A 131,092-nucleotide genomic window follows, 5' to 3' on the forward strand; every position below is an offset into this window, starting at 1 on the left:
TACACAAGAAGTCCAATTAAGCAATAAGAAAGCATGCATAAAAATATGGTGCACCTAGCTTTAGGTATGGTGTGGGAACGAAATAGAATGACATAAACTCTTTACTTTCAATTTTGCAAAGGTAGAACAGATATCAATAATAATAGTAATAATAATTAATTTTTTGGGGACTTTTTATTATGTATCGAGTTAATAATTAAATTAGTCTTTTAAAAAATAGGTCATTTTCTAAATTCGTTCTTAAAAAATTTTATCGATTAAATTAGTCTTTTAAAAATTACAAATTAATTATTTTTGTCGTAACATCACTCAACTAATAGTTTTTATTTACGATTGATGATATAAAATATTAACTGATAGCATATATGACACTTGATATGTTTAATTGAATAATGTATAATTATATTTATGAAAATATATCAATTTATTCTATTTTTTCAATTATATAAACCTTAATCTATCTTAATATAATCTAATGACTCTAAATTGATAAATTTTCATAAATATATTTGTTCAACGTCTAATTAGATATACTAGATGTTATATATGATATGAGTTATCGTTTCATATCATTAATCATTTACGAAAATTATTAATTGAGTGATTGAAGGACGAAAATAATTAATCTATAATATTTAAAAGATTAATTTAATTAATAAAAATTTTTAAAAATAAATTTAAAAAATAATAATTTTTCAAAAATTAATTTAACTATTAACCTATTATATGCATCTTTAATTTAATTTGAACTAGATCTTTAATGCGAAAAGTAAAAGAAATTAAAAGGGTCATAATTAATCTCCGACAACCTAGAAGTGATAAAGCTAGACGACAAAAACAGCATCAACCACAAGTGGTTGTAGTGAAGATATGTTGCAATCGTAATTCTAATACCATTAATTTTGAGGAAGAATATGTGTAATACTGCCGCCAGCACTTAATTGCACTTTCGACCCTCTAAAAAAATTATTACTCCAATTGACAAATTGAAACCCCCTTTGCTGTTAGGGTAGTTAGTAATGTGACACAGTGCCCAAATGACAGTGAAAGAATGAAGAAAGAGAGAAAGTTTGTTAGAGTTTCCATAGCTTCCACACATTTATCATATTTGATGCACCTATCTTCATATAGTTGAATAGGTTTCACTTAAAAGGGTTAACACTTAATAATAAATTAAATAAAACCATACTAAAACTTAAGCAAATTAAATTATCATATATAATTATTGTGTTACCTTTTTTCCATTTCATTATATATAATGCAAGTCACCGATACCTTTTTTCCATTCCATTTCATTATCATATATAATTATTGGGTTATATTTTTACATTTTTTCACATAAGAGTCTTTTTTAAATTTATATAAATTTTATATAGGTTTTTTTTGGTTATTTTTGCTATTTTTTTTGGATCAACATAGATCAAAATCAAATTCTTTAATTATAAAACTTTTGATTCTATGTTATGAAATTATTTTTTAAAAAATTTAAGTTGATAAGAAAAAATATACGAATAGGGATATCTTTAATAAATAATAATATTTATTAGATAATTAAAAATGAAACCGTCTAATTATACCTAGTGAAAAAAGTAGAGGAGAAACATTTTTTTCCCTTCTAGCTAGAAAAATATTTACTCTATGGTAATATTTTTTATATATATATATTTTGTTGAGTGAAAATATTCCATAGATAAACTCCATATATAAAATTGTATACGTTAGCTGTATTCATAAATAAATTCATCAGATATTTATCTCCACCAATCAAATATATACTGGAAAATTCAAAATCAGTAACAATGATAAAGACAAATCAATTCATCGCATTTTTATCTCTATCAATCTAAAGTTTGATTCTTCTTGATTCTCAAACGAGTTTTTTTTAGTAAAATAAAATAAAAAAAATTATACAAATTTTATGCAAGTCAAAAAGAAGTTTTTATGTGAGAGGATATATTAAAAATATAACTATTCGTATATTTTCTTATATCAATTTAAATTTTTGAGATAAGTAATTTTATGACATAGTTGAAAACTTTTATAACAAAAATATTAAGAGTTCAATCTTTGTTAATAGAAAAAAAATTGTGTAAAGAAAAAAAGATCCCATAAAAAATTTTACAAATTCAAAAAAAAATTCTTGTATAAGAATATATATCAGAGATATAACTATTTATTTATTTATATTTATTTAAAATTTCATTTCTTCATGTATCTACTTAAAATTTTAGGACAAATAGTTTTATATTTAGACAAACGTACATGACAAAATTAGAATCCTAAAAGTGCTATATTATATTATAGAATTAATTAAATGCTATGTATATAAATTAAGGTTTCCCATATATGATGAATAATGTATCCGCCAAAACAGGAAAAAGAGAATTAAAGAATATAAAACTCAGAGAAGGTAGTGGTGGTGTATAGTGATTTTGTCAAGGTATTTTGCATGGGAAGCAACATTTCAATTTTATGTTTCTTTTATGGTTGGGAAGGTCGTACTCAAGGTGAGATGTCAACATATAGCACAGAGCTGAGGGAGGTTCGTTTTAATTATCATTATAATCCAACAATATTAGCCTTAATGTATACTTACTATACATGGTTTTCTTAATTAGATACCCAATTAGAAAGGTAGTATATCCCATATTTTACTATATGTATATTTTTTTTTGGTGTCATAGTACTTACTATATGTATATATACACACACTATAGTGTTTATCAAGAAGGTTCAATAATAATAATAACAACGAGGATGCTCCCATAAACACGCATAAAACGTCTTTTTGTAAAGACACTTATGTGTTGCATTATTATTGGACGTATTAATGAATTTATTATTTTTAAATTTTTTAACAAATTAAAATAAAACCGATTTTTCTATAACAATAACAATAAATTCAATTGTTATCAGATCCAGTCAAACCGACTAATTTACATAACCTATTGGATTATGTTTTTTTTTTTTTAATAAAAATCAGGAATATATTTGTGTTTTTATCAAAAAATTTAAACATAATTCGATTTAGATTATGTAAATTGGTCAGATCAAATTGGATTTAATAATTATAATGCGGACAATTGGATTTATTATCGTTGCTATAATAAATCGATTTTATTCTAATTTATTAAAAAATAAATTATTAACTGATTTAATAAAAATGTCCAATAATATCATGACACATATAAATATTAAAAAAAAGATATTTTTAATATTTTTATCGAAGTGCTTTTCTAATAATAATAATAATAATAATAATAATAATAATAATAATAATAATAATAATAGGAACCACATTCATTAATAATCATTATGATCCCTAATAATAGGAACGGAATGAAATTCCTCAAGATTCCTTATCAATTATGTAATAATGCGACATATTGGATGTATTGAAGATAATATAATTTTCATTTAATTTGTTTTTCTATAAAACACATCTGAGTATGACTTAACCATTTGATTATTGGAGAGAGGAATTGGTGCATTTTTTTTCAATCCAACGTGTGAAAAATTAAGTATTATTTTTTTATTTTGTAAAATTTAAATTAATGTTATTTTCATTCAAATACACTCCTCCGGCAGCTAGTTAGATAAACTTTTCCGATAATAGATCTATTTTTAATTAAAAAATAAATAGTTTGATTTCAATATAACAGTAGTGACATGAAAGAGTCATTGGCTCGTACAAATTAGTAACTTAACCCTGTTCGTAGTAGTTTAAAAAGTATACCAAAATTTTAATTTAAAATATACAAATCATTCAATTTCCCATCAATTGAAATTCATAATGTTATCTCGTATTCTTATTCTCATGAAAAATACTTTAATTGATAATATATTAATATTATCATGATACAATTTTTCACAAAAATTTAAACAGATAAAAAGAGACAATATAAATAGTTATATTTTTATATTTTTTGTATATTTTTTTTGTTTGTTTTATATTATTTTTTTATTTTTAAAATTGATCAAAAATTAAATTTTAGACCTTTCATATACTCATCTGTTACTTTTGTTATTTTTTTTTTCTTTCTTTGATCAAATCACGATGTTCATCATTGATGGCTCTTCTTTAACAAAATTAGCACTTGTTCCACCTACAGAAATTCTTGATGAGAAGAACTTCAACACATGGCGACATCTTACATGGCACATCATCTTGTGATTTAAAGATTCCATCTTGTTTTGTTACCAAATCTCCATTAAATTCTTCAACTGCCTCTGAAATTTTATCTTTGGCACCATCATCTAAAATTGGCAAACATAAGTGGTCTACTCCTTATAATTCAAAGAGCGTTGATGCAGCTACAATTGATACGATTGAAAAATTTGCCGTCGATAAAAAATGCCGCTAGAATCATCTTGCTTTAACCACATGGCTCTTTGCCTTAATGAGTATGTAAACCAGATAAATGATAAATATTTAATTAATAATTAATATATAAATTAAATGAGAGTAAAAGAAATTATGAATTTAATCTTTATAATTCAAAAAAATTTTTGGTGAGAATTTAATTTAGAAAATAAACTTGAGTGTAAAAATATAATTAATTTTAAAAAAAATGTATATCAGCATTAAAATTTATTGTATCGAATTAAGTCTGTCTGGTATCGCAAGTGAAGAAAATTGAATATATAAAAATAATAAAAAAATATTTAGAACAAAAGTTCGAGCACTTATTTTAAAGGTTTTGGCCAAAGTTGAGCCAAAGGGCTAAGAACTTGAGTTGAGTCATACTTGGGCCAAGGCCATGATATATAAACCTTTCCATTAACCAATTTAATTCATTCACTCTCATTTTAGCCTTGAGAGAGAGAGAGAGAGAGAGCACGTTGAGAGAGAAGAGAGAAAAGGGAGAAGAAAAATCCTAACTTGTATATCCCTCTTAAAAATTGATTTACAAAGAAATAAGTTTATTTTGCATACTTCTAAGTTGTATTATACTTTCTAGCCGACCTTGTCTTCGCAGGTCGAGACTAGTATATATATATATATATATATATATATATATATATATATATATTCTTTGAACTCTTATATATGTATTTTTTATATTGACACTTTATATCTTCAACGTTTCGAGTGTGATGCGATTATTTGTTTTGTCATCTTTTTTCATAGACTCCTAGCTATATTATTACCTTTCAAATATATGTATGTACTTTTTCGTATATAAAAGTAGGCCAGGTTAGCTAAATAGAGTTAGAAGGTAGTTAGAAGATTGTTAGATTGTTAATGTATTTAGAAGATTGTTAGCCTTCAATTAGTTTTAGTTATGAATATCCAAGTTGTCACAAGTAGCTCTACAAATAGTAGGATGTGTAACTCATTCAAGCGAGGTAACCATTTCACAATTTCAACAATAGAATTACTTCACTTCTCTCTCTCTCTCTCTCTCTCTCTCTCTCTCTCTCTCTCTCTCTCTCTCTCTCTCTCTCTCTCTCTCTCTCTCTCTCTCTCCAAGCCTTCTAGACTTTTCTATCTCTTCTATTCTTCTATTTCTCTGCTTAGAGCCTGGTACCTTTCATGGTATCAGAGCCATCGACAACCATGGTTGAAAAACAAGCTGCACAATCAAATTTCTCTTTTTCTCTGATTTCGATGAAGCTCAACAAAAATAATTTTCTGTAATGAAAAGATCATACTGAATCCACCATTGAAGGACATAATTTGCTGCATCACATCACAAGAAAAAGAATACTGATAAGATTCAACGAAAACGGAGAAGTGAATCCAGAGTTTTCAGTGTGGAAAAGACAAGATGCCCTGCTGAAATCATGGCTTCTCGCATCAATGATAAAACCTTTTACAACTAGAATGGTAGGGTGTATATATGCGTATGAGGCATGGAAGCGTTTAATGATCATTTCACCTCTCAAATCAAGGCAAAAATCATACAATTGAGGAACAAACACAGTTGCATCAAAATTTGGAACTCAGTGAATGAGTATTTACTTTCTCTAAAGGGAACTATAAATGCACTAGCATCAGATGGAGAACCAATGAGAGAAAGCAATCATGTGAATGCGATCTTGAACAAATTAACAGAAGAATATGGACCTCTAATATCTACAGTAGTTGCAAGGCGAAGGAGCATCACAATTGGTGAACTTGAGGCACCGCTCTTAACACATGAGAGCATGTTGGAAAATTTTAGAAAACCAGAGGCGTTTATTCAAGCTAACATGGCACAACATGCACAGGGATTCAGAGGAGGTCATAGAGGAGGTGATTTTCGAAATCGAGATGGCAGATCAGGCAGAGGAGGAAGATTTTTATACAATGAAGGCAACATATTTGATTCGGGATAGTTTCACAATAAAGAAGATTTTCAGAGTGAAAGATTTATGAGTGATCAATTTCAAAATAGTGAAAGGTTTGATGGAATATTCTACAACAATCAATACAGCAGAGGCCATCAAAATGGATATCCTCAACAAAATTTAAGATTTGGTTACTACAACAATGCAGCAAGAAATGGTGACAATTCAAGATACAATGATAATCAAAGTTTTGTGCAAAGAAGCTATGGTGACAATTCAAGCTTCATGCAAAATGGTGAATCTAGTAATAAAAGAATGATAAACAATGAAAGATCTATTTGTCAAGTGTGTGACAAGGTTGGACATATAGCCAAGAATTGCTGGTACAGGTATGAGAGAAGCAATAACTTTGGACCGAGAGCTAGTTCACAATTGGATGTGCAAAAATCACAAAATCACAAAGTTCACAAATGTCTTAACCATCTCAAGCACCTCAAGCTCTACTTGCAACTCCATCCACCATTCATGACTCAAATTGGTACTTGGACTCAGGAGCAATGCACCATATGACCTCAGATCAGCAGAATCTAATGGAAGGAGAGGCTTATGAAGGACCAAACCAAGTGATAATTGGAAACGGCTCAGGTTTGCATATCAATCTTGTTGGAAAATCTAATTTTAAATCTGATTTGAGCAATGGAGAGTTTATCATACAAAAGTTACTTCATGTGCTTGATATCACAAAAAATCTGCTAAGTGTCTATCAATTCTGCTGTGATAATACAATCTTTTTTAAAATTTACGCTGATAAATATTGTGTAAAATCCCAGAAAACCAGTGAAGTCGTAATACATGGAGAAGTTGAAAAAGAGATGTACAAATTTTTCAATTTTACAACCTCAATAAAGTAAGCTGCATATGTCACAACATTATGTAGCAAAGACAAGTTCTTGCTTTGGAATAATAGGCTAGGGCACCCATTAAATAATATAGTGTCTACAGTACTACAGTCCTGTAATGTTCAATTTGATTCAAAAAAGTCAGTGTGTGAAGTATGCTGTATAGAAAAATCTCATCAGTTACCCTTTCCTGCATCAAATTTTGTTTACACTGAACCACTATAGTTAGTGTATTCTGATATTTGGGATCCTGTCCTCATCCCTGATAATAATGGAAACTATTATTTTGTTCTGTTCATTGATGCCTATTCAAAATTTACTTGGTTGTACTTAATTAAAGCAAGGTCTCAGCTCAAATCATTTTTTAACTCTTTTCAACAAATGGTTGAATTGCAATTGAATATTGAATTGAAAACACTCTAAATTGAAAATGCTGCTAAATATACAAGCTTATCTAAAGATTTTCAGATTCAGAAAATCATACACAGGTTTTCATGCCCTCACTTTCATCAACAAAATGGAAACGTTGAAAGGAAGAACAGACATGTTGTCAAGAAAGGATTAGTAATGTTGGCAGGTGCTGGTATGTCTACAAACTATTAGGTAGTGTTTGGTGAGAGACAGAGACGAAAAGACTGAGACTGAGAGACAGAGACTAAGAGACAGAGATTGAAATAAATCTCAGTATTCTGTTTGGTGTAAAATGGGAGACAAAAATTGAAACAAGAATGAAACTCTAATTTAATTTGTACAAAAGGTAAAATTGGATTTCATTAATTGAAATGAGGGTATTTTAGGTATAAAATATTATTAAAGTTTTAGTCTCCATCTCTAAAAATTTTAGTCCCCAGTGTCCCTACTTTTTGAAGGTACTGAAATACTGAAATTTTGGAGACAGAAACAGAAATTTTAGTATCAGTCCCTGAATCAACAAACATAATACTGAGTCTTAGTCACCAGTCTCTATCTCAGTACCTCAAAACAAACACTACCTTAGGGAGAAGCTTTTTTTTTTGTAGTATTAAATCTGATCAATCAACTACCTACACCTACTCTTGACAACAAATCCCCTTTAGAGAAGCTTTTTGGAAGAAAACCGAATTACAATAGCCTCAAAATGTTTAGTTGCCTCTGTTACCCTCATTTAAGATCCTACAACAAGCACAAGTTAGATTTTTTCTCAGCTCCTTTTTTGTTCATTGGCTACAGCTCGTTGCATAAAGAATACAAGTGTCTCACAAGTAGTGGCAAGGTGATTACAACCGGAAACGTCATATTTGATGAAGAAGGATTTCCATTCAAAGAGGGCAAGTTCCTAACTAGCTCAACCAAAGAAGACTCTTCAAATAGTGCCTATTCTATTACACCCACTATACCTCTCCTACCAAGGCTTCTGATCCAACCTCAACAGTATCCTACACAACCAGTACAACCAACCACTCAGCAACCTTTCTGCCCAAATAAGTCTAGCATGCCTCTCTCAAATTCACCTCAACAGCAAGCATCTCAACGGAATCAGTCAAGGATGTCTTTTTCAAATTCACAAGCAGACCTTAGTAGCAGCAAACCTCTCAACTACTATCATAAACTCTCATAGGCACTTCTACATCTTGGACATTATAGATAGCTATGAACTTCTCTCAACCAAATCAGTCAAGGATGTTTATTTCAAATTCACAAGCAAGACCTCGGCAGCAACAAATCTTTTAACTACTATCACAAACTCTCATAGGCACTCATACATCTCAGACATTAAAACCAGCTATGAACTCCATATCACAACAACATTCACTATTACATCCATCGCTGTCTGCTATATCAGTAAATGCACCTCATATACCTATAGCCTTCTCCAGTTTTCCAATTCTAATCCCCATCTCAGATCTAAGGATTGTTCCGTCAGTAGTACCAAATGAAGTTTCAAGACACACAAGCACTACCAATACTCATCCAATGATGATCAGAAGCAAGCATGGGATTTTAAATCCAAGAGCTATGCAAGTAGCAGTTGAGCCAAGAAATGTCAGGGAAGCTTTGGTTCATCCCGAATGGAGGCAAGCCATGAATTCTAAGTACGAAGCACTAATGAGAAACCAAACGTGGAGATTGGTGCCACTGCCACCAGAAAAGGAAGTTATTGAAAGCAAATGGGTCTTCAGAGTGAAATACAATGCTGATGGTTCTCTACAAAAACATAAAGCACAATTAGTGGCTCAGGGATTCTCTTAAAAATCAGGGTCTAATTACACTGAAACCTGCAATCCAGTAGTAAAACCAACCTCAATGACAATTAGAGTGATTCTAACAGTAGCAATCGCAATGGAATAGAGTATTAGGCAGTTGGATGTCAACAATGCATTTTTGCATAGTGATTTGAGTAAAGATGTGTACATGAGACAACCATAAGGGTTTGAGATTGGTAATCATAACTTGGTGTGCAAGCTCACAGAGGGTCTATATGGGTTAAAGCAAACACCTAAGGCTTGGTATAAAAAACTCTCCACTGCTCTACATCATTTAGGATTCACTGCCACAAAATCTGATGTTTTAGTATTCTCAAATGGATCAAGAACCTTTATCCTGGTGTATGTGGATGATATCATCTTTACGGGAAGTTCTAAAATTGAAATTGATCAAGTAATTCAGCGGCTCAACATTAGATTTGCTCTCAAAGATATGGGGTATTTGCACTATTTTTTGGGAATTCAAGTCTAAAAACTCAGTGATGGTGGATTCCTCCTCACACAAGAAAAATATGTAAGACACTTACTTGTCAAAGCAGGAATGGTTGGGTGTAAACCACACCAAACTCCTTTTCCTTCTTCCACAAATTTCTCTGCCTTTGGAGGTCCAAGCTTCGATAATTCCAAACTATATAGGTCAGTGGTGGATAACTTGTAGTATTTAACTATCACCAGACCTGAATTAGCATATGCAGTAAGCGTAAAATCCTCTGATTGAGCACTATAAGCTAGTAAAAAGGATTTTGAGATATGTGTGATGGGTGAGCATCTTTTCCTTATTTTTTTATTATTTTAGATATGAATTTATTGAGTTTTATTTAGATTTTAGTATTTGAAGCCAATTTGGATGCTACTTTGAGTCACATTGTGGTTATATTGATTTTAGGAAAGATTCGGGCGAGTTTGACAGAGTTCGTGTAGAAGAAAAAAGAAGAAAGTGAATGATGTCAGTCTTGACATCCTCACACTCCAATGAGCATAACTTGAGTTACAGAGGTCCAATTGAAAACAAAAAAAAAAAAGAGAGAAGAAAACAAGTATTATAATGCATGAGACTTGAGTTATATATTCTGCATTATTGTCTTATCTATTTTGATGTGGTGGTATTATCTGTGATTCTGAATGTATGAATTGAATAGTGCATAATTGATATTGAAGTTAAGAGTGTTGATTCTTGAGGTACAAAAATTTAGAGAAGTATTATGGATTCTCTAAAATAAACAAAAAGTTAATCCTTAAAGCAAAACAAATAGCAAAAAGAAAAAAAAGCAAGGTCCAAGGCTCTGAGCAACAATGGCTAGGAAGGTCAAATATGATTAAAAGCTCAAAGCATTGTTTTCCTACCCATATGCTTGTGGTGTGAATGTGTCAAGGAATTCTTGAGACAGAACACTAAGAGTTGAAACTAAGTGCAATTATAGAGCATGCCAAAGGCTCTGAGCACCACTGACTGGGAGGAATTAAAAAAATTAGAACTCAAGGAGTTCTCCAATCAAGTGCTTGTAGTGTTTTTGTGTAAAGTTAAGTTTGAGACAAAATATTTAGAGTCGCGACTAGGCTTAAGGTGTAAAGCACCAAAGAAAAGATAAGAAAAAGTTATGTTCAAAGATTAATCAAAGGTTAAAAAGGAAGATAATTCATAATATTATCCGAGTTCTAGTTCTGAAGAACGTTGACATTTCTGAGCTTCAAAGAATAGTGAGATGCCGAAACTACTCAGGATCACCGTCTCATCAACCCCACTCAGTGAATGGACAGGAGCTTAAATGAACACTCAAGTTTTAGGAAATTTCTCTTCCCATTCTTATATTGTTTTTAGTTGCTGGAGGACAAGCAACAGTTCAAGTTTGGTGTTGTGATGCGTGAGCATCTTTTTCTTATTTTCCTATTATTTTAGATATAAATTTATTGAGTTTTATTTAGATTTTAGTGTTTGAAACCTATTTGGTTGCTACTTTGAGTCGCATTGTGGTTATATTTATTTCAAGAAAGATTTGGGTGAGTTTGACAAAATTCATGCAGAAGAAAAAGGAAGAAAGTGGATGCTGTCAGCCCTGACCTCCTCGCACTCCAACGAGCATAACTTGAGCTACAGAAGTCCAATTGATGCGATTCCAGTGACATTAGAAAGAACTTTTAGATCTTTCCAAGGATGTATAATAGTCTATACTTTTCTTCTGGCATCACAGCGCTAAACGCCACAACTTGGCGTTTAATGCCAGGAACCTCATAACCAGCACCCAAGCCACTGCCTCGTGGGAGATCTCTTCTCTCATCATCTTCTCACTTCTGCACTTCCATATTGTCTATCTGAACCCTAGTTTTCTCTTTGAATCATGAGCCACTAAACCTCATCGGTTAAGGTTAGGAGCTATGTTTATTTCTATGGATTAAGACTATTATTGTTCGATTTTAATTAATGTATTGATTCAGTTTCAAGGATTACTTTTGTTCTTTATCTTATGAATCTGGGTAGATCGGAAGAATAACCCTTATTCTATATGCGTTCTTGTAATTTTTGGAAGAGTTATCTCAGTTGAACACTAGCTTGAAAGTAAATTACTCCTAAATTTCTAATTACTTGGACTTAATGGGATAGTGACATATAATCCTCTTATATCAAGGTAATTAGGATTTTTGTGGCCTATAAACTAGAATTACACCTAATCCTCTAATCGAAATTAAGTGACCAAGACATTGGCGGTTAACTAGGTTAGAGGAGACTAAATCACTAAGACATTAGGGTTTAGCCACTAACAGTTTGCCCTGAAATAAATCTTGCATGATTAATTTAGTTGGTAAGAAAACTTAATCCAGAAAAATAAATATCTCAGATACCTTAATTGTTTTCTCATATATATATTTCACACCAATTGCACTGTTTGCTTCCTTGAACTCTGAATTTCTATTTAATGCTATTTACAACCCTGAAAACACCACTTTCTGCTTGCCTGACTAAGTGAGTCATTCGACCATTATTGCTCAATTCATCAATCCTTGTGGAATCGATCCTCACTCACCTGAGATTTTACTTGTTACGACTCGGTGCACTTGCCGGTTAGTTTGTGGACTTTGAATTCCGCACCAATGTTAGCGGCACAAGCAACTATGGCTTACACTTGCATAGAAGCAGTTCTATGGAGATCACTACCTATAGAGACTTGGACTGGGGTGGTGATCCTGATGATAGGAAGTCCACAGAAGGATTCTGTGTTTTGTTAGGGAAGAATTTCATATCTTAGAGCGCTAAGAAGCAATTATTGATGGCAAGATCCAGCATTAAAGCTGAGTATAGAACAACAACAGATTTGGTGGCTGAGCTGATTTGGATTAAAAATCTGATGATTGAGCTGAAATTCGACACCCCAACTCTTTTCTTGATATACAGTGAAAATCTGAGCGCTGTTTTATTGACAACAAATCCAATTCTACATTCCAAGTCAAAGCACTTTGAAACTGACTTACACTTTGTTAGAGACTATGTCACAAAAAAGACGGTGACAATTGGTCATATTCCAGTATCAGTACAAATAGTTGATGTGTTAACCAAAATCCTTTCGGCTGCAGCATTTCTGAGTTTTTATGTGATGTTGAATGTAAACATAGATCACAGCAAGAATATTAAAGATACCAAGTTCAACAGTAAAAAAGCAAAAGAAGAAATAAAAGAATCAGAGAATAAGATGCATAAAGTAGAATTGGAGTGTAAAAAAAAAAATTTAAAAATAGCAAAACCAATAAGACAATGAAATTAAAGTAGGGAGCATAATAGAGTATGAGTAACTCTAATAAAGATAGGTCAGATTAGCTTAACAGAGCTAGAAGGTATTTAAAAGATTATTAGATTATTAATAGTTAAAAAATTATTAGACTTTAGTTAACTTTCAATTATGAATATGCTAGCTGTCACAAATAATTCTACAAATAGTAAAATGTGTAATTCATATAAGGGAGGTAACTATTTCACAATTTCAATAACAGAATTACTTCACTTCTCTTTTTCCTCTCTTTCTCACTTTCTCTTCTCAAAATTTTTAGACTCTTTTATTCTTCCATTTCTCTGCTTAGAGTCTGATACTTTATATATATATATATATATATATATATATATATATATATATATATAAAAGAAAGTAAAAAAAAAAAAGGAAGAAAGAAACATTGCTTTTGTTTCACTTTATACAAACAGGAGATAATCATCTCGTTTTGTTTATATAAATCCATACATAATTCATCTATCTGGAAGAAAAATATTATCAAAATTTGAGCCATTGAGATGTCTATCTCATACTTTTTTGCATGTTCCTATGTAAGCTCGGTCACATGCAAATTAAATAAAATTGATTTTCAGTTCATTATATATATATATATATATATATATATATATATATACTTGTTAGTTGTTACTGTTGTTAGTTGTGAGTTTACACCGCCCAAAATAAATGGAAGTTGATTTTATTACACACACACACATATATATATATATATACACCATGATAGATTCTTTAATTTTAAGATTATGCTAAACTATGATATCATTTTCTTTTGAAATAAAACAACATAAGATAATAAATAATTTTTTATTATCTATGTATGTATCTATATCCATCAATATTATTGATAGAAATTTAATTCGTTCATAAAACAGATCCAACATTCCAATTTTCAAGTACATTCCAAATGTATGTAGCTCATTCTGCTTATGTAAATTGCAAAACTTTGTTTTATATATCCAGTGGTAGGAACTGATGAGTAGCACGCAAACTACTTATGATTATGACAATTTAAGTGTTATATTTTAGTTCTGCATGCATGCAGAATCCTTGGATGCATCTAATTAAAGATTGGTACTTCTATAATTAATTTTTTAAAGTTGACACTGTCTTCTTGCTACCTCTATATATAATAAACTGAGTCATTTGCAAGAAATTGATTAAAAAATACAAGGAAAAAAAAAAAGCAAAATGAAACACCTATAAGTTGGAATAATTGGTCGCTGATATAGTAAAGAAATCAAGGGTTGAGATATGGAAATAAAGCGACAAACTTTTGTTAATAAAATTTAATTGAAAATAAAATTAAATATGCATGGTACCGTTAATTAATAGTATAACAAATAAACTTTATTTTCTTTGTTAATCATTATGGATCCTTTCATCAAAACATTCACTTTGTCACGGCAATTATCATCACGAGTCATCACTATATTCTTAAAAAAAAGGTTTGTCACTTAAGAAATTTTATTTCTAAGATGGATAAAGTTATGAGAACATTTAATTTTAAAATAAAAAACTTTAATTAAGAGACTTTTTAACTGGAGATTTTACTATCATCACCCCAAAAACAGCACATAGTGGCGATTTTTTAAACCACCGCCAAATGAATAATGGCGGCGATTGATACGACGGAAAAGAGAGGTGCTACAAAATTTAAAGATTTCACGGTGATAAATAAATATCCATAAAGACGAATATCCTTCTTCTTCTGCCTTTATTTTCATTTAAGAAAATATCTCACGTCTCCACCTCATTTTTGTCATAGGTCGAGTCTCCTCCGTTGAATTATCTCGCAAATATTCATGAATATTTTTAAAAAATAAAAAAATTAATACAAAATCATAATATAATTCAATATAATTTAATAAAATTTAACACAATTATAACATAATTTAACATAATCCAACATATACATTAAACTAAAATATAAATAATTTTTAATATATAAAATAATATAATTTATTTTAGTAAATGAGAACATTTTAGTAAATTTATCTTTGTAGGAATTTAGCAGATTTCTATAAAACGGGTATATTTATCCAATCTTGAATCTTCGACCCTATTTATTTATAGGGGCAGGTTTTCATACCCATGTAGATTTTACAAATCTCTATTTACTCCTTGTTGTAGATAATCTCTGCAGGTACTGCTTATTTGATTTTTTTTTTTTCTATCCCTAATGATGAGTTTGGTATTGCTGTTGGTTTTTTTCATTTTCAAATTTATAGTAATTATGTTTTGTAAAATAAAACAAAGATTCTTCCAATAATATGCATATGCATAAGGGAAAAAAGGTATTTAGTAGGTTATTCTTAAAATTTTAAAGGAGAACATTAGACACGAGTATAAAACTAAACCAGGTTATTTATTGTTAAGATCTAAAGTTTATATAAAAAATTTTAAATTAAAAAATACAAGATGGTTTTAAAAGACATCTTCGTATATATTTCTAAAAGTACCATTTTATAATTTATGCTTTTGAAAAGCTTAAATAATACACCTTCAATTTATTGTTATTTAAGCCACAAAAGAATTTATCATAATGTATATGTTTCAAAAAATAGAGAGGAATCAAAGCTAATGAATATCATCATAGCATACTAAGGGACGTGATGAGTATAATTTTTTCTATGCTTTTACATTAATGTTGGACAATTGCATTTACCTACTCTTGCTTTTTTTCTTTTTTAACCCAGTATTAAGGGTGTTATCGATTTGGTTTGGTTTAATTTTGGACCAAAAACCAACTGAACTGATATGTTCGATTCCTACAGACACACAATCATTTGATTTGCTGTGTTTGATTTGGTTTGGTTCGGTTGGTTTTTTTTATTTTTAATTTCTAATGAGAAAAATATGAATCACAATAATTAGAGGTTCAAAATAGTCAATAAATTAAAATAATAAGAGTAAAACATTGAAATGGTTAGGAGTTGAAAATTTTTATTGTTAAGTTAAAGATTAAAATGGTTAAAACATTAAAATAGATGCATATGTTCGGTTCGGTTTGGTTCGGTTCGATTTCTATCAAGCTAACTGAAAACCGAACTGAACCAAACCAATCGATTTTGTTAGAAAAAAAACAAAAAAAACCAATTTTTTCGGTTTTCAAATCTGTTGTAATTTTTGGTTCAGTTTGCGATAATTTTTGGTCCGGTTCGGTAACTTACACCTCTACCCTATATGGCTATACCTGCTGTAATATTTTCAATTTATAAAGGTATATATATATATATATATATATATATATATATATATATATCAAGTGAAAAAAATGATTCAATCATGCATTAAAAAATGAGGCTGCTGTCCAAAAAAAAAAAGAAGTTCCTAAAAGGCTGGACATAGAAAAAAATAGAACCTATAAGATATGGTTTTGAATACACAGCAATGCACCTTTAAAAAAAATCGCCATCGTGATGGTGCTTCTCACTGAACCTTTTTTTTTTTTTCTTAATTGTTGTCTGTTCGCTATGTCACCATCATTGTGGAGTGAAAATTAAATGCAAAAATCAGAATAAAAAAAAGAATAAAAGAAGAAAGCAACTATTTGTGGTCGATGATTATTAAGTAAAGTATAAAAATGTCTCAAAAGATATATGTGCTAAGAAATTATTTTTGAAAATTAAAACAGTAAAAGTATACTTAAAAATTCAAAATTTAGATCAAATAAATAAAAAATACAACTTTTTGAGAGCCAATCGATTTGTATATTTGATTCGAATTTTTGTGAATATATTTAGACCAGAAATGACAAGAAACCTCATAAAGCAAGGGAAAAAAATTGAAATTCACCAAATTCTTCGGGGAATAGGAACCCATTTTTGTAAATAGAGATAGATGCAGGAAAAAAGTTCGTCAGAGACTTGCTAAATCTTCCTAAAATGAAATTATAATATAATTCTCGATTCTATTTATGCAAAAATTTAAAGTTAGAACTTTAGTTAATTATTGGCTTTGTTTATATGAAATCTATACAATATTTTTATAGAAGTTGATAGAGACAATACATGAATAATCTTATATAATAGTATGTAATAAATTAATAATTGAATCTATCTTAAAAACCATTAAAATTGTTGTAGCTTCATTTTATAAAATATTTAGTAATATTCATTAAAATAAATTATACCTTTGAATTAGTATGTGATTTGAACTCCAGGATTCAATTCTCCCGAACATTAAACTAGTATATATCCAAACCTAATATTCCAGCAGCAGCAACAACAACAACAAAACTTTGTCCCACTAAGTGAAATCGGCTACATGAATCAAACGACGTCATTGCTCTGTCATATATCATGTCTACAGATAGACCGTTTAAAAAAATTAATTAAATAATGAAAATGTCATACAAGCACACCTTTTGGGTATTGAAGTAACAAGAAAAGAAGGGTAACCTTTTCTTCCTCCTTTGGAAGTGAAACACTTCCGTTTAACATAAATGAAACACACAACAATTTGCTAAAAACAATGTTGTGAATCCATGTTATGTACAGAGTCAGTTGACAGCAAACTACTACCTTAGATCCCTAAAATTCCCTGTAGCAGTTTTCCTTTAATATTTGGTACTGACACAAAAATGAGTACTCCGCCTCCAACCAGCTTGGTCCCCGTTCACTTTCATACATTGTTGGCGGACTAAAGTCTGCAGTCTTCCGCACAGCACATCAATCTGCTGTACAAAATTGCATGAACCAACGCGTGTCTGACGTAACAATGTAGGCCTTATCCGCACTGGATGCTGGCCTGTCCTCCAAGGCTGTGCATAACTTTGTCTTGGGCTCATACAGCTCCGGCCGATCCAGTCTGCAAGCTTTCCACGGTGAGAGATCACAGAATTAGGAAGTCAGATAGCCCCATAAATCCCCCCCAAGATGGACAATAATGTGCAGATAAGCCATGGTTACACATCTCTCTTTCCCCCATTTCCAGCAGAGTTCTGCTTCTTCTGTGCACCATACTGCCAGGAATCTCTGGATTTATCGCCCATATGGTCAAAATCATCTAAAGAATTCTCCATTGGATATCTTGATGATCGATGATTCCCATTTCTGAAACTTGCTGGTGCACCCATCTTTTCATCATCTTCACATGGAGCGCCCATCCTGGGCTCCCCATGCGCCTCCATTCCTCTAAACCTTTGTCCACCTGATCTCATGCCCCTCATATTTGAGGAAGCCTTACCAGGCAGTGGCGTGTAAGTAGGTCCCTTCGATACCATAAAATCCTTCGGAAGGGAGTCCATCTCCATATAGCAATTTCGGGATTTTGCATCAGTAATCAACGCAGCCCAATCATCAGATTGTACCAGAGCATTTGCATTTCCCATGACCTGTCAATGATAACAAATACTTTTAATACCAACCAAAAAGTGTGCCAGTCATTAGGTAAACAAACATGAATTCATCATGAAAGATTAACCATCCACTAGAAAGAGATACATACCCAAAGGGCCCTCCTTGCACGTGTAAGTGCAACATTCATCCGTCTAATATCTGCAACAAAGCCGACACCATGACTAGAAGCACGCACACACGACATTATAATGACATCTCGTTCTTGACCTTGGAAAGCATCTACAGTATTAATATATAGGTCCTTCCCTTCTTCTGAATTTAAGACTTCCTCAAATTCACGCTGGAGGCATTTCAGCTGCAGCTTGTAAGGAGTAATTATGCCAACACTAATCTTTCCCATACCCAAAGATTTCAAAGTTTTCTGAAGATGCTCATACAATCGGAGACAAAATTGTGCTTCATGTATGTTTTGATAAGAGACTGATCCACCCCTGTGAGACTCCCGTCCATGTCTGATATCATAGAATATATAAGGTCTAAGCAAAGGGTCCTTGTGGTATACCTCATCAGGCAATTTAATCACGCTTTCACTGTCAGTAAGGCGCCCCTGATAGAAGTATCTAGAAGGGAAATCTCGAATTTGGGGATGCATTCTATACTGCACAGACAACAACATTGTCGGGCAACCTGCTTGTTGGAATCTCTCAAAAAGACTCCTACTGTACATCAATGTTCCAGCAGCCTTGCTAATAACTGTAGCAGGAAGCTGCTGAGGATCTCCGACCAGAACACATCGAGCTGCACCAAGAGAGAGGGGAGGCAGAACTCCCACCTCACTAGCTTGAGCTGCCTCGTCAATGACCACCATATCAAAACCATGGGAAAGACGAGAGAACAACTTGCGACCACTGCTGGAAACTGTAGTGAAAACTATCTCTGCTTCATTGGCAAAACTGGCCTCCAAACTGGCACGGGCCTCATCCATATTGAAACCACTACCAGGTCGGAACCTACTTTCCAAAAGTGCAAGGCGAGACATCTCAACTAAAACCTTGTCCCTTCCTTCAACTACAGCAGCAAGATTTTGCAGTAGAGCATCCCGACTCTGATCCCTGGCCATGAGAACATCAGGGTCTACACCAACAGATCCTTGGGAACGAACTGCAGCGGCAGTAGCATTAAGTTCTCTATGAAGACAATGTAACTGCTGAGTCAACTGAGCCTCGCGATTCTTTAACTGATGCATCCATCCAAGAACTTCGTCCTCCTTCTTGACCAAAAGCTGGTCAGTTCTACGCTCAACAGAAACTGCTTGGGCAGCACGTGTCTGAGAATCAACCCCAACTCGAGCCACATCGGGTCGATATACTTTCATCTCACCATCAATAAATCCACGATCAAGGACACGAGCAAGAAGCTCATCAGTGGCAGCATTAGATGGAGCACAAACCAACATTCTAGGTTTGGGGACCAACTTAGGCAAAGTACGCAAGAGATTCTGGTTCATGTTTTGAAGAACTTCATCAATAGATCCCATGGGTGCATTATCTGAACTGATCTCATTAGCTTGCTTGTAGCTTTCCGGGGCTACATGCTTAAGCAAGGAGGTGTAGTAATGCTGATACTGCACAAGGTGAATGACATTCAACATTCCCCATACAGTATGCGTCTTTCCTGTTCCTGGAGGTCCCTGAACAAGGGTAAAGGGCCACGGTTCTTGCCTTTTTGTTGTTCCACTACTTGTACCAGCAGCTGTATGCGTGGCAGCCCATTGGATTGCTGCCAACTGGGGTTCATTAAAGGTCCTACGAAGATGATCAACAAAGTTTGGTGTAAAGCATTCAGGCATGGCAGGGGTCTGCTGCTCATATTTAGGGAAGTGTTCAGGACTAGGCTGAAGGATAGCAGTTTGCATCTGCATAGTGAGAGGGAGAAATCATCAGTTACAACTGTAAAACCACAACACAATTAGAAATTGTGTGTTTCATCATATACCTGTGAATTTAAGCGACGAAATGCATGTAGAGCAACATACTCCCTCTGTGTGGTAGCAAGAGATCCAAGTATTGTGAGGTACCAAATGCTTCCAATTTGAAGTTTTCTTATGATATGATCATCATCAACCCTACAAGAATGAACCATCTTTTATAAGTAATATTATGGAAATATTGAAGTACATAAATAAAATAAAATAAATGAAAACTCAAAATTAGAATCTTTAATGGCAAGTTTAGAGTAATCAATTGCCTGATAGGATCATAAGAGTCCCCAACATAATAATGGAGAATTGCACAAGTTGGATCACGGGTATCAATAGGTTTCTGTCGCCTAACTGTTCCAACCACTCGTCCAGTGATTTCCGCTTCCCCATCATCCTGAGCTAAAGATGCACTGCTCTGCTTGGACCTGACTGCTTGACATAATGAAACTGTCAATTGAAGAACATTAAAGAATTATCAGAACAAAACAATCTTATATTAGATATTCCACAACAAACCTGATCCAGGCCTAGGAGATGATAGGACTGCAACATCTCCCTCCTTAAATGGCCATTTGAAGTCATGTAATGGAGGAAGTAGTTTCACATCATACCATCCTAAATGAAAGACAAAAAATAACAAAAGCGAAGTTAAGTAGTTAACCAATAGAGAACCAAACTATAGGATTCAATGCTTTAAGTTTCAGCAACAAAGCAACAATCACACTCATTATAAGGCTAAATATAAAAAATTACAAGCAATCAAGCACAAGAGGATATTAAATTTATCGAACATAAGACCATAGTCACACAGAACGCAACATGTTCCAGTCTAGGAACATGTATAAGGTCCGCCACATATAAAAATCGTTATGCGGGAAGTATACCATGACGTTTTGGTACGGAGATGAATTGGGAATTAGCATGGGCAAACTGGTATGCGGTATGTCACCTAATTGGTGAATTCATTTAACTACGGCTGAGACAACGAAACTCTCAGCACACAGTAGGAAAATTTAAGTTTATATAAAGAAAGAGCTGTCTATACAGCATAACCAAAATGTTCACTAGAAGAAATAAAACATCAACATGAAACAAAACAAGCAAAGAATGGTATGAGTACCTCTTTCTCTTGATTCATTTGCTTTTACTCTCACCATAATATGAGTATCCCTTGATACTGTCTCCATTGATTCCTCCCATGTACTGTATAATTGAGCCCGACATTCCTCAAAGAGTAAAGGTTCAAATACTCTGACATACTCTTCAACCGACTCAAACCGTCCCGGAACACATTGTAGCTCAGTTTCCTCTGGATCACAGGAACTTGAATCAGTTACCAATAAATGAATAATAAGAAAACTTTCTAAAGGAAATAAAGGATATCATACCAACTAATTATTTAGAGAGACAGCAAGACAGAAAGAAGTGTGGGGGGGGGGGGGGGGGGTGGGATTAACCAAAGAAGAAATCACAGAGCAATTTACCAGCAACAAGTCCATTCAAGTTTTACATTTGCCAGTAATAGTATATACTACACCATAAAGCCTTAGCAAAAAATTATTAGGAGCCGGCTACATGAAATCAGGATTTTAACACAAATGGATATGTTTAACCATGCAATCCAATCAACAGCTGCATTATACTCTATTCTATCCATTTCTATCATCATTATTCTATCCATCTTATTTGCTCATGCTCAGATACCCACACCTTCAATATGATGATTCTCAACCTATCTTGCACATCCATTTATAAGACACAAATAACACTCTGGAATCTTCACTAAGCTACTAAATGATTATAATAATAATAAATAATCATAAATGACACAGAATTAACGTAAAATTCCAAGTCGCCCTTCCACCTGTTATCTTCTCTTCTTTATAAAAGAAACAAGCCAACTTGAGAATCATAACGCAAAAGAGGCATATGATGGTGACTGGATTACACAAATAATTCATGTAAACCAGTGGAAGCTATCAAATCAATATCAAATTTCATTCCAAAAACAACTGTCATCACCTTTGCATATGTCTCCAGTGTTATGACTCTCACAGTGTGACAACTGGAGGAAGGGAGCAACAATACAAGAAAATCAGAAACAACGTAAGGGCAAAACACAAAAGAAAAACTCTAATAGAAAGCAAAAAAGCTAATCGATCACTGTAAAGATTTGCAGTAGTAGTGATTATAAAACTATTTGATACCTGGGTGGTGCCAAAATTTTTCACTGGTAACCTCCCGTATAAGGCGTTCAACAGATGTGTCTTGGGGCTGGATGCTGACAGGAGTCTGCTTCTTCATAGGAGCATGTTTTTTGTTTCCCACCTTGACATCATTGGAGCAGCTTTGACCAGTCTGTCCCAACTTCCTACTTGAACCAAGTACATTCTTCTGCTGTCTTGAATCTGTTGGTTGTTTCCATGAACCCTGTCTTGGAATGGGTGGTAAATTAACCTCTGCCAGAGGTTCCGTCTCACTGTTTAGCCTCCTAGACCTACCAAGTGGTCCAGAATTATCACCATTAGAATCAGATTTAGGTTCATGTAAGTCAGCATGGATGCCACCTTCAGCAAAAGATGTCTCAACCTGTTTCTGATCCTTAGCTGCTCCAACACGCTCAACTTGTGCAGGAACATTACGGACCTCCTTTATGGTACGAGTTATAATAGGGGATGAAAAATTCTGCCTTCTTGGTGTTGAAGATTTCATAGGACCTGCCTGCTTGACATCTTCCAAGTTAAGAAACATAGTCTGTCTATTTCGTTTCTTTCCCAACATTTCCTCTTTGCGCTGGTCAATCTTTCTCTTCCCAGGATTATTTGCACACCTAAGAGCATGACTAGCTTCAATACCTTTCACTTCTTTTTGCTTAGGAATCAAACTGGGCTCCTCTTGAGCATCATTAGAAGCTTCACTTTTTATACTGCCATCTGAATTTGGGACAATGTTGCTCTTCTTTTCGGTAGAATTTGACTCTAGACCTACAGAGGCACGGCTACTCTTTTCATCAATTGTACTATCAGGACCTTTAGTATTACCAGACTTGCTTTCAGAAGTAATATTGCTAGACTTCCTTTCAGAAGCCACTCCACCCCCATCCACCATTCCAGATGTTGTTTGCTCTTGTGACACTTGACTTTGTTGGAGCAAATTATGAGATCCATTTACATCGGCAGAGACCTCGTCATCAGACCATTCCCCTTCTTCCCTCTCTGTGGATTGAGCAGCTGCTGAACTTAGTATCCGTGAATCCAAAACTTTCAAATCGTCCTCTTTGCCAGACTTGGAACTAGCATTTGTATCTTGTTCTTCTGCTCCCTTCGATACAGCATCTACATCAGGGATACAAGAGGAGGATTTAGGCCGAACAAAAGGTTGAAATCCAGAGACAGATGACGCGTGTGAAAAAGCATGATTATTTATTATTCCTTGGGCAGCAGATGATGCTGCAAATAAATCAGAAGAGTTAGGATTTGTTGATGGCTGAGTCTTTTGGGGCTGGAGACAAATAATACCATCCCTCTCATCATTATCTTCTGCAGGTGGCTCATTGAGATCAAATAATGGCCTTCCTCGAGAACCCATCTCCTATGCATATGGATACAAACTAAATTCGGATTATATTCAAGTTGAACGGGCACTATACTTCTATTCTTTTTAACAGACAATGTCCATGACATGCCCACAATGAGGATATAAATGGATCTGCAAATCAAGCACAAAAAAAATACTAGTCTATAAATGCCTTAATCAGACCAAACACATGATCATCAATTATAATCATCTCACAGTTAAGTACCATGTAGCAACATATCCAAATGCATAGAACATTTAGAACACTTTAAGCACATATTATTTGGATGAAATACATAGAGGTCTCGCACCCTGCCTAAATGCAACTACACCATTATAACAACAAACACAATAACACCATAATTTACCAACCCAAACTGCTATAAGATACAATCAAATGTCAACCATTATCCAGTTATCCACCACACGCAAATTCCTGATTAAGATTCAAACAAATCAGAATATTAAGACACAAAACAAGCAAGAGGAGAGAAATCCTAAACAGCACATCAAAAAACTATTAAGAAAAACAATTTTCAGGACTTCTAAATCCTAACTGCATCGTAAAGCTAAACTTAACTCAATTTTCCAATCCCACTCTTCAACAAAAAATAACTCCCTTCAACTGCCAGAGAACATGAGACATAGCCCCAATCAAACGTAGCTGAATCAAATACAGATACTCCAAGAGGTCAATAGCAACCCTCAACTCTTATAATCCTGAATCAAAAAATCCTCTAAATTTATCTGGAAGCCATCAAAACACTGAGAGTGGCCTAACTTATACATCTAGGGTTTCAATACCAACCAACTAATCAAAAACCCTTCTATCAGAACCATTCCCTTACAAGTAGGATCTTATCCTCAAACTCACCCTCCATAACAAAGATCAAACCAGTTTGTTCATTCCCCCAATCAAAAACCACATCAGAAATAATGGCACAAATAAAAGTGGTCAACCCTCTCTAATCATTCACTTCTTACCAAGGTTGCGAGAGAAAGGGGCAGAGAGAAAGGGGCGAGGGTGGGTAACTCCGTACTGGGCAGATCTGATTCTCTCTGTTTTTTTTTTTTTTAAATATATACCACTGAACCAGAAAAAATCCGGCCGGTTCCAACGGTTCACCAATTAATCGACGGTTCGGACGGTTTTTAAGTTGATTTTTTGTAGAACGGTTCTCTTTATTAACCGAACTAGACAGGTAACTGGTTTCTAATTAATCCGGTTAAACTAATCGGTCCGATTCGAGTTTTAAATCATTTATTTTTTTTTAGTTTGTCTAAAATTGTATGTACTTTACTTCTGATATCTATATTATGCTAATACAAAAATCCATTTATTCTTGATAAAGATTGAGATTATTGTATCTAAATTATTACAATTTTTCTTCCATCACTCTTAATTTTTTTAGTGAAACCTCATTCCGACCACTAATAATTTAACGAAATTTCTATCCTCCCTTTAACGAAAGCTAATCACATCGTGATCCCTGACGATTAATTCTGTAAGACTTTCTGCCTTCTCCGTTAATATCTCCATTTAGAGTTAACGGATCTTGCCTATGTGAACCGTTAAGTCAATAATTTAATGGATAAATTGCCCCATTTTCTTCTTTTCTTTTCTCCTCTCCTCTCTCCTTTTCCTCAACATCATTTTCGGCTACCATCATTACCAACATCCACTATCATTCTCTGTTCTTGCTGCACCAACCCACTGTTATAACACCCCGTTACCCTAAGCCTTACCTCTAGTTGTAAAGCGAAGGATAACAAAGCGTCGCGATAGTTCTAAAGCTCATACAGTAGTAAATATAGAAGAAAATACTAATACTAGAAGCTTGATGAAGAAATATAGCCCAAAGACATAGAAACAAAGATACAATCGTGAAACGTTCCTCACGATAACAAAACGCGTAAAGGCACAAGATACAACATAGAACATAATACCATAAAGATCAAGATATATATATATATATATATATATATATATATATATATATATATATATATATATATATATATATATATATAAGTATGATAGTCAAAAGAACTCTAGTCGTAGCCCGCGGAGTTTAGGCCGATTAGTTACAAACAGACAATACAGAGTTTTTAAGTTAAAACAGCTTATACAACTTATCTCTCAAGTAAGCCTCTAAGGCAATAAAGTATAGAATAGAAAAGATGAGAGAAAACTACAATAAAGGTAAACCAGAATAGAACAAAAGAGAAACCATTCTCCACTCTGTCACCATGTCCGCAAACTCACCGAGGTGGGTTGCGACCTGCATCTAAAAAACAACAACAATATATGGTATGAGAACCGGAGGTTCTCAATATGGTAACAGTGCCCAATATGTAAGATATAAGGTTCCGGAACGCCAAAGGCAATTCTAGAACTTCATATCGATACAGAATATTCAAGCTTAATGAAATAAATAACTTAAACCATAAACCATAAACATGGTTATCTAAACTTAAGGGGATTCTAACTAATACCAAATCACACCGCTGTCCCACAGCCTTAGCCAACCTACCCTCCACGCGATCCCATCACCACCCCCTACATAACCTCCTTAGCACCAAACAATCACAGATAATGCAAGCAAGTAGAACACAAGTAATATACATGTACAGTAAGTAGAACAACAAGTAAGTAAGCATATTATACATTTAGGCAAGAGATGCAAATAAGCAAAGCAATAAAAATACTTAAAAGATGCACATGATGAATGCCTGTCCTATGGGCTCATGATATCACTTGTCGGTTCAAAATGCCAACTCGACACATCCCCGGGATGCCGCCTTTCTACCACGACCAGGGTTATAGTGCTCTGCTCACTCTTTCTAGTGCCCAGCACTTTATCTTGCGCCCCGTGAGTTATAGTGTCCGGCACACTCTTTCGGGTTATAGTGCCCAAGTTCACTTTGGCGGCAGAAAGGTTATGTGAGCGAGAGATCGCTTCAGTCCTCACATCTCAACGTAGGCGGGAGACTGCCTCGACCCCTACACCAGCATCGCTACCTCGACAAGCAGGAAACTACCACAGACCTTGTCCGAGGCGCATAGCGACTTACCAAATCAATGTATGTCACGTGAGAGGGAGACTGCCACAGCCCTCACATCCGAATGTAGGCGGGAGACTGCTACAGTCCCTACGATAGAGAACAATTCATATCACAATCACGTACTCAATCTCATCATCCAACCTCAATATCACAAATTCATCATTAACCTGGCTCCCCATCAGTTCGCATGACAACTCTATCCAACTGACATACCAGACCTAAGTCATCGTCTACTAAACTCATGCATAATTTACCAATTTAAGTCACCAACCCATCTCTATTAGTCTTAGTGCCTAATTACTAGGTAGTAATCTCAAAGAGCAGTTTAAAGAAGTTTAGAAAGATAGAAAATCCTTGAAAAATGAAGAAAAATAATATTTAAGCAAAATAGGGACTATGCGTACGCACACCCCTACCGTGCGCACGCACGCGTTGAAAAAGTGAGGGTCGCGTACGCAACTCCTCTCTCGCGTACGCGAGACTCCTAACCTGAGAGGAATCCTTGCATCGCGTGTTAAAACTCACGTACACATAGCCAAAATTCACATGCTCACATACGCAACACATTACCCGCGTACGCGGGATCCCCAGGCAGTGGAGAATGCCCCCGTCGCATGCACAGGTTCGCGTACATATGCTGCATCAGACTCAGAAAAATTTTAATGCTGCAGAAATTCAATTTTAAACACCATACTTTAAACGCTCATATCTTCCTCTAAAAAACTCCATTTTCTTCAAACTTTATAAAATTTTAAAGCTATTTAAACCATCTTCAATTTAAAATAAAATTCAACAAATTAAAAAAATCGAGGCTCAAGTTATGATCCGCCAAAGTTCACTAAAAACATATTTTTACCAAAAGAGACAATTCTCTAGTTTTCCAAAACTTCAACACCAAACCAACTCAAAACATACTCAAAACAACCAAAAATCCACAATAGACACTCCCCAATTATTTATCAATTACCTAACTATCAAAATCATTTAATACTCACCTCATCCAACTTCAAGTTCAACCTAAATTCACACTAAAGTTCCTCAATACCACCATTCAATATTTCCAACAATCATCAATGTTACATAGATAAAATCTTTCATCCAATTAGTCCCATTATCATCAATCAATTCATTCAATTCATCAAATCTCCTAAATCATTTGTTTTTAATATGAACCACAATAACCAATAATCAATATCATTATCAACATTCGTCTTCAACATCAACACCTACCACCATAACTCATCAAAGTCATCATACTCATTCAAACCACATCCAAACCATCATCAAGCATAATATGTACATACAAATAATTATACAACCACATCATTCAAACATATCATAAAGGCCATTAGCCTAAGTTTCTAGAAACATTACATATTACATAAAAAAAACTGAAATTGTACCTTGGCTGATTATCCTCCACGCATAAAACCACTTCACCACAAGCTTTCAAGTCTTCACTCAACACCAAACAACACCAAGAACACTCTATATCATGAAAAAAAAAAACAAGAATCAAAGCTAGGATTTATGACATACAACTAAACCAATGAGTTTTAGGGTAAAATCCACCACTCACCCAAGTTAGATTATACCTAAACAATAAGAACACAAAGAAACTCAACAACCCAAAAGCCATTTTCGAAAATAACATAGGGCGGAGAAATGGAGCTTGGAAAAAGAGTTTCTTACCCTTTGATCTGTTAGAAAGGAAGAGCTTGGCAAGAGCTTTGTGTGACCACAAATCGTTCATCAATCCAAGTACTGTAGCTCAAGATATGGCCAAGAGAAGGAGATGATGAATAGTGTCAATGGTGGACACTCTTCTCTCTCAATCTCACGCCCTCTCTCCCTCTTGTTCTGAAAATGAGCTTTCTTGGCTCATTTATGACTTTATATATGTTGAGCTTGGGTCCAATTTGGGCCCGTTTCAACCGCGTAGCGTTTTTGGTCCGTTTGCCCCAACTTTGAACCACAAATTTTAGAATTAGCGCCCGGTTTGCTATTTCAAATATTTTTCCTAAGATTTCTACTATTTTATTCTCTCTCACGCAGTACCGAATAGACTTAAACCGGTATTGCCGGCTAATCTATCGGTACGCATTTTTTACGCAAAATTTTTCTCAAAGGATACATTTTCCCACTTAGAAAAATCTATTGAATCCAAATCTCACCTTTATATTTAAAATATATATATATATATTTATATTTATATGTTTGAACCCATTCTAGACAATTGAGTTATTATTTTATTCTAAAATTCAATTCTTACAACTGTCACCTTCTTCTTCTTCTTCTTCGCTGCACCAACTCATTGACACCTCTTTCAATTGAGTAATTTTTTCTGTTTAAATATTTAAATTTGGTTTGGGATATAGTCTTATAAGTTGTCCTTTTCTGGATTTTGATGATTGAGTATAGATATTTACTTAAAGTATCGATTTTTATTTGAAAGAGTAATTTGGTGATTATGGGGTGCGATGATGTTTTAATTTGTTCAAGGTAAAGTTCTTTACTTGGAATGCAAACTTGGAATTTAGTGTGAAACCAAATAAAGACAAAGTTATCTACTTGGAATGTGGACATGGAATTTAGTGTGAAACCAAATAGAGACAGGGGCAAGCTAGTGAGAGAGGGATTGTGAGAATAAGGAGAAGAAAAAGGAAGAGAGGATAGCTGTGGCAGCACGAGATTGCCGATGGTGAATAAAGAAGTAGGGGAAGATATATGACTTCGTGGTTTTGGTTCAGTCAAAAAGAAGAAGAATGATGGCAGTGGAGTGGTACAGCAAAAACAGAAAATAGTGATGGATGCTGGTGATGATGGTGGCCAAAAATGGTGGAGAGGAGAAAGAGAGAATACAGAGAATGGTGGTAGATGTTGGTGATGATTAGGGACCGGGTTGGAGTTATACACCTCCTATTGACGGAGACATTGATGGAAGGGCCATAATGTCTGACGGAAGTAATGGATAGGAGTCGCGATGGAATTATGCTTTTGTTAAAGGGGAAAGAGATTTTGTGAAATTGTTAGGGTTGAGGTGAGATTTCACTCTAATTTTTTAGAATATAAAAATCCTAAATAGCTAATGGTTTATCACTCAAATGTCTACCCATTTATCTCACTTGTTAGTTCAATGCAACAAAAATGTAAATTAGATCCACGCTTCTCTCTTCATTTATTATTTCTCTGAAATCCAAAATTGTAGAATATTTGTTATGGTGTTAGTTGGTTGTGTGTGGTGAAAGATTTGCGTCTCTCAATTTTTTCTCTCTTCATCGATTTTTTGTTATGGTGTTAGTTGGTTGTTTTCATGGACTTCTATATTTGTCAATATTTGATATTTTTTACAAAGCTAAATAATTTTTGTCCTTTTTCAGAGTAAGAAAAAAGGAAATATGTTTTAATAGCTATGCTGAGTTCAGCTATTTCTTAAACTTCATGTCTTCTTGCAGAAGGAAAAAATAGTCGGCCAAGGCAAAAGAATAATGGATCCTTGGTAGGTATATTGTTTCTTTGCTAAATCATTTTTCGCAAAAGAATGTATTATTTCTTTTATAAATGGTATAAATAGAGTTTGTAAATTGGCTACTAGAAGATTAGAGTTTATAGATGCTGATGAATCCATATTTGACGATATATTTTGGTTTGATTTGAGTGGATTTCATCATATAAATCCACATTTATTCATCCAAATAGCATACTTTTGTGTTCTCTCCCTAAATGAACCTAATTGTGAAAACCAAGGTTCTGAAAATCGGATCGAACTGGCCGGTCGAACTGGTTCAACTGAAAACCGGTAATGAAAATGGTCCGATCTGCTACCAATAACCACTGATCAAGAAACCGTTTGGAAACTGTTGAACCGGTCGGGAACCGGTCGATTGGACCGGACCGGTTCTATGAAAACAATGCCGTTTTGTGTAAAACTTAAAAAAAAAACCCAAATGTGAACCCCCCTTCACCAGCATTCCATTCGTGACCCCCCTTCCCCATCATTCGTGAAACCCCCCTCCTTTGGAGCAAAACCCTAGCCGCTTCTTCCTCAGGTTCCTTACCGCCACTGCCTCAGGTTCTCCGTTCTCGTCGCTTCCGCTTCTTCCTCTTCCTCGGCTTCGGAACCCAGGTAGCTCGGCCCGTCATCCACTGGCTTCTCTCTTCGTGGCTTGGAGGTTGGAGCAGCTCGCCGTTTGCTGTCGCCTCACCTGTCGCCGTCGTCTCATCTCTCGTCGGTTGTCGTCCATGTTTTCGTCGAAGGTGAGTGGTCGTGCTTTACTTCTTCCTTTTAATTTTGCTCTGGTTATTGATGGATCCGGTTACTGAATGCTTGGTTCTTCTTCTTCCTTTTAATTTCTGAAATTTTTGCTCAAATATTGTTGCTAATGTTCTTCTTCTTCTGCCTTGCTAATGCTCTGTTTAATTTAGTGTTGTTTTGAACTTTTGAATTTCTACCTTGTTAATGCTCTGTTTAATTTCTGCCTTGCTAATGCTCTGTTTAATTTCTAAAATTTTATTCAGTATTTAATATTTAATTTAGTGTCATTACTACCTTACTGAATAGTGTTGCTATTCGATAATGTATTGGTGTTGCTGTTTTAGTGTTTTATATGTGACTGTGCATTATATTGATGAGTCTTAGATATTGCATAAAAAAATTTTGAATTTTGGTTTGATTACTAATCATAAGGGTGAAACTATAGGGAGAGCCTTAGAACAGTGCTTGCAAGAGTGGGGTATTAGAAGGATATATTGTGTAACTGTTGACAATACTAATGCTAATGGTGTTGCAATTTCGTATTTACTTAGAGGCATGGGTGATTGGAATGGGTCAACATTGTTAAATGGAGAGTTCATGCATATGAGGTGTTGTGCTCACATATTAAATCTAATTGTCGGTGATGGTATGAAAGAGATTGATAGCTCAATAACTAAAATCAGAATTGCATGCAAGTTTGTTAGGTCATCTCCTGTTAGGATGCAAGCTTTTAAGAGGTGTGTTCGAGAGGCTAATATAACTTCTAAAGCTAGTGTAGTGTTAGATGTTACTACTAGGTGGAACTCTACCTATTTGATGCTAGAGGCTGCTGAGAAGTTTGAATCGGCTTTTAGTCGGCTTAGTTATCAAGACTCATTTTATTTGTTGGCGCTTGAGTCTGAAGGAGGACCTCCTGATGCTAATGATTGGATAAGGGCACGTGTGTTTGTGAAGTTCTTGAAGATATTTTATGATGCAACTCTTACTTTTTCTGGTTCTTTGAATGTTACATGTAATAATTTTTTTCAATAAGTTGTGTGACATTCAAAAGACTTTGAATAAGTGGAGAAAGAGTAATGATGTTGGTTTGCAAAAGATGGCGACACAAATAAAAGTGAAACTAGAAAAATATTGGGAGGGTGATGGGATAAATTACTTTCTCTTTGTGGTTATTTTTCTTGATCCTCGTTACAAGTATGAGTATGTTGAATTTTGTCTTAATCGGGTGTATGAGTTGAATCAAGCCAAAGATATGTTGAAAAAATTGAAGGATATCATTCATAAGTTATTTGAGTATTACTCCACCATATATCCCCTTCCGGATGGTAGTTCTTCTGATAGTTTTAATTCTAGCATTGCCTCTCATGATCATGGGGTTGGTGGTGAAAATGCAATTGAGGAGGAAGATGGCTTCGAAGATGAGTTTAGAATGAGGGTTAAAAAAAAGCAAGGTGAGGTCAAAAGGAATGAATTGGAAAGATACATGGCAGATGATGTGGAGGATAACATTCCCGATTTTGACATTTTGCGTTGGTGGAAATTGAAATTAATGAAGTATTATGCTCTTGCTCACATGGCTAGGGATTTGTTGGCTATTCCCGTCTCTACCATATCTTCTGAGTCGGCATTTAGTACTAGTGGTCGTGTGCTTGACCAATTTAGAAGCTCATTAAGTCCTTCTACTGTTGAGTCTCTAATTTGCACACAAAATTGGTTGAAGACTCAAGAAAAGACGTATGACTTAAAGCAAGAACTTGAGGACCAAGAAAAACTTGAATTAGGTAACTATTTTTAAATTATATTTCTTTAAATTATTATGTAATTGTTGTTATTGTTGAGTATCTAATAATAATTTAATTACTGTTAATGTAGAGCTCTCAGCTTTAACAATATCTAATCAAGCCATTGGAGTTGATGTTGTTTACAACAATTTGAGGTTAACATTTTTATTTACTGTTATTTGTTGAATTTCTTTTAATTAATCAATTTTATATGTTGACATTAGCTAATTATATGCTGATTTTTGAAGGTCACAACTCTTCTCTTGAATATGCTTGGTTGATGGAGTGAAGGATTATGGAGTGAAGACTTTGAAAAACAAATATTTCTATTGTACTTTTGTATTGAGCTTCTAATGTTTAGATTTTATTGTGTTTTGGTTTTAGCTTTTTTCACATATTATTCACTAGACTTTTGTATTTAACTTCTAATATTTCTATTGCACTTTTATATTTTCATTAGACATAGTTATTCACTATTAATATGTTTGAATTTTGATGAGTTTAGTTTTTAATGTATTTGGTATTTAATATGTTTGTATTATTTTTGTTGATGTTACATGTTTATTATATTTGTTGAATTTTTAACATAAAGATTTGCCAATTTGTTTTTTTTAATTCCAAAGTCATCGGGTACCCGCTACCCGAACCGAACCAACCCACTCTCAATCGGTTTGGTTTGGTTCGGGTACAAGCATAAAAAAACGTAAATTCGAACCAAACCGAACCAATTACTTTTTGATCGGTTCGGTTCTAATTTTACCTTGAACCCGAACCAAATCGACAAGTGTTCACCCCTAGCTGTTTTCAATGTTTTGTAATTGCTGAATGGTATTGTTGAGTTTAGATATGGTGTTGTTGATGATTAACTTAGTGTCACCTTTTAAATGTTTGTTCTTTGTTGCTGAATGCTGCTGCTATTTAGATATGGTTTTGTGCCTGTTGATAACTTATACCGTGTTGTTTGTGTTGAGATTTTATGTTGCTGTATACTTATTTTTTTCACAGCTTCATATTTTAGGAATGGTTTTTATTGGCCACATTTTTTAAGTGTTTGTTTTTTTAATAATAATTTATTCCTATTTCATGGTATGAATCTAAATTAATTTTTCACTTAGGTAGTTGTTATGTTTATCATCTAAATTCCATGAATTTGTTGATTTATATTTCATTTATGTTTATTAGCAAACTTCCAATTTGTTTCTGTAGTACCTGCCTCTACTTTTTAATTGTTGTACAAATAAATGTGTGATATATGTTGATTGTCTCTTCTTTTTTACCTCTTGTTGACTGTGGTAGAGTTGCTTGTTTGTTTATAGGATTTGGAGCATTTTCCAATTGAGATTAATTGGTTATGCGTAACTTCACTAAAGGATTTGGAGCATTTTCTAATTGAGATTAATTGGTTATGTATAACTTATTCATAACGTTCACATACTAAATCATGTTGTTGTTTCAACCTAGTTAATGTGTCATATAAGCCGAGTTTATCAGCTATTGTTATTTTAATTGCTATCCACCTGTGTATGAGAATGCTTATGGGATTTTAGTCTTGTCTTGTATATAAATCCTGAAATCCTGAAATGCCAATAAATTTGAAATTTTTGTTGTAGTATTTTAAATTTGTAAGATATTTTAAGATTTATATTATTCCATAATTATATTTTAAAATATTTATTTATAATTTATTTATTATTTTATTCTAAAGCGATTTTTCCGGTTGAACCACAGTTGAACTGGTTGGACCAGTAAACTAGTGAACCAGTAACTAGAACGGTTTGATGACCGGTCCGGTTCTCAGAACCTTGGTGAAAACATGCTAGTTTGTGCTTAATGTAATCACTTTTATTCCGTTCGATGCCTTGATGGTTTTGATGAGTGATTTCAGGTGTAATAGGTTGGAATGGCTTGATGAGAGTGGAAGAGAAGCATGAAATTGGGAGAAAACATGAAGAAATCAAAGGAGAAAAGCATTTCAGCCTGTACCCACGCACACCTTCTGTGCCCACGCACAAGGGTAAAAATCAGCACATGTGCCCACGCACAGGAGGGAAATCAGCATGTATGCGTACGCACAAGTCCCAACGCGTGACTCATTTATTGCAAATCGCTGGGGGTGATTTTTGGGCCTCCAGAGCCCAGTTTTGGACTTTCTGAAACTGATTGAGTGCTATATCAAAGGGGGCCTCCAGGCCTGTGCATGGGCACACTTGTATTCAAGGCCTTTGTCCGTGGCGTTTGCACACACAGTGCGAACGCACAACTCTACAATTTTGCACACCACGCGTACGCGTCCCTCACGCGTACGCGTCACTTTCCATTTTCTCTCTTTCATGCGTACGCATCGATCTCCATTTTCGCAAGCACCACGCGCACGCGTCTCCCATGCGTACGCGTAGGTCCCTCCCCTGTTTCACACTATTTTTTTCTTCTCTTCTCTCTACTTATTCTCTTCTTTTCTCTTCTCCTCTCTTCTTTTCCTCCTCCAACCACCATTTTCCACTATCATTCACCACCCACCACACTTATCTTTAGTTAGTTAGTCAGTTTGTTAGTTAGTTAAGTTATTTGTTTAGTTAGTTAGTTTAAATTTCTGTTTTGGTGCTATGTGTTGGATAATTGAGTTGAATTGTTAATTCTATGAGTTTGAATTATTGCTATTTTTTATTGCTATTTATTGTTGGATATCTTCATTGAGGTCATACTTTGTTACTTGGCATTGAGTTCTTCATGTTTAATTTTGTGCATACCAAGTATTCATAACATTGCCTTTGAGAATGCTTTTGGATTTCTAAATTGCATGTTTTGGCCACCATGTAATTTGATTTCATTATCTATAGTTAGGCAATTCGTTCTTTCTGGATGCATTTTTTTGTTAGGCGATGTTTGTTATGATTGATTTTTATTTAAGTCACCTATTTGATGCATTAACATTAAGAATTGTGAAATTGGATCATAAGCTTACCTAATGACACTTTTTGAGCTTTTTAAGCTTTGTGGATTATGGTTGAGATCTTTTGTTTGTTTTTGCCAAACTCAATAGAAAACATAGTATAGATATAGATAGATAGTATTTAGTATAGTTGCATGCATGTAGGTAGATGCATTAAATAAGTTGCTTGTCCTTTCTACCCTTCTCCTTTGATTGTGATTAGCATGAGGACATGTTATTGTTTAAGTGTGGGGAAATTGATGAATCCATATTTGACGATATATTTTGGTTTGATTTGGGTGGATTTCATCATATTAACCCACATTTATTCATCTAAATAGCATACTTTTGTGTTCTCTCTCTAAATTGAGCCTAATTGTGAAAACATACTATTTTGTGCTTAATGTAATCACTTTTATCCCACTTTTATTCCATTCGATGCCTTGATGGTTTTGATGAGTGATTTCAAGTGTAATAGGTTGGAATGACTTGATGAGAGTGGAAGAGAAGCACAGAATTTGGAGAAAACATGAAGAAATCAAAGGAGAAAAGTATTTCAGTCTGTGCCCACGCACACCTTCTGTGCCCACACACAAGGGTCAAAATCAGCACCTGTGCCCACACACAGGTCTATGTCCACGCACAAGAGAAAAATCTGCATGTGTGTATACGCACACACCTGTGCGTACGTACAAGTCCCAGCGCGAGACTCATTTATTGCAAATCGCTGGGGGCAATTTTTGGGCCTCCAGAGCCCAGTTTTGGACTTCCTAAAGCTGATTGAGTGCTATATCAAAAGGGGCCTCTTTCCATGTGAAGAGGGGGGGAGCAATTAGGGTTAATTTATCATCATGTAGTTTATTTTCTAGAGAGAGAAGCTCTCCCTTCTCTCTAGAATTAGGGTTCCTTAGTTTAATTTCTTTATAATTTCTCTTTTTAATTCTTGTTTTCATCTAGTTTCTTCTACCTTTTTTTGTTCTATTGTCTTAATTTTCTTAGTTTATCTTGTTAATTTCTCATTTTAGTTGCCTTTTATATTTATGCACACTCTTGTTATTTTAATTTACATTTAATGCAATTTATGTTTATGCACACTCTTGGTTGGCTTTTTGCCTAATTTTTCACACTCTTGGTTGAAAAATTGGGTGTTTGGGTGAACTTGAGTTATGGATGTCCATTTTACATTGTGTTAGGATTGTTAATTGATTTGGTTTCTACTAACTCTAAGCCTCCCATTAATAGTATTGGCTAGAACTTATGGATTGAGATCAATTATGCCCTTTTGACTAATCCTCGATGTTAGGATTGACAAATTGGGATTAATTCTACACAATTACCATGTTTGTGGTTCATAACTAAAATAGGAATCCTTAATTGCTCACTTATTACCAAGAGCCCTTTTAGTATTTGAATTTCTTTTTTATTGCTTTTAATTACTTTCATTTCATTACTTGCATGGTTATTTCTTTTTTTGCTATTTACATTCCTTGTCTCATACCATCAAACCCTATTTTCTCATAACCAATAATAAAAATATTTTATTGCAACTTTTAGAAAAGACAACCCGAAATTTAATTACTCTCTATTAATTTGTATTAAAAATATTAAAATTTGATTGAGAGGATCCATTGCCGATTTCGACTATACTTGCAACGGAAATTATTTTATCTAAATCCAAATTGGCACAACTCTCTCATCTATCTCATGCCTTTCAAAGCATTGAAATTGTCTTGTACAACTTATTTAAGGGCTTGGTAAAAAATAAAATGTCTTTTTTTAACATGATGACTCAATAGAATTTATTCACTGATTCTTATCCATCCAAATCGTACAAAAACTTCCATCCAAATCGTACAAAAGCTTCCAAATTTCAAGGGTCTCTTGAAGGTTGAAAATTTTTATATCTTTGATTTGTAAATATATAAGATTCAACTGTATTACTACAATATTCTTTTTCTAGAATTGTATGTATGTCATACCTATTTTAATCTTTTTGTTTTGGAATTCTGTGAGAAAATTGAAGCTTATGTTTTAAAATATTTAGATATGTATTTATTTTTGTGTATTTTAAATCTTGGAACCTTAGGTAGACAAATGGGACTTTAGACAAAGGAAATACTTGGTGAAGGAGAATATTTTGCTTTTTAATATTGTAAGAAGCTCAATAAATGTAAACTCGGAATAATTAGTAACTAATTAATTAATAAATTAATTATTATTTAAAAAATTAAAAAATTATATTTTAGAGTTTAATGAAATAAAAATAATTAAAATATGAGTTTTGACACTAATTTTCATAATTTTAATCTAAAATCGGACTAATAAACTGAACCGACTGGACCAAACTCAAATCAGACCTAAGGTTCAACCTATATAAACTCCCAAATGAAGCTCTCTTCCCCAATTTTCACCTTGGATATGCTGAAGAAGAGGAAATCACGTTAAAAACTCCTACCTCACCTCTAAAAATTCAATCATTCAAAACTTTCAATCCAGAGTTTCGATTGGCAAGCCGTCAGTGGTCACGCATTCGTCTTGGAATTCTCTACAAGATCTACCCAATAATTTGGTAAAAAATTTGAGATTTCATTATCAATTCTTCCCTCTCATTTTTGTGATTTAGGTTTTAAAAATTGAGAGATTTTGTGATTTTGATGGCTCAGGAATACTCTAGCAGTGGATAATTACTGGGTTCTGTCTAATTGATCCGTGAATAAGGTAAGAAACTATTAGACCCTTGTGAATCATTGAATTAGTGAACCCTATATTGATTATAGTGTTATTGTGTGAATTAGATTATGCTTTTGTTGATTTGGAGTTCAATTGGATGGTTTGGAACGAAATCCGGGTGATTAAACTTGAGAAATTGACATTTGGAAGTTTGGAGTTTGCGAAAGGAGAGGTTTTTGAGGTGTTTCGAGCTTAGGGAGAAATCGGACAAGGTATAGTTTTGGTTTCTCGTAGTTAATATTTTTAATGTCACGTGAAAACTTAGGCTAGAAGACCTTAAGATAGGAATGAATTGAATGAATTATTGATGGATTGTGAAATGGTTTAAGATACGTGTATAAAAGATGAATGAAATTTTATGTGTTGGATTATGACTTTGATGGGTATAAAATAATGACGATGGTTTGAGGATTTATGATGAGTATGTGAAATTGAATTGAATGGATTGATTGAGAGATGTGAGTGTCGATTTTGTAAGTGGTTTGCTATTGAAGTTGGTTGTTTTTTTTTTTAAAAAGATTTAATATTGAAATTGGTTTGATTTTGAAATAATTTGATACTATGAATTATTTGAATGATTGAGAGGTGTTTGGTTCGGTGGTTAGGACCCTTAAAGGGTGGCAAAAGTCCAAGTTTTAGAGAAAATGTTGTCGAAATTTTTATGAAAAGAGGAGGCTTCGTTTGAAGTGGTTATTTAGAAAGATTTGGATTTTTAAGGATTTTATAATTTGATTTTGAGTTATTAAGAAAAGGATTAGTTTTGAGTTTGTTTTATTTAAAAAAGAATGAATTGTGTTTTGAGTATGAATTGTTGATGAATGAAATGGGAGGTGTGATAATAAGGAATGAAGGATGATGAGAATTGATTTTTAAGTCTAATTGTTAACTGAATATTTATGAATTATAATGATAATGAGATACGTGTGACTGAGTAACAGACAGTGGCGTTGTCCACTTGCTCCGAAAAAGGGATGAGGAAGAAGAATGATGAGAACTGAGATTGATTATGAAATTAAATGAATAAGAATGAATTGTAATGATAATGAGAATGAATTTCTGAATGTGTCTCCGAGTAAGATGCAATGGTATTATCCACTTATTCCGAGTAAGTCAATAAGCCGGGTAAGATACAGTGGTGTTATCCACTTGCTCCGAGAAAGAGTTCGAGACTCCAGGTAAGATGCAAGGGTTGAGTTCTGTCGCCGCTTATTCCGGATTGAAAATTGTAACACCACCTGGGTAAGAGGCAAAGGTGAAGTTATCCCCTGCTCCGGGTATGGGGGTAAGATGTAAGGGTTATGGCGTTGTCTCACTTATTTTGTGTTTGGTGTTCTGTCCAGAGTTAGCTACCAGTTCATAACATTGTCCACAGGTATCTTATTTCTCTCTTCCATTGAATTCTCTTTACTTTGTTTGTCTCCAATTTCTAAAATTTTTTTTAGGATGTTGTGCTATCTTCACTTGATTACTTCATTTATCATTTTTGGATATAAAATTTTAGACTAGTTTCGCAGTAGAAGATACTTTTTTCATTTTCATTTCTTTAACTTTTGCATGAGTTTAATACTTTTTTACTAGTCTTTTCCTCTTTGAAGTTGTTTTGTTTTCCATTAAGTTGCTGAAAAAAAACATTAAATATTATCAAACACAATTGCATATGCATCTAATAAAAAAAAAAGTTACAAGAGAATAACAAATATGCAAAACAAAATATTCAGCAAATCAGATTTAAAACTGTAAAAATAAAGTATGAAATATGACTTATATATCATAAATGAGAGAACAAGTCACTCAAAAGTCTTCGGAATCATATTTTTCATTTGATCCTGTGTAATATTCTTAAAAAAGATATACTTCTTTTGCGACATTAATTAGAATTTCATTCAAATCATTCCTTACCAAATCTACTTCACCATCATCATTAGGTATAGAAAGAATCGTTAAATTATCAAATGACTCATTTTCATAAGTAATTTCAGTATCAATGTCAACTTGATTACTTATATTAAATAAATTCTTTAAAATAGTCATTATAACATAATATTTATTTTTATCAAATACATTTTACACATAAAAACATTGGTATACTTGACATGCCAATACAAAAGACTCTTCTTCATAGGATTTTTGGTTAAAATGTACGTATCTCGAATCATAAACATCCTACCTAATTTCATACTAATTACATTTGAGCAATGTAACCTAAAGTTTTCATAATAATCCTTAAAATTTTACACAATGACACGTAATGAATGGTTCAAAAATGTGAGTCCTTCGTTCTCAACTCTTTTATTATTCCCAGGTCAATGTCTTTTTACTGGTTCCTTTTTATGTTTACCTTTGTTTTTTGGTTTCTTTTTTTTACTCTTTTTCATTGCGTTTGGATGATTCTTTGTGACTGAACTCTTATTTCTTTTCTGCTTATCTTTTGTGAGCCTTCTTTACGGGATCTAGCTATTTGTTTATTTTATTTTTTTTAATCTCATCGTGTTTTGTTAATCTGTTATTTATCTGGTTATTTATCTTATTTCTTTTCCTTTGCTTTCATCTTAATATTCAAAAATTCTTGCAAATAATGTGCCTCTTTGCATTTTTGTACCAGTAAAAATTTTGAATTTGTTGTTTCTTATTCGTTATTTTGTTAACGTATTATTTTTTAATTTATTATTATAGTAACTCTTCTTATCCATGTTTTTTATTTGGTATGTGGTTGAAAATTTTTTTTAATTCTTTGGCTACCCTTCTTATTTAATTTTTTTATTTATTATTTTCTGATAAATTTTTTAAGTGTTTTATTACTATGTTTACGTAGTTTATTGGTTTTTTATTTCCATTTGTTTTTACAGTTATATTCATGGTTGGTCTGGTTTGCTATATATGTTTAATTTTTTTTTTTTTTTAGTCATTTCCAGTATGCTTTTTCCAAATTCCCCAAGTACATGGATGCATGGGTTCTACAAGTTTGATCTTGGTGAAATAAACGTCGGTCTAACTACACTCTTATTATTACTTTTTGCGTTTTTATTAGTTCGTTCTTTCCTTATTTAGAAATAATTTTTCTTTCAACTTCGGTTTCTATATATATATATATATATATATATACTGATTTTTGAATACCTACCATAGTTGAATATTCATATGGTATTTTCTCAGATTTTGCACATATAATACATGTTTCCTCTATTTCTTCAAGCAAAACTCTTTGCATCGCAATATCTATTGTATCAGTTTGGCCTTTTATAAGTGGAAATAGAATAAAGCGTCGATAATAAAGGCGTTTACTGTCTACTGTAGTGTTCGAGTAGATACTCTAATTTTCTCTCGAACCATAGTAATCAATTCTTTTTTTCAAATTTTTGAATTGTTTATTTCTCTTGTCTTGAAATTTATTCTATGTTTTTTATGTTTATCTTTTGTTTTAGGGATAAGTATGATTTTGGTCCCCAACGTAGAGGCTGAAAATTTATTTGGTCTCTGACCTTTTTTTCGTTATAAAATAGTCCCAAATGTTTCAATTTGTTTTAAAATCATCCTTTTTACCAATTTTATTTTTTTTATTATCAAATTACCCTTCATTAAAAAATTATAAAATAAAATAAATATAAAATAAATTAAAAAAAAAAGAAGAAAGAAAGGGATACGAAGGGGGTGGGGAGAAAAATAAAGGGGGGGCCGCGAGAACAAGGGGGAAAGAGGGGGAAGGAGGGGGACCACCGCACCATCGCCCCGCCGTTCTGCCGCACCACCGTACTGCACCCCCACCGCACCACCGCACCGCGCCACCACCACCTTCTTCTTCTTCTTCTTCTTCTTCCACCGCACCATCGCCCCTGCCGCACCACCGCACCGCACCCCCACCGCACCACCGCATCGCACCACCACCATCTTCTGTGAACTTGATTTGTTTGTGAAATTTTTGGATTTTTTTTTTAAATTTGTTGTGGAATATTGTTGTTGCTGAAATTTGTTGTGGAATATTATTGTGGATTTCTGATGATGATGATGACGACCATGATGATAATGTGGTGGTGGTGGTGGTTCTGTTCTGGTAGTTTAGGTGCTGTTCTGATGATGATGATGATGATGATGATGACCATGATGATAATGTGGTGGTGGTGGTGGTGGGAGAAATCATAGCGCCGCCGAGACGGGGAGTGGGGGAGAAAGAGAAGCGGTAAGGGGATGTTGTTTCGGAAAGAGGGGGAAGGGGAAAGGGGGAAGGAGGAAGGTCGCCGCCGCAGCAGCTCCACATCGCCGCAGCCGCTCCACGCTGCTGCTCCTCCACGCCGCTCCTTTCTTCCTCAGCAAATACACAGCGCCACCGACAAGAGAGGAACGAAGCCCTCCGCAGCGCCGCGACCACCACAGTGTCCTCCTCGTGGTGATTTGTACTCCGCCAACACCGCATCGCTGTTCACCACCGCAGCCCCTCTTCCCCGCCACCACCACAATCCTTTCCCTCTGTTTCAATTTTTTATTCTTTTTTCTTTAATTTTTCAGATTTAAAGGATTCTATTGTTATTGTTGATGATACTTCTGATTGTTTCTGTTTATTCCTTTTATTTCATTGTTGTTGTTGATGCTTTGGTTGCTTCTACTTCTGCTTATTTTTGCTTCTGCCTGCATTTGCGCTTTTGCTTCTGTTTCTGGTTGAGGAAGAAGAGGGGAGGGAGGAAAGGGTATTTTTGTCCGAAGGACCATTTTACAATAAACTGAAACCTTGGGGACCATTTTGTAGCGAACAAAAGGTTTGGAACAAAATAAATTTTCGACATCTACATTAGGGACCAAAATCGTACTTATCCCTTTGTTTTACATTACACACGTCGTTTTTTAGGAAACCTACACCCATTATGTGGCATAGGGGTTACATCCCTTTTATATATATATATATATATATATATATATATATATATATATATATATATATATATATATATATATATACTCTCCAATCTTTGTAGGAAGATATACTGCTTCTAGGAACGGATCCAGAAATATTATTATGGAGAGTCAATTATATTTGTAATATTAAAAAATTATATAAAAAAGTATATAATATAAGATATATTACAAAAATATACCAATAGAGAATATATTTTAAAATGTAAAAAATATGTGTGTACTTTTTACTAATGAAATAGTCGATTATTCGTATCATAAAATTCATCGATAATAAAATGTGTCAAATTTTTCAACAATTTTCTTTTCAATATAATTAAAAGATAAATTAACAATAAATTCATCTTTTATTTTATTTTTAAATCATTTTTTACAATATTCATAGTTGAAAAAGATCTTTCAGTTGTAACAGTTGAAACAGAGAGAATTAATATGAAATAAATTAAGAAAAACGGTCATAAATAGAAAAAGAATCCACTTTATGAGATTTGAAATATTTTGTTTAATTAAAAGATATTAGTAATAATATCTTTTTTAGATTTTTTAATATTATTATTACTTACTTTTTAAATATTAGAAATCATTAATATTTAAATTGGAATAGATTTTTATTTATATTAGACTAAATATTAAATAAATTTTTTAAAAAATTAAATTATATTTAATGACTTATTACTATTAATTTTTTAAAAAAAATTGGGAACTGAGACCTCTACTCATCTCCTGTTTGTCCGTCTCCAACCGCTTCCACCTCATATTGTGAGGAAATTTGAATATCTTTAGAAAATTTTAAAAAAATCTACGTATTAAAGTAGGTTTAAAAATGTATCTAAAAATTAGTCTTTTTAAAATGAATTCTCTCTAAATACTTAATATATATGAGATTTTAATTTACATATGAATTAATTTAAAAGATACTTAAAATTAGAGATTTTTCAATAAGTAATATTGTTTCAATACCCAACTAAAATTCCTTAAAAAGTCGTATTTGATGAAAGTCGTATGTACAATTTGGAAGGAGATCTTTCATATCTTTCGAGATCCAATCTACAATATGAGACCAAAAAACCAAAATAAATCATTTTAGTCCTTAAAAAATATAAAAAAAAATAAATTATTTCTTTCACGTTCATGTCACGACGAGGTACTATACAAAAAAAATCACAAAATCCGATCTAATTTATCGTAATCGATTAGTATTGCATTATCAATTCCGACACCAATGACAAAAAAAAGTGGGATAAGTATAATTTTGGTCCTAACGTAGAGGCCGAAAATTTATTTCGTCCCGCCCTTTTTTTGCTAAAAAATAGTCCCCAAAGTTTCAATTTGTTTTAAAATCGTCTTTTTTACCAATTTTATTTTTTTATTACCAAATTACTTCTTCTTTAAAATAATTTTAAAATAAAATAAATATAAAATAAAAAAAAGAAAGAAAGGGATAAGAGAAGCGGGGTGGGTAGGTGGGGAGAGAAAGAAAGAAATGGGGAGGGGGGCCGAGAAAGGGGGAAGGGTGGACGGGAGAGAGAAGGGGACGCCATGCCGCCACACTGCTGCCCGTCGCCGAATCGCCGCCCGCTGCTTCTTCTTCTTCTTCTTTTTCTTCTTATCGCCGCACCACCGCATCGTCGCACCGCCGCCCTGCCGCCTGTGATCTGCCACTGCTCCTCCTCCTCACCCTACCGGCTGCCGCTTCTTCTCCGCACCGCCATATCGCCGCGCCACTGCTCCTCCTCACCCTCACCGGCCGCTTCTTCTTCCGCCACTGCTCTTCCTTCTCGCCCTACCCGCCCGCCACTTATTCTTCTTCTTCCTCTTCTTCTGTGAACTGAAATTTTTTTGTAGAATTTCTGAATTTTTTGTGAAATATTGTTGTTACTGAATTTGGAATGATGTTGTTACTGAATTTGTTGATTATTGTTCAAAGTGCATGTTGCTTGATTGGTCTGATTTTTTTAGTTCTGATTTTTTGAGGTAGGGGTGGTGGTGGGTTCTGGTGTTGATGATGATGGTAGGGGTGGTGGTGGGTTCTGTTTTGAGTTTTGTTCTTCTGATGATGATGATGATGATGATAATGATGATAACCATGATGATAATGGTGGTGGTGGTGGATTCTTATTCAGCTTGAGCTTCTTGGTTGATTTTGGAAAAAGTTTTGATGATGATGATGACCATGATGATACTGGTGGTAGTGGTGGTGGCTGGTGGTGGTGGTAGTTGATTTTGGTTGATTTTGGGGGTGAAGGGAGAATGATATTTTCGTTCTAAGGACGATTTTAAAACAAACTGAAATTTTGGAGACCATTTTGGAGCGAAAAAAAGATTGGAGACGAAATCGATTTTCAGTCTCTACGTTAGGGACCAAAATCATACTTGTCCCAAAAGAAATAATAGCAGCAACAAGGTAGTCTAGCAAAAAAACTTGCAAGGACTAATGTAAAGAGAATATTTTAGAGTGACAAGTAAAAAAGTTCGTTATTCCAATTATTAATATATTAAGAAATACTCATTAAAAATATTTATTATTGTACAATTTCATTGTTAATGCTCACTTAAAAAGATATACATATTTTTCATCAGGTATTTCTTATAACTAAACTATCCAATTTCCATTCTCCTTAATTAATTTGCTACTTCTTTGTTGAATATCTTTGTTTTACTTTCATATATAATACTGCATCGAAATATATAATAGTCTTGAATTATCAATTTCGACACCAATGGCAAAGAAACAGCAGTGGCAGCAACAAGCAATAGTAGGTAGTCTAGCAAGAAAAGTTGCAGGGACATATGTAAAGAGAATATTTCGGAGTGGTAAGTGAAAAAGTTCATTGTTCTAACTATTAATATATTAAAAAACACTCATAAAAAATATTTATTATTGTACAATTCCATTATTAATTCTTCACTTAAAAATATAGATATTTTTTTATTAATTTATAATATATTTTATGATTTTGCATTGTAAATTTGTTGAGTTATATAATTTAAAAAAGCACTCAATATTTTTTAGATAAATCATTTGCTTCATCAATATTATTTAACTAATTTTTTAACTAAGTTACCAAATTCAGTTTTCATCGTACACTTAATATTTATTTTTTTTTACAAACATTATATAGATTAGTGTTTACGGTATATATATTAACTTAATATATAAGTATATAATGTTAATTTTTTATTATTAGAATATATAATTAATAATTAATAATTAAATATACTAAAATAGATGGGTCAACTACATGGATCAAACGACGTTATTGAATTTTATCATGTTTACAGAGAGACTGTTTACATGCAAATCTCGTTTGACCACCTCATGGATGATATTCTTAGATCGTCTTCTGTCTTTCACCCTTTATCCATCTTTCATCTCATCCACCCTCCTGATTGGGTGTTCTATCAGTCTTCTTCTCACATGTCCAAACCACCTGACACCTGAGACATGATTTTATCGTCTTTTCCACAATAGGTGTTACTTCAACTCTTCCTCTTATATCTTCGTTACTTATTCTATCCAATCGCGTATGACCACTCATCCATCTTAACATCTGATCTCCATCTCTGTCACACTCAAATTATGTCCGTGCTCTCCTTTGACCGCCCAATACTCTGTATCATAAAACATAGCCGGTTTGATAGTAGTGCAATAGAATTTACCTTTAAGTTTTAAAGACACTTTTTTGTCACATATAAAACCAAACGCGCTTCGCCATTTTGACCAATCTGCTTGGATCCTATGATTTACATCCTGTTCAATCTCTCTATTATCCTGTATGATGCACCCAAATACTTAAAATTTTTAATTTTTCGTAGAATGTTTTCTCCAATCTTCACCTCTGTATTGGAGTTTTTCCTTCGGCAGCCGAACTTACATTCCATATATTCCGTCTTACTACGGCTTGTACTCAAACTATACACTTCTAGAACTTCTCTCCATAAATCAAATTTCTTATTTAGGTCTTCCCTTAACTCTCCCATAAGGACGATATCATTGGCAAAAAGTATGCACCATGATATAGGCTCCTGGATATGCTCTGTGAGTACTTCCAACACAAATGTGAAAATATATGGACTTAAGGACGATCCTTGGTGTAATCTTATACTAATAGAAAATTCCTCTGTCACACCATCTTGAGTCTTTACACTAGTTGTAATCCTATCATACATGTTTTTAATGGCACGAATATAGGCAATCCTTACTCTCTTCCTTTCCAAAACCTTCCATAAGACCTCTCTTGACACCCTATCGTACGCTTTTTTCAAATCAATAAACACCATATGTAGATCCCTTTTATTACTACGATACTTCTCCATCATTCTTCTTAATAAGTATATCGCTTTATGGTGAATCTGACTGGCATAAAATCAAATTGATTCTCTATTACGTGTCTCTTGTCTCAACCTATGTTCTATCACCATTTCTCATAACTTCATGATATGGCTCATAAGTTTGATCCCTCTATAGTTTTCGAAACTTTATATATCCCCTTTTATTCTTGTAGATAGGTACCAAGGTGCTCTTTCTCCATTCGTTCGATCTTCGACTTTAAAATCTCATTAAAAAGCTTGGTTAATTGATAAACCCCATTTTTAGGGTTTATCTTGTGCTTAATTTAGTGGATTTTATCCATTATTCTCACACTTATTTGTAGAAATCGCATGTTTTACACTTTTTTTTCCTGATTTTGTGCTATGATTGAAAACATGCTTCTTTGACCTTAAATTTGCTAATTTTAATCCTCTCATATTACCATTCGATACCGTGATATGTTTGTTAAGTGTTTTCAAGGTTTATAGGGTAGGAATGACTTAGAGGATGGAAAAAGCATGCAAAAATGAAAGGAATACAAGAAATTGAAGTTTTGGAGAGATGGCAACAACGCACATGCGTGACATGACATGTATGCGTGACTGGCGCAGGAGACAAGCGATGCGTATGTGTGGGACGATGCGTACGCATGACCAGTAAATTTCGCAGCGACACGTACGCGTGGGCGACGCATACGCGTGACAAAGCATCATGTGCTGCAGATATCAGAAATTGCTGGGGTGATTTCTGGGCTATTTTTGGCCCAGTTTCAAGCCCGAAAATGAGGATTAGAGGTTGCAGAGTGGAGCAGAATTGGAAGGGGGGAATCAATCATTCATTTACTTTTCACATTAGTTAGGTTTTAGATGTAGTTTTTTAGAGAGAGAGGCTCTCTCCTCTCTCTAGGTTTTTAGGGTTTTTAGCTTTATTTCTTCTCCAATTCAGATTTCTGTCTTACTTTAATTTAGTTTCTATTCTACATTCTATTATTCTAGCATCTTAGTTTATTTTCTCTTGTTGATGTCTTTATTTTCTCAATTTAGTTTATGAACTCTTCATGTTAGATTCAATTTCTTATTAATGCAATTTGAGGCATTTCATGTTTATTGTTTCTTTCTTCATTTGTTGTTATTGAGTCCTTGCAATTGGTTGTTTAGATTTTATATTCTCTTATTACTTTTCTATACTTTTATTTTGTGTCTACCAAGTGTTTGATAAAATGCTTGGTGGGATTCTAAATTAGATTTTTGGTATCCTTAGCTTAGATTGAGTAATTTGGAGACTCTTGAATTGTTAAAGTCTCTTGTTGGTTGGCAATTGAAAGTTGTTAGTTGGCTTGAACTTTACTAACTCTAGTCTTTGATTAGGACTTGTGAACTTAAGTTGAATTGCTCACTTGACTTACCTTCAATTGTTAGAGGTTGACTAAGTGAGAGCAATTTGCAATTACCATCATAATTGACAATGACAATGAGGATAGGAATTCCGATTCTCAATCCTTGCTAGGACTTTTCTTAGTTGTTAGTTTATTTCATATTATTTACATTTCTTGCTCATTAAACTCAAAACCCAAAAATACTTTTCCATAACCAATAATACATACACTTCCCTACAATTCCTTGAGAGATGACCCGAGGTTTAAATACTTCTATTAATTTTTATTGGGTTTGCTTAAGTGACAAACAATTTAACATTGATTGAGGTTTAATTGTCAGTTTAAAACTATACTTGCAATGCGATATTTTTGTGAAATTCTTTATCGACGATTTACCCGCATCATTACTCAACTGATATCTTTTTCTCTCTAAAGTCCTTCCAAACTTCAATCAGAATATTATCAGGTCCTACTGCATTGCCATTTTTCATCTACTTTAAAGCCTCTTTTACCTCGAAGTCTTGAACCATTCGATAGTAGTCGAAATTTTGATCTTCTTTCCTCGTGCATAACCGACCAAGACTCGGAAGAGTCTTCTTTCCTTCATTAAATAACTTGTAGAAGTAGCTCTTCCACCTTTCATTGATCTTCTCCTCTTGAGTCAAAACTTCTCCGTCTTTATCCTTTATGCACTTAACCTGATCCAAATATCTCATTCTTCTTTCACGGCTCTTTGCAATTCTATATATATATTTTTCTCCTTCTTTCGTGTCTAAAGACTGGTAAAGACCTTCATATGTTCTTGTTCTTGCTTCATTTACAGCCACTTTTGTCTCTTTCTTAGTTACCTTATATTTTTCCCAATTATCTGCATTGTGACACAAAGACCACTCCTTAAAGCACTCCCTTTTTGCCTTTATCTTTTCTTGTACACTCGCATTCCACCACCAGGACTCCTTATCTCTTGGTCCTATCCCTCTAGATTCACCAAAACTTTCTTTTGTTGTTTTTCTAATAACTTCTGCCATCTCCCTCCACATCTCCTCCGCGCTTCCATCCCCATCTCACTTTGCATCTTCTCTTACCCGTCTTAGGAAGCTTCTTTGTTCCTCACCTTTCATCCGCCACCACTTCGTCATTGGGTTCTTCGTATGATGTCTTTTCCTCAACTTTTACTCAACACGAAAATTCATACCGAGCATCCTATGTTATGTTGTTAAACTCTCTCCCGAAATAATTTTACAATTAATGCAAAATTTCTGGTCGACTTTTCTCAACAAGAAGAAGTCGACTTGAGATCTTGTCATGCCACTCCTATAGATTATAAGATGTTTGTCTCTTTTTTTAAAATATGTATTTGCGATGAGAAGGTCAAATGTTGAGAAAAAATCTAAAATATTTAGAATTTAGGATTTGGTATTTATAGTTTAAGATTTATTGTCTATGATTTATATAGTAAAATATATAACTTTCTTTCAATAATTTTCAAAGCAAATTAGCTGAAATTAAATATTGCTAATATAAAGTTTTTTCTTATTTTTATCTCAAAGTAGGTAGTTATTTTTAAATTCCCATCTATATTTAAATTTAAATTATGTTCCATATATTTTTAATATCAGTGTTCATAAAAAAATTTCATTATCCATATAAATCAATTTTCTATTACGTTAATCGGTTAATTATATTGATTTTTTATGTTAATCCATTTTAAATTTTTATGTCATATATATTTAAAGGCAGAATTAAAATTGTAATCAAATAACAAATTTTTATAACTTAAACAAATAAAATTCAATAGCCAAAATTGAAATAAAATAAAGTAGTTGAATGTTTTCTATGTTGATTCATTTAATAAATATGACAAGTTAAATATGTATAATTTATAAGTCGTGAATTATTTCGTTAAATTTTTTTGTTTTTTCTTTTTCATTATATTATTAGGATTTAAGTTTGTTTTTTTTAATCTTATAAAAAAATATTACTTTAGTATTTAAGTTTTTAAGGTTTATGTTTATGTCTATGGTTTATGTTTTAGGTTTAGGGTTCTTGATTTATATTTTTATAATTTTAGGTTTTATTGTTTAGTGTTTAGGTTTTTGGATTTTACACTTTAGTGTTTTAGGACTTTAGTCATATGATTTTTAATTTAGGGGTTTGGATTTATGTTTATCGTTTATTATGTATGGGTTTATTTTTTTTAATTTTTTTAATTTAGAGTTTAGAATATTATGGTTTAGAATTATGATATTTGCATTTTAGGATTAGGGTTTCGGCTTTAGTTTTTAGATTTTTTTAGTTAGGTTTTAGGGTATGCGACTATGGGTTTAGATTTTATGTTCAGAATTTAGCAATTAAAATTTAGGATTTAGTGTTTAAGGTTTAGAGTTTGAGTTTATGATTAGATTTTACTAGTGAGGGTTTTTGTATTTCGTTTTTCAGTTAATCTGTTTTGTGATTAATGTGTTATATTTTTATTTCTGATACAAACTTTATGGTTCATTAGTTTTATTAAATAGGTTGAATTATTTTTATTGCCGCACAGAGTCATTATCGTTCAATATTTTTAAGTATTAAGAGTATTAATCATTTGATATAAAAAATTATTGGTTTAAATGTAACTTTTTGTAAAGTGAATATGAGTTTTAAAACAAGTTATGTAGGTAAATAGTATGTAATAAATTAATAATTGAATCTATCTTAGAAATCATTAAAATTGTTGTAAATTATTTTATAAAATAAAGTAATATTCAATAAAATCAATTATACCTTTGAATTAGTATGTGATCCGAACTCCGGAATTCAATTCTTCCGTGCGTTGCACGGGACATTAAACTAGTATATATCCAAACATAATATCCCAGCCATTAAAAAAAATTAATTAAATAATGTAAATGTTCATAGAAGCACACCTTTTGGGTATTGAAGTAACAAGAAAGGAAGGGTAACCTTTTCTTCCTCCTGTGGAAGTGAAACACTTCCGTTTAACATAAATGAAACACAAAACAATTTGCTAAACAATGTTGTGAATCCATGTTATGTACAGAGTCAGTTGACAGCAAACTACTACCTTAGATCCCTAAAATTCCCTGTAGCAGTTTTCCTTTAATATTTGGCACTGACACAAAAATGAGTACTCCGCCTCCAACCAGCTTGGTCCCCGTTCACTTTCATACATTGTTGGCGGACTAAAGTCTGCAGTCTTCCGCGCAGCACATAATCTGCTGCACAAAATTGCATGAACCAACGCGTGTCTGACGTAACAATGTAGGCCTTATCCGCACTGGATGCTGGTCTGTCCTCCAAGGCTGTGCATATCTTTGTCTCGGGCTCATACAGCTCCGGCCGTCCAGTCTACGAGCTTTCCATGGTGAGAGATCACAGAATTAGGAAGTCAGATAGCCCCATAAATCCCCCCCAAGATGGACAATAATGTGCAGATAAGCCATGGTTACACATCTCTCTTTCCCCCATTTCCAGCAGAGTTCTGCTTCTTCTGTGCACCATACTGCCAGGAATCTCTGGATTTATCGCCCATATGGTCAAAATCGTCTAAAGAATTCTCCATTGGATATCTTGATGATCGATGATTCCCATTTCTGAAGCTTGCTGGTGCACCCATCTTTTCATCATCTTCACATGGTGCGCCCATCCTGGGATCCCCATGCGCCTCCATTCCTCTAAACCTTTGTCCACCTGATCTCATGCCCCTCATATTTGAGGAAGCCTTACCAGGCAGTGGCGTGTAAGTAGGTCCCTTCGATACCATAAAGTCCTTCGGAAGGGAGTCCATCTCCATATAGCAATTTCGGGATTTTGCATCAATAATCAACGCAGCCCAATCATCAGATTGTACCAGAGCATTTGCATTTCCCATGACCTGTCAATGATAACAAACACTTTTAATACCAACCAAAAAGTGTGCCAGTCATTAGGTAAACAAACATGAATTCATCATGAAAGATTAACCATCCATTAGAAAGAGATACATACCCAAAGGGCCCTCCTTGCACGTGTAAGTGCAACATTCATCCGTCTAATATCTGCAACAAAGCCAACACCATGACTAGAAGCACGCACACACGACATTATAATGACATCTCGTTCTTGACCTTGGAAAGCATCTACAGTATTAATATATAGGTCCTTCCCTTCTTCTGAATTTAAGACTTCCTCAAATTCACGCTGGAGGCATTTCAGCTGCAGCTTGTAAGGAGTAATTATGCCAACACTAATCTTTCCCATACCCAAAGATTTCAAAGTTTTCTGAAGATGCTCATACAATCGGAGACAAAATTGTGCTTCATGTATGTTTTGATAAGAGACTGATCCACCCCTGTGAGACTCCCGTCCATGTCTGATATCATAGAATATATAAGGTCTAAGTAAAGGGTCCTTGTGGTATACCTCATCAGGCAATTTAACCACGCTTTCACTGTCAGTAAGTCGCCCCTGATAGAAGTACCTAGAAGGGAAATCTCGAATTTGGGGATGCATTCTATACTGCACAGACAACAACATTGTCGGGCACCCTGCTTGTTGGAATCTCTCAAAAAGACTCCTACTGTACATCAATGTTCCAGCAGCCTTGCTAATAACTGTAGCAGGAAGCTGCTGAGGATCTCCGACCAGAACACATCGAGCTGCACCAAGAGAGAGGGGAGGCAGAACTCCCACCTCACTGGCTTGAGCTGCCTCGTCAATGACCACCATATCAAAGCCATGGGAAAGACGAGAGAACAACTTGCGACCACTGCTGGAAACTGTAGTGAAAACTATCTCTGCTTCATTGGCAAAACTGGCCTCCAAACTGGCACGGGCCTCTTCCCAATTGAAACCACTACCAGGTCGGAACCTACTTTCCAAAAGCGCAAGGCGTGACATCTCAACCAAAACCTTGTCCCTTCCTTCAACTACAGCAGCAAGATTTTGCAGTAGAGCATCCCGACTCTGATCCCTGGCCATGAGAACATCAGGGTCAACACCAACAGATCCTTGGGAACGAACTGCAGCAGCAGTAGCATTAAGTTCCCTATGAAGACAATGTAACTGCTGAGTCAACTGAGCCTCGCGATTCTTTAACTGATGCATCCATCCAAGAACTTCCTCCTGACTCTTGCCCAAAAGCTGTTCAGTTCTACGCTCAACAGAAACTGCTTGGGCAGCACGTGTCTGAGAATCAACCCCAACTCGAGCCACATCAGGTCGATATACTTTCATCTCACCATCAATAAATCCACGATCAAGGACACGAGCAAGAAGCTCATCAGTGGCAGCATTAGATGGAGCACAAACCAACATTCTAGGTTTGGGGACCAACTTAGGCAAAGTACGCAAGAGATTCTGGTTCATGTTTTGAAGAACTTCATCAATAGATCCCATGGGTGCATTATCTGAACTGATCTCATTAGCTTGCTTGTAGCTTTCCGGGGCTACATGCTTAAGCAAGGAGGTGTAGTAATGCTGATACTGCACAAGGTGAATGACATTCAACATTCCCCATACAGTATGCGTCTTTCCTGTTCCTGGAGGTCCCTGAACAAGGGTAAAGGGCCACGGTTCTTGCCTTTTTGTTGTTCCACTACTTGTACCAGCAGCTGTATGTGTGGCAGCCCATTGGATTGCTGCCAACTGGGGTTCATTAAAGGTCCTACGAAGATGATCAACAAAGTTTGGTGTAAAGCATTCAGGCATGGCAGGGGTCTGCTGCTCATATTTAGGGAAGTGTTCAGGACTAGGCTGAAGGATAGCAGTTTGCATCTGCATAGTGAGAGGGAGAAATCATCAGTTACAACTGTAAAACCACAACACAATTAGAAATTGTGTGTTTCATCATATACCTGTGAATTTAAGCGACGAAATGCATGTAGAGCAACATACTCCCTCTGTGTGGTAGCAAGAGATCCAAGTATTGTGAGGTACCAAATGCTTCCAATTTGAAGTTTTCTTATGATATGATCATCATCAACCCTACAAGAATGAACCATCTTTTATAAGTAATATTATGGAAATATTGAAGTACATAAATAAAATAAAATAAATGAAAACTCAATATTAGAATCTTTAATGGCATGTTTAGAGTAATCAATTGCCTGATAGGATCATAAGAGTCCCCAACATAATAATGGAGAATTGCACCAGTTGGATCACGGGTATCAATAGGTTTGTGTCGCCTAACTGTTCCAACCACTCGTCCAGTGATTTCCGCTTCCCCATCATCCTGAGCTAAAGATGCACTGCTCTGCTTGGACCTGACTGCTTGACATAATGAAACTGTCAATTGAAGAACATTAAAGAATTATCAGAACAAAACAATCTTATATTAGATATTCCACAACAAACCTGATCCAGGCCTAGGAGATGATAGGACTGCAACATCTCCCTCCTTAAATGGCCATTTGAAGTCATGTAATGGAGGAAGTAGTTTCACATCATACCATCCTAAATAGCAGATAAAAAATAACAAAAGCGAAGTTAAGTAGTTAACCAACAGAGAACCAAACTATAGGATTCAATGCTTTAAGTTTCAGCAACAAAGCAACAATCACACTCATTATAAGGCTAAATATAAAAAATTACAAGCAATCAAGCACAAGAGGATATTAAATTTATTGAACATGAGACCATAGTCACACAGAACGCAACATGTTCCAGTCTAGGAACATGTATATGGTCCGCCACATATAAAATACATTATGCGGGAAGTATACCATGACGTTTTGGTACGGAGATGAATTGGGAATTAGCATGGGCAAACTGGTATGCAGTATGTCACCTAATTGGTGAATTCATTTAACTACGGCTGAGACAAGCACACAGTAGGAAAATTTAAGTTTATATAAAGAAAAATCTGTCTATACAGCATAACCAAATTGTTCACTAAAAGAAATAAAACATCAACATGAAACAAAACAAGCAAAGAATGGTATGAGTACCTCTTTCTCTTGATTCATTTGCTTTTACTCTCACCATAATATGAGTATCCCTTGATACTGTCTCCATTGATTCTTCCCATGTACTGTATAATTGAGCCCGACATTCCTCAAAGAGTAAAGGTTCAAATACTCTGACATACTCTTCGACCGACTCAAACCGTCCAGGGACACATTGTAGCTCAGTTTCCTCTGGACCACAGGAACTTGAATCAGTTACCAATAAATGAATAATAAGAAAACTTTCTAAAGGAAATAAAGGATATCATACCAACTAATTATTTAGAGAGACAGAGAGAAGAGGGGAGGGGTGGGGGGGTGGGAGGGATTAAGCAAAGAAGAAATCACAGAGCAATTTACCAGCAACAAGTCCATTCAAGTTTTACATTTGCCAGTAATAGTATATACTACACCATAAAGCCTTAGCAAAAAATTATTAGGAGCCAGCTACATTAAATCAGGATTTTAACACAAATGGATATGTTTAACCATGCAATCCAATCAACAGCTGCATTATACTCTATTCCTTCCATTTCTATCATAATTATTCTATCCATCTTATTTGCTCATGCTCTGATACCCACACCTTGGACACAATGATTCTCAACCTATCTTGCACGTCCATTTATAAGACCCAAATAACACTCTGGAATCTTCACTAAGCTACTAAATGATTATTATAATAATAAATAATCATAAATAACAGACAGAATTAACGTAAAATTCCAGATCACCCTTCCACCTGTTATCTTTTCTTCTTTATAAAAGAAACAAGCCAACTTGAGAATCATAATGCAAAAGAGGCATATGATGGTGACTGGATTACACAAATAATTCATGTAAACCAGTGGAAGCTATCAAACCAATATCAAATTTCATTCCAAAAACAACTGTCATCACCTTTGCATATGTCTCCAGTGTTATGACTCTCAGTGTGACAACTGGAGGAAGGGAGCAACAATACGAGAAAATCAGAAACAACATAAGGGCAAAACACAAAAGAAAAATTCTAATAGAAAGCCAAAAAAGCTTATCAATCTGTAAAGATTTGCAGTAGTAGTGATAATAAAACTATTTGATACCTGGGTGGTGCCAAAATTTTTCACTGGTAACCTCCCGTATAAGGCGTTCAACAGATGTGTCTTGGGGCTGGATGCTGACAGGAGTCTGCTTCTTCATAGGAGCATGTTTTTTGTTTCCCACCTTGACATCATTGGAGTTGGAGCTTTGACCAGTCTGCCCCAACTTCCTACTTGAACCAAGTACATTCTTCTGCTGTCTTGAATCTGTTGGTTGTTTCCATGAACCCTGTCTTGGAATGGGTGGTAAATTAACCTCTGCCGGAGGTTCCGTCTCACTGTTTAGCCTCCTAGACCTACCAAGTGGTCCAGAATTATCACCATTAGAATCAGATTTAGGTTCATGTAAGTCAGCATGGATGCCACCTTCAGCAAAAGATGTCTCAACCTGTTTCTGATCCTTAGCTGCTCCAACACGCTCAACTTGTGCAGCAACATTACGGACCTCCTTTACGGTACGAGTTATAATAGGGGATGAAAAATTCTGCCTTCTTGGTGTTGAAGATTTCATAGGACCTGCCTGCTTGACATCTTCCAAGTTAAGAAACATAGTCTGTCTATTTCGTTTCTTTCCCAACATTTCCTCTTTGCGCTGGTCAATCTTTCTTTTCCCAGGATTATTTGCACACCTAAGAGCATGACTAGCTTCAATACCTTTCACTTCTTTTTGCTTAGGAATTAAACTTGGCTCCTCTTGAGCATCATTAGAAGCTTCACTTTTTATACTGCCATCTGAATTTGGGACAATGTTGCTCTTCTGTTCAGTAGAATTTGACTCTAGACCTACAGAGGCACGGCTACTCTTTTCATCAATTGTACTATCAGGACCTTTAGTATTACCAGACTTGCTTTCAGAAGTAATATTGCCAGACTTACTCTCAGAAGCCACTCCACCCCCATCCACCATCCCAGATGTTGTTTGCTCTTGCGACACTTGACTTTGTTGGAGCAAATTATGAGATCCATTTACATCGGCAGAGACCTCGTCATCAGACCATTCCCCTTCTTCCCTCTCTGTGGATTGAGCCGTTGTTGAACTTAGTATCCGTGAATCCATAACTTTCAAATCGTCCTCTTTGCCAGACTTAGAACTAGCATTTGTATCTTGTTCTTCTGCTCCCTTCGATACAGCATCTACATCAGGGATACAAGAGGAGGATTTAGGCCGAACAAAAGGTTGAAATCCAGAGACAGATGACGCGTGTGAAAAAGCATGATTATTTAGTATTCCTTGGGCAGCAGATGATGCTGCAAATAAATCAGAAGAGTTAGGATTTGTTGATGGCTGAGTCATTTGGGGCTGGAGACAAATAATACCATCGCTCTCATCATTATCTTCTGCAGGTGGCTCATTGAGATCAAATAATGGCCTTCCTCGAGAACCCATCTCCTATGCATATGGATACAAACTAAATTCGGATTATATTCAAGTTGAACGGGCACTATACTTCTATTCTTTTTAACAGACAATGTCCATGACATGCCCACAATGAGGAAATAAATGGATCTGCAAATCAAGCACAAAAAAATACTAGTCTATAAATGCCTTATTCAGACCAAACACATGATCATCAATTATAATCATCTCACAGTTGACTAGTTGAGTACCATGTAGCAACATGTATGAATGCATAGAACATTTAGAACACTTTAAGCACATACTATTTGGATGAAATACATAGCGCTCTCGCACCCTGCCTAAATGCAACTACACCATTATAACAACAAACACACTAACACCATAATTTACCAACCCAAACCGCTATAAGATACAATCAAATGTCAACCATTATCCAGTTATCCACCACACGCAAATTCCTGATTAAGATTCAAACAAATCAGAATATCAAGACACAAAACAAGCAAGAGGAGAGAAATCCCAAACAGCACATCAAAAAACTAGAAAAACAACTTGCAGCACTACTAAATCCTAACTGCATCGTAAAGCTAAACTTAACTCAATTTTCTAATCCCACTCTTCTCCAACAAAAAATAACTCCCTTCAAATGCTAGAGAACAAGAGACATAGCCCCAATCAAACGTAGCTGAATCAAATACAGATACTCCAAGAGCTCAATAGCAATCCTCAACTCTTATAATCACGGATCAAAAAATCTTCTAAATTTATCTGGAAGCCATCAAAACACTGAGAGTGGCCTAACTTATACATCTAGGGTTTCAATACCAACCAACTCATCAAAAACCCTTCTATCAGAACCATTCCCTTACAAGTAGGATCTTATCCTCAAACTCACCCTCCATACCAAAGATCAAACCAGTTTGTTCATTCCCCCAATCAAAAACCACACCAGAAATAATGGCACAAATGAAAGTGGTCAACCCTCTCTATTCATTCACTTCTTACCAAGGTTGTGAGAACTGAACCGGTCAGTGAACCGGTCAAGGGACAGATTCAATGGTTCAATGGTCCAACCAAGATCCAACCATGGTTAAACCAGTTTAATTAAATATAAAATAAAATTATTAAAAATTCAATATATGATTTTAAATATTTAAATTCAATAATTTTTAGACTAATAAAATTCAAACCTCCACAATTTTACATAATAATTTGTCTATAATTTATTATTAAAATTCACAAACAAATTCAAACATCAAAGTTTATAATTAAAAAAAAAAAAACAAAACACACATGAATGATAAGCACATAATATCCACCACAAAAAAAAAATAATAACAAACAAGTTTTCAAGTTTAATTGATATGAAACTAGTCTAATTTGGCTGTATAGTTCATAAAAGATTTCAAGACATTATTTTTTCCAGAACACAAGATTTGAACCAATTCAACCAACCAAAACATTAGCACACCTTTAATTTGTATTGTATCAAAATTCAGATAATTATTTACTACAACTATCCAAAAAAGTCAAAGAAATAAAAAAGAACAAAATCCCAAGTTGAGAATGAGGGAGTCAGAGACAGAAAGATAAGCCACACATAAGAATCATAAGCATAAGCCAAACAAGAACAATTGGCCTAACAATTCGTCTGTACTTGTTATCAAATCCCTCAGCGAAATCCAACACTTTCATATTGTTAAACATCTTAAACCCATATTGTTAACCATTAATCAGGTGCATCAACGCCCAACAGAAACATAGAAAAAAGCTTTCACCAATAGTCTGGCGGTAGAGATTTTGAAATCAATTCCAAAATGTACCTGGCAAGTTTTGAACCAACAATAAACATCACAAATCTGATTATTAATTTTATTTTATCAGCAATCAAATGAACAGTATCATAAAATCAGATTACAAATTTATTTGAGTTTATTTTAACCTATAATTTTAGAAATAAAATAAATGAAATCATAAAAAAAGGGGAAAAAACAGTGGCAAAGAACAGAGTGAAGCAAGCAGAACCTTAGCAGAGAGGCGAGCAGAACGGCGACGTCACTCGAAGAAACAAGCAGAAGTCACTCGCGGTGGAGAACGGCGAGGCGAGCACAGGCGACGACGAAGCAGCCCTGCGCGGCGGCGACACAACAGCTCCGAGCAGGCCTTCGTGCGACGTCGAGGAGAGGATCGAGGAGAAGCGAGCAGACCTTCCACGGCGACGATGGCACCCGCGGTATGTCTCCGCCGGAGGAGAAGAGTTCCGCGATGGGATGGTGGCTAGGTTCGTTAGGGATGGATTTGTCGCAGTGAGAGAGAAAGGGGCGTGGGTGGGTACCCCGTACTGGGTAGATCTGATACTCTTAACATATTTTTATATATACCATTGAACCGGAAAAAACCCGGCCGGATCCGGTGGTTCACCGGTTACTGCCGGTTCGAACAATTCTTAAGTCGGTTTCTTATAAGACGGTTCTCCTATCAATCGAACCGGACAGGTGACCGATTTTCCGTTAACCTTATTAGATTGGTCGATTCGGTTTAATTTTCAGAACATTAATTAATCTTTTTTTAAGAGTAATTATCCAAATAACTCCCCAGAGATTTTAAAAGCTGACATTTTAGTTCCCACAAAAATTAATACACAAAAACATTCTCAAAGTTTTATTCCGACGTCTCCAGTTCATTTTTCGACAGATTAATTACCCAGATCAGTCCCCAAGAATTTTAAAAACAGATATTTTAGTTCTTAAGAAAAATTAATACACAGATCAATCTCAACGTTTTTTTCCGTTAAACATGACGGCCTTCGTCTAAAAAAAAGTAAAATAAGATTATTATTATTATTATTATTATTATTATTATTATTATTATTATTATTATTATTATTATTATTATTATTATTATTATTATTTGTACAATAATATTGTATCATAATTTTTTGTATTTTTCGAACAAAAATAATGATAAATTTATTCCTTAGATTCTTATGTATGTATTTATAATATAAAAAGTATATATATATAGTCACACAATAATAATAATAATAATAATATTCAATAAAATTTTAGAGATTATCTACAACAAATTTAAGGTTGAAATCATTTGATATTTTTTTATTTAATATAATTAAAAAATGGTGGAAACTCACCTGCAGTCGACTGCAGGTGAAGTTGCTTCTGGATTGTTGACACGTGTTACTGTATGGTTTAAAAAAAAGCGATTTATTTTATACAAATGGTTTATTTAAAAAAATCGGTTTAAATAGATCAAATAACTACTTTTAAAATAATTTAAATTCTTTCTACGTGTTATTCCTAAATTCCTAACAGATGAATTTGATATGTTCTTTTTCTTCATTCATATTGACCAATTTTTCTTTAAATTTATCTGAAACTTTTTTTATTTAATTTTTGTCAAATATATGTATACAAATTATTTGAAAAAGTAAAATTTAGTATTCTGAAAAAGAAATAAAATTCACGGTTTTTTTTATAGGAATGGCATAAATGAAATTATCTGTCCTTTTTTTGTGTCTCTATTTCTATTTTCTTGATGAGTTTTATTTTATTTCCCATAACTTATATTTTCAGTTGCTTTTAAATTAAGCTGTAAACATATTTTAAATTAAGCTGTAAAAATATGTTCAATTGCAAATTTATCGTTAAATTAAATTTTATGGTAATCAATCAATTAACTTTTATTTTACTAATAAACTATTTTTATGCAAATTATTGTTGATTTTTCAATATTATTCTATAAATAAATTATTTTTTAAGATAATAAGACTATAATTTACTTTGTCTATAAATTATGATTTTACTGTAATGCACGTTTTTGTGTTTTTACTTATCAACTAGAATTTATTTTTTAATGAAATTAGAATTTATTTTCAATAAAACAAAAGTATCTAATCAAAATATTAATTTGGTCTCCTTAAATAATTGAACATAATATTATTAATTTTGTCTACAACAAAAATTTTTAATAAATTTTTTCAAAATAAAATTGATTCAAAAATAGAGAAAAAAAGAACAACTAATGAAAATATTTATTTTGACATTGCCATAAAAAATAGGATAGCCATAGAAAAAATTCAACCAAATAAAAAGGACCTAACTCATACCATTAAACTACCATCATATCATCACAATAAACTATAACATCACCAACTAAAGAGACATATAACAAATATGAAAGAGATCATGCCAAAATTTCAACAATGCTCATGCTATCAACTAGTCTACGTTATACCATAATTATATTTTTATCTTCCATCACATGAAATTGCCATGAATTATCTTGGTATTTATGATCCTGAACATCAAAATGGTGTGATGACATAAATATGTACGTATTTATTAAATAATTTTCATCATTCACAGAGGAATGAATAAAAACATAAATTAAGAAATACATTTGAAATAATAAATTTGATTAAGAAATATAAATAAAAGGAACATACCTAATTGAAAGTTTGATATTAATTCTGAAAAAGGAATTGAAAGAGAACGAATTTTACGTGCGAAACAAAGAAGAAGGGAATAAAAGTAACTGCTTGGTCCAATTTAAATCGGTTTTTTTAAATAAATCATTTATATAAAATAAACCGATTTTTTTTAAACCATATAGTAACACGTGTCAGCCATCCAGAAGCAACTTCACCTGCAGTCGACTGCAGGTGAGTTTCTGCCTTAAAAAATATCTTATTTTAAAAAATATGTTTGTATTAAAAGAAAATGTTTTAATTTTGATTTTAAAGCATCATTATTCACCTTACTTGTTTCTAACGAAAAGAGTGTATTAATATGTTAGTGTCATCGTCGACATGCACAAAGCTAAATTAATAATAATAAAGATTGACATATAGAAAAAGTAAAATGAACGAAAAACTGTTATGTCTGACAAAAAATGTCAGCTTTTAAAATTCTTAAAGACTGATTTAGATAATTATTCTGTCAAAAAATAAACTGGAGACTGATTTATCTAAATTAATCTATGTATTCATTTTTCTTAAGACTAAAATCGTTGAAAGCTGATTTGAGTAATTACTCTTTCTTTTACTTTGTCTAAAATTGTATGTATTTTACTTCCGATATCTGTAGTTATGCTAATACAGAATGTAATAGAAGGATTGATCAAGATGAGTGGAAACGTTTATGTCTACCCATTTATTTTTTATAAAGATTGAGATTATTGTATCTAAATTATTACAATCTTTCCTCCATCATTCTTAACTTTTTAGAATATACAAAAATCCCAACCGCTAATGGTTCATCACTCAAATGTCTACCTATTTATCTCACTTGTTAGTTCAGTACAACAAAAATGTAAATTAGATTCACGCTTCTCTCTTCATTTTTTAGTCCCAGTTATTATCTCTCTGAAATCCAGAATTGTAGAGTTGTTATTCTGATGTTGGTTGGTTGTCTATGATGAATGATTTGCGTCTCTTGGTTTTTTCTTTGTTCAACCTACTCATCATATCCATTTTTTTCCCTCGCATCTTTCGCGATGCATATCTTCTCTTCTTCGCAACCACCTCTTATTCGCCATTTTACTCCGCGCCTCTTGGTATGTTCCATGATATGTTTGCTAATTTTGTTGTTTGTTGCGAATTTTCTTTGATTAATTTTTTCCTTTTTTTTATTCGGGGATTTTCTTCCTTGCATCATTCTCTGTTATTAGGCTTAGTTTCGTGTTCTTCGTTTTGAGACTTTTCATAGCAAATCTACTTTGTGCATTTTTTTTCAACGGTTTGAATTTTAGCATTTTTTTTTTTGGTAATTTTTTTTAACTTTACCTCGTTTTCCTCTTTCTCTCACCAACAGTAACCTTATTTTTTCCTCAACTGATAACTTTCATTTTTATCCTCAAAGAACAGTTAATTGAAAATGGAATCCTACATCTTGCTAAAATCATGGTATTTTTTTATTTTTTAAGTTTTTACATTTTTTACCCATATTTATGTACATATATTCTTATTAAACTGTGTATTTATGTTCTTATTAAGTTTCATGTTTTATTGTTCATAGCAGAGAACAAATCACAAAGTATCATTGAAAGAAATTGTTTTCATAGACTTCTATATTTGTCCATATTTGATCTTTTTTGCAAAGCTAAATAATTTTTATCCTTTTTCAGCGTAAAGAAAAAGGAAACATGTTTTAATAGCTATCCTGAGTTCAACTGCTTCTTGAACTTCACGTCTTCTTGCGGAAGGGAAAAATAGTCGGCCAAGGTAGAAGAATAATGAAGACCTTCGGTAAGTATATTTTTTAAGTATATTTTTTTTTTAATAAATTATTTTTCGCAAAAGAATTATTATTTTTTTTACAGATGGTATAAATACCAAGGTTTGAAAACCGAATCGATTATTGAACCGTTCTAGTTATTAATTTATTAGTTTATTAGTTTAACCGATTCAATTGTAATTCAACCGAAATAATTGTTTTATAATAAAATAATAAATAAAATATAAATAAATATACTAAAACATAATTATAGTCTAATATAAAATTTAAAATTTCATCCAAATTAAAAATACTACATTAACCACAATATTATATCTTATTCAAATATAAACTCAAAACAAACATAAAATATCAACATCAAAATTTGTCATCAATCATTAAAATCAATCAAAACTTACTATTGATTTGCTTCGCTTTATTTCTGTCAGTTGGACCAGAAGAAATGAAGAATCACGAAGCAAGTGATTCAGCAAAAACTTAGTACTAGTGCCACCATCACCACTTCGATAAAAAAAAAACACCAACCACAAACTATTTGATCACATACAAGGGTACGATTCGGTACGCCGGTCTCTTTTGGGAACCGAAACACCAAAAATTTATTTGGCTTATTGGTGTGCCTTTTTAATAGGAAGTTATTGGATTTTTTATAATTTTTTAGTTCAACAGTGAAGATTATCGTGAATGTAATTTGATGTAATTGGTTACTTAATATCTTTTTGCAGCTTTTTGTGTCAGTGGGTTACTTTAAAAATATTTTTTTATGGTTATTATTGTTATATCAGAAATATATGTGGGTTTATATAAAAGAATTAAGAATATGTAAGATTAAATTAATTAGAGTTAAATATCTCCTATTATGTTAAGTGCCACCTTTAACTTCTTCAACCTTTCAGCAGCAAAACCAAATTATCCTTTCCTCAATGCTTTTCTAACACTCTCCAACATCTCATTCGCTGCAAGAATTATCCTTACAAACCTTTAACAGCTCCCTCTTCTCTCTAATCTTCGCCACAACTTCGTGTACCTCGGCATCAACCATCTAGTCGGAGATGAGCTTGATGACTCTAGCAAGATTGTCGGAGAAAAGCTAGAACTGAAAACGGCGCTATTAGCGAGAGAAAAGAGTAACTCGAAATTATCGCGGTGGGAGAAGATGTAAGATTGGACCTTAGATCAGATCTAAAGAGAATGCAATTAGTCGTTGAATGAGGAGGCGGAGATTTAGTGTGAAAAGCAACATTATTGGATAGGAGAAGTCACGCGTCGTCAAAGATATAGTCCATGGAATGATTGAGAGAGGGAGAGATGAATTGAGAATGACGGCAGCTGCAGGTGGATAAAATTGAGACTTAAGATGGTGATTTTTGTAATTGGATTTTTTTTAACGGAAATATTATAAAAATATTTTATTTCTCTCACAATTAGTGGATATGCATTAAGCCCATAACGAATCTTACATTGATTTTAAATTTGTCTTTTTTTATTAGATTCTGTAAAAAAATTATAAAATATTAGAAAAATTTTAATTGATAAAATAAAAAAGTTATAAGGGACATTTATGAAAAAATTCAAATGTTAGTTTTGACTCTACAAAATATAGTTATCTTATTTTTTTAAAATAATAAAACGCTAATTAGTAAATTTATAAAGTAATTTTATTAATACACTAAACAATTAATAATTTTTCATGACATATTAATATAATTAATAAAAGTAATCTAACATAATTATTAATTTTTCATTAATAAAATTACTCAAAACAATAATTCATTTCTTAAATGATGTTACTATGACTTATAAAATTATTCTAAAAAATTATTAATTTCACATGACATTTTACTATAATTAATAAAGTTATTTTCTATATTATTTAACTATAATAAATAAAATTAATCTAAAAAAAACTAATTTTCCAAAGCATGTTATTATAGTTAATAAAATGAATATAACAAATGGAATCTACCCATTTGCTGCAGGAAAGGTGGGAGGCATTTTGGCTGGTCCCATTGTGATGGCCCACCGCATTTTTTTCCTGTTCGATGATGTTCGTCGAAGAGTTGAATCACGCAACGCATTTCATGGTTATTGCTGGGATTGCTTCGAAATTTTGAACTCTGAGATTAGCAGTGATTTGAAATTGAAACTGTATCTTTATATATTTTTGTCGTTGTGATGCTAGAACAGTAATCTAAATCTGGAATCTTGTTTGATTTGGGGTATTGGAATTTTTAGGAATTTTAAGAAATTGAAGTAATATGGATTGTATTGAGCATTTTTCTGAAACAGGTTCTGATGAGTATAGTGGTCAATTAATAGAAAATTAAGGTTTTTATGGAGAGGGGAGATGCTAGCAAGCTTCCCCTCCAAGGTGTGGTGGTGGATCAAGGAATACTAGTCCTATCGGTTGCGCCAGCTCGAGGAACACTAGCCCTTCGCGGCAGAAGGTTGTTAAAACGAAACCAAGGAGTGTGGCCAGTGGACTTCGGGCGTGCCGGAGAAGATGATACCGAAGCCAGTAGGAGAGGCAGAGAAAAGGTTTGAGTCATTGTTGACGGTGCAGATAATAGAAGGGGCGGCTTGCGATGACAGAGGAAGGAGAGGAAGAGAACCAAGAGGAGGAGGGAGCGGCGGTAATAGTAAACTAATGGTCCAACTAATTTTAACAACAAAACTAAATATATTCATTTAAAAAATTAATAAATAACTCCTCTATTTTCTTAGTAATTGCAAAAAAACTCCACTAAAATGAATCTTTTTATTTTGCGCTGCCTGGCTAACCGGTGCAACAAACAACTTTTTGGCGTTTTGGTGCGCAAAAATGTTAAGCGTATCGAATCCGTGCCCCACATACAAAGTTTAGTTATCAGCAACCAATGAATAATTTATTAAATCAACAACAACAAAACACAATATAACAATCAAAAGGTTGAGAACAACACAACAGTATAACAATCCAAAGGTCAAGAACAACACCAAAACAATAATTTATCAAATTAGCAAGTTAATAAGATCAATTAAAACTGAAAATCAAAATAACAAAAATAATTAAAATTTTAAACTACAGTAAAGTGATGCGTGAGCATCTTTCCTATCTTTTCCTAGTGATTTCTATTTAATTTGCTGAGTTTAATAAAGAATTAAGTATCTTTTAGCCACTATGGATGTTACTTTGATTTGTATGCAATTCTATTTATTTCAGGTAGCATTCGGATGAATTTGATGGAGTTTCCGTAAAAAAATAGAAGAAGGCGAATGATGCTGTCAATCATGACCTCTCTACACTCAAACCTAAATAACTCGAGCTACATAGGTCAAATAAGAACAATATTTGAATTGAACAGAGAGTTTTGCGGGAGGTGTGCTGGAAGAGTGCCTTGCGCACGAGCAAGCCCACGCGTACGCGTATATCACACGTGCGCGTCACTTGCAGTTTTGGCACCCCACGCGTAAGCGTTTAGGACGCGCATGCGTGCATCAGGGAATCGGCGCAAACATATTTTGAACAGAAAGTTGTGATGGCCTGGCGCTGGCATCGTGCGAGAGGCACCAATCGACTCACGCGTACGCGTCCCTCTCATTCTCAGACCACCCACGCATGCGCATGCCTGACGCGCACGCGTCGCATGCAAATTTTGATTCCTGCGCCGCACTGCACAACAACAACACACAAGCATTGTTGCCTCACACCAAGTAAAGCGCAGCCCTTCACGAAGTTAGGCGTGGATCCTACGAAGCAAGTGGTCCCCATCCATCAATTGAAAACTTGCTAATTGCATAATTAATTCTGATTTAAATTTAAATTTTTATTTTAAAAATAGAAAAATATATTATTTTAATTTTAGAAAATAGATTTTTAAATTAATTAAGATTAGATATAAAAAGAAGAAACTTTTCTTCTGAGAATTTTTTCATATTTTCATTCTGTAAATTATTACCTGAATCCTAGTTTTTCTCTCTGAACCATGAGCAACTAAACCTCCACTGTTAAGGTTAGGAGCTTTGTCTATTTGTATGGATTGATTCTATTGTTTTTGTATTTTAATTCATGTCCTGATTTATAATTTAAGAATTGTTTTCGTTCTTTATCTTATGAATTTGGGTGGAACGGAAGTATGACCCTCTTTCTAATTGAGTTCTTGTATAACTTGGAAAAGCTCTTTACTTGAACAACAACTTGAAAACAATTTCTCCTAAATTCTAATTATCTGGACTTAATGGGATACGTGACATATAATTCTCTTATATTTGAATAATTAGGATTTTTGTGGCATAATAACTCGAATTGAACTTCACCCTCTAATTGGAATTAATTGACCAAGGAATTGGCAGTTCATGAATTTTAGAGAAGACTAGAAAGGTCTAAGGAATTAGGGTCTAGTCACATATAATTTGTTATGAATTAAATCTTGCATGATTAAAATAAATTAATAAGAAAGGTCAATCCAGAAAATAGATAACTCTGAAGCCTTAACTGCCTTCTCCATATTGTTTTCCCAACTTAATTATTGCCTGAGGTATTACTTGGTACGACCCGGTGCACTTACCAGTTAGTTTGTGGTTAGAAATTCCGCACCATAAACCAACAACAAAATAAGAACTAGAACAACATACTAATCATGAAAACAACAATCAAATAAAACAATACCTGAATAATTAATACAAGAAAGAACAAGAAGGAAAAAAAGTACCCTAGGCTAGAGCAGTTTTGAAATTCAAACAGTACAGGGAGAGGGAGCTAGAGCTTTAAAATGCGACGAAGATAGTTGAACGGAGGCTGAACAACGACGGAACGGTGGCGAAACGGAAGTTGAATAGAGGCTCAAACATGCGACATAGAGGGCTGAACAGAAGGTTAAGCAGCTCGAACCAGAAGATGAGGGCTGGAGCGCGGCGGAATATTGGCCATTAAAAGCATTGAAATTGCCTTGGGCAACTTATTTAGGGGTTTGATAAAAAAAAATAGTGTCTCTTTTTAACATTATGACTCAATAGAGTTTATTTGCTAATTCTTATCTATCTAAAGAATACAAAAGCTTCCAAATTTCAAGGGTCTCTTGAAGGTTGAAAATTTTTATATTTTTTATTTGTAGATGTATAAGATTCAATTGTTACACAATCAAACACAATTATAATATTCTTTTTCTAGAATTGTATGTATGCTCATACCCATTTTATTCTTTTTGTTTTGGAATTTAGTGAGAAAATTGAAGCTTTTTTTTAAATATTTAGATATGTATTATTTTCTGTGCATTTTGAATCTTGGAACGTCATGTAGACAAATGGGACTTTAGACAAATGGACTACTTGGTGAAGGAGAGTGCTTTGCTTTCCAACACTGTCAGAAGCTCAGTAAAGATGTCTCTGTGGTGCGAATTATTAGTATATAATCTAATAATTTTGTCTTTGAATGAATAATTGTTAGCTTCTTGGTTTGATTTAACGATTTTATTGAAGAGTTTAAGACACAACTAATTCTAATTATGTCTCTCACTTGAGTCTTTCTCTAATTTCTTCTTATAACCTCCTTCTTCTCTTCGAATTCAAATTGCAGACATATCTAATTACAATGCAGATAGAACGATAGACATAGGAGGAGCATACTTTGTTTCTAGGAACCCTAATGCTATATGAGCAAGAATGGCAGTGCATGGAAGGTAATATTTTACTCCCCATCAACACTTATTTTTTAAAATTTTTATTCTTATGGCATTTCATCTGATGCATATTCGGTTTGGATTGTCAATTAATCTAGAAATGTATCCAGGCTTAAAATTTTGAAATTGATATCACTGTTTGTTTTCTTTTAGAGTGAATACCACTCGACCCCTGACAATTACCTTGAAAGGACAACGAGACCTTAAAAAAAAACACCCAATCCGGTCCCTGATTTTTTTGGATTGATTAGTCCATATGCCAAAAAAAATAACATTGACTTTTTTTTGGCACAGGATGCCTCGTTGTTCTTTTGAGGTAATTGTTAGGGGTCGAGTTGGATTTTTTTTGTTAAGGGCCTCGTTGTCTTTTGAGGTAATTGTCAGGGGTTGTTTAGGATTTTTTTTCTTATCTATTGATATTTGATATAGTAAAAAAATTTCGTTTCAGTTACTATTTGTCCTTTGAAATTGAGTGGCTTAGGCATTTACAAGTTTGGCAAATTGAATATAACTATTTATGAAAGTGTACGAGGCTATGTTGTAATATCTATTGTGTTATATACTCTTCCATATCTTTCACTAGGATCAACTCCCACAAATTCAGCGTACTCTGCCTCTGCCTCAGCAGTTGCACCACTATTCATGCTTTGCTTCTTGTTATATATATCTTGTTTTCTTTTATTTTTTTATTGATTTTCCTCCACAAGGTCTTTTATTTTCTATTATGAGAGCAACAATGAAGAAGAACAACAAAGAAAAAGATTTTAAAATGAATTTAACTATACAAATATTGTTATAGTAGGCATGTGATTTAAGAATACGTGAAGAATTGTCAAAGGTAGTGTTAAAAAAGGTGATGAAAAAAGTGATATTATTAGTTCTAATAGTAGTTGATAGTGTCTTATTTGAATTAATTTGATTGCATTTTAGTTTATTAATGCTTAGTTGTGTTGTTAACTTGGTTGAGGGACTCATTCCAGCCTTACAAGAAGTTATGTTTGGTGTTCCTCATAAGTTCTGCACAATGCACATGTGGAGGAATTTGACTAAGCAATGAAAGGATAAAGAACTGAAAGGCACAATGTGTCAATGTGCAAGGGCATTGACGAATCAAGAATTCAATAGTGCAACGGCTAATATGAGGAGGATCAGTCCAGCAGCATAGGAGTGTTTGAATAAGTTTGAGCAACCATCATGGTCAAGGTCCGGACTCTCTGATTGGTGCAAGGTAGTTACCAATAACAAATGTGAGCCTTTCAATGCAACAATAGTTGGTATGAGAGGTGAAGGTATCCTGACTATGTTAGAAGATATGAGATATTATATCATGAGAGTGATGACATTGCACAAGGATGATCTTATGCATACATAGGAAATTTGACACCTATCCAATTGAGTTGGTTAGAGAAACAGAAAAAAGAAGGTAATTATCGGGAGGCACAATGGGATGAAGATGATTATCATAACATTTTTGAGATTAAGAGAGCTAGACATAAGGTTAGTGTAAACACTTACGAGAGAACCTGTAGTTGTAAAAAATGGCAACTAACTGGACTTTCTTGCGTGTTGCCACAGAGTTGCTGCAATCTAGAGGAAGAATGGAAGACAAGAGAATTATATGCATCACTGACTACTTATGGAATCCTATAATTGGGAATACCAATTTCACATCAACTCCATTCCAAGTGAGAAATATTAGAAACAACATGAGGGACATTCAGTGCTACCTCCACCATACAAAAGACCGTTAGGCAGGCAACTAAGAAATGAAAACGTGACAAGTCCGAACATGATAGTGGTAGCCAGTACAATACAAGGAGAAAGTATGGCCAAACCACTTGCAAGTGGTGCAAGAAGGTAATTGTAGTGATGTTTATTTCTTAGCATATGTATGTTGTTTACTAAACCCATGGATGTTATTCTCTATTATAAATGATACTTGTAGGAAGGTTATCATTCAAGTACATGTATGGAGAAAAAGAAAGCCCAAGCTGGACAGCCAAGCAGTGCAGCAGAAGCAAGAGAAACTGATAAATAATCAGAAAGAGAGTAAGAGATATTTTGGGAAGAAAATATGGAGGCTGCAGAGGAAGAGATAAGCAAAAACACAAAATTTGGTATTTTCTACATGTTATATGTTAGTAAACATACTCACTTGAATTTGATGTTATTGACTTTGTCCATCAGCCTCAAAATGTAGAAACAAGTGGAAACAATGATAGAACAACATCACCAAGTTCAGCAGTTCCTACCACCACCACTACCATCATCCGAATTTGATAGGACATTAACTCCTTCAAGATAGAATCTGGCTCCAAATGCTGCTACTGCTACAAAGGTGGATACCTCAAGAAATATAGAGAGAGGGGCAGTTGCTACTAAGGCAAAAAATTCTATAGTAAGGCCTCTAGCAGCTTTCATGAGATCTATTTCAACAAGAGAAAGAGGTGATCATGCACCTATTAGGGCTGGTCCACTGAATATCGCAACTCCAAGTATAATATAGGTGCTATAATTATGCCCAATATAGCATTCAGAGCTCCACAACCTAGGCTCAATGTACCATTTAGAGCTTCACATGTCAAGTCCAATGACAATGACCAAGGAGCTCCTAGAAGTTCACAAATCAGAAGGCCACTTGTAGTTCTTCAAGAAACAATCAGTGCGGTAAGCCAAGCTATAGCTACAAGGTTCATAGACTTCATGCCAATACCTAGATTTGCCCAGAATCTTGCTTCTAGATCACCACCATCATAACTATTGAAAAATCAAAAGAAAACATAACCACCATTATGTTTTTTGTATTGTTTTGAACATATGATGTTTTGATATTTTTAGGAGCTGCTTTTGTATTTATTAGAAATTTAGGATGTTTTGGAAGAAGTCTTTAGGAGATACATTTGTTTTTTTTTATAATTAAAATACATGATAGGTTATTAAGGGGTTAAGAAATCTTAAAGCATCGATTTCTCCCAATTTGGTGTAATATATTTATTCTAATGATACAAAACAACTTATTTTGTTGATGTTAATGATATAACACATGTTATTTTCATGTGTTGTTAATGATATTGAACATATTATTTATTTGTTTATCTTATATTTTATACTAGTGCACTTTCAAGTATAATTATACATTGTGTTCTCATCGAAGCTTTGAAATTGTCATTAATTTCTTCGAGTATATGACATATACCAAAAACCCAAAATTCAACCAAAACTCCAGAAAGTTGCTAACCATACAATATATGTGAATTAGACTCTAAATATATAACTGCACTATCCAAATTCATCAACCCATTCAAACTTGGTATACACCATTTACTTAAACAGAGAAAGCAAGTTAATAATCACCCCAATTTCCACCCCAATGCATGTCATCAACAAAGTATTTCAACCATCCTTCAACTTCTCCTTTAATTCTTTTAGAGAATAGGCAGCATCACAACACTAACTCATCACATTCTAGAGAATCTCCCAACCTCCCCTTGCTTTTGCCTTTGTAATTTTCACCTATAAGTTTTATGGGTTTACTGTTCCGAGAGCATTCTTCTCCATTAACGTATTCCTCTTATAATTCATCAACCCATTGAAAATATTTATAGCGCATATTCTTGTTCTACTATGTAACAATGAATGAAGAATAATGAGGAGAAGAATCATGAAAAAACTCAAAAGTCTTGTTACTAAATTATCCAATAATAAATTTATACTCACCTTTCATATAGAGCACCAAAAGAACTATCTGCCTGGTTTGGTCCTAGTATTTGACTTCAGTGCAACAAGAGGAAGAGAGCAAAGGTGCGTTCCATCATATTGCTTGCCACTATATTCACCGCACCCATCTTCTATCATTGATGGCGTCCTTCAATTCATTTCACCTCTAGCCATGGAAGAACCACCCATCTCTTTGATGAAATTTCAATTTGGAAAGTATGGTTCTTTATTAGAGTTTTCAATTTATTCTTTGGCCATGCTAGAGTTTTACTGTTCACGTAGGAATTTCCATTTGCCACATCACTCTTTTCTATCAACCTTCAACATTATAGTTTATGTTTGTGCATTTTTGTTAAAATTTTAAATTATTTGAGGATAATTTTGTCAATAACAAAATTTAGGTACAGTTTGTCAGCGATAAAATTATTCAATTGTATTTTTTTTGTGGTAATATCCATCTAACAAAATGGAAGGTAGAATAGCAACTTTTGAAACTACAAATGTAACACCCTACCACACAGAGCCTTACGCTTAAGTCGTAAAGCAGAGGTGGCGAGGTATTACGACCTCTAAAAATAAAATACGTAAATAAATTTAGTTGAAAGAAATCATATCTAGGAGCCTTGAAGAATAAGCCAAACAAGCTCCAGACTCGACCTGCGAAGCTAAGGCCGACCAGAGTATATATATATAACCCAAAATATAACTCAAACTACAGAATAAACACATGTTTCTCCAAGTCAACCTCTAGGAGGGACAAACATAAAATTTATACAGAGGAGAATCTATATACATATATACATAGCATAAATACAAAATACATCATCCTAAAAAAAAGACTTCGTTTGCACAGGAAACTCCAGACGTTCAGCGAGGTGCCTCTCGACCTGCATCTGAAAAATAATAGAAAAATGTATGGAATGAGAACTGGAGGTTCCCAGCATGGTAAAGGTGTTCCCATAGTTAATCTAAAAGGTACCAGAAAAGCCAGAGGCATTCCTAGACCTTCGACATTCAGATTAATCTTAAAATTTATTCTAAACCAATAATATTGGTAATCTAACTAAAGGATCCTAGCTCTATTCTAACTCTGTACCTTCTATCAACTCTAAACCTTTGAATCACCGGTGGAACAACCCTCATTTACTCCTGCGCCAAGAGAGGGTCTCTCAGAAGCATACACATACAAATCAAACAAAGAAAACACAGATAGACGTATAATTACAGTAAGTAGAACAAGTAGTAGATAAGTAGAATTAAGCAATTAAGCAAACCAAAACAACGCTCACTCAAGCAAAGCATACAAATGCATATGATGTATGCCTGTTCTATGACTGATGAGTCTCATCTGTCTGTTATATAGCCAACCCGATATGTCTTGGTAGTTAACCATTGGACAATCCCTCTGTACGTGCATCCCCAAATTCAAAAATAATATCCATAGAGTCAAACTCCAAGCTCATATATATATACGGGAGAACCCGGGGAGTTAAAGTGTTCAGTCACATCTTGCGTCTCAATGTCATCATCATTCATAAAAAATTCATACTCAAAACTTAATTCATTCTTTTCTAAATAAATCAAATTTAAAACGTAATCGTTTCTTAATAACTCAAAATCAAATCATAAAATACTTTAACCCAAATCTTTCTAAATAACCACTTCAAACGAAACCTCCAATTTTCATAAAAAATTTGACAGTATCTTCTCTAAAACTCGGACTTTTGCCACCTCTCAAGGGTCCCAACCACCAAACCAAACACCTCTCAGTCATTCAAATCATTTCTAGTATCAAATTATTTCAAAATCAAACCAATTCCAATATTAAATCTTTTTCCAAAATCAACCAACTCCAATAGCAAATTATTTACAAAAATCGAATCGCACATCATATACCATATATACAATCCATCAGTAATTCATTCAGTTCATTCCTATCTTAAAGTCTTCTAGCCTAAGTTTTCACATGATATTAAATATTAATTACCAGAAAGCAAAACTATACTTTGGCCGATTTCTCCAGAAGCTCGAAACACCTCAAAAACCTCTCCTTTCACAAGCTCCAACCTTTCAAACATCAATTCCTCAAGCCTAATTACCTGGATTTATTTCCAAACCACCAAATTAAACTCCAAATTAACCAGAACACAATCTATTTCACACAACATCACTATAATCATCATAGGGTTCACCTACTCAATGATTCACAATGGTTCAAGTTTCTTACCTTACCCACGGATTTAATTGGACAAAATCCAATGATTATCCACTACTAGATTTCACATAAACCATCAAAATTATTTAATTTCTTAATATCTAAACTCAAAATCTCGAAATTCAGGAGGAAAAGAATTGGGTGAAAAATGAAAATTTCTTACCACTTTGTTCAAATAGAATTGAAGAGAATTTCAAGACGAATACGTGACCATTGACGGCTTGTCAATCGAAACTTCGGATTAAAAATTACAGATGATTGAATTTTTGGAAGGGGGTTAGGTTTTCTCAACCTGATTTCTCTCTTCTTCGCGTGCTCAAGAGTGAAATGAGGGAAAAATAAAGTTTGCTGCTTAGTTTATAGGGTGGGCCAATTTAAAATCGATCTAACTGGTTCGGTTCAATTTTAGGTCAAAATCTTTAAAATTAATGTCAAAATTCGTATTTTAAATATTTTTATTTCTCTAAATTATAAAAATTAATTTTTAATTTATTTGAATAATAATTAATTTATTAACTAATATATTTTATTAATTTCGCACAACAAAGGGGAAAGCGAAATTTTGAAAATAGGTATTAATGTTTGAATTTTAAATTATAAGACTCGACACATGTTAAACTAGTAAATAACATGAGTAGAACATTTGCTTTTTAACAAATTTCTTTTTACATATAATAAATATATAACTATTGTTTGATCTCTAACTGAAAATTTTAATATATATTTTTAAAGACATAATAAATTAGTATTTCTGTATTAGGCTGCCTCCAAAACTAGAGGCTGTCTCCAACTATGTTGTAATTTTCTACGTTCCAAATTTGGGTCAAAGTGAAAGTCCATTGGGCCCATAGTCCTATGAACTAACAGAAAAGGTTTTCAAGTTTGTAGAAGAAACAGCCCAAACGAATTGTATCCAATAAAATATAGCCCAAAATAATAAAATTAGTTTATGCCGATAAATATGTTGAGAAAAAACATTTTGATTCGTTAAACCCTGAATTCAAAACCCAACAGCCAGTCCGAAAAGAACCCCAACAGAAACATTCGATAACAAGTGGCTTCAAAATCAACATCAGATGCATGTACACCAAAAAAAAAAAATAATAATCAAGGTCAGATGCAATTGAAGCTTTGATTGAGTAGCAAAATATGATACCTCTTAATATATTGCACTTAGGTTTGAACTTTGACAATAATCAAATAGTTTATAAAATCCTTAAATGTATGTATCAGTTTGTGATGTTTAAGATTAGGAACTGTCTATTTCCCAAAAAAAAAAAAATCAAATTCAGACTTTCTCGACCAAAAAAAAAAAGTCAAGATCAAATTCAGATATTAATATTGAATCTGAAATGTTCCAATTAAAAAATTGTACATCGTGTTTTACTCATGTGGACCATTACTAAGATTAGATCTAAAGACTTATATTAAAATAAACTTATAGATAATGTTAAATACAAAGATATAGTAAATAACTACTTAGACACTTTGTTTTGAATAAATATTAATAAAACGTATATCAAACAATTAATTTAAATAAATTATTTATTTAAATAATAGTTTAATTATATTACAAATATGTATAGCATAATAATTATTTAGTAACAATAATATTTTAAATAAATAATATATAATTTAAAAACATTGATTATTATGGTGTACAATTAATATAAATAAGTTTTCAAACAAATAATTATAATAAATAATAAATAATTTGTAGTATATGAGAATAAAATTTGTAATTAAAACAGGCCGAACCCTAGTGAAGAAGATGGTAAAATTCAAGTCATGAGTCTAATATTCCAAAATCACAACAATAATACACAATTACATTTCAGTTTTTATTTTCACAATTCTCTTCACTCTTCAGCTGTACGATCTCATCCTTGAATCTCTTCAATTTTGAAGTTACTAAAATAGATAGTATTATTCTATAATAATATCATACTATATCCCACCATATCAAGAGGATACTAAAAGCCATAGCAGGTAAACAGTTTGGTCCACAGAAAATCTAAATGTATGGATCAACCGTTAATTAACTGATCTAATAACGGTTATAGATAGATATATGGATATACCCTCATCAACACATCCTTCAACGAAAATCTTTTGGACCGTCTAACATTATTATTTGGCAACTAGCCTCTGCATGTGGATTATTTGGCAACTAGACCCTCACCAAATTTCATCCACAAATCCGCTATCATTGTCTTACCCTAAAGTAGTGAAAAGTATATTGAAAGCCCAATTTCTTATATAATTGTATCGGTATAAAGATATCCCTTTATTATTGTCATTAAATTTTATATGATTCTAATTTAACATGATTCAAATGGTTATAAAAAATTAATTTTGATGGAGACATGATGTGAAATTATTATAACATGATCCATAAAAAATAGTTATTTTTATTGATATGACGTTACGTAATTAAATGTATATAAAAAATTATTTTGTACTAACATTAAGTTTTACATTATTTGGATAAGTGGTAATGATGATACTCTTTATTAATAATTTGGAAATACAATTTTGTTAGACATATAAATTTTTTTGGCAAACAAATTCAAACAAGTTAACTCTAACCCAACAAAATCTATTTACATAACGCGCACGTGAAATTACGCCTTTTTTTTCACGTGTTTTATCCTCTTCGTCGTTCTTTTTATTGCTGTTGTTATTATTGTATTTTTTTCTCCTACTCTTTTTTATTGATTTTGCAACATTATGTCTTTTTTTTTGTTTGATTTTTTCCTCCTAAAGAGAATTATGAGAAAATGAAATAAGAAGATGAAGAGGAGGAAGAGGAAGAGGAAGAGTTTTGAATTATGCAGAACTTATCAGAATAAAAATACACTAAAATTTTTTAACAATAACACATAAATTTTTTAGTTTTTACACCGAAATTTTACTACAAATTAAATGCACAATATTTTTTATTGCATTTTTTCTTATTTCTTTATTTCTTTTAGTTAAATTAATGTAGGTTCATCCTCTTTCAAGTAATTTTGCAACATTATGTGTTTCTTTTTCTTCTTTGTTTAATTTTTTTATTTTTATTCTTGTTAAGAGAGTAAAACAATGTGAGTTCAAAAGGACATGCATAAAATGATACTAATAGGGGTGACAACACTACCCGAACCTGCGAATACCCACTTCGCCCCTACCTACTTGGGACGGGTAATTACTCACTCCGGTGCGGAGCAGGTTTTCTACAGGGTGGGGCAGGGTCGGATTTAGGTAATACCCGCCTCGGTATATATATAATATGTGTAATATATATAAAATAATTAATAATATTATGTCATATTTAAATTTTTACCGTAATTTATGTTATGTCTTTGATGATGGTTATATAAATTTTAAAATTTAATTTTATTTATTAGATTTTAGTAATTATAGGGAAGGGTAGGAAAGGGGCGGGGCGGGTACCTGTAGGGACAGGTTAGGGTTCAACTTTTTACTACCTGCGAGTAGGAATGGGACGGATTCTATGCGGGTTATTATAGGGCGGGACGGGATTGGATAGGGTAAAAATCCGTCCCTACCCGTTCCATTGTCACTCCTAGATACCAGAAGCACTCGACAACATAATTCTATGGTCTGTTACAAGAAATCGATGAACAAAATTTCTGATAAATAGATAAAAACAGTTATAAATCACTCAAATATGTATAAAATAACATCAGAAGAACAGTAATAATATTCTGTTATCTAGTTACAGCATAAAGAAAACAACGGTACCAAGTACACCTCACTTTACATGAAATACACCAAAAGACAAACAAAATACACTGAAATGCAAACCAAAATACATTGCTATTTTGTTTATTTCATCATACAATGTGAATTCAAAAAGATACGCAACTTAATAAAACATGCATAAAATCTTTTCTTTTTTTCTTATTTTTTTAATTGAATGAATGTAAGTTTATCCTCTTTTAAGTAATTTTGTAGCATTATATATGTTTTTTTCTTCTTTGTTTGATTTTTTTAATTCTTATTAAGATAGTAAAACAATAAAAAACTTGAGAAGGTAAAACAAGAAAAAAAAAGATGAATAAGAAAAAAAAGAAGATGATGATGATGATGAAAAAGAAGAAGCAACAAAAGATAAGGAGAAGAAAGATGAAGATTTTAAAATTATGCAGAACTTATCAAAATACAAATACATAAATTTTTTTTAACAATAACATAAATGTCTTAGTTTTTATACTGAAATTTCACTATAAATACACAAAAATTATTTTTTTAATACTATATTTTCTTCTTCTTCTTCTTTAGTTCTTTTCCTTATTTTTTTCTTTCTTTTAATTGAATGAATATAGGTTCATCCTCTTCCTAGTAAAGTAGTAATTTTGCAGCATTATGTATTTTTTCTTCTTTTTTGTTTGATTTTTTTAATTTTTATTAAGAGAGTAAAATAATAAGAAGAAGATGAATAAAAAAAAAGATCATAATGATGAACACATAAACTTTTCAATTTTGATACCTAAATTTTTTAATTGTGATACAAGATTTTAAGAGGGTTATTATTAAGTAATTTCGGTGTATTATTGAGGGTTATTATTAAGTAATTTTGGTGTATTCTAGATTTAATTTCGGTGCATTCTGAATTTAAATAGGGTGCATTTTTGGTCTGAACTTGTTTTCAGAATGAACCGCAATTAACTCTAAAATTAGAATAAAAATACACCAAAATTTCTTTACAATAACACATAAGTTTCTTAGTTTTTACACCGAAATTTTGCTACAAATACAAAAAAGATTCTCTTTAATGCTACATTTTTTCTTCTTCTTTTTTTCTTATTTTTTTCTTTCTTTTAGTTGAATGAATGTAAGTTCATCATCTTCTAAGTAATTTTGCAGCATTATGTGTTTCTTCTACTTTGTTTAATTTTTTTATTTTCATTATTATTAAGAGAGTAAAACAAGAAGAAACTTGAGAAGGTGAAACAAGAAGAAAAAGATGAATAAGAAAAAAAAAGATAATGATGATGATAAAAAAGAAGAAGAAACAGTAAAAGATGAGGACAGGAGAAAGAAGAAGAGTTTTTAATTATGCAAAACTTATTATAATAAAAATACATCGAAATTTCTTAACAATAACACATAATTTTTTTAGTTTTTACACCGAAATTTAGCTACAAAACTCAATTAACTCAGAAATATACCAAAATTATTTAATGATTGTGACACACAAAATTAGTCTAAAAACAACACACAAAAATGATTGAATTATCAACAAAAATACATCTAAATCAATTTTGAATTAGGCAACGTTATCAATATGACAAAAATTTTACGATAACAATAACAATAACGACGATACGTATAAAAAGAAAACAACTATGACTACAATGATGATGAAGATGATGGAGGAGAAGGAGGAAAAGAAAGGAAGAGAATAAATTTCAATGAAATAAGAAGGAGGAAGAAGGGGAGGAGGAGTAGGAGGTAGTGTTGGTGACAACAATAACGAAAAAGGAGGAGGACGAGAATAACGAAAGAGGAGGAGGAGGATTGGAGAAGGAGGAGGTGGTGGTAGTGGTGATGTTAGTGACAACAATAAATAATATGCGTGCGTGAGTGTAAATGATTTGATTGGACTTGTTTGGTAGTAGATTAATTCTTAAAAATAAACTATCATCTTCTAAATTAGTTTAAGTGTGAATTGCAATAAATTAAATTAATTAAGACAAATAATATATTTAAAAATAGGGCCTAATAATAACAACATAAGTATAAGAAACCAAATTTTAACTAGTCAACTTTTTTTATTATAATTTTTTAATTCTCTTTTTTTTTAATTAAGATTTAGAATTTAAAATTTAAATTTTATTATTTAGAATTTATAAAAGATTTAGATTTTAAAATTTAAATTTACAAAAAATTTAAAAATTAACTAATATTAGCTTAAAAATAGCTAATTTTCTAGTTGAACTCTTTAAAATAAACATTTTTCTGAAAAACTGATATTACGGCAATTAAAATCAGTACTACTGAACAAAAATACATTCATAATTATTAATTACTGAATTAGTCATCAGATAACAAGAATTGGGAAGTGGTTATTATTTATCAATTTTATGCATAATAGTAATATATATAAATACTAATTGCAATTATTTCATAGATAGTAATAACCACTTTCTTTGATAACAATTAAATCTTTAAATATGTTGATGATCTAAGTGGAGGGTAGACTTGTGACCACAATAGGACTTCTCACAACATGCTTCAAATCGGTCCAACTTAGATACCCAAAATCAATTTGCTTCTTCATCAATTTTGGACCTTCAATCCTCAACTTGTAACTTTGCTTCTCATTCTTCATCTTGAACACCAACTTTTCCGGGACCACGCTGACGTGGAACCCTTTTATTGGTGTAACACTAGCAACATAGATAGCATGTCCCTCCCCAACATTGGTAACTGTTCTATGAAATTCATGAACTAATGTCTTTGACTCATTATTAGAAGAAGGCTTCTTTCCATTATAGTAAGCAATGAAAGAAGGGTAATTAAGATCCAATTTAGGGTTTTTAGGGCAATTGTATGAAGATCTTCTTGTGATTGCTGTTATCTCTTTTTGTGTCATCTTCATTGCACAAAGAAGGTTCACATAATCTTGCACCTCAAGATTGTAAACTAGGCCAGGGTCAAGTGCTTTATTTGGGTTGATATGGCCAGCTCCTAAGGCTAGAGGAGTTGCTTTCTTACCATTGCCAAGGTCTTTGATGTGTTTCATTGTGTTGTCCAATATATCCGAAGTTGTCATCATTGCCGACCTATATATGTTGCACAAATATATATACAAATATTAAATAAAAAATATTTAATCATAATTTTTTTAATAATTTAGATTGATGATAAATTGTACTACAATAACAGACAACCCAACAAAACATAATAAAATTAGATATATAATTATTTTTATATAGATTTTTTTAATAATTTAAATTTTTAAGATAATTATTATAATATAATATCAAAGTTTTTATAACTAAAAGAGGTAAATATTTATTTTGAACAATACTATATGATCCATAGATATTATTTTTGATCGACATTAATTTGCACTCAAATTTATAAAAATTTTATACATAAAAAATATTCAATTTATATTTATATTTATAAGAATTTACATATATAAATTAATATAATTTGCATTCATATCTTTTAAAATTTACATACCTAAATTAATAAAATTTATTTAGTAAAAATAATTTAGTACCTGTGTTAGTCAAATAATAGCCAAATATATTAAAATGGCTGGCCAAAAGAGTTTTTCATTGATTTTTATTGCTCTTAGAAAGAAAGAAACTCAACCTAAGAGGCAAAAAAGTTCTATATAAAATTTACGTTATTCAATTCATACATCTTTAAGTAACAGTTTAAATTTTTGAGATAAGTAATTTTATGACGTAATTAATTAAAATATAATTATAAATAAAAAAATATGAAATAATTTTAGCTAACCTTATTGCTGAATGGTCCCATTGAGGGTATGCACCCTTAAGAAGGGCAGCTATGCCGGCAACATGAGGACATGCCATTGATGTTCCAGTTAACAGATTAAAATTGCTCAGAAGGTTTTTGGATCCCAATTGCCCAACCGGAGTCGCATACGGCCACGCCGCCAAGATCAACGTTCCGGGAGCCGCTATGTCCGGTTTCAGAACATGTGGACAACTATATGATGGCCCTCTAGAACTATAGCTATCAACACTAGGGTTTGGTTTTGTACCATAAATTGTTTCCTTAAAAGACATGCTAGCTTTTGAACCATTGCCACCAACCTTAATGTAATCCTTAATAATCTTACCATTCATGGGATTAACAAAAAGTGTCGGGAAACTGCTTTGTAAGAAGAACAAGATGTCACTGCTATTTGTTATGAACACAGCACCAAACACTTTTGAATTTTCAACGTTGAAAAATTGATCATCAAGAGAGACTAATCCATTTTCCTCACACACAACAATCTTGTCCTTAACTTTGTGTAGTTCATTAGTATCGTTGCAAAACGCCATGTCGTACACTATTGAAGTGTGGCTAATTACATTAGGACCCGGATAGAGGGACAATCCGGTAATTTCAACAGCGTTGCCTAATGTTAGTGTTCCGTGAAACTCACGGTCCACAGTGCTAGCAGCAACGGTTATAACCCAAGGTGTTCCATTGTGAAGTGTTCCAAGAAAAGGTCCATCGTTCCCTGAAGAAGTGGTAACAAATATGCCTTTCTCCACGGCTGCAAACGTTGCTATTGCAACAGGGTCAGTGTACAAAGGCGTACGATCAAAACCAAATGAGAGTGAAAGAACATCAACACCATCTTCAATTGCACTATCAATGGCTGCAATTATGTCTGAAGAGACAGCACCTTCTTCCCATAAGGCCTTGTACATAGCCAAACGTGCCATTGGTGCTGTTCCTGTGGCTGTTCCAGTTGCATACCCAAAGTATGATGCATTATAAACTCTACTACCGGCAGCAGTTGATGCGGTATGAGTACCTACGTGGCACAAATACGTGTTAGAAATATGGAAAAGTCTTTGCCTCAACATTTTACATCAGTAATGTTATATATAAAGTCATTTTATGAACTAAATTCAGCCAAGTTAAATATTAAAATTTAAAATAATAATAATCATAACTGATTTTTTTATATTAAATTAATTTGATTAGATTTAATTAATTAAAAAATTTAGATGTATAAAATTATTCAAATTAAAATATTCGAAACTCAATTATAAAAAAACATTTAAAATTCAAACACAACAAAAGCTTACTTTTAATGGGTTTTGTCCTGAACTTATTTAGCAGCATACTATAATATTTTGGTATTATTCTAGAGATATAATTATTTATTTTTTTTATCAAATTAAATTTTTAGAAGAAGTGATTCCATGATAGGTATAAAAACTTTTTAACTTAAAAAATTAGAATTAAACTTTATTAATTTTAAAGGAAAAAATTTTAGTATAAGATAAATAAAAATAAAAAAAGTTTCATGAACAAAAACAAATATAAGTATTAAATATCTTGAGTTAAAATATACATGTAAACAAATAATTATACATAAACAAATGTAAAAATGATGAATGTGGCTATATATATATAAAATATATATTTAAATAATATTAAACATTTATAATAATTTTAATATTTTTTAAAGTAGTTTTCTTAATAGTTATTTTGTAAAGAGAGATTATTTTAAATGAAGTTGTATTCAGTAATTAATTATTTAAAATTAGAAAATACAAAGATATTAGATGATAAAAATATAAATTTATTTCAGTTATTATTGTTGGGCGGAAAATTGGATAAAATGTGTCCTAGGATAATAGTATTTCAATATATATAAGTGAAATTAAAGTATTTTTGCATCATATATAGATGAGTACCATGGCCTTCAATGTCACGGGTAGAGTTTATGGATATCTTCTTGATCTTAGGGTTCTTTGCAATCAACCCTTTGTTAAAGAACTTAGCACCAATGAGTTTCTTGTTGCAATTTGATGAGTTGAAATGGATGCTATTCTCACATTGACCTTTCCATCTTGAAGGGACATTGGTGAATCCACCATTATCTTTGAAGCTCTCACTTTCTGGCCAAACCCCAGTGTCCACCAAACCAATAATTACATCTTTGCCATATTGTGAATTAGGCCATGCACCAAAACTTGGATTAAGGCCAAGGAATTTTGGAGTGTGTGTTGTGTGGAGTTTGACTTGGGCATCAAGAATTGAAGAAATGTAACCTGGTGAGGCTTTGATGAGTTCATGCTCTTGAGGTGTCAAACTTGCACTAAAACCATTCATGACATTTTTGTAGGAATAGATTAGCTTATTAGAGGGAAGAGGGGTATTATGGTCATTTTTCATTGCCAATGAAAGGGTAGCTTTGTACCAATTATGGTGGCTAGAGAAGGCTTTAGGCATGGCTAATAAATCCATATGGATGATGTAGTTATCAATAGTAGCCTTTGTTGAAAGGAAATATGTGATCATAGAGAAGAACCACAAAGGGAGAAAAACTTGTGTAGCCATGGTTAATTTTTTTTTTAAATATTAGTGTGTATGCCTATGAATAGAGTAAAGTGAGGACAATTATATAGAGGAGTTTTTGCTAGGGATATTCCAAAAATAACTCCTCCAATAAAAAGATTTTGCAAGTTATCCCAAAGGAATCTTCTTAGTTCTTATTAGGGGACCCCATATGATTAAATGAGGTATGCGTCCATATATATATGACCATGATTTTTCTTTGCATTTTGGGACACCTTTAATTTTTTGGTTTGAAAGTAGGCTTCTTCATCAAGAAATATAAATGTTGACGTTATTGCTTGATTGGTCCATCTCCATCCAGTAATTATATAAAAATTGACCCATGTCCTGTGCCAAAAAAAAAAAAAAAGAAAAATTATGCATTTCTTGATAAATGTATGATTCTTGAATTTAGGCTAAGAATAGAAACCTAAATTATTGATGATATTTGACAAATATATAAGGATTAAGTACTTTTTTCGTCCCTAACGTTTTGGGTCAAAATCAAAATCGTTTTCGACATTTTTTTGTTATTAAAATCATCCTCAACATTTAACAACGCTTTAAAATCATCATTTTTCAAATTTTTGGACTAAAATACCCTTCATCATCATCATCATCCTTCTCCTCACCTTCCTCACTCTCCCACCACCTCCACCATATCCACTGCCACCATAACAAAGGGAGGGGTTGCCGTTGGGTTGTCGCTGCCACTGGGTTGCCATTGCCGCTACAAGATCATCGTTGGATCACCGCTGTCGCCGCTGGTTTATCGGAAAACAGAAAGAGAGAAAAGCGATGCGTGCGAAGAAAGGAGAGATGGGTTGCTGCTGTAGGGTCGTCGTCGCTGCTACCATTGGGTCGCTACTGCTGCTGGTTCATCAGAGAAGAGAGAAAGAGAGAGAGAGAGAGAGAAGCGATGCGAAGGAGGGAGGGGTTGCGGGTTGCCACTGCTGTCGCTGCGTCGTTTTTCGCCGGCGAAGCCTTCTTCTTCCTCTTCTTCTTCTCGCCGGCAATGTTAGTGGCAGTCACTACAACAAAAACACTCAAGTAAACTTGAAAAGTGTAGCCAAAAGTGAAAAAAATGTTGCCTTAGACTACGGCTACACTTTCTGGACTACGGCTACGCTTTTTGGGGTGATTCCTATTTGGCCGTTGCTTATTCTCAAAGGCTACGTTTTTTTGCACCAAGGGCTACGTTTTTGGCGTTTGGGAATAGGGTACGCTTTTCAAGTGATGTTGTCCAAGACCAAAGGCTACGCTTTTCAGCTTCCATTTTTACCAGAATAGGCTACGCTTTTCAATGCTACTGCATCACCTGTAAAGCGTAGCCACATTATATACTATGATTACTCTTTATAAGTGTAGCCTTAGGTCCTTCAATTTTTTTTAAATACTATAGTTACTGTATATAAGTGTAGCCTTAGCTCTCTTATTTTATATATATATATATATATATATATATATATATATATATTCTAATAATTATTAATACAACATAATATTTAGTAATATGATTACATGTATAATAATTATGTATTTTTAATTAAATGAGTTAAATATTATAAAATAAAAATAAATACATAATTATACAAAATAATTCCTTTAAATAATAAACATTATCTCTAACCAAAATATATTTATAATAATGATCCAAAAATACTAGAATGAAGTTAATTGTGAATATTCATACATCTCATGTAACAGCCCAGACCACCCGCTAGCACGATATTGTCCGCTTTGGCACACAAGACCTCACGGTTTTGCCTTTGACGATAGGGATGCTAGCCGAAGCCCCCGATACTCACTCGTCAAAACGCGTCATGCTAGGGAGAGGTATCCACACCCTTATAAGGCATGCTTCGTTCCCCTCCCCAACCGATGTGGGACCTTACAATCCACCCCCTAAGGAAGCCCAGCGCCCTCGCTGGCACATCGATCCGGGTTCCGACTCTGATATCATCTGTAACAGTCCAGACCACCCGCTAGCACGATATTGTCCGCTTTGGCACACAAGGCCTCACGGTTTTGCCTTTGACGATAGGGATGCTAGCCGAAGCCCCCCACACTCACTCGTCAAAACGCGTCATGCTAGGGAGAGGTATCCACACCCTTATAAGGCATGCTTCATTCCCCTTCCCAACCGATGTGGGACCTTACAATCCACCCCCTAAGGGAGCCCAGCGCCCTCGCTGGCACATCGATCCGGGTTCCGGCTCTGATACCATCTGTAACAGCCCAGACCACCCGCTAGCACGATATTGTCCGCTTTGGCATACAAGGCCTCACGGTTTTGTCTTTGATGATAGGGATGCTAGTCGAAGCCCCCCACACTCACTCGTCAAAATGCATCATGCTAGGGAGAGGTATCCACACCCTTATAAAGCATGTTTCGTTCCCCTCCCCAACCGATGTGGGACCTTACAATCCACCCCCTAAGGGAGCCCAGCGCCCTCGCTGGCACATCGATCCGGGTTCCGGCTCTGATACCATCTGTAACAGCCTAGACCACCTGCTAGCACGATATTGTCCGCTTTGGCACACAAGGCCTCACGATTTTGCCTTTGACGATAGGGATGCTAGTCGAAGCCCCCCACACTCACTCGTCAAAACCCGTCATGCTAGGGAGAGGTATCCACACCCTTATAAGGCATGCTTCGTTCCCTTCTCCAACCGATATGGGACCTTACAATCCACCCCCTAAGGGAGCCCAGTGCCCTCATTGGCACATCGATCCGGGTTCCGGCTCTGATACCATCTGTAACAGCCTAGACCACTCGCTAGCACGATATTGTCAGCTTTGGCACACAAGGCCTCACGGTTTTGCCTTTGACGATAGGGATGCTAGCCGAAACCCTCCACACTCACTCGTCAAAACGCGTCATGCTAGGGAGAGGTATCCACACCCTTATAAGGCATGCTTCGTTCCCCTCCCTAACCGATGTGGACCTTACATCTTACACTTAGAATTACTACTAATACTCTACAAAAAAACATATCCTACATAAATATCTTCTATTAAAAGTCATTAGTCAACTAATCACACATGTATCCATTCCCAACACTTCTCTATCTTAGCCAATAAACCACAATAATAATTAGCTTAATCTTCATTATTATCCTGCATAATTATATAGAAAAGTAGTTAGAACTTCGAAGGCAACGCATTCATTAGAGTTTGCAACCACTAACTGACACAGAGCAGGTGTACCTGGAAATTGATTGCTCTTTTGTGAATATCACTAGGCAGCAAAGGGTGTTGAGGATACTTATCGTCTAGATACTGCATAGATACAAAACAACAATATGAATGAGGGAAACAAAGGGGGAAAGGGGTACATAAAGAAAGCATTTAGATATGAAGTTGGAGTGATGACCATAATAATGGCTAAGGAGTCAGCAAGCACAAGATCGCCATCCACCAGAACCGGCACGAAACCAACAGGGTTGAGCTTGAGGAATTCTGAACATGATCAAATAAAATATTGAGTAAACACCAATCATACTGCACATGTAAAATAGTCTTTCCTTACAAATTCATATCTACAGAGAACCAGAATTCAGGGAGGACTACAATTTTGACCCCTGAAACAGACTTTTCTTACAAAATAACCATTTTAACTTTTTAATTTGACAAACTGAATTCAAGAGAGCATATCATTACTTGTTATTTATAGTTTTTGTTAGTAGAAGACTGGGGATTAAGTAGTGAGGATGTTGAGGAAAATAAAAGAAAGGGAACAAACCGGGATGAGATTTCTCTCCCTTCAAGAGATTGACGACTATATAGTCATATTTTAGGCTTGAAATGAATGAAAATCACAATCATATTCAGAGGAAGAAAGAAGCAAGGAAATTATTATAGAAACACAAAACTATTCCAACATCCCCCATGAGACTATAGCAACCAAGATAATCAAGGTTTGGGTTGGTTATACAAGAGAATTAAGAAGAAGAAGTGAAAAATAGAAATTACGAGTTACTAAAATTACTAAACCATATAAAGAGATAAGGGATGTAACTATAGCACCAAATTGAAAGCTTTCAGTTCATACTTAAAACACAGATCTAATTTCTGATACTCACTTTAGTAGGCATATCCCTTCCCTTTTCTTTACGAAACTGATTATACACAATTACTTATACAATTCATAACAACAGTTTCAAAATTTAAATAAAAAAAGAAAAAACTCGCAAAATCCTCAACATGCCAAGAAGGGGAAAAACAGTGGGAAAAAACACAAAAACAGAAAGAGAAAAGCAAAGTAAGAAAGTAACATGGAAGACTTCAAATGCATGTAAGAACTAGAAAAAGAAAAATTAAGGGAGAAAAAATTAAGCTTTGCCACCAACCTTAATCCTCTCTTAAAGGAACTTCTCCTGAACTTAGTGGAGATGATGGGGTGAGGGGGAGGATAATAATGATATAGGATATTTTGGTCCAAGAATTAGAGAAATGATAATTTTAAAACATTTTTAAACGTGGAGGATGATATTAATAACGAAAAACGGTCGGGACCAATTTTGATTTTAACCCATGTTAGGAACGAAAAAAGTACTTAACCCAATATATAATCATTCATATATATTATTTTAATAAATAGTTTCATCATGATATGTAATAGTACAGTTTTATGGTTAAGGATTGAGAATTTGATATTTGTTAATTTAAAAGAAACAAAACATATATATAAAATTATCAATATATAAAATTTACACAAACCAAAACATAAGGCTCTTATGTGAGGATACTATTTATATTCATATATCTTTTAATATCTGATTAAATTTTCGGAATAAATAATATCATTATAATACTTTATATATTCACACTTTTGTGACTTATCATAGTAAAAAGAATTTAATTTTGATACAATATCAGTATAAATAATTTTATACGTGTATTTAATTATATAATGCTACATCAGTAAAAATAATTATTTAAAAATAATTTTATATTGATTGCATGAATAATAATTTAAAAGAACGAATATAATTATACGACTGTATAAAATATTTTATACTATCAAAACACCAAAATTAAATTAAAATAAAAAATTAATTAATTTGCCAGTACGTTTGAGTTAAACGGTTAATGAACAGTAACCGTTCTCAATAATTTCATGGACAATTTACATATTTAAAATTTTTGAAGAAAAAACATTCTCAGATTATAATTTTTTAAAGATTCAGATATAAATACAACTTTTGTAATTATATATAAATCGTGATAGAATATTACGGGTTAGGGTTGAACGTAAACTGTTATATCCACTACAAGAAAATAGAGTTATTTTAACACTTTATTTTTTTACATCATAATTAAATGTCAAAATTAATATATATTTTTGACAAATATCATAAATGTTAAATTTTCTATGTTTTTTTGATGAATAATTTGACCGTAGAAAATTACTCCTCAATTTTGACACTCATTTGTTTTTAATTTACTCCACTATTTTTCTTCTTCTTTGGGTTCTGTTAATTTTGACATCACACTGCTCTCAGTTTAGGATTATACTACTCATTCTTTATCTTCAAAATCTCAATTTATTCTTTAATTTCAAGATCTCATCTCATTCTTTGTTAAAATTTTTTGTTGAGAATATTTTATAGTCAATAAGTGTCAAAATAAATAGTATTTTTGACAATTAATAAGTATCACAGAAAATATGTTCTCAAAATTTTCTAACAAATTATTTTTGACAGCCAATATTTATCAAAATAAGATTTAAATTTTTTTTCACAATCACTTATATATTAAAAATACTATTTTTGACAAAATTTTTATTAATATATTTTCATAGTTAAAATAGTGTCAAATTTTATTTTTTTGACAAATTTTAATTATCTTTTACACATTATAACCCTAAAAAATAATCTATATTGTTGTAGTAATCTTGATGCGATTTACATTGAGTTTGGCATGTCAACGCATATGGGTGTAATGGTTTACGTTGAAAGGGAGGTGTAAAAAAATCGCGACACCCTGTAGCAATTTCTTCGAAGATTGGGTGCCTATAAAATTCGCTTGAGGCTGTAGCAGATTATGCAGTTGTAAAATTTTAAAGAATTGTAGAGAGAGAAAGTAGTGAGAAAGTAGAGAGAAAAAGTTGGAATAGCTTGAGTTTGTTGGAGTAATCTCTTCAAGTAGGACCATGGCAGATGAACGGTGCTTATACCGACTCAACGGCGTTACTTACGTTGTCGGTGACATCAATGAAGAGGTAAGTTTGTTTTCTTTCGTTTGGATACTTACGTATATTTATGTAGTATTCAAGGTATATTATTTAGAAGACAAAACCTAAGTTATGTAGTTTAGAGTTTGAAAATAAGAAATTAAAATATAAAAATAAATGTAGAGAAAATAAGAAAAACAAATGTAAAAATAAATGTCGAACCTCCCAGATACTCTTTTACTGCTGAAGTGTGATGCGAATCATCTAAGTGCAACCTTTACCAAACTCCTTGCATCTTCCATGATACTTAAGATGATCCGATTTTATCACCCTATACTCAACACCACGGTGAATGTTGTAATCCTTTACACTCAAAACAGCTTACTCCTTATTTTGGAAAGATCGGTCAATCTCAAATTCAACTGTAGAATTTTTCTCGTGTAATCCTTGACCTCCAAAGGTAGAAACTATGTCCGGTGGTTGGCCGATGGCTTCTAAGTTTAAGGTAGAGAAGTGTGGAGGATGTTGTTGGGTGTCGGAACTTGACGAGACCTAATGTGTAGCTGGGTTTGTCGGAATAACATCATCACTATTCCCACCAATGTCAGCAGGCTCTTCATCCGAATCATCCTCTCGTATCGCATTTTCAATCTAATCCGGTTCACCCTCACGTATAATGTCCGGAATCAGACGGGCTGATGTAGCTACCTCAAATACACCAGATGGACGATTAGCCAACAAACTACCAGGTGCAATGACAGGCATCGAGGTAGAAGCACCTCCCATCGTAATCGATTGAGGATTCGGCGCCAATGCTCCAAAACTATTGATGCCATGTTCCAACTTCGCAAACAAATCGTGTATCCTCACTTCCGGAAAACTCCGCCGACAATGAAACAATACCTGCATATCTTCGTCGAACCCTATCACGAATATTTCATATTTCACGTCAGATGCCACAACCGCAATAGAAATTTTGTAGAACAACTTCTTCACCCACTTTGTCCCGCACATGCCCAATTTTGTAATATACTGATTTTCAGATCTAACAGCATATTCGATGACCGGATAAAAACACTCAGTGGTTCTCTATCGATAAACTTTATACCGTGACTTTTACTCTTTTTAATTTTTCCAGAACAATGTACTAGGACTACAAAACTCTCCTCACTCTCCAGTCTAAAAGTTTTGAATGAAAATGACACCCTACACAACTTGCTGGGTATATATAGGTATTTTTCAAGCAGCCATATTGTGAAGAAACCGCTACAGGATATTGCGATTTCTTGATCGATGCCATTCCTTCAGAAACCGCTATAGGATATAGCGGATTCTATGTTTATGCAATTCAAGAACCCTGTGGCGGTCTATGCACATGCCGAACTTAATGTAAACCGCGCTAGGGTGTAGCGGTTTACATTCAATTCTAATCTGTGGCACCCTATTGCAGTTTACATATAATTGCAGAAGTTACATTTACGTCTAGATCTTTAAAAAATTGTAATCTAGTAACATTTTTCTTCAAAAATTTTAAATAAACAAATTGCTCTAATTTCACCCGTTGAATTTTTCAGAAAGCTCAACTTACAAGTTACAACAGATGTAAGAAGGTGCTTGAAAATATTTTAAAGTATTGTCGCATCGTTTATTTTTTAGAATAAGTATAGAAAATTAATTTTTAATTAATTAATATTAGTCAATATTTATTATAAAATTATTAATTTAATTCTTATTTTTAGAGATTTAGATTTTAGAATGAAGGTTATGTAAAAAATTTAGAACTTAAAATAAAAAGATAATATTTAAAATTTTTATTGATATTGATTAAAAAAATTAGCTTCTAATATAATTGAATTTTTTATTTTATTTTTACCAAACAGTTAAAAGAAATTTAAATTGCATGGTTTTGTAAAGTTGACCTTTTTTCTTTAATTTTTTGTTTTGAAAAAAAGAAAATAGTTTCTTTGATCCTATTATCTTGTCAGAAGGAAAAAAAAAATATTTTAACTAAAGAAATTGTCGCCTCTTATTAACATGCTTTATTGGAGTTAAATTTTAAAATAATTTTTAAAATTTACGAAATATACTGATTTAATCTCTAATTTATTAATTGTACTGTTTAAATCTTTGAGATTATAAAAAATACACCTAATTAATTTTTTACCTCATTTCTGGTCAGTTCGTTTTATTATCGGCAATGACATGATACTAACATATTAAATAAATGGCATGCTGTGTACCATGAAACTATCGTATGATTTTTTGTGTTAAAACACTCTTGAAATTTTTGGAAAAACGTCGTTTAACAAGTAAGAGTAAAAATTTTGTAAACCTAAACATTTGTGATCACTTATTCTTCTTGTTAAACGACGTCGTTATAGAAATTTTAAGAGTGTTTTAGCGCCAAAAATCATATAACACTACAATAACATGATACTTATTTACCATGTCAGTGTCATGTCATTGTGGCAAAAAGACTAACTGACTTGATAATAAAAAATTAATTAGATATTTTTTTATAATATCAAAAATTTAAATAATACAATTGATAAATTAAAGATCAAATTAGTTCGTTTTATAAATCTCAAGAATCATTTTGGATTTAATTATGCGTTATTGTTATTAATTGACAACATCGAACTCAGATTTTTTGATAAAAAATCGTATGTAGAGAAATAAATTAGTTTTCGACATATGTAAAATATAGTAGATGAGTGTTAGGTAAATAATGACCATTTCTCTATACTTTATAAAATTGTTTGTCAATATGTAATATATATATATAGTTTATATAATATATAAAAAATGCACGCATTTCTCTATGAAATTGACCGTTTGCTATGTTTGCCTCTCTTATCCTGGCTTTTTCTTGGTCCCTTCTTCAATGACCAGTGTCCTCTCTCCCTCTCCTATCCTTATCTACTCATTCAATCCATAATGTTTACATAAAATTGTCCTCTCTCCTCTCCAAGATGTCGTCAATTGATGTTAAATTTTTTAAAAATTGTTATTAAAAATATAATAAAAAAATTAAAAAATTTTAAAATAAAATTAAAATTTATAAATATTTTACAAATTTTTAACAAATTTTATAAAAAATATATTTTATTCTGATTGATTATCTCATGTAAATAGTTTTATATAATTTGGTCATCATATGTTATGTTTAACTAATTAATTCTAAAAGTATAAACAACAATAAAATTTTACCACTAAATAGATTTGATTATCAACGTTGGATAAGTTTCTTTAAAAAAAATTTAAATGATTTTTTAAGAGTTTTTTAAAAATTAAAAATAATTTAATTTTTGAATATTTTATGTAAGAATATTTTTTATTTATTAACTATATTTGAATACAATAATATAAAAATAATTTATTTATTTATTATGTTAAAATATCTTTATCTAAAACTTTTTTAAAAAAGTACAAGCTGAAACTTATAGCTTTTTAAAAAATATATGTTTTTTAATTTTTCATTACCTTTATTTTTGTTTAAAAAATTATCAAATATACTAATATTAAAAATTATTAAAAAATAGTTTTCTTATTATCTAATGGCATTCAGACACACCTTATATACATTAAATAATGTCATTGATTACGAATAATATATAGAGAGTTAATCCATCTATCAACAAGACACATAAATTAATATAAATAAAAATATACATAAACCAAAATTTCACATAGTAAAATTAATTAATTATACGCACACATAAAGGAAAGGCAATAAAACAATGCATGTGCCCACTATCGCAAAGATATATACATTGTTCGAAGATAACATGAAAAAGGTTTTGAAGAGGTCAACACCACGCGTGAGACTTAAAGTATACATTAAGTATATATAGAGCATGAGAATCTTAAAAGAAAAATACATTTCTATAGAAATTCTTTTTTCTTTATGAAACTATATATTATTTTTACATTCACCATTTTTTTCCTTCTACATAAAGTTATGACTTTATTTATATTTAATTTTTTGATCATTCAAAATAGATACGGAGATAAATTTTCCTATGTTAACATCTTCATATTTAGTATATATCTTGAAACAATCCTCAAATAGTAGTAGCGTATTAGAACTATTATTTTTTATTATTAGAGATATAATTATTTATGTTATTTTTTACTATTAGTTTAAATTTTTAAAAAAAGTAGTATAATAATTAGAGTTTTTTGTTCGAAAATTCTAGAGTTGAATCCTTGGTGAATTTCAAAAGAAAAAAAAAATAGTATAAGATAAATAAAAGAAAAAAAAAGTATATACACAAAATTAAGTAAACTCAAAAAAAAAGTTTTTGTTTGAAAATAAATGTTAAAAATATAACTATTTATATTATCTTTTTTCTATTAGTTTAAACTTAAAAAAAAAAAGATAAATATCATGATAAGTTCGTTTTAGTACTCAATTATGTAAAGAGAAGACAAGAAAGTACGCAAGTATATATGAAATAGTTCTAATTCTAATGAGTATTTATTGTGAAAAGGGTGAGCAAAGGAGAGAGAACACACATACACGAACAGAGGGAATTGAGAGAAGAAATGGAATTGACATAAACTTAATCTTCAGAAAAAGAACTTAACTAACTATTATCATTATGGCAACAAGTTTATATAGTGCTAATTCAATTCTAACTAACTACTTTCAGATGACAATAATAATAACAAACTCAGTAATTAATCTACTTAAGTTATATTCTATTGTGTATTACTACATTATATGTATGTGAATCTGTATAAGGTTCTCTATCAAGTAATACCCTCTCTCAAGTTGAGAGTGTAGATGTCCATTAATCCCAATTTGCAGTGAAGTGTTGAGAAAATAGCAGGAGACAACAACTTTGTCAACAAATTAGTCACTTGTTCTTTGGTCAAGATAGACATCAAATGAATAAATTTTTTCATAAACTTGTCACGTAACACATGGCAATCTATCTCAATATATTTGGTTCTCTCGTAAAAAATTAGGTTGAATACAATGTGAATGATTGATTGACTATCACAAAAGATATTAATGAATTTAGTTAGAGACATTCCAAAGTTCTTCATCAAGTATCCTGCTAGATTTAGAAAAAAAAGTAATTTTTTTGATATAATATCAAAATTTTGATTCTATAACCTAAAGATCTAAAGTTCAAAGTTTATTAACCCAAAAGAAACCATTTTAATATAACGTCAATAAAAATAAAAAAAAAATCTATGAAAAAAATTTACACAAAATAAAAAGAAAATTTATGTATAAATTAAAAAATTAGAAATATAAATATTTATATATCTCCTCTTATTAACTTAAGATTTTAAGAGAAATAATATCTAATTTTTAGTTATTAATCATGTGAAATGATCTCATTAATGATCTCTAATGTCGATTTCTAACAAGTGTTTACGTTTGATTGATATTTTTCTGCCTCTTCTTATACATACATATACGAAAGTTTCAGATTTTTGAAGCATATATCCAAAACAAATTTAAAAAGTTAAGCAAGAAAACACGACATCGGATTCGATCGTCTCAAAATGTTTAGACTATTAAATAGTCTCATAACAAAATATGTTTTTTAAAGTTTTTTAATAACTGTTAAATAATTTTTATTTAATTTTAATTACAAATTAGTTTTTTATATATTATTTAATTATAAAATTTATTTTTCATTTTATAAATTATTATTTTATCATTCATCTATCATATTTATTGATAATAAAAAATTAAAACAATAACAAATTAGATCTCTCATTAATCGTAATAAATATTTTGCAATCTTAATCGATCATAATTTTATCATTGATCGAGTTACATACGTATTGGGTTGGAAAAATCATGTTCGTTAGAAATTCAATCGATTGGATGCATAAACTAATCGATTGAAATTCACAAGTTTTCCAAACTTCAATCGATTGGAATTAATACAATCGATTGGTCATATTATCCAATCGATTGAAATCATCCAAATAATATGGATTTAGTTAATTCAATTGATTAGTTCTGTTACCCAATCAACTGACTTACGTTATATCATTCTAGTTATAAGAGTTATAACATAATGAACTTGTAAATCTCTAAACAATTAAGAAAAACTTAAGTTTTGTACTTTCACCAGAAACAGCGCCAACAGCAAAGAATTCAATAATTAAAGAACATAAATATAGGAATTAAAGTATTTAGATGATACCAAAAATTATTACATGCTTCCATCCCTGCTAAAGGCAAATTAATGGCTTTATACTAGAAGCTCATATCTATCGAGGCACAGGTAACCATCCAATTGTACTCCAGCTTCTCAAGAGTTAAATGGCACAATGACACATAATAGTTGATAAAGGGAAGGAAGTAATTGGAAACGGTTGAAAATGACTAGAAAATTGAACCATTCATTAATTTACTATTAGAAGTTAAGAATCCATTAAATCGTGAAACAAAAAGAATAAATCAAAGACTAGCTAATAATATATGATGATTATAGATGATTATGTGCCCAACACTAAAAGATTTGAAAACAGATTATCAAATGAACTCATTTAAGCTAGTTTATCTTTCACCATTGCAATATGGCATTACAAGTGTTGCAGAGGACATTACATCAAGCATATTTACAAGTCAAAGGCTTAAATCACGCAAGATTCGATATAAAAATATGAAGCACAGACAAGTATGAAGGATAAGGATATGATGCGAGTAAAACAATGTATAAAAATCTTAGGACGCAATTCAGCTGCAAGACATTATATTAGGTGAATTATGATTTCAATTTTGGCATAAATTGTGGCGAACATGCTAAAATACACAATCTTGATTGTTGTAGAATTATCATACCAATCGATTAAACTTTCATATATCATTCTAATAGCGTAAGTTAATCGATTGAGTGACAAAACCAATCGATTGAATTAACGAAACCCATATTGCTTTGATGATTTCAATCGATTGTGTATCAATTCCAATCGATTGAAATTTGGAAACCTGAATTTCAATCGATTGAATTTCTAACGAACACGATTTTTCCAACCGAATACGTATGTAACTCGATCAATGATAAAATTATGATCGATTAAGATTGCAAAATATTTATTACGATTAATGGAAGCTTTAATTTGTTATTGTTTTAGTTTTTTATTATCAATAAACATGATAGATAAATGATAAAATAATAATTTATAAAATAAAAAATAAATTTTATAATTAAATAATATATAAAAAATTAATTTATAATTAAAATTAAATAAGGACTATTTAACAGTTTTAGAAAATTTAAAAAATATGTTTTGTTGTGAAACCATTTAATAGTCCAAACGTTCTAGAACCAGTGCCAAAAACACCAATAAAAATTTGTCATTGTTTGTGTAAAATCTTAAGCTAAAATTTAGGTGCTATACGCTCAGTGTAGTTTAAAATATAACTTATATCAACGTGGATTTTAGCAAAAAAAAAAAAATCTAACAATAAAAAAACAACAATACGTAACAAATTAGATTACGATAACAAAAAATGTTAACTAAACTTTTTTCTTTTTTCATAAGATAAATTCTTAATTAGGATGGGATTGACACATTTTTTTTTTTGTAAAACTAACACAATTTTTTATTAGTTGAATATGCTCTCATGGTTGAAAATTCCACCAAAAATAGCATTCAACAGCAAAAATTCATCAGAGTTGGTATTCAGTTTGATGTACAACTTAGATCATTGCTCTACTATAAAAGCAGCAGGCAATGCAAGAACTTTATATCCATAAATATTTATCTTCTATTCTTTTTGAATATCGAAGACACTTTTCTAATATGGTAGTTTCCCTTTTCTCTTGCTATCATGTTATATATTTTTTTCGTTTTTTTTCTTGAATTCATATTTTATTTTGTTGAATGTTAAGATTAAGTACCTCAAAGCTATATGTGTTTACGTAGTTTCTATAAATATGTTAAACATATATAATACAAATTGCATTACAAACATTATTGTTCACTACTAATCATATAAGCATAATCATTTATAGGTTAACATGAAGTTTATTTGCGAAGTGGTGATATTATCATTGTCAATTATAGTAATACAATCGAGCATCACATTCTCACGAGAACTTGGAAGTCCAAATCATATCAAGACAACTACTTTTTATACCAAAACGTTCGTACTGGAACCAGGAAAGGTTAGTAGACAAACTTTTTTTGATGTTGAGTTTCCAAGAGGCCACGTTGGAATCAAGAATTTACAAGCCGAACTAGTTGATGAATATGGAAACTCTATACCACTGTATGAGGCTTACCTGCACCATTATTTTGTTTTAAGATATTTTGAAAATATCACCATGTCACAACATGCTAATAAAAGTCAACCTAATTTCGGTAAGTATTTTAAGAGAAATGATGGTGCATGTCAAACTTTCGTTAATTCAATTTCTTGGGGTCTTGGAGTTGACGCACGAAGAACTAGTACAGAACTACCAGATCCATTTAGAGTAGAAGTAGGTACGCATCCTGAGGATGTTCCAAAGGAGTATGATGAAGAGAAATGGTTAATCAATATTTTGGTCATTGACACACGTGGTGTAGAAGACAAGAAAGGTTGCTCCCAATGCAGATGTGACCTTTTAGACGTCAAAAGTAAAGATTTGACAAACACAACAGGCGTTGATGGAACACCATTGTCTAGTGATTACAAAGGAGGAATTTTTTGTTGCGAGAAGAAGTCTCAATGCAAATTACAAAAGGGATACAATGAAAAACAAAAGAGAAAAGTTGCCATTAAATATACAATATCATGGGTTGAATGGGATCAACAGCAAGTGCCTCTTAAGTTTTATATTCTTGATGTTACTGATCAAGTCACATATAATGGATCCGAACCAATTCATCATTGCGCGGTAAGTGACAATTATTTTGTTTTAACTAAATGCTAAGACTTACACTTCATATATTTCCTATAGCGATATATTATGATATGTATTTGATTAGTCAAGTAATATTTATTTTGAAATAAAATGAGTATTAATAATTGGTTCATTTATCTACTTATATAGTAAATATCTAAAAAAATTAATTTACTGTAGGTAGAGTATTCTATAAATCCAGAAAAGACTGATGAAGGACACTACCATATTAAGAAAACAAATATTCCAATGAAAAAAGGTGGTAGTCTCATCTATATTACTGCTCATGTACATTCAGGAGTTGTTAATGCAACATTATATGGAGAGGTAACGTTCAATATTTACCATAATTCTCATGCATAGTATTTACCATTAATTACTAATCGTAAACAGTTACATTTATTTAGCTATGTACCTAAATTTGTTTCTTAAAAACAATAAGATTATTTTCTAATTCATCATCATCATCGTAGGAAGTTAAATTTTCAAAATACCGTCACCATTAAGATATATATGCCTTTTTATTTTTAATTCAGGATGGAAGAAGATTATGTGAAATTAAGCCAATATATGGAACGGGAAAAGAGGCAGGCAATGAAGAAGGTTATGCTGTTGGAGCGTCTGGTTGCTATCCAAAACCGGGCTCTATGAAGATTAATGATGGTGAAAATTTAACTGTAGAATTTATACATGAAAACAAATATACCACTGGACTTATGGGGCATTTCTATGTCTATTTGGCAGAAGACTTACCAAAATCTTTGTAAAATTATTGAGCACTACTAATGTTAGTTTATCCCTTTTATGTTTTATAATTTAATAAAAAAGCAAAAAAAAAAATCTAAGTAGCTTGTTTGTCATAAAAAATTATCGCAATAAAACACATTGACGTAGTTATTGTACATATGTAATTTTCATTCAATAAGGTATTAAAAAATATGATCATGGAGTATGTTGTTACAAAAAAGTGTTTATTGTTTTTCAATATGAGGCCATAACTACAATCCCGTCATTACCCGTGGTGGTTGGAAGAAGGGATATGCATAAAAAGGTAAAAAAAAAAAAAAGTTAAGAATAAAATGATGATTATTTATTGATCATAATGACTTTAAGACAGAGATAAAATTATAACTCTTCGAAAACATTTGGATAAAAGTTAATTATTTTTCAAACTTTGAAAACACAATCAAAACATTGGAAAAATGTCCAAAAAATGAGTGAGAGTATATGGAATATAATAAAACTGAAACTGATTTGATTTTTAAACAAAATTCTTTCTTTGAAATGTATGCAAAATGAGAATTTATTTTATCCTTTATTTGTCTAGAGGATTTTATTGTAGCTGAAATAATTTGGTGTGTCAAAAATATAGAAGTCATTTTCATCTTTTAGAAATTAATATAAAAGAGAAGGATTTCGAGAAGTGAATAGGTGGTGGAGGTACGGCAGCACAACAACCTCGCAAATCGGTAGCAATATCCAATGATTAGTATTGTTCTAAAATAGTGGAAGATGATGTTGTAAATAAAGTTACAAAATTAATAAAATAATAAATTCAAATGAATGGTAAGTCACGGTAAGTGATGAATGTATTATGAATGGATTATTGTTGAATTAATGAGGAATTGATTATATGAATGGCTTGATAGTTTGATTTGTTGAGGTAAACTTGGGAATTTGGATGGATTATATTGGATTGGTTTGGTTTAAATAAGTGTAGAATGGTTTAAAATTGGATTGAATGGAATTTTGGTAAAAGTTGGCAAATTGATAAAATTGGTAAAAACTAAATTTGACCAACTTCGGTGCACTCTAACTTGGCGTTTGGAGTTTGGATTCGTTCGAAATTTTTCTTAAATCAAAGTTAGTTAAAAGATCTTTAAAATTATTTGAAAATGATGGAAAATCAAATTTTATAGAGAAAGATTTGAACGATTGAAAATCGATATAAAAAAACTGAATTATGAGATTATGCAAAAAACTAGAATTTTTGATATGCATACCCACACACCATATGGTGCGCACACACGAACAAAGGCAAGGGAAGTATTCATGCGTATGTACAACAAAGGAGTTTTACAAGTTGTGCGTACGCATGATACTGTGCGCACGCAAAAGCTGGGAATTACTTCGGGTGTGGGTGTACGTACAAGGGTGACGCATACGCACAAGTCCTGTTTTCACACTTAAATTTTGTTTTCAACTGTTTGGTTTTTTCAACAAGCTTGTAAACTTTTGTACACCTAATTAAGGTATGATACCTAGTTTTTGGGCTCTGAAATGAGTATGAGTGTATGAAATGGATTGAATTGAAATATTCTCAAATAACGATTGGTTAAACCGGATGACATTATTGCGGAGATGGTGGTTCGTCCTACCCACGGTGAGGACGGTGGTGTCATCCCGCTCATGGGTTAATCAGAGTGAGAAATTGATAAAAGACTGGGGTTAATGAACCCATGCTTGAGGGATTAATAACGAATTGAGGTTAAACTATCTTAATAACAAAGTGGAGTTTAGGGTTATGATGAATCATGATACTGGTTGAGACTGTGGTCATGACTGACGTGAGTTTTTTTTTTTTGGTGACTGACTGATGTGAGTTTAGATTGTGATTATGGTTATTCTAATTAGAAATCAATTACTGATTAATGAATACCTGCTTGGGTAAGACGTAAGGATTGAGCTTGTCTCACTTGCTCCGGGTTAAGTGGGGATGGTGGCTTCATCCTGCCCACGGTGAGGACGGTGGTGTTATCCCGCTCACGAGAAAACATAATTGATTTCTTGATAAAAAATTGAGATTAATGAGTCGATTATTTTATAAATTGATAAAGAGATGGGGTTAATGAGTTTAATGAAGTATGAAATTATTAAAAGACACTGATAATGACTAAATATGGCCGAATTGGCTAGATATGGCAAGGTATGGGTGATATCCCGCTTGCGTGACTTGGTATGACACCCGCCTGGGTGGATGAGTAATGCCTACTTCGAGTTGTGGTGGAGAAGCACATGTTTGAGTAGACGAGTAATACCTACTCCAGATTGTGGAGAAGTCCTTCTTGGGTAGATGAATAATTCATATCTGAGTTATAGTTTAAAGATAAATGAGTAATTCCTATCCGAGTTATGGTTTGTGGGTAGATAAGTAATTCCAATCCAGGTTATTGTTTGAGGCACCTGCCTGGATGGATAAGTAATTCCTATCCAGATTGTGGTGAAAACACCAGCATGGGTAGATGAGTAATACCTGCTCTGTGTTGTGGTGTTCCATATCCGGGTTAGCTATCGGATATGTGTCAGATTTGGCATTATACCTGACAAGTGAGCTCATGGCAAATAGGACAGGCATGCATCATTTACCATTTGTGCCCATGAACTTTGCGAACGCTGACAAAAGTACCCATAGAAGAAGAAAAGTGACTTTGTACCCATGAAAGGCTGGATCCGTCTGTCGATAGTACCCGAACGTCATTAAAACGTTAGCTCCGTTAACTTAAAGGCCAACATGGCACGTTAAGTGCTTACTTGGCTCTGAATCAGCAGTCTGATGTGTCCAAGCATGTTGTTACTGTTATAACATCACTCAATTCCCTAATTTATCGTCAACTGTTTCCCCAATTTCAATTTGAAAACCCTAGAATGTCTAGGAGAAGCAGAGGTTTGAATGGAAGCATCAGCGAAGAAGAGACTTCATCTTCCAAGAGGGGTGAAGAGAAGACTTTGTCTGGGAGATGCTTTTGTGGACAGGGTGTGGTGTTGCTACAATCTGGAACCTTAACAAATCCTGGGAGATGGTTCATAAGGTGTCCTCTATGGAAGGTAAGTCTTTTTGTTTTTGTGGTTCTGTTCAGATTAACTTATTTGTGAACGATTCCTTATTCCTCCCTTTCACGCTACAGACGATGGATTGCAAGTATTTTGTATGGGTGAATGAGATTAACAGAGGATGGGAGGGACTGGCAAGAGCCCTTGTTAGAAAAAATCAAGATAGCTCCTGTGGTAACGATGAGGTCAATGTCACTGGGCAAAGAAGAGAGATTCAAGAGAATAGTGTGAAGATCTTGTTAAAGATAGGGAAGCTCCAGGGTGAAATTAGAACTATTAGGTCATGGATTATAACAATTTTTTTGAGTTTATTGATTTGTATAGGCCTGAATCTACTCCAGTTACTCAATATGTAACTGTGCGTATGATGTATGTTGTCCTGGGGTCTTTTTGTGCAGCTATTTGGTTTCAATGTTGATGAACTTCAAAGCTGCTTGGTTTCGATGATGATGAACTTCAAAACTCTGTTAATATTTTCAGTTGTTGTGAAAAAAGTCAAGTTGTGTTATGATATTAATGTCCATGATTGTTAATGTATTTGATATCTGTGATATTGGATTTAACACAATTTTGACAAAAAAGGACATATAAATGTCGTGATTTGACAAATCTAGCCGAAAACCTGGTATTGTATACTAAATAGCGAAATTGTAACCTGGAAATAGAACTAAATATTCATTCCATAAGGTATAATAAATCTTGACATAATTTTAACACAAGAATTTAGCAACAAAAGCCTCAAAACAAGTGTATGAGTCTGATGTAGCAGTAGCAAATCAAATGTACCTAATAGTACCAATACAAACCATGAACATGAAAGCATCAGGTTGTGAAATATAAGCTCTAGGCATAAGTTACAAAAAAAAAACATAGTATCAGAGTTGATAGAGCTCTCATTACAGTAAGTCCTTGATCAAAAAATAAAGTCACACTAGAAACTCCTATTTGTTGGGTGTGGAGTTGCTGCTGCCACTAGAAACCCCGTTGTTGTTGCTACTTGAAGATGCTCCGGGTGATGGATAGAACCAGATGCTGGCCATTTGCCTGCTGTTTGAATTGTGGATGGTGGAATTGGCATGAATCGCATAAATCTTGTAGTCGTCCCTCGACTTGCACCATGCATTATTTGTCTGGTAACTTTTGGAGGAGGTTGGTTAGTTGGTGATGTAGGCCTAACAACAGAAGGTTGTGGTGTGGTAGGCGTTATGGGAGTAGGTTGTGGTGGGGTAGGTCTAAGGGGAGAAGGTTGTGATGGTGGTGGCCTCTTAACGTTTCTCCTCCTAATTGGTCTCTTGGACATGGTTGGATTCATGATAGGTCTAGGTGGCACATATGCAGTTGAGGAGTTAGAAGGTGGAGGTCTTACTGCCATAGGTTCTTCAGAAGGATTCACACAGTTCAGATCATCAACATTCACCTATAAATGGACTCATAGCAATGAACACCAAGTTCATCATCTGAATATTCTCTCCCATCCACCGGAATAAATACTGATGGAGGTTGATTCGAATCTGTATTAGGGATAAATGTTTGTCCAGTTGGAAGGAGTCTCTTAGTAAAACAATTATTCCAATGAATAAAGGTGGTAGTCTCATCTATATTACTACTCATGTACATTCATGAATTGTTAATGCAACATTATATGGAGAGGTAACGTTCAATATTTGCCATAACTCTCATGCATAGTATTTACAATTAATTACTAATCGTAAACAGTTACATTTATTTAATTATGTACCTTAATTTGTTTCTTAAAAACAATAAGATTATTTTCTATTCATCATCATCATCGTAGGAAGTTAAATTTTCAAAATACTGCCAACATTAAGATATATATGCCTTTTTATTTTTAATTCAGGATGGAAGAAAATTATGTGAAATTAAGCTGATATATGGAACGGGAAAAGAGGCAGGAAACGAAGAAGGTTATACTGTTGGAGTGTCTGGTTGCTATCCAAAACCAGGCTCTATGAAGATTAAAGACGGTGAAAATTTAACTGCAGAATTTATACATGAAAACAAATATACTACTGGACTTATGGGGCATTTCTATGTCTATTTGGCAGAAGACTTACCAAAATCTTTGTAAAATTATTGAGCACTACTAATGTTAGTTTATCCCTTCTAAGTTTTATAATTTAGTAAAAAAGCAAAAAAAAATCTCAAACAAAGATATAGGAGAAGTTTATAGAGTGCATGATTGGATCTGATCTAGGTAATTAAGTAGCTTGTTTGTCATAAAAAAGTATCATAATAAAACACATTGATGTAGTTATTGTACATATGTAGTTTTTATTCAATAAGATATTAAAAAGTATGATCAAGGAGTATGTTATTACCACTGCAAAGGGGTTTATTGACGTGTTTATTGTTGTTCAATATGAGGCCACAGTGCAACTCCAATCCCGTCTTTACCGGTGGTGGTTGGAAGAAAGGATATGCATAAAAAGGTATAAAAAAATATAAATAAAATGATTATTTATTAATCATAATAATAACTTCGAAAACATTTAGATCAAAGTTTAATTTTTTTCAAACTTTGAAAACTCAATCAAAACATTGGAAAAATGTCGAAAAATGAGTGAGAATATTTGCAATATAATAAAATTGAAACTAATTTGATTTTTAAACGAAATTCTTTTTTGAAATGTATGCAAAATGAGAATTTATTTTATCCTTTATTTGTCTAGAGGATTTTATTGTAGCTGAAATAATTTGGTGTATCAAAAATACAAAAGTCATTTTTATCTTTTAGAAATTAATATAAAAGAGAAGGATTTCGAGAGGTGAATAGGTGGTGGAGGTGCCGCAACACAACAATCTGGCAAATCGGTAGCAATATCCAACGATTACTATTATTCTAAAATGGTGAAAGATGATGTTATAAATAAAGTATACAAAATTAATAAAATAATCAATTCAAATAAAATTAGTTCTCATTAAAGTTCATTTCAAATATAAATATTGATTTGCAAATGAATTTAATTTCTATTTTATATAAAGGACTTCAAACACAATATTTTTAATTAATTTCTTGTTCAGTTGGTTTCAATTAAACTTAATTTTAAAGCTATTTGATTCTAGATACAAACTTAGTATATATATATTTTTTCTTTCTATTAATATAAGAATCGCATTCACAAACGGGACCCGTTATTTTAGTGGAGCTCTATAAACCATTTATCTCATTTAGTTGAGCAACAATAGAGCATAATTTGAATTTTTCATATAATATAGCTTTTAAACTCTATTCAAATCATACTAAGATTCCCAAAAAAAAAAATCATACTAAGATTCTGACCCCCAAAAAAAAATTCACACTAAGATGTTGATTAGAAACAACTACACTAAGAAGTAAGAACTAAAAAAAAAAGCATAAATATTTTCTCATTTCATTCCTATCCCTCCATGTTTTCCATAAAAAAAAAAAAAAAACAAATTAAAGGCCTAATGGGTTAAAAGGTGCATAATGAAATATTTCATTTTCTGTACCAAAATATAAATAGTCTACATACATGTTTGAACAATTTGTAATAATATATAAAATTTATTTAGGTGAGTTTTTAATATAATATTTTTTTAAGTTATTTTTTTAAGAGATATTTTAAAAAAATAAAAATAATTTTATATTTAGATATATAGATATAATAGTATAAAAGTACATATTTATTTATTTATTATGTAAAAAATATCTTTTTTTAAAAAATATATAAATTGTAGCTTTTGAAAGAAGATTTTTTTTGTATGTTTCTAGTGCCTTTACTTTTACTTTTATAAATTTGTCAAATACACTAAAAATAAAAAAGGGATATATTTACATTGAAAAATATATTTTTTCAACAACTTAATAACACCCGAACAAACTTATAATATAGTTGTGATGCTAAATTTATTATCACTTGTATTTTTATATTTGATTATTGAAACACTACAAGATACACAGAGGGTGGCGGCAAAAAGTTTCCAGTCTTTCACCTTGCCACCGCAAAACAAGTTTGCAGAAGAAGGATTCCTTCGTGTGCCGCAACATCAGCGGCGACTGCATCAAGAAACGCCGCTAGGTGAGGATCTTATCATAATTCAATTTTTCAATTCCTCTTTTTATGTTATAACCATTAATTATCCCCCCCCCCAAAATTGCAGAAACCTGCGAAGTGAGCTTGGTAGCGCACGAAACACTGCTGTCACTACTCTACCACGCGCCATTGCTGCCGATCCATCCTCCTTTCTCCCGCGTCGAGCTTTTGCCTCTCATCCACAATTCCTGAAACCCATACCCCCTCATCCACGGTTTGCGAAATCTCTAACCTCTGCTCCACCCTGCACCTCTATGTGGGTTGCCGAGTCGTGCAGCTGCCATTCATGCTTTTCTCACCGGCGTCAAAGTTTCCTATCTCCTCGATCGTGCATGAAACCGTTACACCGTCCTCCACCGTGCGTCAATCTGAGCTATCGCAGCCTCTCCGCCCCTATCACTGGTTCATTCTTCCATATTGATCTTTCCTTCTTGTTTTCATTCTTGGTTCATAATTTGCTATATCTTCTACTAATTGGGGTTAATTATTGTTGTTTAGAGTTAGGAATTTGAAAGTACCACTTTTTTTATTTAATGGGTGCTTTGTATTGAAATTGATAGTTAGAGTAAATAAATGAAAAAAGGGTCATTATCATTATTAGAGGAATGGTCAATTGGTCATGGATCGTGCTTCCCATTTTTGGAATTGGAATCATTAAACAAGAGGGACTTAGGTACATGTATAGATCAAAACAAAGAAATGCTACGGTATTCATGCTGATCTCCATTATGCTCTTTGTATGCTACTAGCTTCTATGTTCTGCTTCTGAGCTTGAAAATTTGAAGCCACTATATAATTACATTATAGAGAGATTTTTGGGAATTGAATTCGTGTTGTTTTAATGCAGATTGATTTGAAACTGAAAGTGTGTAGAGGCTCTTCAACGAAGAAGGTTCTGGTGTAGGAAGCGACGTCGTTTGGTGTTGAGACTATGATTCTCGAAACTTTGGCGATGCATCATACAATCCGGTCATTGGTGTCGGTTGCTAAGTACTGCGCAAAGAGATTGCTAAAGTGTGTCTCCTGTTTTTGCTGTTGATAAGAATTGCAAAATTACGGGAAATAAAGAAGCTTCTAGACACACTCTGATCAAGGTTAATTTTCTTTAAACTTTGTTATTTGTTATGAGTATGATGATTTTGATTTATTATTATTTTTCTTTTCATCTTTTGCCTATGTGAGATGTAGAATTGATCATTCACTTGGTTAGGAAAAGGAAAATTATAAGAATGAATTGAGACTGATACAAACTATAATATTGTTAAAGTGTTATAAGCAATATTCAGCATTGGCAACTTCTCAATACTACAACTTGGCCCTATTATCAGTATTATTAAAGTGTTATAAGCAATATTCTAGGGGGTTTTGGGTATTGTTGGATAATTAATAATATAGTATATTGGAGATTATCAGGTTGGTGACCTGGATTTTAGATTCGTTTAGCACAAGTTGAGAAAATAATAGATTTCTTGATGGGGACATTAGATGGGAAGAGTGGGAGTTAAGAAGATTGAAATTCTAATAATGCTTCACAAATAAAGGATGAAGGGGATATAGAGAATACATATCTAATCAAACCAATTTTTAATAAAACTAGCACTTTGATATTGACTATTCCAAGTGACAATTGAACGTTGGTATTTTTAAATGTTATATGCTGTGTTGCTGGTGGGTTATTTGTGCTTTACAACTTGATTTTTATTTTAAACAAATTTGCTACAAAAGGAGAACATTTTATTTCAGCACAATGTATATCTGATAACTTTGATCCATCCAAATGGCATTGATGGAATATTGTAATGAATTTGAGCACTAAGCTACTAATGTGTACGCACACTTGGAGACACCAAATCTATTTGGAGTGGATTGAATGGGATTTTATGTTGGTATAATTAGCCTATAAATTTGGTTGAACAAAAAAAATGATCATTATGTATTCACATAGCATGTGTTTTTAATGTTTTATTGATTGAAGTTTAAGTCAGAAAATGAAAATGAAGGATTATGTAACTAGGCTATAGATGTAGATTATAAAAAAAGGGGTTGATAGACATGGTAGAAATTAAATTATATCATGATACTAAAATTAGCAAACATCTTTAAAATCAGTCAACAATTATGTGACCATACAACGTTTTTCTTTTTCTCTTTGTCCTCTCTTACTTTTGCTACTTCAGCTCTTTCGCCTTCCCCCCCCTCTCTCTCTCTCTCTCTCTCTCTCTCTCTCTCTCTCTCTCTCTCTCTCTCTCTCTCTCTCTCTCTCTCTCTCTCTCTCTCTCTCATTGTTTGAAGTCATCATTATCCTTCTATACTAAAACTAGTTTTGTTGCTACTATTTCGTTGTCTACTTGTCTTTGCTTCTTCGCTAGCAGCCCTGCTTTTGTCTTTTGTTCTTTACCATCACATTGCGTCCCCCCTTTTCTATTTAGATTTTAAATATTCATTTGGATATTTTAAGTTTTTTTTATGTATATGATCTTTTAATTTTGGAGATTTGACATGTAATATGATTTTACATTATTAAGCTATTTTAGTAATTAAATTTAACTAAATTAATCTAATAATTTAAAGATTGATAACTAAAATTTAAATGTCAAAGAAAAAATAAAAGAATAAAAGGCTTGAGAAAAAAAGACTTAGTTAAACTTGATTAGAAAAATAAATGAAAAAAGTTAATGTTCACCTTGCCACGGAACATCACATATGTGGAAGAACCCGCCCTCCCTGTGCCGCAATATCAGTGGCTATTGCATCAAGAAACGCCGCTAAACTATTGAAACATAGTAAACTGTTGAACTTGTGTGTGTTAATCTCTACCTTTGTACTACTTTTGTCGTTAGTGTTTTTTTTTTAAATGTTGCATTTTAAACTTTATCTCATGTATGGAAGATGGTAGATATAAGTTTGTTAAAATCTTTGTACATGCAATTTGTTTGCTTAGTTGAATCTCTTTGAAACTATTACTTGTCATTGTACAATTTTTATTTCTTCTTGTTGCTTCGTTCCTGAGATGGCTTCATTATCAAAGTATTTGGTTTATTGTGTCAGGTTCATTGAAAATATTAAAGCTTCTTGATTATACTTTCTGTATATTGTGAACCTAGTTCTATTCCATATTTTGTAGCATAAACCTTTAAAAGAAAAAAAAAAGATACTAAAGATAGTGTTGAAAATTTATCACTCATCTTGACCATATAATTGTGATAAGGTTTCATGTGTCTAATTTGATAAGTATATGTCTTGTCTTGTATCTTGTTTTGGTTAAGTGTATAATTAGAAAAGTCAAACCTGAGACGCAAGTAATCTAGTATATCATTGGTACACAAAAATACAATTTATGTTGCATTGAATCTTTTTAAATCAGTTTTTAACCGCTCTTTATCTCTGATGGACCAATAGGAAAAGTGTAGAAAAAATGCAATGAATCGATCAAAACAACTATATACCTATACTGGCGGTTCAAAAAGCTTCGCATGGTGGAGGGAAGAAGAGGTACTTTACTTTTTTATTCACTATTTGGACTATCTCTATGTCTACATTCTCCTTGATTGTGTGGAATATGGTAATGGCATAAACTTTGTTGTTACAATCAGAACAACAAGGAAGGAGGGTCGGTAGAGGAGAGTTATGGATCACAGTGCACAAAAAAAGGATGGCTCCTATATCAATGATGAAGTAAGAGCAATTGGTGTAATTACTACTAATTATAATTGATCGATAAAATTATGGTCTCAAATAGGTTAATAGTTTACTTCTCTATGTTTTATTTTGTTTTTTTATTTCTTTACTGAATAGTTTACTTCATGAATTGGTTTGGTATTAGGTTGGAAACAGTAATAAAATATTTAAAGATGAGTTTCTATTAAGTCTAATTCATTAGTTTTTCACTACAATTTCATCCCCTATGCCATCTTGGACCCAAAAGAAGTTTCTGCTGGCTTCGGTTTGAATTAGACTAAAGTAATTGATTTTGAAATTCAGTTCAGTAGTGTTAAACTAAAAAATCTTTTGCTATGGGTGGAATAAGGCTACAAAGGCTGGGTTTGAATTCTTATCTATACATAGATAGTGAAAATATCCGATTTGTTTCTGTATCCCTATATTTCCATCTCAAAGACCAAATTTAATGTAGCCACATGAATATATGATGACTGTCAATGCAATTTCCAATGTTGCTTACTTTTAAATATTGTTGCAAATTTACCTTAGATGTTTCTAGACAGTTTCAATTTCACTTAAATTTAGAAACAGTTGGGGTAGAATTGAAATAATTCATATCCCTTATATCTTTTTATCGTGGTTGGCATCTTTTAGAACATGTGCTTTATTTTGGTTGTTTTATGTAAATAAATTTTGAAAAACTCTGTATTTGACATTCTATTTGAGTTTCCAAAATCTGCTCTCAAAGTTTGATAATCATTAATCACCCTAAATCATCTGGCTATATTATAGTTTCTTTTTCATTTGATGCTTCTTAGTTTCCTCTTCCTTGTATGCTGTGCTGCAATTTGAATCGGATCTATATTGTTGAAATGATGCAGTATATTGCTAGTGAAAGACAAAGGAGAAATTTTAGAAGCATACTCAATGACAATGAAGCTGAGTAACATAACAAACTATAATGATAGATAAAACTAATTTTTTTCATTCATATTTGTGTGTTTTTACTGTGATAAAAGGGATGCAGTTAATTATCCTATTTGGCATGTTCTTGACATGAGATAGACCTATCAACAAATGATTGTATTTGTTGATTTGTGTTTGTAGGAAAGACTTGAGGAGATTGAGCAACATGATGAGTCTTCTAGAGTGTTGTCTCAAAATGATTTCATTGTGTAGGTTTTCGGAAAAGAGAAACCAGGTAGAGTGCATGGTGTGGGTTATGGACCAACTCATAGTCAACTCTTCGGTCCGAATTCGCATCTGCCAGGCAATGGAATCCAAGTAGATGAGACCCAAAGAAAGTTGCTTGAACTGCAGGAAGAGCTGGAAGCCGAGAAGTTGAAAAGGAAGGCGATCGAGGATAAAGCAGCAGTAGAGAAGAGAAAGAGACAGGCGATAAATAGTGCTCTGAGATATCTATTTCAACGGTAGGGTGAAGAGCTGCCACCAGACATCGCTGCAAGGATGAGTTCCTTGGAATGATAGAGTGAAAAATAGTATATTAGGATAGGAATTATTTTGGTTTGAAGTAAACAGTTACTCGAATTTGACTATGTAACTCTTTGCAAGAGATTTGTTTTATTGATATTTTTATAAATATATTATCTTGTTTTGCATGTAATTTATTTGTTTTTGCCACAGGTTTAGATTTTAGGCCTGAAAATATTAAGACTTCAAATATTAAAAATCCAAAAAACACAAAAAAATGTATCTATAATATTTAAAAAAAAACACAATTTTTATAGAAATAAGAAATATTTTTTTATACTTTCTTAAAATTTAACGGCTGTTTTAAACCACCGAAAATGGTCTTAAATTAAAAAAATCCAACCTAGATTGCGGTGGTTTGCAACCGCCGATAAACATTCTTCAAACCCACAGTTCCATATTGCGGCAGTTTTAAAACCGTTGCCAAATAGTTGCAAACTTTAAAATACTGTGTTAAATAGCAGCGGTCCATAATCGTTGGTAAACATGCGTGAAATTGTGGCACTCGCATTTAGCGGCAGTTTTTTAACTGGATGCCGCAAAATACTAATTTAGCAGCAGTTATACCAGCGGTTGCTGAAAACCGCCGCAAAACCTAATCCCTGTGCCAATAACTAAGGTATTTTTCTTAGCCGATAGGGTTTGATTTTGCGGCGATTTAAAATCGCCGCTAATCATGAAAAGACACTGCAAAGACGCGCCTGTCTTGTAGTGAAATTTAACTTTTTTTTATATTTATAAAAAAAATTTACAACAAAATGTGTGCAAAATGAACCCAATGCGCTTTCTCCTGAAAGAGCACTTAATCTTTCACTAACTTTTGAAATTTGTAACACCCTAATATTCAAATCCTTATGCTCGAGTCATAAGTCAATGATATTGCGGTGGTACGACTCCCAGATGGATTTTTAATATATAGATATAGGTAATTTCGAAAGGGGTATTAATCGAGAAGCCTAAAAAGAGTAGAAATAAAATCGCGAGGACGTATCACTCACGTTTCGACAACAAAAAGATAAACCGTGAAGCCGAAAGCGATATACGGGCAAGGCATAAAGGAGATTAAGAGATAGATAACAGATAGATATATATAACATAAGTAATAGCCACTAGTCGCGACCCACGAAGTTTAGGTCGGCTAGGGTACAGTATGAAAGTAGTTGACAACAGTATATCCTAGTCTCTCCCAAAGGAAACATGAGAGCCTCTATAGGTAAGTTCAAAAGAGTTCAATACATAATATAATCTTTTCAAAACAAATGTGGAGAGATTCTAAGCAAAACACAAAGTAGAGAAAATAAAGATCTTCGCCGTCTCTCAGACGACCCACAACTCACTGCTGAGCACTGGACCTGTATCTGAAAAACAAGAGATATATACGGAATGAGAACCTCGGGCCCATGGGTTTCCAGTACGGTAAAAGTGCCAAATAAATACAATGCACTGCAATAAAAACTCACTAAGCATCCTAAACTTCTTCACCAATTAACCATCCTAGGTTCTCGCTAATCCATGACTAGGCAATTGTCATAAGGGAGTGCTAAATCTAATTCATGTTTCACATGTTTCCCAACTCGCTGACTCTTCCACGAATCAGACTCAGAATCATAAGCAAAACCATCACCAGTTGATCTACCTCAGCAATTCTTTATCAATACATCATACCCTCACCTGGAGCTAGTGAAACCACATCACTGCGTCTACCCATGGAGCTTAAATGATCTCATTCAATGATCAACATCATCATGCAATCGCATCATCAATTAATCTCATCAAGAGCAGCCCTCAACATCCATTGACACCGACATGAGGGGCCTCTCAGTTGTACAAACACAAGTAATACAGGCAAGTAATTCACAATTAAGGTACAAGTAGAACAAGTAGCACATAATTAGGTAACATAGTATATATGATGTAGAAATCCAAAACAATTAGGCAAACCCAAACAATTCAAACATATGCAAATGATGAATGCCTGCCCTATGGCTGATGATATCATCTGTCGGTTATCAAGCCAACCCGACGTGTCCGGTAGCTAACCCGGGCACAGTCTCTATGTTGCGCATTAATATCATTAGAGGGAATATGCGCCCTGTCGCCATTAGATGGTATATGCGCCCTGTCGCCATTAGAGGGTATCGGTGCCCTGTCACCCTTACAACCAGAGAGAAAATACAAGCATACTTACGTTCAACATTTTCCATCATTATTCATTTGTCATATTCGTTCATTTATCATATATGCATTTATACTCAGCCATAATCAATAATGGCTTTGCCGTAACCCGGCAATAACTCAGCCATCAGGCTCATGGGTCGATCAAGAACCAGCCATTTATCAATAAATATAGTCCTTCGGCTCATGGCATACACGGTACTTCCACCGTCATCCTCCATATCTCATATAATAATCTTTGATCATCATTGATCATAACTTTTCCCCTTGCTTCATTCGCAAGTTACCACATCCCCTAGTTCCTTTCTCATTTCTAGGCATATCATAATGATTTAATACATAAGGGGTGAGATCGGAGGTTTAGAAGTATGAGATTTGGCTTTTAAAAATCAAAAATCAACTTTGGCATGAAAACAGGGCCACGCGTATGGGTACTCCACGCGCACGCGTGGATGGCCACAAAGCTCATCGACGCGTATGCGTCATTCACGCGGACACATGGATTAAAAAATAGCCGAACGACAAGTACGCGTCAGCCACGCGTACGCGTGGGTGCACTTGCGCCCCAGGCACAAAAGTGGCACAAGTCTGGCACAACTCTCAGGAAAATGGCTAGGCATTTGGTGTAGCGCATCGACGCGCCCGCGCACACCACGCGCACGCGTCGATGGTGCCTTCTTGAAGAACGACGCGTACGCGCCAAGTGCGCCAACGCATGGAGGGTCATTCTGCTAAAAATTTTCTAAGTTAAAAGCTGCAGAATTCACAAATTCAACCCCCAATCTTCCGATGGACATAACTTTCTAATTTTAAATCGTTTTTTGCCCGTTCTTCGAACGGCATGGACATCCCAGATCCAATTTCACTTCTAAAGAAGTTTGGCACAAAACGGAAATCCGAAGTCTGAGTTATGTCCCGTCAAAGTATACCCAAAAACCATGTTTTCACACAAAACCACAAAGTGCCATTTTCAACTCTTTTCAAAATCAACCAAAACATGTCAATTTCATCCCTTTTCTTTGAAATCAATCAAAATATACCAAAACCAACATCAAGCCTCCTCAACTCATACATTAACACTTTATCACAATTCACAAAACCACTATATAACCATTTTTACCCATTTCAAACAAATGGCTAAATTACAAACACATTAACATGTCATACATCCTTCCTCATCCGAATTTTCAACAATACTATTTCCAATCAACCATCATTATACATAATCAATATCATACTCACTATCACATGGTTTCACCCACAAATCAAGCTTAATCATTCCTCAAGCATATATCACAACATACATATCTCTCATGCATCATCATACCATCAATGCATCAATAATCATAATCACATATATGACCACATAATATATCTCAACCAAAACCAAACATACCTCATCTACATAATTTCACCCAAAATTACCAAATTCCACACTTCAACTCCTCAAACCTTATTATTCAATAACCAACTCAATCATTCATATATTCATTATCTGAAATTCCTCCAATCACTTGTGTAATCAGACAATGCACACATCAACTTACCTTTCTTACCTCTTTCCGGCCTCCAACTCGAAATTCACGGCCTCCGGCCCAATTTCACAATTTAAATGCATAAACCACAAATCAATATTCATTACCCACTACATCAAATTCTCAATACACCAAGCATACAAGGCCACACAATTCTCAACCCGATCATTAATTCATATTACATACCAACTATGCATATTAGCACCAACCATTTACACAATCCAAACATAATCCTAGGGGCATCTAGCCTAGGAATTCTCATCACACCACACAGTACTTAAATGAAACTTAAACCGTACCTCTTATAGCCAAATCAATTGAGCCTCTTCTTTGGAAGTCTCCACCAACCCTTAGCTCCAAGCCTCACCAAAGCTCCACAAACAGCACCAACCTCCCAATTGTGCATCAAAATCATCAAATACACTAACATAACCAATATCACATACATACATCAACCTAGGGCTTATAAAAATGATAAATCATAAGGGTTTGAGTACTTCTTACCTCAGTCCATATGAAATAGTGATAGAACCCACTTAGAATCTATGTTAGAGTATCCCTAAATACCCAAAATCACAAGATTTCAACACTAACTTCCCAAAAATGTGTAATAGTGAGAAATTTCAAAAACAGGGCAGAGATGAATAGAATACTCACCACAAAACTTAAATAGAATTGTAGAGGATGAGAAGAGCAACGCGTGGCCGTAAACGGCTCGTCAATCGGAGCTCCGTAGCTCAAGTTATGGTGGTTTGAAGATCAAAGAGAGTTAGGTTTTCTCTCATCTCAATTCAGCACCCCAACCCTTTCTTTTAGGGTAAAATGAGCTGAAATGCTCATAACTAATATTTATATATATTGAGTCTTAGGTCCACTTAAGCCCAGTTCACTTATTTTTGTCCGTTGGCCCAATTTTGGGCTAAAACTTTTAAGATTAGCGCTCTAAATCGCACTTTAAATATTTCTACCTCCCCTAATAATAATTCCTCATTTCTTAATCTTATTTACTCATAATCATTATTCTCAGTTGCAGTACCAGATAGATCTCAACCGGTACTGCCGGTCAAAATTCCACTGCGCACTTTTACGCAGAAAACTATGTTTTCCGACTCGGAAAAATTCACTGAATCCGAATATCATATTTAAATTATCAAATTCTAATTGCCAAATCTTCCAACCATATTCGCTCCTATTTAACTTACTATTTAATTAATTTCGGTTAGATCGGATATTACAAAATTTGTCTTTTAATTCCATGAATATTTTATTATTGATCAGATAATCACCAAGTATGACCATACAAATGACTAGATAAATGTAATTATTATTCACCAATATTCGAATTAAATATATATAAGTGAATAATAAATTCTGTAGTAAATTGTTTTAACCTACATTTACATCAAGTGATTATATTGAGTAAGATACGTACAACTATTTTTAAAATCCAATTAAGAAAAGTAGGCAACTACATGCTTTATTCATGTGCTCAAGAAAGGGAATGGTTATGCGGATGGGTTATAGCTAAATTTGAATATATTCAAATTCTTTACTTAGTTGTTTATGATTCACTTCCTAGTATGATTTTTCTTTAATTTTCTGTTGATGTTGTAAGACCCAAAATTTTTGAAAAGTCCTATTTTAAACTAATCTCAAATTATATATTTATTTATAGTTTTAATTTCAAAAATTATTTTTAGTAAAAATAATTAAAGGCAATTAATTGGATTTGAAATAAATTAAGGTTTTTATTCAAACTCTATACTTATGGATTGTTCTTTTATTTATGATTAAAATTCTAGAAATTCGAAAAAATAATGATATTTGACTATTTAAATTAAAATTTTGTCTTATTTTATAATTATTGAATTATTTTCGTCTATAATTAAATTATAAAATTGGTAGTTATGAAATAATAAAAAATTTATATGATTCGATTTTAGATGCTTTATATTTATATCATTTAATACTTTAAGTTAAAGGTAAAGAAAATTAATTATATTACCATGTATTTTCAGTTAGAGTAATTTATTGAGAATTAATTAGTATTTTTATGCCACAAATAATATTTTAAAGTAATTTTAGAGATTAAATTAATTTTTCAAATATTAATACTTTATACTCCAATTTTATTAAAATTACCAAACAATCTCTAGGCTGATTAATTTAAATATGGAAAACATTTTGGTAAATTGGGAAAAAATGGAGCAACTGTGTGTATTACACAGAAATGGACGTGTCAGATGAAATGCACAGCACGCAAGGGGCGTGGTGCATACAACACGTGGGGCGTAAGTGGTTCTCCACCATCGGATTCCACGTCTGTGGTGGATCCAGTTTACGCACCAACAAATTCCTGTTAGGCTGCATTAACAAAAATACATGTTACATTAATTAAATAATAACAACAACAACAACAACAACAAAGCCTTATCCCACTAAGTGGGGTCGGCTACATGAATCAAACGACGCCATTGTGCTCTGTCATGTATCATGTCTACAGAGAGACCGTTTACATGTAGATCTCGTTTGACCACCTCATGGATGGTCTTCTTAGGTCTTCCTCTGCCTTTCGCCCTTTGTCCATCTTCCATCTCATCCACCCTCCTGACTGGATGTTCTATCGGTCTTCTTCTCACATGTCCAAACCACCTGAGACGCGATTCAACCATCTTTTCCACAATGGGTGCTACTCCAACTCTCTCCCTTATATCTTCATTCCTTATTTTATCCAATCGCGTGTGACCACTCATCCATCTCAACATCTTCATCTCTGCCACACTCAGCTTATGTTCGTGCTCTCCTTTAGCCGCCCAACACTCCGTACCATACAGCATAGCCGGTCTTATAGCGGTGCGATAGAATTTACCTTTAAGTTTTAAAGGCACTTTTTTGTCGCATATAAAATCAGATGCACTCCGCCATTTTGACCAACCTGCTTGGATCCTATGATTTACATCATGTTCAATCTCTCCATTATCCTGTATGATGCACCCAAGATACTTAAAACTTTTAACTTTTCGTAAGGTGTTCTCTCCAATTTTCACCTCTATATTGGAGTTTTCCCTTCTCAGACTGAACTTACATTCCATATATTCCGTCTTGCTACGGCTTATGCACAGACCATACACTTCTAGAGCTTCTCTCCATAACTCCAACTTCTTATTTAGGTCTTCCCTTGACTCTCCCATAAGGACGATATCATCGGCAAAAAGCATGCACCATGGCACAGGCTCTTGGATGTGCTCTGTGAGTACTTCCAAGACTAATGTGAAAAGGTATGGACTTAAGGATGATCCCTGGTGTAATCCTATACCAATAAGAAATTCCTCTGTCACACCACCTTGAGTCTTCACACTAGTTGTGGCCCCATCATACATGTCTTTAATTGCCCGAATATATGCGATCCTTACTCTCCTCTTTTCTAAAACCTTCCATAAGACCTCCCTTGGTACCCTATCATACGCTTTTTCCAAATCAATAAACACCATGTATAGATCCCTTTTATTACTACGATACCTCTCCATCATCCTTCTTAATAGGTATATCGCTTCAGTGGTAGATCTGCCTGGCATAAATCCAAATTGGTTCTCTGTTACTTGTGTCTCTTTTCTCAACCTCCGTTCTATCACCCTTTCCCATAACTTCATAATATTATAATATACATTCACATATTTATACGAAAACAATATTAAATAATATAATATTATTATATAATATAATATTATTATTATAAAAATAATAATCTTTTTAAATATTATATACATATATATATATATATTATACGATAACAATATTTAATAATATTAACCTTTCATACTATTATATAATATAATATACTATTATAAATATAATAATCCTTATAAATATTATATAATATAATATACTATTTTTTTATACATTTTACATATTTAATTTATTATAATATTTACTTACTAAATTTTTTAATAACGATACAGTATAATATAATTTAGGGTTTATTTACTAAACATATTTTGAGTTGCGCATATTATTACTACAACATCAGAATATGTTTTTTATTCTTCAACATATTCTTAATAATAACAAAAATTAGTACAAATTATTATTATTATTATTATTATTATTATTATTATATTCTTAAAATATTTAAAAATATACATAATAATATTCTCAACACCAAAATATACATGTATCATAAAAAAAATACATAAAAAATAAAATAATTTAAATAAATACATAAAAAAAATTTATTTACTTACATAAATAGGATGATCCAAATAGTTGATAATATGTTCTTCAGGCGCTAGATAATTACGTACCATTTTTTTTAATCCTTTAAACTAATATTCTTTTTATTTCCACGTATAAACTTAACTCACCACTATTCACTACTACTCACTATACTCTCCTCACTAATACTACCCAACTCACTTCTTTCTCTCCTTCTCCCGTGTATCTCTTTTCTTTCAACTCAAACACTATGAATGGGAGGAGAAGGAGCCCAACGACATGCATATATATACATGGAGCATCACTGGCGCTGGTTCTCGGGGTGGGGGGCTGTCTTCTGCATGCAGGCAGGACTGCAACATGCCCCCCGCATGGTGCAGCAGGTGCTTTGGGACTCCGCGCGACTCTGCCATGCCTCACGGGCCTCGACGTACCACGCCCCTGGCATGATGACTCACCACGCCCCTAGCGTGCTGCCACCTCAGCCACCACGCACCCGGCGTGCTGTCACCTGGCTTTCCACTTCAGCCACCACACCCCTGGCGTGCTGCCACCTGGCTCTCCTGCTCAGCCACCACGCCCCCGGCGTGCTGCCAACTGGTTCTCCCGCTCAGCCACCACGCCCCCGGCGTGTTGAGGGTCAGCTCCATCCTCCGGTAATTCCCCTCCTTGGCCAATATCCGGCCAATTCACCAACACATCATCCATAAAGAAAATAATTTCTGCAATCTCTATACCTAATTTTTACTAAAATCCTAAATCCCCAAAATATCACCCAAACCCTAATTCTACCCTAACCACTAGCCACCACCGCCATACCCCCTTTTCCCCAAAAGAAGCATAGCTTCAAAACAAACTAAGGAAGAAAGAAAAAGAGAAGGGAAATGGAAATAGGGGAGGCAGGGAAGGGAGAGTGAGATCCGAGAAAGCAGAGGCTGGGAACAGAGGAAGAGGAGAGGAAGGAGGGTCACCGCGCTGTGCCGCTCCCTGCGCCGGTTGCCATTGCCACCACCGAATAATCGCGCCGCCACGCCGCTGCCACCGTCGGGCTGCTACGATGAGGAAGGGAGCAGGAGCCCATCGCACTCGCTGCAAGTCCGTCGTTCGTGTCTTGTCGCCGCGCTGGAGTCGTCGCCGCCAATGCTGAGCACCGCCGCTGCCGCCTTTGATGGAAGCCGCCACCATAGCTAGGAAAAACGGAGTAGGGGAGAGGAGGTTTCATTGATGTTGTGGCAGAGAAGTAGGACGAGACGTGTGAGAGAGAGTGACGCACAGAGGAGAGACCATTCCTCTGCCGCTGCCAGTCGCTGCCATCATTAATGGTGAGTCAGTTAAGCCCTAGCCATGAGAACCACCATCTCTGAACCTTTATTGCTTTGTAAAATACCCTATATTTGTCTCTGGTGTTCTTGGCTATATTGTTTGTTGGGTTTTGTCTCAATTGGAGTCACTGGTGGAGGTGTTGCCGCTGCTGAAAGCCAACAACGGGGCTATTGCTGGTTCTGATTCTATTATCCTGGTACTGGTCTGATCTTTCCCTAGGGCTTAATCCATTTGCATGTTCTGTTTTGTCATTGCTATAGTTGTCATATTCTTGTAATGATTCAATTTTAGTTTTTGCTTTGTCTTGGATTCCTAGGGCTGTTTCTGTCCTTGATCATATTAGATTCAAAATTCTTGTCCTGCTGCAACCATCATCATCACCGTGAAATTAACGTTTTTGCTGTTCCAATGGATGCGGTGTCCTCGATTTCATTGGAATTATCACTGTTGCTGCGAATTTAAAATAAATGGATTTATCACGGTTAATTCCTACGGATTCGACTTTCTGAGGTAGGAGTTTTTCTTAAAATCTATTTTACATTACAGAGTTGTTATAAATAGATATTAATGTGAGAAACATATGTCTGTGATTATGATTATCTTATAACTGTGGTTGTTTGCTAGACTGATTGACTGATTGCTTGATTGCTTGAGTAGTTTGTGATTGCGGAAAGAAATTAGTTTGAAAGGTTATTTAGTTGTTTATTTATGAAAAATGGCTTTCTTGGTTTTGAAGCTATTTTTGATAATGGAAACGAATCGGCTTTGGATATGATTTGGAATATGAAACTGAATTAATTTTGGAAATGGTTTAATTTTGAGTTAGACTGACTTTATAAATGATTTAGTATTTGAGCTGGTTTGATTTTAAAAGAGATTTATTATTAATACTGATTCGCTTTGAAAACAATTTGATATTGGAACTGGTTGAATTTTGGAAAATGAATGAGATTTGGAAATGGCTGAGAAAAAGGTTTGAGAAATGTTTGGATGGGACCCGAAAAGGGTGGCAGAATCCGAGTTTTAGAGGAGATGCTGCCGAAATTTTATAAAATTAGAAGTTTCATTTGAAGTAGTTATTTTAAAAGGTTTAATTTTAAGTATTATATGATTTAAGATTACCTCATTTATCAAAGGAAGAGTTATGTTTTGGATTGGGAATTGTTAGTGAACAGAATGGAAAGAAGGACGATGAGGATTTTCTTTGAAATATGATTTTTGAATGAATTTGGAAATGAGATTTGGATTGACGAATGATTATGATGTTGAGAATGTTGAGATATCGATTGAGAATGTTGAAATATGATCTTTGAATTATTCACATAGCTTATGAATTTGAATTATCTGAGATACGAAGTTCCCTGGATAAAGTACCATGGCTTGCCACCATGTGTACCAGGTTGAAAACTCGATACTCTGTTGACCCCTACGACGTAAGCGTGACCGGACACTAAATAAATTTCCGAGAATGTTACCCCCAATTGAGCAATGTTGATTATTTGAGAAAAAGCTATGTATAGACTCTTGGGGATGCATGTCGGGGGACAGTCTAAGGACAATTCAGACTTGTCGGGTTGGCTGGATAACCGACAGATGAGCCTCATCAGCCATAGGACAGGCATGCATCATATGCATTTGTATGTTTTGCTTGGGTTTGAACTTGTTTTGGTTTGCCTAATTGCTAAACTGTTCTTAACTGCTACTTGAACTACTTGTTGTAACTGCTACCTAAACTTGTGCTTTCCTTGTCTGCCTTGCCTGTGTTTGCCCTGGCGTGCTACATTTGAGAATGAATTTTGGTGCTGAATTAATGATTGTGTTGTTTGATTGCATGGTTAGTTTCTGATTGAGACTTTCTTAATCTTATAAGAAAGGAAAGGTTTTGGATTTCAGAAAGATTAAACATTGTTTCTTTGAAAAGGTTTTGAACTTTATCCATTGTTTTTTAAAAGATTCATAAGGCGATGATAATCACTGAGCTTGAAAATAGTTTTCTTGTTAAATATCTTCTTATGACAACTTTGAAACTCCGTGGTGAGACCATGTGGTTAGGTTCTCACCCTCCTACAGTTTTACCTTTTCAGGAACCGGATGAAGCATTATGAAGAGATATACTGCGTTTGGTTTATATGTTGTTGTATTAGTTACATTATTTTCTTCCCTCGCCTTTGTTATTGTAAGTTTGTAAGAGGGATAGGAGTTGTATGTTTTATATGTATATTATATTATGAGGTATTATGTAAGGAGTCTTGTATATGAATTTATGCCAGCTCGTATTTTTCTTAAGATAAAGTATTTATTTCCGGTTTTCAAAGAAATCAGCGATACGGTGTCGAGTCACAGGCTTCTATTTTAATATTAAGTATATAAAGTAGTCGTAATACTTCTTACAACTAGAGTGGCGCAGCCGGAAGCGTGATTCTGGTAGTGAGGGTGTTACAGATGTTAGCTACGGGATATCCCTTCCTAGAGTAATTTCTGTATAACTTTGTTTTCTAAACTTTAACTCCATTGATTAACAAAAAAAAAAAAAAAGACAACAACATGCTAAGATACCATAAACAAAATTTCTTTTATTTAAATTTGAAATATAGAAAAAAGTAATTAAAAGCTAATATTTATGATCTACCATTATAGTATACATTCGGACATCACATTCTTAGGAGAACTTAGGAGTTCAAATCATATCAAGACATTTATTTTTTATACTAAAAAGATCGTGCTGAAACCAGGGAAGTTTAGCAAAAAGTCTTTTTATGATGTTAAGTTTTCAAGAGACCACATTGGAATCAAGAATTTACAAACTGAACTAATTGATTAACACAGAAATTCTATGCCACCGTATGAGGTTTACTTGCATCATTATTTTGTTTTAAGATATTTTAAAAATAACACCATATCACACAGCATGCTAATAAAAGTCAAATTATGTACAATAGGCATTTTAAGAGAAATGATGGTGCATATCAGACTTACGTTAATTCATTTTCTTGGGATTTTGGAGTTGACGACGTACGAAGAACTAGCACAAAACTACCAGATCCATTTAAAGTGGACGTAGGTATGCATCCTGTGAATGTTCCAAAGGAATACCACGAAGAGAAATGATTTATTAATATTTTGGTCATTACCACACACCATGCAAAAGATAAGAAAGATTGCTCCCAACGCAGATGTGATTTTTACAACATCAAAAGTAAAGATTTGAGAAACGCAAAAAGCATTGATGGAAATCCATTATCTAGTGATTACAAAGGAAGAATTTTTTATTGCGAGAAGAAATCTCAATGCAAATTACAAAAGGAACACAATAAAAAAAAACAAAAGAGAAAAGTTGCTATCAAATATCAATATCATGGGTTGAATGGGATCAACACCAAATACCTCTTAAGTTTTATATTCTTGATGTTACTGATCAAGTGACAAATATTTTGTTTTATTTGAATACTAAGACATATACACTTCATGTATTTCTTATAGTGATATATATTATGATATCTATTTTGATTAGTCAAGCAATATTTTCTGTGAAATCAATTGAGTATTAATAACTGGTTCATTTATCTACTTACTTAATAAATATCTAAAAAAAAATCTTATATTTGCTGTAGGTAGAGTATTCTATCAATTCAAAAAATACTGATAAAGGACATTACCTTATTAAGAAAAAAAATATTTCAATAAAAAAAAAGTGGTAATCTCATCTATATTACTGCTCATGTACATTCAGAAACTGTTAATGCAACATTATATGGAGAGGTAACGTTCAATATTTAATTACCATCACTCTCATACATAGTATTTACAATTAATTACTAATCATAAATAATTACATTTATTTAATTATGTATCCTAAATTTGTTTTTTAAAAATAATAAGATTATTTTTTGATTCATCATAATCGTAGGAAGTTAATTTTCAAAATACCGTCATCATTAAGATATATATCCCTTTTTATTTTTAATTTAGGATGGAAGAATATTATGTGAAATTAAGCCGATATTTGGAACAGAAAAAGAGGCAAAAAATGAAGAAGATTATGCTGTTGGAGTGTCTAGTTGCTTTCCAAAATCGAGCTCTATAAAGATTAAAGACGGTGAAAATTTAACTGTAAAATTTATACATGAAAATAAATATACCACTGGACTTATGGGGTATTTCTATATCTATTTGGCAGAACACTTACTACAATCTTTTTAAAATTATTGAGCACTATTAATATTAGTTTATTCCCTATATGTTTTTACAATTTAATAAAAGTAGGGAAAAAAATCTCAAACAAAGATATAAGTGAAGCTTATAGAGTGCATGATTGGATCTGATCTATGTAATTAAGTAGCTTGTTTGTCATAAAAACTTATCGCATTAAAACATATTGACATAGTTATTGTGCATATATAACTTTTTATTCAATAGATATTAAAAAATATGATCGAGAAGTATGTCATTACAAATAAATGTTTATTGTTTTTCAAGGATGAGGCCTCCACGGGAATCCCATCGCTACAGTGATGGGTTGGAAGAAGGGGTATGCATAAAAAAGTTAGAAAAAATTAAAAACAAAATGTTGATCATTTATTAATCGTAAATAACTTTAATATAAAGGTAAAATTATAATTCTCTATAGACATTTGGGTCAAAGTTAATTTTTTTCAAACTTTGAAAGCACAATCAAAACTTTGAAGAAACGTCAAAGAAAAAAATGGGTGAGAGTATCTGGAATATAATAAAATTAAAATTGATTTGATTTTTAAACAAAATTCGTTCTTTGAAATGTATGAAAAATGAGAATTTATTTGATCCTTTATTTGTTTAGAGGATTTTATTGTAGCTGAAATAATTTGGTGCATAAAAAATACAAATGTCATTTTTATCTTTTAGAAATTAATATAAAAGAGAAAAATTTCGAGAGGTGAATAGGTGGTGCAGGTGCGGCAGTATAATCTGGCAATCGGTAAGAATATCCAAATATTAGTATTGTTTGAAATGGTGGAAGTTGATGTTGTAAATAAAGTATACAAAATTAATTAATAAAATAATAAATTCAAATTAATTAAATTGATTCTCATTAAAGTTCATTTCAAATATAAATATTGATCTGTAAATGAATTTAATTTCTATTTTATTTAAAGGATTCCAAACACATTTTTTTTAATATCTAGTTCAGTTCATTTCAATTTCATTAACTTAATTTAAAAGATATTTAGTTTTAAACACAAATTTAGTATATATGTTTTTCTTTTTATTAACATAAGAATCACCTTCACAATGGAGACCTGTTAATTTTGTGGAGCTCTATAAACCATGTTTCTCATTTAGCTAGGGGCTACAATGGAGCATAATTTAAATTTTTTGTGTAATATAGCTTCTAAACTCTATTCAAATCCCACTAAAATTCTGACACAAAATAATTACACTAAGATGTTGACCAGAAACACCTATATTAAGAATTTAATATTGAGAAAAAAAGTTTAATTACTCTATTAGTCCCTATAATTTTACTAAATTTTTAATTAGGTCTTTATACATTTTTCTTTTCAATTAGGTCTCTATGCTAATCTTTTTATTTTAATTTGGTCTCTAATCACAACAGACATTAAAAAAACATTCACATGTGTTGAATTTACTAAAGTACCTATGTCTCTAACTCTACATAATCGCATAGTTCTAAAAACTAGACTGGACCAGCCATGGATCGAACCAAAAATTGGTCGGTTTACTCCAAATGACGCCATTTTTGTGTTTCATTAAAAAAAAAAAGAAAAAATGGTTTCTGAATTGAGAAATGCAAAAACCAGTCAAACTACTCTCTCTCTCCCCTTTCACTCACATAGAACGACAGAAGTAGAAACCAGTCTCTTCTATCTCAACTCTTCCTTGAAAACCCTAGCATCTATAGCACCACCTGGTTCGTCATGGTCATTTGCCAATCCTCATGGTTCGTCGTGCTCGAAGGCCTTTCCTTGTTCGCCCAACGCCAGCGTCTCTAGGTCATGCTCCACAGCTCTTTGCCCGTCATCCATCCATTATGTTCATTGCCAGCTTGCCAGTGTTTATCACTAGCTTCTCGTTGTTTGTCGCTGTCCCTCAAATCTTTGCTCACTGCACTCGCCGAAGGTAATGCCTCCGATGCCTAGTCAGTGCTCAGTGTTTGTTCTTGCTTGTTTTTGGACTCTTGATTGATTAACTTTGTTATTGGCTTACTGCTTGATGATAAATTGATACTGATTCTTAATGATGAATTGATAATGGCTTGTTGAATTGATATTGGAGCTCCTTCAATGGTGAAGGTCATGATAGAGAAGATCGGGCCTGGATCACACAATGATGGATTGAGATGCGTTAATGGCACCACATAATGCCAAATGGAGTAGGGAGGAAGAGAAAGGATTTTTTTGCCTGATGGAAAGAGGAGGGAGAGGGGATAAGGGTTATTTTGTCAATATAAAAAAATTAGAGTGAATAATAACCTAAATATTTTAACTATAGTATATCCAATTTGGAAACAGAATGTTCTGTTAAACTAAATGTTTTTGTCATCGTAGAGACTAAATTAAAATATAAATTTTGGTATAAGAACCTAATTAAAAAGAAAACAAGTATAGGAACCTAATTGTAAATTTGATCAAATTATAGGGCCAACAGAATAATTAAACAAAAAAAAATATAAATATTTTCTCATTTCATCCTTATCCATGTTGTTAAGAAAAATCAAATTAAAAGCCTAATGGGTTAAAAGGCAAATGAATTTGATTATTAAAATTTAATTTTTCTATATTTATAAAAAATCTACAACAAAATGTGTGTTGAGTAAACCCAAAGCTTTTTTTCCTAAGGAGCACATAATCATTCACCAACTTGTGAAATTTTTTGTCTTTTTTAGTTTTTTTAATATTTTATTATTGATAAAATAATCACCAAATATGACCAAACAAATTAGATAAATGTAATTATTATTTGCCAATATTCGAATTAAATACATATAAGTGAATAATAAAGCCCGCAGTAAATTATTTTAGCTAGCTTCCACTTACATCAAGTGATTATATTGAATAAGATATATGGAATTGTTTTTAAAATC

At 33.0% G+C, this 131,092-nt stretch overlaps 4 protein-coding genes, 3 long non-coding RNA genes and 1 pseudogene across 19 annotated transcripts; 4 read left to right on the forward strand and 4 right to left on the reverse strand.

The window, feature by feature from the left end:
- Nucleotides 1-17,488: 17,488 nt before the first annotated feature.
- On the reverse strand, nt 17,489-25,104 carry LOC112734319 (uncharacterized). 5 transcript variants are annotated; one of them, XM_072213619.1, is made up of 9 exons: nt 25,033-25,102; nt 23,991-24,180; nt 22,680-23,807; nt 21,593-21,781; nt 20,989-21,087; nt 20,739-20,901; nt 20,487-20,616; nt 18,640-20,406; nt 17,489-18,526 (listed from the first exon to the last, which is right to left on the reverse strand). In XM_072213619.1, the coding sequence occupies exons 2-9, from the start codon at nt 24,058-24,060 to the stop codon at nt 18,098-18,100; spliced, it is 3,975 nt and encodes a 1,324-aa protein (XP_072069720.1). In that variant the 5' UTR covers nt 24,061-24,180; nt 25,033-25,102; the 3' UTR covers nt 17,489-18,097. The 5 variants fall into 5 exon arrangements, with proteins under 5 accessions (XP_072069720.1, XP_025639363.1, XP_025639388.1 ...); XM_025783578.3 differs by having other exon boundaries at nt 22,680-24,180; nt 25,033-25,104; XM_025783603.3 differs by lacking the exon at nt 23,991-24,180 and having other exon boundaries at nt 25,033-25,098.
- A 27,149-nt stretch (nt 25,105-52,253) lies between these two features.
- On the reverse strand, nt 52,254-61,115 carry LOC112734367 (uncharacterized). 8 transcript variants are annotated; one of them, XM_025783669.3, is made up of 9 exons: nt 60,792-61,115; nt 58,724-58,913; nt 57,410-58,540; nt 56,331-56,519; nt 55,738-55,836; nt 55,488-55,650; nt 55,236-55,365; nt 53,389-55,155; nt 52,254-53,275 (listed from the first exon to the last, which is right to left on the reverse strand). In XM_025783669.3, exons 2-9 carry the CDS (start codon nt 58,791-58,793, stop codon nt 52,847-52,849), a joined length of 3,978 nt encoding a protein of 1,325 aa, XP_025639454.1. In that variant the 5' UTR covers nt 58,794-58,913; nt 60,792-61,115; the 3' UTR covers nt 52,254-52,846. The 8 variants fall into 8 exon arrangements, with proteins under 8 accessions (XP_025639454.1, XP_025639438.1, XP_072069744.1 ...); XM_025783653.3 differs by having other exon boundaries at nt 57,410-58,654; nt 60,792-61,114; XM_072213643.1 differs by having other exon boundaries at nt 57,410-58,654; nt 58,724-58,796; nt 60,792-61,113.
- A 2,857-nt stretch (nt 61,116-63,972) lies between these two features.
- LOC112718027 (uncharacterized) lies at nt 63,973-67,291 on the forward strand. 2 transcript variants are annotated; one of them, XR_011869264.1, is made up of 3 exons: nt 63,973-64,337; nt 64,908-65,028; nt 66,997-67,291. It is a non-coding gene; the product is annotated as an uncharacterized lncRNA (long non-coding RNA). The 2 variants fall into 2 exon arrangements; XR_003160640.3 differs by lacking the exon at nt 66,997-67,291 and adding an exon at nt 65,446-65,787.
- Nucleotides 67,292-69,627: 2,336 nt separating this feature from the next.
- On the forward strand, nt 69,628-73,740 carry LOC112734389 (uncharacterized). Its single transcript, XR_003168353.3, has 5 exons — nt 69,628-70,386; nt 70,572-70,674; nt 71,655-72,171; nt 72,250-72,531; nt 72,620-73,740. It is a non-coding gene; the product is annotated as an uncharacterized lncRNA (long non-coding RNA).
- A 1,282-nt stretch (nt 73,741-75,022) lies between these two features.
- Nucleotides 75,023-76,956, reverse strand: LOC112718035 (uncharacterized). Its single transcript, XR_003160641.3, has 4 exons — nt 76,770-76,956; nt 76,379-76,490; nt 75,488-75,540; nt 75,023-75,284 (listed from the first exon to the last, which is right to left on the reverse strand). It is a non-coding gene; the product is annotated as an uncharacterized lncRNA (long non-coding RNA).
- A 5,656-nt stretch (nt 76,957-82,612) lies between these two features.
- Nucleotides 82,613-87,038, reverse strand: LOC112734396 (subtilisin-like protease SBT1.9). The gene is made up of 3 exons (XM_025783696.2): nt 86,020-87,038; nt 84,092-85,127; nt 82,613-83,400 (listed from the first exon to the last, which is right to left on the reverse strand). The coding sequence occupies exons 1-3, from the start codon at nt 86,663-86,665 to the stop codon at nt 82,800-82,802; spliced, it is 2,283 nt and encodes a 760-aa protein (XP_025639481.1). The 5' UTR covers nt 86,666-87,038; the 3' UTR covers nt 82,613-82,799.
- Nucleotides 87,039-100,841: 13,803 nt separating this feature from the next.
- On the forward strand, nt 100,842-102,475 carry LOC112720869 (uncharacterized). Its single transcript, XM_025771961.2, has 3 exons — nt 100,842-101,702; nt 101,889-102,035; nt 102,245-102,475. The coding sequence occupies exons 1-3, from the start codon at nt 100,842-100,844 to the stop codon at nt 102,473-102,475; spliced, it is 1,239 nt and encodes a 412-aa protein (XP_025627746.2).
- A 24,156-nt stretch (nt 102,476-126,631) lies between these two features.
- LOC140176468 (uncharacterized) lies at nt 126,632-128,211 on the forward strand (annotated as a pseudogene).
- Nucleotides 128,212-131,092: the final 2,881 nt, after the last annotated feature.

The sequence above is a fragment of the Arachis hypogaea genome, chromosome 2 (assembly GCF_003086295.3).
Source record: "Arachis hypogaea cultivar Tifrunner chromosome 2, arahy.Tifrunner.gnm2.J5K5, whole genome shotgun sequence".
Lineage (NCBI taxonomy): Eukaryota > Viridiplantae > Streptophyta > Magnoliopsida > Fabales > Fabaceae > Arachis > Arachis hypogaea.

Coding starts and splice junctions, on each gene's coding strand:
- LOC112720869 (XM_025771961.2), top strand. CDS start 100,842: ATGAAGTTTATTTGCGAAGTGGTGATATTATCATTGTCAATTATAGTA. Junction 101,703..101,888: donor AACCAATTCATCATTGCGCG/GTAAGTGACAAT, acceptor AATTTACTGTAG/GTAGAGTATTCTATAAATCC. Junction 102,036..102,244: donor ATGCAACATTATATGGAGAG/GTAACGTTCAAT, acceptor TTTTTAATTCAG/GATGGAAGAAGATTATGTGA.
- LOC112734319 (XM_025783578.3), bottom strand. CDS start 24,060: ATGGGTTCTCGAGGAAGGCCATTATTTGATCTCAATGAGCCACCTGCA. Junction 21,088..21,592: donor AAATGAATCAAGAGAAAGAG/GTACTCATACCA, acceptor TCTTTCATTTAG/GATGGTATGATGTGAAACTA. Junction 18,527..18,639: donor GTGCAAGGAGGGCCCTTTGG/GTATGTATCTCT, acceptor TATCATTGACAG/GTCATGGGAAATGCAAATGC.
- LOC112734396 (XM_025783696.2), bottom strand. CDS start 86,665: ATGGCTACACAAGTTTTTCTCCCTTTGTGGTTCTTCTCTATGATCACA. Junction 85,128..86,019: donor CCGTGACATTGAAGGCCATG/GTACTCATCTAT, acceptor TGTGCCACGTAG/GTACTCATACCGCATCAACT. Junction 83,401..84,091: donor TGGGACCATTCAGCAATAAG/GTTAGCTAAAAT, acceptor CAACATATATAG/GTCGGCAATGATGACAACTT.
- LOC112734367 (XM_025783644.3), bottom strand. CDS start 58,793: ATGGGTTCTCGAGGAAGGCCATTATTTGATCTCAATGAGCCACCTGCA. Junction 55,651..55,737: donor ATCTCCTAGGCCTGGATCAG/GTTTGTTGTGGA, acceptor TATGTCAAGCAG/TCAGGTCCAAGCAGAGCAGT. Junction 53,276..53,388: donor GTGCAAGGAGGGCCCTTTGG/GTATGTATCTCT, acceptor TATCATTGACAG/GTCATGGGAAATGCAAATGC.